General features: G+C 41.6%; 5 protein-coding genes across 14 annotated transcripts in view; 3 read left to right on the top strand and 2 right to left on the bottom strand.

Annotated features, from left to right (window-relative positions):
- LOC143299862 (prestin-like) overlaps window positions 1–35,509 on the top strand; it is a 43,899-nt gene extending 8,390 nt beyond the window's left edge. For both annotated transcript variants that reach the window (XM_076613355.1, XM_076613354.1), the window contains exons 4-19: window positions 682–884; window positions 4,523–4,687; window positions 5,579–5,740; window positions 7,035–7,117; window positions 9,476–9,623; window positions 10,559–10,672; window positions 11,735–11,812; window positions 12,382–12,477; window positions 13,842–13,948; window positions 15,531–15,600; window positions 16,802–16,993; window positions 18,275–18,520; window positions 19,711–19,765; window positions 20,905–21,026; window positions 28,610–28,735; window positions 30,181–35,509. In XM_076613355.1, coding sequence (XP_076469470.1) covers window positions 682–884; window positions 4,523–4,687; window positions 5,579–5,740; window positions 7,035–7,117; window positions 9,476–9,623; window positions 10,559–10,672; window positions 11,735–11,812; window positions 12,382–12,477; window positions 13,842–13,948; window positions 15,531–15,600; window positions 16,802–16,993; window positions 18,275–18,520; window positions 19,711–19,765; window positions 20,905–21,026; window positions 28,610–28,735; window positions 30,181–30,186 — 1,973 coding nt within the window. In that variant the 3' untranslated portion in view covers window positions 30,187–35,509. The remainder of the gene's footprint in view (window positions 1–681; window positions 885–4,522; window positions 4,688–5,578; window positions 5,741–7,034; window positions 7,118–9,475; window positions 9,624–10,558; window positions 10,673–11,734; window positions 11,813–12,381; window positions 12,478–13,841; window positions 13,949–15,530; window positions 15,601–16,801; window positions 16,994–18,274; window positions 18,521–19,710; window positions 19,766–20,904; window positions 21,027–28,609; window positions 28,736–30,180) is intronic.
- Window positions 35,510–50,660: 15,151 nt separating this feature from the next.
- On the top strand, window positions 50,661–84,323 carry LOC143299945 (host cell factor 1-like). 3 transcript variants are annotated; one of them, XM_076613485.1, is made up of 23 exons: window positions 50,661–50,828; window positions 53,546–53,767; window positions 56,761–56,848; window positions 57,637–57,845; window positions 58,456–58,647; window positions 61,217–61,362; window positions 63,636–63,669; window positions 64,381–64,638; window positions 65,361–65,429; window positions 70,872–70,993; window positions 71,861–72,041; window positions 72,296–72,483; window positions 73,537–73,683; window positions 74,467–74,719; window positions 75,464–75,553; window positions 76,184–76,414; window positions 77,887–79,170; window positions 79,777–79,865; window positions 80,281–80,409; window positions 81,267–81,455; window positions 81,956–82,250; window positions 83,309–83,375; window positions 84,123–84,323. In XM_076613485.1, the coding sequence occupies exons 1-23, from the start codon at window positions 50,669–50,671 to the stop codon at window positions 84,181–84,183; spliced, it is 4,704 nt and encodes a 1,567-aa protein (XP_076469600.1). In that variant the 5' UTR covers window positions 50,661–50,668; the 3' UTR covers window positions 84,184–84,323. The 3 variants fall into 3 exon arrangements, with proteins under 3 accessions (XP_076469600.1, XP_076469599.1, XP_076469601.1); XM_076613484.1 differs by having other exon boundaries at window positions 65,358–65,429; XM_076613486.1 differs by lacking the exon at window positions 65,361–65,429.
- Window positions 84,324–91,136: 6,813 nt separating this feature from the next.
- LOC143299544 (uncharacterized) lies at window positions 91,137–99,369 on the bottom strand. 2 transcript variants are annotated; one of them, XM_076612827.1, is made up of 5 exons: window positions 98,280–99,369; window positions 97,449–97,614; window positions 96,766–96,810; window positions 95,673–96,013; window positions 91,137–94,126 (listed from the first exon to the last, which is right to left on the bottom strand). In XM_076612827.1, exons 1-5 carry the CDS (start codon window positions 99,171–99,173, stop codon window positions 93,935–93,937), a joined length of 1,638 nt encoding a protein of 545 aa, XP_076468942.1. In that variant the 5' UTR covers window positions 99,174–99,369; the 3' UTR covers window positions 91,137–93,934. The 2 variants fall into 2 exon arrangements, with proteins under 2 accessions (XP_076468942.1, XP_076468941.1); XM_076612826.1 differs by having other exon boundaries at window positions 91,137–94,121.
- A 123-nt stretch (window positions 99,370–99,492) lies between these two features.
- On the top strand, window positions 99,493–131,734 carry LOC143299703 (ubiquitin-like modifier-activating enzyme ATG7). Its single transcript, XM_076613067.1, has 19 exons — window positions 99,493–99,743; window positions 102,654–102,708; window positions 103,732–103,849; window positions 104,341–104,418; window positions 105,686–105,802; window positions 106,886–107,029; window positions 107,940–108,028; window positions 109,119–109,240; window positions 110,359–110,449; window positions 111,560–111,704; window positions 112,414–112,572; window positions 114,134–114,185; window positions 117,007–117,143; window positions 118,043–118,219; window positions 120,236–120,351; window positions 122,231–122,315; window positions 123,336–123,416; window positions 124,878–124,997; window positions 127,486–131,734. The coding sequence occupies exons 1-19, from the start codon at window positions 99,608–99,610 to the stop codon at window positions 127,534–127,536; spliced, it is 2,073 nt and encodes a 690-aa protein (XP_076469182.1). The 5' UTR covers window positions 99,493–99,607; the 3' UTR covers window positions 127,537–131,734.
- Window positions 131,735–132,382: 648 nt separating this feature from the next.
- The window catches only part of LOC143299704 (protein kinase C delta type-like), a 183,564-nt gene continuing 171,767 nt past the window's right edge, over window positions 132,383–144,179 (bottom strand). For all 6 annotated transcript variants that reach the window (XM_076613071.1, XM_076613069.1, XM_076613070.1 and 3 more), the window contains 2 exons: window positions 143,934–144,074; window positions 132,383–142,366 (listed from right to left, as the gene is read on the bottom strand). In XM_076613071.1, coding sequence (XP_076469186.1) covers window positions 142,217–142,366; window positions 143,934–144,074 — 291 coding nt within the window. In that variant the 3' untranslated portion in view covers window positions 132,383–142,216. The remainder of the gene's footprint in view (window positions 142,367–143,933; window positions 144,075–144,179) is intronic.

Here is a 144,179-nt window from a genome sequence, read left to right as displayed (position 1 = left end):
TAATCTTATTCTTTTTTTTCTTCTTTTTTTTTTTTTTTATAGATATTTTCTTATTTGTAAATGTCATGAAAACCTTCGTCTTAGTTTCCTGTGGGTGTAAAATTATTCAAAGTTTTTATTAGATTCTGAGGTATGAAAATCTTTATAATTTTCTTCCGGTAAATGAAAACACATATTTGAGGGAGCATATGGGGCCACAGGGGTTGGGGTGGGGGAGGAGGGGGGGAGGGGAGCAAGGGGGGTAAGGGGGGGGGTTAAAGTTTTGATTAGCTATGATTTAAACCAGGGTATGAAAAGTCATTAAACTTTTTACTGGTATGCTGTGGAATTAGCTTGACACACGATGTAAGCTTTTAACTCACTCAGTATGGCCAGTCCTCTCTTCTCCTTTACACAGACCCCTTGGATGTCCAGTGGGTGTCTGAATGGCCCAACCTTTAGCTTCCGTCGTAAGAATTGTGGTATTCTTTGTCAACATTCACCTCTTCAGTACAAGAGCCTTCCACTTGCAATATTTTGATGATGGTAATCGGGGTGAAACGCTGTTAACGTCGTCTCTTTCGCCGTTCGTATGGAGAGAGTTAAACATTTATGTTAAAGTGGATTCACTGAGAGTGGTGATGTTGGAAGACCTGTACTCTTATTCAGCATTGACGTGACTGTGACTGTGACTGCTGCCAGGAACGTTTGCGGTGGTCAGTCTGATGGTGGGGTCAGTGGTGGACAAGGGGATGACGGCCAAAGGCATCGTTCTGCGCCAGTGGAACGAGACGCTGGAGGACAACGGCAACATGACCCACCAGCTGATGGACAACAGCGCCGAGGTCCTGCAGGCCAAACTGGGGCTGGCCATGGCCGTCACCTTCGCTGTGGGCTGTGTGCAGGTATTTCATTTATGTCTCCAGGGTGTGTGTGTGTGTGTGTGGGGGGGGGGGGGTGCCATGGCCGTCACCTTCGCTGTGGGCTGTGTGCAGGTACTTCATTTATGTCTCCAGGGTGTATGTGGGGAGGGGGGGCGGGGCCAGCCATGGCCGTCACCTTCACTGTGGGCTGTGTGCAGGTATTTCATTTATGTCTCCACGGTGTGTGGACTGATCCATGTATGCAATACCACATCTGCATAGTTTCAGTTTCAGTTTCAGTTGCTCAAGGAGGCGTCACTGCGCTCGGACAAACCATATACGCTACACCACATCTGCCAAGCAGATGCCTGACCAGCAGCGTAACCCAACGCGCTTAGTCAGGCCTTGAGAAAAAAAAAAAAAAAGGGGGGGGGGAATAAATAATAGATAAGCTTACATAAATAAATAAATAAATAATAATTATAATATAGAAAAAGGTAGTAGTAATAATAATAGTAATACTAATAAAATGATAATAATAAAAAATAAATAAATAAATAAATAAGACAACAATGGTGATAATTAAGCGAATGAATGTAAAATATGACGACACACATTCACACATACACCCACACATGCATAACAGAAATGCACCAAACATGCAGTTTCACAGATATGAAAGTACAGTCAAATACATATAAACGTACATGAGCTCCAACACACACACACACACACACACACATTACCTTGCACCTCCTCCAACCCCCTCCTCCACACACTCATTTCTAGCCTACGTATCGCAGCTTCCACGGCACACACACACACACACACACGCACGCAAACACACACTCACAGAGATGAACACTTACTTGTACAAGCACACACATATACGCCCATATCTCCCACCCCCAACCCCCACACATATATACAAAGATATATATATATATATATATATATATATATATATATATACACACACACACACCCGTACACAGATCTCTCCTGACACTTGTGTACACTTACACTCTCGCGCATTCACAAACGCACTCAAAAACACAGACCCACACATCCACACAAACACACACATCCACACACGCACACGCACAGAGGCTGCCAAGAGGGATGGGAAAAGATCTCTGATGCCAAGAACGTGGCGTCTAGTGTGTTGCTCAGTCTATTGTATTTGGAAAGGCCCACAGAGACTCTGTTCCGTTTTGAAGAAATTTGCGCAATGTTGGTTTGGAAATGATGCCGATATTTGTTTGATTTGCAAAGCATCGTGCTCTACCTTTCATGTTAGACTTTCGGCCGCTCCCTCTCTCTGCTTTTATTTCTTTGAGGCGATCGATGGTGTGATGGCCTTGTACCTGTTCTTTTTGGTATTCTTTGACTTTTCTGAGAATTTCCGATTTTCCTAGATGTAGGCCGCTCGTTGGTGTTGCGTTACCAGCAAGTCTGTCAGCTCGCTCATTTCCCTTAACACCTGCATGTCCCGGGCAGTATGACCATGTGAGTTTTTTAATCTGAAAGTTGCGCATTGCCTTATGCCACTCTGGGCTTCCCATTCCGTTTTCAATTTTCTGTATGAGGTTCATTGAGTCGGTTAGAATCATGGCATGTTGGTTTCCGGGCGTATGGATGGACGATAGCCACTGGAGGGCATGTGTCGCAGCTTCAACTTCCATCGTTAGGCTGGAGGTTGTGACTTTGTAGGCAGCATTCTCTTCCCAAATTGTTTTTCCATTTTGTTTCGCAGTGAATCCCCAACCAGACTGGTCTTTGGTGACTGAGCCATCTGTGTATATGATGATGTCCTCTTCTTTACTGTTTTCTTCTATGAGTAGCTTCACTTCCGCATCTGTTTTGCCCTCTGGCCATTCCCGACAATGTCTTCCTAGAGTGGGTGAAATGACTGTGTTGAATAGATGGTTGAGGTTTTTGGGGTTTTTCTCCCATTCTTTTGTTTTTATTCTCTGCATAAAAATGACAAAACAGAACAAAACAACAGATTCCTGACCACATAAACCCAACACACTGGTCAGGCCTGGAGAGCCTATCCAGGGTTTGTGTAAATGCCAGTTTTGTGAAGGACAGCAGTTGCCAGCTCTGCAGTTTTTTGATGGTCATAGTCCGATATGACTGACTATCATACATGATTCATACCACATCAAGAAATTATCAAGGTAAAGGTTGAAGGTTGCAGAATGGTTAAGATGCTTGTCGATCAGTGCAGTATCCACGAGGGTGTGGGTTCAGTTCCTCCTCTCAGCCTTTCTCCCAAGTCTGACTGGAAAATCAAACTGAGCGTCTAGTCCGTCGGGTGAGACATCTTCTTCTTCTGCGTTCACTTGTATGCACATGAGTGGGCTTTTATGTGTATGACCATTTTTACCCCGCCATGTAGGCAGCCATACTCCGTTTTTGGGGGTGTGCATGCTGGGTATGTTCTTGTTTCCATAACCCACCAAACGCTGACATGGATTACAGGATCTTTAACGTGCGTATTTGATCTTCTGCACTAGCAGGTCTGCACATATGTTGACCTGGGAGATCATAAAAATCTCCACCCTTTACCCACCAGGCGCCATCACCGTGATTCAAACCCGGGACCCTCAGATTGACAGTCCAACGCTTTAACCACTCGGCTATTGCGCCCGTCGGGTGAGACATCAAGATTTTGCGCCTTATAAATACCATAATTATTAATTATTAATAAACCGAGGTCCCATGTGAAGCATGCACTTGGTGCTCTGAAAAAGAAACCCATGGCAACCAAAGGGTTGTTCTCTTGCAAAATTATGTAGCAGAAATGCACACTGAAAGGTACACAAATATATATATGCATGCGCTCAAAGCCTGAGTAAGCAGTTGGGTTGTGCTGCTGGTCGGGCATCTGCCTAACATATGAGGTGTAGTGGATATGGATTTATCTGAAAGTAGTGATGCCTCCTTGAGAAATTAAACTGAATCTCAGCCATAGAATTTAATTGTATCAGTTTGTACCTGCAGGAGCATCAAGAAATATTCTGATGCTTAGTGCGGTTGATATTTGATGTCAGTTTGTGTGTGTGTGTGTGTGTCTGCAAGGGAGGGTGTTGTGTGTGTGTGTGTTTGTCACTGTGTGAGTGTGTGTTTTATGAAATGCATTTTATCTTAATCTAAGCTTTGTTAACTTGAGATGTGCTTTTTGATTTTTATATATGAACGCATTGGATGTTTTTCGTTGAGAAGAGAGCTGTTAAAATGTTTTTTAAGGCATGTTTGTATTCAGCTGGATAATGTGTAAGGCGCTTTGAGCAGCATTGGTGCTGGATATGACGCTGTAGAAAAATTATGCAGTATTATTATTAACTCTTTTACTGCCACGCTCCCCAGCGTCAAATATTTTAGAAGCGATGCTCTCAGTCACAGGTTTTAGTTCATGTCAAAACAACACAGTGGACTCGTTCACTTCAAACTCGACCAGGGGCCAAAGTTTAATCATGGTTCTGTTGGCGGGGAAACTGATTGCAGCTGTCGAGCTTTGTTACACTGTGAAAAATGGTCTTATCAACAAGACCCCTCAATGTCGACAAAAGTCACCTATAGCGGAGCACTGTCTATCAACAAAAGTTGCCTACAGCAGTGAAAGAGTTCAGGAGGTTGCCATGTCAGGGTGTTTGTGTGTGTGTGTGTTCCAGTTGCTGCTGGGTGTGCTGAGGTTGGGGTTTCTGACGGTATACCTGTCTGACCCCCTGATCAGCGGCTTCACCACAGGGGCCTCCTGCCACGTCTTCACCTCACAGATCAAGCACATCTTCGGCCTGCATGTCGGCCGCTACTACGGGGCCTTCAAACTGATCTATGTCAGTTTCCTTGCGCTTGCGCTCGCTTGAAGTTGTGTGTGTGTGTGTGTGTGCGTCCGTATATTCCCCTCTCTTGCTTACTTGTAAGATTGGCTTGTTTGGTCATCTGGGTATGTGGGCAGCTCAGTTATTTATCATTATTATTATTATTGTCATTATTGTTGTTGTTATTATCATGATCATCATCATCATTATTATTATTGGTATTTTCATTTTTATAAAGATATTCCTATAGCGTGTAAGTGGAGAGCACTTTGTGCTTGATATCTTACGATTTGTGCCTTTTTTAAAGTATTTTGTGAACATGTGGTGCTTCCAGTAAATTTGATTCCTCGGTGTCTCTGTACATGTATGTTGAAACATCAGTGTATGCGTTTATTTGATCAACAGATGTAGTGACATATATGTGTTTGCTATTGTGTTTTGTTGTTTTCTTTTTAACTGATGGGTGGCATGATCATGTTACTTCTGATTTTGTATTGGCAATCAGAAACTTCACCATCACTTGCAGTGATGAAAAATAATGATAATGGGTTTAGTGGGAGGTAGACTAAAAGAATCTGGGTAAAAGTCGACTTACGTGGGATAATGGGTTTAGTATCATTTTGTGTGGATGCTTATGCATTCAACTCATGCGTCGAGTATGTCATTGATTGTTGATAAGAAAGAAGAATTTGGTGCACTAAAAGGGAAGACAGAAAGGCACATGCACGGTTATGCATGACATATAAAGTATTCAGCATGCAAGATAGAAAGAAAAACACCTGCACAGTTATATGACATAAGTATTCGCCATGCATGAATGTGTTACCTTGTATGTATGCCTGCACATATCAGATATGTGTGTGTGTGTGTTTCCACTATTCCAACACGCTTTTCTGATGGTTCCAGTCCTATCGTGATTTCTTCGTCAACATCCCAACCACCAATTCTGTCACCATCATAGCGTCAGGGGTGTGTATACTGGTGCTGGTGGTGGTGAAGGAATACATCAACAACAACCCCAAGATCAAACCCAGGCTCAAAATGCCCATCCCCATTGAACTCATAGTGGTGAGTACGTCAACCACTCGTGCAGTGAATGGTGCGAAAGAAGCTGAGAGGGAAAACACAGAGAGTGGAATGCAGGGCTGTCACCGATTCGGCTTATTCAGGAAACGGCTGACTTTGATATAAACTTGTAGAGTTAGACCTCAGAAATGAATTGCGTCATCTTCTGGATGTTGTAAACTTGTGGATTAGCCCTTGAAATGAAATGGGTGGTCTTCTTGATATATGTTATCGTGTAGTTTAGCTTTCAAAATGAAATGGGTAGTCTTGTAGACAGATGTAAATTTGTGTATTAGCCCTTGAAATGACATGGGTTGTCTTCTAGACTGAAGTTAACTTCTAGAATTAAACCTTGAAATGAAATGTTTTTTTGTTGGTTTTTTTTTTCAGTTTTTTAAGATTGATGCAAACTTGCAAATTAGCCTTCAACTAAAATACTTGACTATGTACCCATTTGATCCAGAGATAATTGGCGGTCAGACTACAAGAGGTTTCTCTGTTTTTTGGGGTGTTTTATTTCTAATTGATTGTTAGTTTATATTGACTTGACAAAAAAGAGATAGTGATTGTACTGGAAGAAGTGTAACTGTGCACCCTGAGGAGAAATAGAATTTTATGTCTCATCACTGTGTCTTTGATTTTTGACTCACTTGTGTAAACAGAGTGAGTCTATGTTTTAACCCGGTGTTCGGTTGTCTGTGTGTGTGTGTGTGTTTGTGTGTGCGTCTGTGTGTCTGTGTGTCCGTGGTAAACTTTAACATTGGCATTTTCTCTGCAAATACTTTGTCAGTTGACACCAAATTTGGCATAAAAATAGGAAAAATTCAGTTCTTTCCAGTCATCTTGTTTAAAACAATATTGCACCTCTGGGATGGGCACAAAAAAATTAAAAAAATAAGCCTAATTATATGCAAACTGCATTTACTGTTATATTTATATTTTTTGTATTCTCTAAACTTGGCACTTTGACCTCTTATTCTGACACAACAAGAGGAGTCATTATTATCATTTTTTGTTCAAACAGGAACTTCTTTTGCTAAGCATGGAATTTTTATTTATTTTGCAAACGTTTTGGTGCAGATAGTAAAAAAGGGAAATTACTCTGTAATTAATGCTAGGGGACTTAATTTATCACAAGTGAGTCTTGAAGGCCTTGCCTCTCTTGTTTGTTTTTTTTAATTTAATTTTTTATATGATTATATATGATTTTATATGAAACAATATTAAAAAAAACAAAAAGATCTGTTTTTAGAGTGAAGAGATGGGAAGATGAAGTCTGTTGTTTCGTGTTGATCAGGTTGTGCTGGGAACAGTCATCTCCTACTTTGTGAACCTGCAAGAAGAGTACAACGTGGAGATTGTCGGAGACGTGCCCATTGGGTGAGTCACATGTCAGGATGTACAAGTTTCCCAGATTCGAACTCTTCGCAGTTGACCACCACTCTTTCTCAGTCTCTGGACCTTACTCTTGGAATGAGCTCCGTCTTTTGTTTTGTCAAATCTCTCCTCTCAGCTCTAACAAACCTGCAAAACACATCTGTTCAAACGGGCCTTTGGGTGTGATGGATTATAGCTAATTGTCTGCATTGTTCCTCCTCCGACCCACCCCACTTTACCCTTTACTGAAATCATCATGTAGCGTATGTGTTTGTGGGTGGGTGTATGTGTATGCGCGAGTGTGTGTGTGTGTGCGTAGGGCATTTTTTTTTTGTCTTGTGTGTGTTTGTTTGCATGTGTGTGTGTATGTGTGTGTGTGTGTGTGTGTGTGATTATTCAAATCTGCAATTTGTAGTATTGTCTTGGTGTATAGATGCCTATATATATTGTTTTTTCATGCACAGAGGTATGTTATTATGCACTAGTGTATGTATGGTTTCATGTGAAGCACTTAGAGCGCATGATGTGGAGAGTTCTCGCCATACAAGTACTATCTGTTCTTCTTATTCTTGTTTTTGTTTTTCTTCTCGTTCTTCTTGCTCTTCTTCTTTTTCTTCTTATCATTATTATCAAGCCTGGCCACAAAACCTACCTCTTTCCAAAATAATCCCCACCCACCCCTTTCCAGGTCTTCTGTTTTTCTGGCTTTTTGTGTACGTGCATTTATACGTTTTATCCTTCATTCCTCTGATTATAGGTATGCATGCATGTGAATGACTGGTGCGTAAACACTTTGATTTGTTTCTGCGCAAAATCTAGCGCTACGCAACAAATACTTATCGTTTTCATTGTGATATGGAGAGGAAGTGAAGAAGAACAGCGTGATATTACCGTGTGTTGTGTGCAGCAGTTTGGTGACGTGCTCCTTAGCGTTTTGTGAAGTCTGTTTATACAGCTACAGACATGTGTGTACCTACACATACACACATACATATACATACAATACGAAGAAGAACAGCGTGGTGTTACTGTGTGTTGTGTGCAGCAGTTTGATGACATTGTCTTAAACATTTTGTGACGTCTGTAAATACAGATATGTGTGTACCTACACATATACACATACATATACACCGTAAGTGATACGGAGAAGAGGCGAAAAAGAACAGTGTGGTATTACTGTGTGCTATGTGCAGCATCCCTCTCCCCCTGAGGTCCAGCAGTTTTTAGAACATGGTGCTTAACTTTTTGTGAAGTCTGTTGATACCGAAAAGTTCGGTATATTGAGCGCACTGGTGTATAAGCCACACCCACGAAATTTTGGAAAAAATTGAACTTTATCCATACATAAGCCGCACTGGCTTATAAGCCGCACTTATTTCCGGTACCGGAACACATACTGATACTACAGAAAAGCTGTCAATACTGTATGTTATGAAATAAACACAATCGGGAACAACACAAAGAAAAGCAAGCGAAAATACTGCCAGTGCCACAAAAAAAGTAATAAATAAACACAACGAAAATAAGATCCATAATTTAGGGATAGTCACATTTATTCAATGTCATCCTTCGCACTGATTCCACTGAAATCTTCGTCTTCGGTGTCCGAGTTGAAGAGAACTAGCACAGCTTCCTCCACCATCTTGTCACTGACTTCAGCCTCGCTTTCACTTCATGAACATGAACGCAAAGTGGAGGTTGCTACTTGTTCGGTGCTTGCGCTGTCATCTGCTATGTCGATTGCCTTCATTTGAAGGCTGCATCATAGGCATTACGTCGCATTTTCTGCATGATGAGGGTGTGCGCTTGAGCAGAGTAGAACTGAATGCTGATCTGAAGGCTTTAATGTGTGGGGATTTGATTTATAAAACGTGAACAGTTATCACACTAACCTGAAGCTCTTCCAAAAATTCATGGATAGAAATCATGATTTTGGTGAGTTGAAGGGCAGCTAAGAATAGACGAGAACGTGACACTCCCGGGATCGTTAAAATCCTCAAATAAGCCGCATCATTGTATAAGCCACAGAGGTAGAAGCTGGGGCAAAAAGTTGCGGCTTATAGACCGAACTTTACGGTACATGTGAACTCGCATGTACACGCACACTCACAAACACACATACATATGTACTTGGAGGAGAAGAGTGGAGGAAGAAGTGAGATGATACTGTGTGTTGAGTGCAGCATCTCTCCTCCCATGGCCAAACAATTTGATGACCTGGTCCTTAGCTTTTTGTTAAGTCTATACATACATACATACATACATACATACACATAGACATGTATATATACACAAACATACATACATACATGGAGAGGAGATGAAAAAGAAGCGAGTGATATCACTGTGTGTCGTGCACAGCATCCCTCCACCCAAAGCCCAGCAGTTCGGCGACCTGAAGGATGTGGTGGCCGACAGCATCGCTCTGGGCATCGTCGCCTTCGCCATCTCCGTCTCCATGGCCAAAATCCTGGCCAAGAAACACGACTATGACATCGACTCCAACCAGGTCAGTGGCATTCGGGCCTCTTGTCTGTGAAGATGGTCAGCAAAAAGTGGAGTGGTGGTCTAGTGTCTTCCTAGGAAGTGAGAGAGTCTCGAGCGCCTAGGTTTGAATCCCCTCTCTCTGGTATTTTGTTCCTTTCCACTTAGACATTTAGTTAGGGTCTGGACGCTAGTCGTCTGGGATGAGATGGATGAACTGAGGTTTCGTGTGTTGCAGCAGTAGTTGTTGTAGTATTGGCAGTGTCAACAGCTGCAATTGCGGTACTGGAAGTGTGAACGGTAGTAGTAGAAATATTAATGATAATTGCAATAGTGATTATCATCATCATCATCATCATCATTATCATCATAACAATTATGATGGTGCTAAAAATGATTATGATGTAATGAAAAAAATGATGATGGTGGTGGTGACGATGATGGTGATAATAATGATAATAATAATAATAATTATCATCAATATAATCATAAGAATCATACTCATAATAATCAGAATAATCATAATAACCATTATTATTGATACTTTTTTTGTATTATTTATTGTTCTTTTTACTGAAAATTAATTATATAATCACCATCATCATCACTACCATTATTGTTGTTGTTCGTAGTGGTGATCTGTTTATGTATGACTGTCTGATTCCCTGTATTCTTACAGGCTTATGGCAAAATGGACATCACCTTTTCCTCCTTCTCCTTCTGCGCCTCTGCCTCTTTGTCCGTCAGCATCATCATCATTCTTCTTCTTCTCCTTCTTCTTCTTATTACTATTCTGATTCCCTGTGTTCCATGCATGTTGGCCTATGGCATGGTGAACATCACCAGATCTTTACTCTATGTCCAACATCCTCCTCCTCCTCCTCATCATCAACCTCCTTTTCCTCCTCATAATAATAATAATTATTATCATTAATGTTCTGATTCCCTGTGTTCTTACAGGAGCTGCTGGCCTATGGCATAGTGAACATCACCAGCTCCTTCTTCTCCTCCTTCTGTGCCTCTGCCTCCCTGTCAAGGAGTCTGGTGCAGGACAACGTGGGGGGCAAGACTCAGGTACACACGCTTCACATCACCTGTGTTGCACACACTGCAGTGCGAAAAGATGCGCTTTAAAGGGGAAAGTCACTTGTCACTTGAACTTTATTTCAGCTGTCGAATGAAAGTCCATCCAAGTATGCTTCTTTCCATGCTGATGTATGATAGTCAGTCATGACCGACCATGACCCTTAGAACAGCAGAGGAAGCAACTGCTGTCCTGACTGCCTGGGCTAGAATTTGATTATAGTGGAGAGTGTCTTTGCCCAGTTTACATCCCCACTCTCTCGGCCAAGAGGGTTTTAGGACTGTCGGCGTTGGGATGGTTCCCAAAGGTCAACTAGCCCCCAAGGCTGCAGCACTAAGAGCCAGTGCAATCTTGCCTTCTAGTTTGAGAGTGATAGTGCTTCACAATAATAATAATAATGATAATAATAATGATATTTATATAGCGCTGAATCTTGTGCAGAGACAAATCAAAGTGTTTTCACACCAGTCATTCCCACGCATGCATAACTCTAAAACTGGAGAAACTTAAGACAAGGAAGAGGCAGGAAAGGGAGGCTATTTTGGGAAGAGGTGAGTTTTAAGGCCAGACTTGAAAGAGCTGAGTGTGGAGACTTGACAAAGCGAAAGAGGAAGTTCATTCCAATTGTAAGGTCCAGAGACAGAGAAAGAATGGCAGCCAACAGTCGAGTGTTTGAATCTGTGATCGATCGTAGTGAGTGAGATGGAGTGCAGAGGTGAAGGCAGCCACAGAGAAAGGAAGGGGCAGATTTGTGAATACATTTATAACATAGACTAAGCTGTAAGTAAATTCCCATTGCATTGATCCTAGAGATCTCACTTTGCTGTTATAATGTGTGATTTTAAAAAATCCAGAAATGATCAGTCGTGAAGACAAAGTACTTGCAGTGACTGAGTGATGTGTTCGTCATTGATTTGCTATGGTCATTAGTTTTTCATGCATACATGTACACCCTTGTGGACATCCTTTTTGTGTGGGTGTTTGTTTTCAGTTGTTTTTGTTTGATGCGGTGGACTGTACAGTGTTGATGGTTGTTGTGTTGACCTCCCCAGGTGGCAGGTTTGGTGTCCAGCGCTCTTCTCCTGGTGGTGTTGTTGGTTCTTGGCAGCTACTTCAGAACGCTGCCCAACGTGAGTCGTTACCTGTCGTAGGATGGGGTCTGAAACTGTATTCCTTTGCATATCTGTATTCTGTGGGTCGGGTCCACATGGGTTTCTTCCATTGTTTGTTTGTGAGTGTGTGTGTGTGTGTGTGTGTGTGTGTGTGTGTGAGTGATGTGTGTGTGTGTGTGTGTGTGTGTGTGTGTGTGTGTGTGTGTGAATTTGCCAAAATATAGATCTTACACCCCACCTCACTTGTGTGTGTGTGTGTGTGAGTGAATGTGTGTGTGTGAATATGCCAAAATATAGATTTTACACCCCATCCCACTTCCTGCACCTTGCCCACAAAAAAGGCATCTTGATCATCTAGTTTGACATATTGCTTTGTTTTTTGGGGGGGTTATTTTTGCTATACGTTCCTGTTTGAATTTTCGCTACTTTTGTTTTTTTTTTTATTGCTGTGGTTTCTCCTAAGTTTGACCCTCACATGTCAAAATTGATGGACAAACAAATATGATTATTGTATAAAGGCTATGTTTTTACATCTGACTTCTACAGTGTGTGTGTGAAGTAAGTGTGTGTGGTCTTGTCTGTTTCAGTGTATTCTGGCAGCTATCATCATTGTCGCTCTCAAAGGGATGTTCAAACAGTTTCTTGAGCTGAAGAGACTGTGGAACATCTCTATCATCGACTTTGTGAGTATATATCACCATTTTCTGTTGACATTTTGTGCAAAATGATTACTCTGATTTGTTAGTTTCAGTTTCAGTAGCTCAAGGAGGCGTCACTGCGTTCGGACAAATCCATATACGCTACACCACATCTGCCAAGCAGATGCCTGACCAGCAGCGTAACCCAACGCGCTTAGTCAGGCCTTGAGGAGAAAAAAAAAAAAAAAAAAAAAAGGTGAATAAATGATAGATAAGCTTACACAAATAAATAATAAATAATAACTATAATGTAAAAATTAATTAGCTTCAGCTTTAGGAGTTGTTGAAAAGTTGGATACCTTCAAGCAACTACTTCGTTTCCTTGAGACTTGACCTGTGTGAGTTTTTCAACAGACACAGCTCAGAGGGGGAAATCTAAACTCCATTTCAATTGGATTATATTGTATTTCATTATTTTTCTGTCGCAGCAGATTTTTGGCTGCTCTCCCCAGGGAGAGAGTGTCACCATTAGTGCAGTACCACTTCCCCCCCCCCCCCTTTTTTTTGTACTGTCTGGTAGTATAACAAAATAGGATTAAAACAGATTTTTTTTTTGCCATCAACAACCCTTTTCTTGCTGTCAGTTTTTTTATGTGCACTAAGTGCATGTAACTTTCTGCCAGTTGATCATCTCATCCGAGAGACTAGCACCCTGACTTCTTACTACTCAAGGTCAGGTGGCAGGGGAGTAGAAATCCCACTTCAGTGTGGGATTTGAATTCGTGATCATTCGCTTTCTAGCTGAGCACAATACCACTATTGAGAAGGTTTGCATTGTTGACTCACTTGTGTAAACAAAGTGAGTCTATGTTTTAACCCGGTGTTCGGTTGTCTGTGTGTGTGTCCGTGTGTCTGTGGTAAACTTTAACATTGACATTTTCTCTGCAAATACTCTGTAAGTTGACACCATATTTGGCATAAAAATAGGAAAAATTCAGTTCTTTCCAGTCATCTTGTTTAAAACAATATTGCACCTTTGGGATGGGCACAAAAAAATAAAAAAGAAGCCTAATTATATGCAAACTGCATTTACTGTTTTTTTTTGTTTTTTTTAATTCTCTAAACTTGGCACTTTGACCTTTTATTCTGACACCACAACAAGAGGAGTCATTATTATCATTTTTTGTTCAAACAGGAACTTCTTTTGCTAAGCATGGAATTTTTATTTATTTTGCAAACGTTTTGGTGCAGTGGGTAAAAAAAAAAAGGGAAATTACTCTGTAATTAATGCTAGGGGACTTAATTTATCACAAGTGAGTCTTGAAGGCCTTGCCTCTCTTGTTTGTTATTGTTGTTGTTGTTTTTTCGGAGCAGTAACAAGGTGTGTGTGTGTGGTGGTGGTGTTCCAGTCTGTGTGGTTTGTCTCCTTCCTTGCTACAGTGCTGTTGGACGTCGACCTGGGTCTCATGATTGGCATCATCTTTGCTCTGCTCACAGTCATTATTCGCCAGCAACGGTCAGTTGTCTGTCTGTCTGCCTGTTCTCTGTGTGTCTCTATTTCATTTTTTTTGTTTTGGTCTGAATTCTGTCTTTCTGTTTTCTGTCTGTCTGAATCCTGTCTTTCTGTTTTCTATATGTCTTTCTTCTGTCTGAATCCTGTCTTTCTGTTTTCTATATGTCTGAATCCTGTCTTTCTGTTTTCTATCTGTCTGAATCCTGTCTTTCTGTTTCTCTATGTCTCTCTTCTGTCTGAATCCTATCTTTCTGTTTTCTATATGTCTCTCTTCTGTCTGAATCCTGTCTTTCTGTTTTCTATATGTCTTTCTTCTGTCTGAATCCTGTCTTTCTGTTTTCTATATGTCTGAATCCTGTCTTTCTGTTTCTCGATGTCTCTCTTCTGTCTGATTCCTGTCTTTCTGTTTCTCTATGTCTCTCTTCTGTCTGAATCCTGTCTTTCTGTTTTCTCTATGTCTCTCTTCTGTCTGAATCCTGTCTTTCTGTTTTCTATATGTCTCTCTTCTGTCTGAATCCTGTCTTTCTGTTTTCTATATGTCTGAATCCTGTCTTTCTGTTTTCTATCTGTCTGAATCCTGTCTTTCTGTTTCTCTATGTCTCTCTTCTGTCTGAATCCTATCTTTCTGTTTTCTATATGTCTGAATCCTGTCTTTCTGTTTTCTATATGTCTGAATCCTGTCTTTCTGTTTTCTATCTGTCTGAATCCTGTCTTTCTGTTTCTCTATGTCTCTCTTCTGTCTGAATCCTGTCTTTCTGTTTTCTATATGTCTTTCTTCTGTCTGAATCCTGTCTTTCTGTTTTCTATATGTCTGAATCCTGTCTTTCTGTTTTCTATATGTCTGAATCCTGTCTTTCTGTTTCTTGATGTCTCTCTTCTGTCTGAATCCTGTCTTTCTGTTTTCTATATGTCTCTCTTCTGTCTGAATCCTGTCTTTCTGCAGGGTTAGAAATTCCCAGATAATGTATTGTTATAGGGACAAGTAGATGGAAAAAATCTATTTGTTCCCCAAAATTTGTACTTGTTCTAACAAAGAGACTGTTGCTACTTGTATGTAGATAAAAAAAATAAAAAAAAATAAAAAAAAAGAATCTACCCGTTCCCCCAAATTTCTACTTGTTCTGCCAAAGTAAACAGACTGTTGCTATTTTAATTGTACATACAGTTGTTGTTGTTGTTTAATCTGCTGTTCCCCCAGATTTCTACTTGTCCTACTAATCAAAAGAGACTGTTGCTACTTGTATGTAAAATTAAAAAAATCTACCTGATCTCCCAAATTTCTACTTATTCTGCCAAAGTAAAGAGACTGTATGTAGGGTAGGGACAAGTCAGTCGGCATAATTCATTAGAGGGAGAAATAAAGGGAGTAGATGTAATTGTGAAGCGCTAAGAGCAAAATCATTTGATTAGGCGCTATATAAATAAACTTCTTGTTGTTGTTTTTTTTATAGAACACTCCTTGTCTCAGTGAGACTGCTGAGGCTCTGTTCAGAGAAAAACTGGGGCAGGGAGTGAGGTTGGGGTTGGAGGGAGAACAGGTGGTGGAGGTGTTGATGCATGTGTGTGTGTGTGTGCATGTGTGCAGACCCCGGGCCTGTCTGCTGGGCCAGGTGCCAGGCACTGACCTGTACAAGGACATGTCCATCATCAAAGCTGTGAGTCAGAGCTCTGTGTGACACCACACTGAACACCTCTCCTCTCACTGTCTGTTAGGCTTCCTTCCCTGTGACCCACTGTTGTGTTGGTTATGATAACTTCTTCTTCTTCTTCTTCTGCGTTCACTCGTATGCACACGAGTGGGCTTTCACGTGTATGACCGTTTTTGCCCCGCCATGTAGGCAGCCATACTCCATTTTCGGGGGTGTGCATGTTGGGTATGTTCTTGTTTCCATAACCCACCGATCGCTGACATGGATTACAGGATCTTTAACGTGCGTATTTGATCTTCAGGCACTAGCAGGTCTGCACATATGTTGACCTGGGAGATCGTAAAAATCTCCACCCTTTACCCACCAGGCGCCGTCACCGTGATTCGAACCCGGGACCCTCAGATTGACAGTCCAACGCTTTAACCACTCGGCTATTGCGCCCGTCGGTTATGATAACAATACTGCTATAACTACTGCTACCACTGCTGCTGCTACTACTACTGAGAGGCCTCCTTCGGTCAAGGAGGACCATGGATGTTGGATCCTAGCTGTTGTTTTGGACTGGCTGCTTGGCTGAAGCAGCATTGCTTGTAACGGTGTAGGCCAGTGTAGATGTGGCAGTCTCTGTCGCAGTCGTCAAATCTGTGTGTGGTGTCTGGTCTGTAGGAGTTGCAGCAACTCGTTTCTATGTTTGTTTTTGTTTGTCCTCAGTTGTGTTGAGCAGCCTTTTCTTCCCCAGTTGTTGAGGTGTTGCTTCAGGGTACCTCTCCACCTCGTACAATTGCCAAATGTGTATGTGTATATGTCAATGAATAGTGATCAGAGACAAATCAAATCATTTCACACTAGTCATTCACACACATTCATAACATTTTTTTTTTAAGCATAAGCATTCAATCAGAACACTAAAGGAATAAATGAACAAAACAATATCTGAATACTGAAATAATGAAGGGTTTTAAAGATAACTTTGAACAGAGTATGGATGGAAATATTTGCAAAAATATGATAAAGAACGAATCAGTAATACACATTACTTTGGGAGCATACCGCTGAGCACGTATTTCCGATTACTAAGCTGGCATGTTAATCCTCTTCATTGATAGGCATTGGCGTCTAATTTCTCATCAGTTTTTAAAAAAATGAGTTTTCAGTCTCATCAGTTTTGAAAAATTGAGTGTGCATTTTTGATATTTTCTATCTGAAGGCTGAACCACTGGAGCATATCAAGATCTTCCGATTCGAGTCGGCGCTGTTCTTCGCCAACAGTGAGTACTTCAAGACGTCCATCTACAAGCTGACTGCTGACCCCGCTGTGCTGAAGAAGCTGAAGAAGAAGGCAGACAAGGAGCTGCTCAAGGTGCAGGTGATTCCCTTGAGGCACGTCACGGAGTCAGAGGTGGGTACTGTACCCTGTGTTTGTCAGGCTGTCTTCTTCCGCCTTTTGTTTCCATGTCTTCAGGTGTGTGCACAGTGTTGTTTCGTGCCCCCCCCCCCCCCCAAGTCTCCCCCCCCCAACACACACACAGCAACCTTTCCTCTTATTTATTTACTTGTTTATTTATTTATATGTACTTATTTGTTTATTTCAAAGTAGGCTGACTGTTCAGAAGTAACTTTCACAAAACAATTAAACATTAAAAATTCCAACAACAAAAAATGTGCAAGGTTAAGCAAACATCTAGAACAGCTTTCATCATGCTCAAGAACATCTGGGCATCTGGAGCAATCAGTATGAAAACCAAACTCCGCATCTTCAACTCCAATGTGAAGTCAATTCTGCTCTACGGATGCGAGACATGGCGGACAACACAATCTACAATATCCGATGGCAGGAGAAGATCCGAAACGAAGATCTGTGGGAGCGAGCGGGACAGGAACCAGTGGCCAAGCAGATACTGCGGAGGAAGTGGGGCTGGATCGGACACACCCTCAGGAAGCCAGCGTCCAGCATCACACGCCAAGCCCTGACCTGGAACCCGCAGGGAAAGAGGAAGAGAGGCCGGCCTCGCAACAGCTGGAGGCGAGATACCGAGGCAGAGCTGAAGCAGCAAGGGACCAACTGGACTAGAATGGCCAGAACAATCCAGAACAGAGTGCGATGGCGAGGGGTCGTCGATGGCCTATGCTCCACCAGGAGCGATGGGCAAAATGAAATGAATGAAGCAAACATCTGGGAATTCCCGATACAATTTTCTCGTGTCTGAGATGATCATTTCCATGATAATGCCATGCTTTAAACAGTGGAGTTATGGCCTTGTGGTTACATGTTTAACTAAGCTCCACCAGTGAAGATAATATGGGCAAGCATTCTGTTTAAATAACAAAGGCAAACAGACAGACAGAGAAGAGTGAAACCCACACACACACCCTTCTCAGAGGAAGCATACATGCTTACTGCACTTCCATCATGAAACAAACAAATTACTGTTATCATTTCTCTTTTTTTTTGTTTTCACTCCCCTTGAAGTTACAGATTTATGAATGTATGTTTAATTACACACTCTATACCATGACCCACTGATGCAGACTTCGTCTGGGGTCTGATTCCCTGTCCTGTGCAAACTACTACCCCGCTTACGCAGAGAAATCGAAAAGTAAGTGTGGCTTGTTTCCTCCCTTTGTATTTACCTCCCTTCTACATGCCTCTGAAAAGATGTCCTTTCTTCACGACCCTCAGCCGGCAGTGACACCCCCGGAGGAACAAACGGCGGACGGCAACAACGGTGACGACAGCCCAGCAGACCCCGTCACCATGACGACGGCAGACAGCAACGGTGACGCCTCCAACCAGACCAGTCTGCTGAATGAAAGAGGGACAGACTCCCCCATCGTGTTGCCGACGGTAACGGACGTGTACTTCGTCATCATCGACTGCACCACCATGGGCTACGTGGACTCTGTGGGGGTCAAGGTGCTGCAGCAGGTCAGGGTCAGGGTGCGATGGTGCTGCGGTGTGTGTGTGTGTGTTGCTTTTGTCGTCGTCTTCTTCTTCGTATTATTATTATGAGCATTTATGCCTCATCTTAAAAATAAGTCCAAGGCATTTACAAATATGTATGTATGTATATATATATATATATATATATATATATAAAAGGAAGGAAGAAAAAAGAGAAAAACATAAATACCAAAAAGGAATAATTGAACACAAGATGCAGAACATTATATAATTATTCACACACAACCCCCCTCTCACACACACACACACACACACCCAAACACACAAACAACACACACAAGCATGTGCACACGCACACACACACGTCATAGTACACAATCATAAATAATACACAATCAAAAATAGAACCTACAAATTCTGAAACTTTTTTTTTTTTAATATAATTTTTGTTGTTGTCTTTCTTCATTCATTTAGTTGATAAAGGGAGATATTATAACCTGTTAAGAACCAGTTAAACATAGTTCATTTTGATTCAGTTTTGCTTTGTGTTTGATATGAAAATTGGCAGTCTAGTCTGGAAAAACCAACAACAGAATTTTGCTCGGTCTCTTTTGTATGAACCCTGAGTTAATGATTGATGAGGTATATCCACTGTCCAGTTCAGTTTTCCTTGTGTCTAGTTACTGCAGTCTGTCCACAAGTTAACCGAAGTTTACAGTTTCACTTTCAAGGTGATGTCTAAATGCACGAGGCTGATCCATATTCGCTACACCACATCTGCTGTTGCAGAAAAAGGGGAGCAGATGCTGATCTTCGAATTATTCCAACACACTGATCAGGCCGTGAGAGCCTACACTGGGTTTGTGTAAAACATTAATATAGAATGGAAAAAAAGTCGAGATGGCTGCCGGAAAAAGAGGGCGCTAGCCAGGGGGCCACAGGGGAGGTTACCTACTTCCAGGAGGTTATCGGCCGTAGCTACTTTCGTTTTCTCCGCATAGGCGGATAGTAGTTTGCACAGGACAGGAATGTCCGACCCCTGCACTAGTGGGTCACGGTAAGTATGTTATTTAAACATAATTTTAGATAGAAAATTTCCTATAGAATGGAAAAAACAAACAAACAACAAAGTGATTGCAGTGAAATATAGAAGAGCGAAAGACCAGTAGAGGGTAGATGATAGAAATGTGAAGAGCACATGTCACTGTGTGCAGGTCATCACAGAGATGAGGAGTTACTCCATTCAGGTGTTCTTCGCTCAGTGTAAAGGTCAGTCTTTGAGTTTAGGGGGATGTTTTGGTTTGTTTGGTCTGTCTGGTTTTTTTTTGTTTGTTTTTAATGTTGAGTTAGTGTGTGTGTGTGTTTATGTGTGAAGGTGTGTGTGTGTGTGTGTGCATGTGTGTGTGTGTGTTCATGTGTGTGTTTTTATGTGTGAGGGTTTGCATGTGTGTGTGCGTGTGTGTTTTCATGAGTGTGTTTTTATGTGTGAAGGTGTGTGTGTGTGTTGATGTTCATGTATGTCTTTGTGTTTCTCTCTAACTGGCTCTTCCTGATGGTGGAAGCGGTGAGTGCTTCCTCAGGAGACTTTCCCAGGCCCACTGCACTCAGTGGCTGTGACGGGTCATGGGACCTTTGGGTGGGCCGCAGCGCTAAGTTTGCTTATTGTTAAGAATGTTCCCAACTCCACGTTCATTTTCATATACTAAAGTGAATATAGCGCTGCAAAGATGCAAACCGGCCCATATAGTCATTCGGATGACACGATAAACCAAGGTCCTGTGTGCAGCATGCATGGAAAAGAACCCATGGCAACAAAAGGGTTGTCCCTGGCAAATTTATGTAGAAAAATCCACTTCGATAGGGAAAGCAAATAAAACTGCATGTAGGAAAAAACACCAAAAAATGGGTGGCATTCTTAGTTTAGCGACGCGCTCTCCCTTGGGAGAGCAGCCCAAATTTCACACAGAGAAATCTGTTGTGACAAAAAAGAGAAATGCAAATACAAAACACAGATATACTTAGGAACATTCCGAACTCAAAGCAAACTTGGTGCTGCAAAGATCACCTCATGCAAACCTGGCCTATATACTTAGGAACATTTTTAACTCTAAGCAGATATAGTGCTGCAAAGATCACCTCATGCAAACCTGGCCCATATACTTAGGAACATTCTTAACTCTAAGCAGATATAGCGCTGCAAAGATCTCCTCATGCAAACCTGGCCCATGTACTTAGGAACATTCTTAACTCTAAGCAGATATAGCGCTGCAAAGATCACCTCATGCAAACCTGGCCCATGTACTTAGGAACATTCTTAACTCTAAGCAGATATAGTGCTGCAAAGATCACTTCTGCGACCCGGCCCTTTAAAACCTTATAACTTTCTTTTTGGTCGTTGTGGGTTCCAGCTGCAGTGCGTGAGATGTTTGAGAAGACAGACTTCTACAAGACGAGCGACAAGCAGTGCCTGTTCCTGACGGTGCATGACGCAGTGCTGTACGCTCAGCGTCTGCTGGCCATTGTGGAGGGGGTGAGGGTTCCATTCCTCTTTGCTTTTTCTGGGGTGGGGGTGGGGGTGTGTGGTGGTTGGGGAGAGGGTGAGGGCAGGTTGGGGTGCGAGTTTGTGTGTGCGTGTACGTACATGTGTGCATGTTTGTGTGTGTGTGCAAGTGCGTGTGAGAGAGTGTATTCAGTGAATGCTCCAGGGATTTTGGGGAGCAGGACACAATGATCTTGACAAAATGTGCTTGTGGTTACAGAAGGGTTAAAGGAGCTTAAGTCTGTGTTGGAGCAATGGAAATGGGTGATTGCATTGCATTGTGGAGTTGGATGATTATAATGTATTATTGAAGTGGGTGAGTGTATTGTATTTTATACTGACAGAAACATTTACGTTCTTTTTAGTGTTCATGCACATGCATGTGTGTGTTGTATGGTCATGCGTGTGTGTATGTGAATGTGTATATGCGTTTGCGCGTGCATGTGTGTTCTTGTGTGTGTATGTGATGTTTGTTGAAAAGCAGGGAGAAGGAAGAGGATTATCGGATGTTGCATTAATTAACAAACAGAATATTTCAGCCATCCTCAGATAACCTGTTTCTGTCACTTGTGGACAGTCCTTGGACACACTGACCTCTCTGAAAGGTCGCGTCCTCCAGAACCTGTTCACTCCCGATCTTCCCTCACCCTTAACAAGCTGAACAGATTAACTCATTGAGCCCTGCACCTGAGCATTGCTTTGGTGTCATAATTCGACTCATTAAAACAGTTTTCACGTCCCTACATTCGCACAGACAGCAAAGAAAAGGAACAAAACTTTGACAGTATTTCTGGCTGTATCCATGTGTAATGAAGAGGAGAAACAGAATATTGTCTGCCTTGTTTCCTCATCATGGCATGGAAGCTTCCATGCCAAAGCTGCAAACTTCCCAGGTCTGAATGGGTTAATGATAATCATAATAATAAGAACATGCATTTACATAGCGCTTACACTGCAGCTGAAATCACATTTAACAATACTTGTGGTCACGTTGTAGCTGACTAGCCGTTAACGTCTGGAATAAACTGGCTTTGACTTCTGTTCACACGCAGATTTCTCTGTGTGAATATCAGACTGCTGTCCGCAGTGAGAGAGTGCCTCTCCCCCAGCCCTCCCACTCCTGTCTGAATGCAAATATGCTTCATAGCCAGACTGAATATTTCTACAGAATTTTTCCAGGGACAAGTTTCTTGTTGCCATGGGTAGTTTTATGTGTTGCAAAGTACATGTTGCTTATAGGACCCCAGTTTATTATCTCTTCTGAAAGTTCAGCATCCAGGTAACAGATTTTGTGAAAGAGGGAGTAGAGATTCCAGCTTTTGCTTGAATTGAACTCAGGACTCCTAGCTCCTACTCAGCCACTGCTCCACCGACATACAGGCAGCATCTGCCTTGTTTTTCATTCAGACTTTCCTTATCATTGACAGTGAAGAAATCAGTGTCTGTGGTGGTGTGTCTTATGTGTTGATTTGGAAGAAAGTGGTGTATGTGGTGGTTGTGTTTGTTGTAGTTGTTGTTCCTGCTGATCATTATTCTGCTGGTCATTTTTTTTTTCAGGTATTTTCAATGTTGAGAAGTTTGTTTGTTATTTCATGTTTTGGGTTCATTTTCTGCACAAAATTTCTGCACTTATTTTTGGGTTATTTTATGTTTGTTCTTTCATTATTTCAGGTGTTATGATGGGTTTAGATTTCTTCAAAAAAGTTCTGTACGTTTTTTTGTTTTCGCAAGCTGGATATGGCCTTTGTGGAAACAAAAATAACTTGATGAACTCAAATCATGAACATGACTGCGGCATGCAGTGCAAACTGTATCAGCTTGGTTTTTTTCCCCCTCTGTGTAGACTCAAAGTCCAGGCGTTGAAGGTAGTAGACGTGTTGGTGGTGTTGCTGTGTGCCCTGTTACTGTTCCATCTTCACACTTGTTTGTTTTGTTGTGGCTTGAGTGTTTCTGTTATTTCACCCGTACTGACTCGTGGTAGACTTGATAGTGTCAGTTTTTAATTTTGGGTGACCCGTATTCTGAGTTTTACTTCATTCAGTATGACATGTTTTTCTGCTGTTATTTTACCTCTGCTGACTAATAATGGACATGATAGTATAAGTTTATAATTCAGTATGACCTATATTCTGAATTTTTTTTATCATAGTGTCAGTTCTTGAATGCAGTATGACATGTGTTTTTCTGTTATTTTACCCATACTGACTCACGATAGACGTGATATAACTTTTTAATTAAGTTTTTGAATATTTCTATTTCTATAATTATATTTCTGAGAGTTTCTGTCTTCTGAATTTTTGCTCACAGCATCAGTTTTTTTTTTAATTCAGTATGACGTGTGTTCGAAATTTTTGCTTGTTTTTTAGTTTCACAAGATATTAAGCGTAAAGAATTTAATGATGGATGCCCATTTCACATTCTGGTTATATGGAATAAACAATAATGTGGAAGGGAGTGGAAAAAAAAGAACAAATCCAAAGTGGCTAAGCGTTGGGTGAGCAAGAGAGTGAATGTGTGTTCATGCTTGCACACTTGTGTGTGTGTGTGTGCACCTGTGCGTGCGTGCTTGCGTATGATGGTGGTGATGTGTGTGCTTGTGCATGAGTGTGTGTCAACATGCTTGCGCGTATGTGTATATATGTTATGTTTCTTTGTGCATACACTTAACGAGTGATAGAATGAGTGGTGTCAATAATAACCTAAAATGAACTCTGAAGATAACGTTATCTTTGTATGTGTATTTTAACAGCAAAAAATATTGTTAGAATGTTCTTAGTAATGTTGTTATCTCTTTTAACACATTTTCCTGGATTTCCACATTTGTTTCCATTTACAATTTCTTCTAACACACTGACTTGACTGACGTCTTTGTTTCTTTTTTTTTAACTGACTATTAACAAACTGGTCTAAAAGTGATTTTTTTTTTTTTTTTTTTTTTTTTTTTACCTCCAGTCCACACGCCCACTTGATTTCTTCAGTTGTTTAGTAGTTAATTTTTTTTCTGACTTTTAGCAATGTACAGTAGATCAGTTCTGTCTCCAGGTAAAGGGTAAAACACAAAGTAAAGACTGTAGATGTTGAGGATGGTGTGTCACGATTGTGACTTCACTTCACTGTGGTATGCAAGCGAGGACAAAGCTGAGTTGGATGACTGCTGTGGTGATGTCTGCTGAGTGTTTGTGTGAGCACTGATTAATGTTATTTAGTTATTTCTTCATTTACAGTTTATTAAGTTTTGGGCTGTGAGGTCTGGTTTTTGTTTTTTTTTTTTTGGGGGGGGGGGGGTGAAAAAACACTTCTGAATGAGCAATCATTAAAATTGTAATTATTATAATGTATGATTGTGAGTCCTGGAATGTAGACAAATCAAACTGAATCACAACATGCATCACTGATTCTGAAAACCAGTCATCCTGCAGTGGTGTGGGGTTCTCCTCTTGCCGGTGGTTTCATGGCAACTACACAGTGATGTTTAATAATAATAATAATGGATACTTATATAGCACACTATCCGGAAATCTGCTCTGGGTGCTTTACAAAAACGCTTTTGTTAGCATAAAACATTACATCTATGTTACATACACACACCAAAATGTGGCTACACACACACACACATACACACACTCACACACATACACACACACACAATGCATAATACATTTTAACATACATGTGTATCTAACAGCTACCCTAACACATACGCACACATAGGCAGGCACAAACTTATATAAAAACACGCACACACTATACACATGTTTACCACATGTACATGCATGTGTGTGTTTGTGTGTGTGTGTGTGTGTTTGCATGCATGTATGCATGAAGGTGTATGCCTGTATGTGTGTTTTTATGAGTGTGTATGTATGTGTGTATGCATGTGGGTGTGCATGCATGTGTGTGTGTGCTGGTTTGTTTGTATGCGTATGCATTCATTCATTTTGTGGCGAGAAAAGAAAAAAGCCAAGTATACATGTATAGCAGGTGTCCTGTTGGACTATGCAGCGATTCTTCAGCAATGTCAAACAATTAAACAAAAGCATTCATGTTTATCCCATACAATAATACTCGAACCTGTCTTTGTGTGAGTACATTACTGTCTGTGTTTGAAGAATACTTTTAAAATTACGAATATAAGTTAGAACACTGTTTGAAGCTCAGCCATTTTGCCGGTATTATAATTCCCTGTCTTTGCTCCATGATGCTTGCTCCAATGAATAATGATAATAATGTACATTTATATTGCGCCCTTTCTCTCTAAGTGCTTAGGGCGCTTTACATGAAAGTAAAAGTTACAAACTACATGAATCATTCATGACCACTCTTTCCCCAAAACCCCTCCCTCCCCCACCCTCCCCCACCCCCACTCTCTCATTTGTCATGCATCCAAAGTGAGCTGACATGGATGGTACTGGAGAAGAAATGGCAGCCCTCTTGTATTGATAAAGGAACATGCGATTCTGTGGCTCCCTGTTCGTGACCAGCACCATCTCTTTGCAGCCCTGTCAGCCCCACTCATTTTAGAGAGGAACACGGCAAAATGCAATGTGTTTTCTTCTTGCGATCAAAAGATATATGATTTATTTCTATAGTATAATGATCTTGGATTTGGTTTTTGTAGTCTGATAAATTTAAAGCATACAAACCTGATTTCAGAATCTACAGACAATAAGACAAAATATTTGGGTGTTTGTGAAGTTGTATGCCAAGTCACTGCATTTCTTTGGTTTTTCTTTGGGTTTTTTTGTTTTTTGTTCTTGTTTGTTTTGTTCTGATTGTTTATGTTTTGTATGTTATGTATGTGCTGATGATGTAAGCTTTGAGATTTCAGTGGTATGAAACTGTGTATTGTGGCGTCTGAAACTGCACTTTCAGATATATGACATGCTTATTGGTAAACATGTGTTGCTGTCATAGGTATTATTGTTGTTGATATTATTATTGTTGTTGTTATTATTATAAAAGTTACATATAAACAACTGCCTGTCACTTGCACTGTCATAAATCAACAGCTTGAGACATACGTGAGATAACCGCCCTCTCCCCCTCCCCCTCATCCCTCCATTCCCCTACCCCTTAGTGAAGTAGGTTGTTTTGCTGTCTTTGTATTGGCAGAGAAAGTGTCTTGGAGGTTATCAGCATTACACACACACCCTGAACCAGTGCTTTTGAGAAATATTTACAAGTACACTTAAAAGTGGGAACAGAGATGAAAAGAAACCAAAGTTTCTTTAGATAAAAAAAAAAAAATGTAGTGAAATGTAGTACTCTCATTACCTACCCCTCATCCCACCCCGTATTTTTTCTTTTCTTCTTGATTTCTTTTTTCTTTTTTTGTGTGTGTATAAATAAAAGTAGATTTTGTGGAAGTGTAGTTTATCCCCACTTGTTTCGCCACTATCCTGTTGATCTGTTTCATGAAATGAACTATCTAACATTTTAACTTTTTTGCTCGCCATGGGTGTTTTAGTTCACTGGACAGTTCACCGCCATAGGCGACTTCAGTCAGCATCGAGATGTAATGTTCAAAGTAACTGGGTTGTTTTGTTTTTTTCTTACATTGTAACAAAGCTTGACAGCTGCAGCCAGCTGTCCGTGCAATAGAACAGTGGCTACCCTTGACCATGTTAGAAGTGAACGAGTCCATTGTGTTGTTTTGACATGAACTACTTCTTCTTCTTCTGCGTTTGTGGGCTGCAACTCCCACGTTCACTCGTATGTACGCGAGTGGGCTTTTACGTGTATGACCGTTTTTAACCTGCCATGTAGGCAGCCATACTCCGCTTTCAGGGGTGTTTTGACATGAACTGAATCCTGTGACTGAGAGCGTCGAGCCTAAAATATTTGGTACCGGGTAGTATTTTTCACACAAAAACTTGGCAGTGAAAGAGTTCAAATGAATCTAGACCTTTCAGAGCCTTGTATTCTAAGTTAAGTGTACATAGCACAGGCTTGCAATAAGTGTGTGCTGACAAAAGAGGCAATCAGCTACTTACATGAAACAGTCTTTTTTTGCTGTCTGAACGTATCTCCTTTGGAAGTGTCCCTTCAGCTGTTGACAGCATTGTGGCTGTTTCCCTCATTCCTTGTTTTCATGCAGCAACCAGCTGCTGTGTTTGTCAGGCACAAGCTCAGAGGATTCCCCCCTCTCTCCTCTTGTAGAGTCTCTTATCGCACTGATTGTTGTGCCATTGTTAACACTGTGTATGTGTTTATGTGTGTGTGTGTGTGTGTGTGTCAGTATTACACAGTGTATGTCTGTTCATGATGGTGTACATGTGGGAGGATGTGTGTGTGTGTGTGTGTGTGTGTGTGTGTGTGTGTGTGTGTGTGAACTGAGTTTAGATACAGAGAAAGATATTTTACATTTCAATTTTCTGTGATTAGATATTTTACATTTCGATTTTCTTTGATTAAAAGTCAGAATGATACCGTTCGCTTTTTCTTTAAACTTAAAAATAGTCATGTTTGATAAGAGTCAGACTAACCAGCTTCAAATGTTGTCAGCAAAGTGTTGTATGGGATAAAAACAAGTGTCAGAAATGTGCACCGGTACTATGACCACCATGACATCTTCCAAACTCACACCAGTCTGATGTTGTTCCCTTCTGGTCTGCATTTCATTGTGTTCAGTTTTTTCCCCAACTTCTTACAAGCAGACTGATATATACAATACATTACAGTTGTTTAACAACATGTTGAGCTGACCTTTGGTTGGCTGTACTTTCACTTCAAAACTGTATCCTGGAAACAGTCTCTCAGTAAGAGAGACGAGCTGTCTTTGCTGTTCTATGTTAAATGTTTAAGTAGTGGAGTTGAGTTTAACTGACGTCCTTAAGGTCATGTTGTTCAGGGATGGGTGTTAGTTCAGTGAAGGTTGTGTTGTTCAAAAGGGGGCGAGTCCTGTTAATGTTTAATCAAAGCCATAGTGTTTGACAGTCCCTGTTATATCCTTCTATTGTGAGCTTCAGTTCTGTTTACATCTGTTAAAAAAAAAAAAAATTAAATAATGCTGAGGGTATTGATACAGATAAACTTTGTGGAAATTCACATACGATCCATGAAGTAATCTTTTTTATTTTATTGTGTGATGTTTATTGATATTATATTTTAGTGTCATGGTGTTGAGAAGGTGGGGGAGAGGGGTTGGAGAAAGGACAAACACACTGAATAGATTCTTGGATATATACAAACAATCGTTAAAAAAATAACTAGTTACCTGTCAAGAGAAGAATAGGAATTGAAAAACCAGATGAACGCATACAAGTAAGACATTGTGAAATAGAACAGAGAATCTGCACTGCTAGAATCTTTCTTTTTTCTTTCTTTTTATTGATGAGTACAAGGATGACTCATTATGAATTGTTCATTATAAGAACATTATATGTAATGTGTGTGTAAATATATCCTTTAATCAAATAAAATATCCCTACCATACTCTGCTTAAGAGAATGTAAAGCATATCTGCTCTACAGATTAATATATTTATCATGTCAGCAACAGTATCAAAACTCTTAATTAAAAGTAAAAATTTGTAATGATAATAAACAAATCCTGTGTACTGGCTGTCTCCTCAGGAGGAAGATGGAGAAAGAATCTCCCTAGAGAGCATACAAGAACATAGCATCTCCGGGTCCACTGAAGCCAAGCTGAACAACGGAGGTGTTGATGCCTCTTCCGCACCCACTGACAATGGTGGCACAGTAAGTCTTCACACTTTTCTGCAGAATGTGTGTTGCACGTGTCTGCTGTTTTTGGATCTGGTTGTGGGAGATTTTATGAACCAGAATGTTTATTTGTTTTGTATTAAATACACATGTTCAAAGATCACATAAACCATGTAAGTCTGTGGTTAGTTTTGGAAACAAGTGTACCCTGATGCATAACCCCCAAAATGGGAGCGTACCTAACGGCCAGGTAAAAACAGTTGACATGTAGACATGTCAAACACAGGAGACATGTAGACACAGGAGCTGAAGCCCACGAAGACAGAAGAAGTAAAAAAAAAAAAGGGATGTCTATTTATCTTTTATATTAAGTGTAAGAAGACAGCTGAAGAAGAAATAACATCGTCGTTATATAAGAAACATTTTAGCATAGTTATCATTTGTATAGACTGTTTAGAGACAGAGCTGTTAAGGGATTTACTCTTTTTGTTTTTCATGGGTCCTCCAACCTCGTTTTTTTTTTCATTTCTTTTTTCTTTTCTTTTCTTTTTCTCTTTTTTTAACATTCCTCCATTGAATGCAAAATGCAACAAATTTGATATGACAGTAAGTGTACAAATCTTTTTCTTTTATGGTGCATCACATGCCTTCTTTAAGATGATTTGATACCATTTTCTTTTTCTTTTTATTCTCTCTCTCTCTCTCTCTCTCTCTCTCTCTCTCTCTCTCGCTTTTTCCCCCCTCCCCTTTTTTTTCCTCCACCAGTCCTTTGACCACCTATTCTTCCCCCTCGTTCTTACTTTTTTTGTTCATACACAGTTGATAGTCTGTCTGCTTTCCAAAGTAAAGGACAACTTGTTTTAAAAAAGGATTAACATTTTTTGAGGGGGTGGGGTGGGGGGGGGGGGGAGGGGCTTCCTCTTTGCACAGTGATCAGGATTTGTGAGCCTGTTTCAGCATGGTGTTGTGTCCTTGGGAAAGGCACATTACTCTGATTTCCCTCACTCCACCCAGGTGCGAATGGGTTACCTGACTTTGGTTGGGGATGGTTGGAACGGCGGAAGGAAGGATGGGACTGGACCTGGTCTTCCTATGCCCAGCCCTAGACACAGTGGATTTGAGAGTTTTTGATTTAACCCCCCAAAAATTAAAAACCAAATATTTTTACCCATAAGACCTAAATTTGAGTCGATGGTATTCATCTCTGATTCATGTTATCAAAGAAACAAGGATTTCATGTGAAAGATTACTTAATTGTCTTTCATTTTGTGTATAATGTGAGTAGTTTGCCTGTTGGTGAGTGTCTGATATTGAGTCTTGAATGACACCAGTGTGGTTATTTTAGCAAAGCTCAACATTTTATGCAAACTGGTAAGAGTTAACCTTTTTTTTCTTTTTTTTTTCTTTTTTTTTCTTTTTTTTTTTTTTTTTTTAGCCTGTGGCAAATATTAACATTTTGTTGTTGTTTTTATCTGTTTCAGGTGTAAAGGATAGAGTGGAATAGTGACAGGTGCTGTGTGGTGGTGGTGGTGGTTGTGGTGGAGGGGAGGTGCAGAAAGAGGGGAAGGAGGAGGGTGAGGATGGACGTCATGTCTGCTGCGGGGCTGTGGGAAGCGACTGGACGTCACTCCTGCAGACTATGGTGGAGCCATCCTCGCACACACACAGTGTACACACCACACACAACGCACACACCACACACAGTGTACACACCACACACAACGCACACACCACACACAGTGTACACACCACACACAACGCACACACCACACACAGTGTACACACCACACACAACGCACACACCACACACAGTGTACACACCACACACACAACGCACACACCCCACACACAACGCGGCGCTGACTGGATAGTTTAGCCCCCTTCTCTTCCTCTCTACAGGGTTGATAACAATGAGGAATGGTCTAGTGAAGGATCATTTATTGTGGATGAAGTATGGTTTAGTGTGCATGTTCAGTCTTTATGTTTTAGAATTTAGTTCAGTTTAGTTTGGTTTTGTTCAGGTTTTATTCTAAAGGTCTGACTAGTGTGCTTGATTTTTGTCAGGCATCTGCTCTTTTTTTTTTCTTTTCTTTTTTTTAAATACGGTGAACGTGGTATGGCAATTGTGGATGGGTCCACACTCTTTGACATGTCCTTGAAACTGAAACTGAAATTAATTATTATTTTGATTCTATTAATTCTGTTCCATTGCAGATGGACAAGCTTTAAGATAAGGGTGTATATATTGCTTGATTCAGTCAGCCGTTAAAAGTATTCAAGGAAGTTCAGAGATTGGCAGGGAAAGGGGAAGCTGGATTGGTTTGCATGCGAACAAGGACTGCTGTCCTGAACTGGTAATGTGACACATATTGTTTATCTTGCGTGTTTTTTTTAATTTCTAGTCTTGTATTATTCATCACCTTTGTTTTTGTTGTGTCTGAGTATTTGTGTATATTACAAAAATCAGCTTGTCATACTCACACTGGTTCTACTTTCGACACCACAAAAAATAGACACAAGAAATCAAACATACCACAGCGCTCACTGTCAAAAATTTGGTTGGCGATGCCAAGTCTGATCAAATCATGAACACTTGTGTAGCGTGGGTGGTGGTTTCAGAATCAAACTTGAACCGGTAAAAACAAACACAAGCACATCGCCGAGCGTTAGGCTGACTGAAGCTCAGCCGCCAGTCACGAAACACAGGAGCCGTGTTGGCAGTGAACTGTACGCCAGCCAGTTGAGCTGGACCTGCTGGTCGTGTGTGTTTTCTTCCTCCCAGTCAGTACCTTGACTCAGCAACAGAGCGTTGCTCGTTTTCTTCCAGTCCCACCCAGTGTGCGTTGTTGACAACCATTTCTTGTGACAGGAGGAAAACTTCTGTGTGACATATCAGAGGTTGTACTTCAACAGCAAGGTTGTTCAGTGTATGTGTCCCTGTTGCCAATGATGATGATGTTGATGATGTGTGTGCCTTTTTCACCCCAACTCCAAAGGACGTTGCAGTGTCGCCGACAGGCCTTTGTGCCTTGGACTGGAGGTTTCAGTCCTGTGGACTGGTTTCATCGTAATGCGAGTGAGACAGGAGGTGCAGAGACAGACAGATCTGCAACTGCCTGATGATTGTGTGTGTGTGTGTGTGTGTGTGTGTGTGTGTGTGGTCTTCTTTATTGTTACAACAAAATGAGCTCAGGCTAGATATGTGGATCTGTTGGTGATGACTCTTGTCTGAAGGGACATTTCATGCACGTCTGTGAAGCTGAGGATATGTTTGAGATTTGCCCTCGCTGCATTTGTTTTTATTTTTTTTTTAATACTTGTTTGATTTGCAATGTGTGTGTGTGTTTGTGTGTGTGTGTGTTTGATTTGCAATGTGTGTGTGTGTGTGTGTTTGTCAGCGTGTGTGTGTGTGTATGTGTGTGTGTGTTTTTTTGCATCAGACTGATGTGTTATTATAAAGTGCTTTGAGATGTTTGAAAGGGTTATATAGATGTTTTGTTATTATTTTGGTTTTCATTGTTATTATTATTATTATTGTTATTATTATTATTGACTGAACACAGTGTATGGGGATGCAATATGATGTCACAAGCGCAGTCATCTGATGCCTGTGGCATGCAGTGTGTTGTGTTGTGTGGTGTCGGGTAGCTAGCTTTTTGGGTTGTGCTGCACTTACTGTATTGCGCAGCGTTGTGCTGTATGGAGTTGTGCTGTGCTGTGCTGTCATGTGCTGTACTGCACTCTGCAGTGTACTGTATTTTGGTGTTCTGAACTGCTGTATACTGTACTGTGTTGTATGCTATACAGTGCTTCGTGGAACTGAACTGAACTGTGCTGTATTGTACTATAAAGTATACTGTGCTGTACTCCCCTGCACAATGTTGTATACTGTTCTGTATTGTACTGTGTTGCACTGTACTGTATTGTGCGCTATACAATAATGTATACTGTACTGTATTGTTCTGTACTGCATTGTTTACTGCATTTTATAGTATACTGTACTGTATTGTAAACTGTACTATACTGTATTTTACTGAACTGTATGTGTGAATGACAGTGATGTCCGACTTAGACCATCAGAACAGCAGAGGTGGCAAATACTGCCCCAGTTATCTGGGCTAGAATTTGATTACAGTGGAGTGTCTGTGTGAATGACTGATCAGTGCTGCGATATTCTGTTCTTTACAGTGGTGTGCTGTTTTGTGGCAGTGAATTATGGTCGTCTACCACTGAAACTGTTGTAGGCAATTCTTTTTGACAAGATGCTTCGTCCTGGAAGTTATTGACGGATGTTGCTCGGTGTTCCCCTGGAAACTGTTGTTGTGTTATCGTGTCACAGAACTGACCTCCACTGGTGTCCATTCTGTCTGTTGGTACATTCCAGCCTCGCTAGGCCTAGGACCTAGGGGTATTTGAACCCACGCAGTGTTAAAGAGAGCACTCTTTTAGTACTTTCTCTCTCTCTCTTCCATCTTCTGCAGAGATGCACACATCTGAGGTCTTAGAAATCTGTTTCAGGAATCAGAATGTTGATCACATATCATCAGTAGTGTCTTTTTATTAGAATGCTTTGAGTCCATTCTTTCCACTCCTTCAAGCTGAGTCCTGCATTCTTTCCACTCCTTCAAGCTGAGTCCTGTGCTGTTATGTCTTGTTTGTTGTGGTATGCATATATATGTCTGATATATGGTCATACTGGATGATGATGCTATTTGCCCTATGCAGCTACTCAATCTGTCTGAAAATGTTTTGTGGTGTGGAGTTTGCTTTTGTTTTTGGTTCCGTTTTTGTTTCGTGTTTTGTATTTTTAATCCTTTTACTGTCGCAGTTTGAACATGGTCTTGTTTTGTTTTTCAGTGTTTTGTTTTTGAAGTGTCTTCATTCCACAAGCTCTTGCAGACCTTGCTGCTGAACAGATAAATATGATTTGTGACGACTGTTTTAAAAATCTGGTCATTTTTTTTTATATATATATATTTTTTTTTTAGCTATCTAGTGACTTGATTGTGTTTGTGATCGTTTCTACATATCATATATCAGTGTAACAGACTGTTTGATATTGTTTCTGTACATCATATGTTAATGTAACAGAGAGTGAATAAATGATTTATAGTTGTTTTCATTCAGATTTCATATCCACATTTCGTGTGATTTGGTTTGTTTTTGTTGTTGTTTTTTTTTTAAAAAAAAAAACCCTCTATTAATGTATTATATATATATATATTTTTTTTTAGTGGTGTGTCAACATTTGTCAGTGTTAATGACGGGTGCAGTAGCCAAGTGGTTAAAGCATTGGACTGTCAATCTGAGTCCCGGGTTCGAATCACGGTGATGGCGCCTGGTGGGTAAAGGGTGGAGATTTTTACGATCTCCCAGGTCAGCATATGTGCAGACCTGCTAGTGCCTGAACCCCCTTCGTGTGTATATGCAAGCAGAAGATCAAATACGCACGTTAAAGATCCTGTAATCCATGTCAGCGTTCAGTGGGTTATGGAAACAAGAACATACCCAGCATGCACACCCCCGAAAACGGAGTATGGCTGCCTACATGGCGGGGTAAAAACGGTCATACACGTAAAAGCCCACTCGTGTGCATATGAGTGAACGCAGAAGAAGAAGAAGTCCGTGTTAATAATTGTTTCCACATGAACCATGCACCTCCATAATTGAGTGTGAATGTTTGTCAGTGTTAATGATTGTTTCCACATGAACCATCCACCTCTATAATTGACTGTGAATGTTTGTCAGTGTTAATGATTGTTTCCACATGAACCATGCACCTCTATAATTGAGTGTGAATGTTTGTCAGTGTTAATAATTGTTTCCACATGAACCATACACCTCCATAATTGAGTGTGAATGTTTGTCAGTGTTAATAATTGTTTCCACATGAACCATACACCTCCATAATTGAGTGTGAATGTTTGTCAGTGTTAATAATTGTTTCCACATGAACCATACACCTTCATAATTGAGTGTGAATGTTTGTCAGTGTTAATAATTGTTTCCACATGAACCATACACCTCCATAATTGAGTGTGAATGTTTGTCAGTGTTAAAATTGTTTCCACATGAACCATACACCTCCATAATTGAGTGTGAATGTTTGTAAGTGTTAATGATTGTTTCCACATGAACCATGCACCTCTATAATTGAGTGTGAATGTTTGTCAGTGTTAATAAACGTTTCCACATGAACCATACACCTTCATAATTGAGTGTGAATGTTTGGCAGTATTTACAATTGTTTACACATTAATCATATACCTTCATAGTGGAGTGTAATTACTTGTCATTGTGACTGTTTATATGGTACATGAACAGATTGTGTTTATGATTGTTCCTGCTTTGGTCACACACACACATATCTTCACCATGTCATGACAGAGACAAACTGACCTCATTTCACCCATTCCTCTGTGTTTTGATATGCCGCAAAAATATGTATGTACTCTGTTGATTCCACTTTGGATTTGAACCCTCATGTGGACGGTTTCTTCAGTCTGTTTTGTCCAGTGTCTTAAAGAACAATGCACTCAGACAAAGAGTGATTTGTCGTGAAAATATTAGGAATCTGTGTCTTGTTCACAGTTTACACTCTGAGATTAGCCCTTCCGGTGTTCTCTGAGATTAGCCCTTCCGGTGAAACAGGTGGGTTTTTATTTGAGAGTCTCCACAGGCCCATGTAGCTCATCTTGTAGGGCTGTGGGTGTCAGCCAGACCTCCTCCTTCACACCTCTTGGGTCCCCAGCAGTCCTGGGGAATGGGTTCCGTGTGTGGTCTGGTCTGCTTCTCCACACGGACACAGTAGGGGACAGTATGACTTGGATGCGTTTTTGCTCATGGCTGTTACATTTGTTGTGCCCTGTTTGTAGAGGAAAAGATAGGGGAAGTGTCAAGGGGGTTGTTCCAATGTACCTTTGATTTACCTGTGTGTTTGGCTGAATAGGTAGCGTAGTCAGTATTGATGTGAAGTTGTGTAGCTTGTAAATGAAGAGAGTTACTTCTCTAAGTTGTTGTTTAATCCTTTACTGTCCTAGCCTTGTACTTTCGTTTCAATATGGAAGAATGTTAGGAATGAAACTGGATGTAATTACACCCAGGGAACGTTTGATATTTTTTGGCAACTAACTCAATGATAAGTGGATACTTGTTTTGAGTTATTATTTTGTTAACATTAAAACTCTATTTTTTGATGATTGAGAAAGTCTGTTTTATCAGAAGTATGCACCAGTTTTCAATGGTTTCTCCAGTCAATGGGAAACCATTTACAGCTTAGTCTTTTGTGAAGGATTATGACTCTCATACTAGGAGGCAAAATTGCACTGGCTCTTAGTGCTGCAGCCTTGTGGGCTAGTTGGCCTTTGGGAACCATCCCAGCGCCGACTGTCCTAAAACCCTCTTGGCCGAGAGAGTGGGGATGTACTTGGGCAAGACAGTCTCCACTATAATCAAATTCTAGCCCAAATAGTCGGAACAGCAGTTGCCTCCTCTGCTGTTCTGATGGTCATAGTCGGACACGACTATCATAAAATGCACCAGTTTTGTTTCCGTTATGACAAATGTATTCCAGACGATTGTTTGTTGATCTGAAGGGTATTCCCGGGGAATGGTATGGCCATTTTGTTTGAGATTAAAAAACTTGTCAGTTTTGATCATATTTGAATTAAATACGCTTGGTATGACAATTCTGTGTCAAAGCCATTCATCTTTTTCTTTTCTTTTCCATAGGTCAAATGTGAAGACAGTTAATCCGTAAATAAATGTTATGGGGTGCTAGTGACAAAAAAGACAGGAGTAGAAACTTGTGTCAGTGCCAGAATTTTCTGTTGTTGCAATCGTTGCAGTCAACAGTCTGAACGTGGTAGGGTCAGGGGTGTTTGACGCACGTCTCATGCTGGTGATTATTCCCATTTTTTAAGACGTCAGGGCTAAAAATCATTCATGCATTAAACTTGTAAATAGCACAGTTGAACTTGGCATCCCCCCCCCCTCCCCCCCCCACCCCCACTTTTTTTTTGTTTTGTTTGTAAATTACACAAAATTTGGTGGTGATTGGGTTCCATTCATGACTGCAGAGCAGGGTGATTGTTTTTTTGTTGGTATTTTTACAACTCGTGGTTTTCTTACAATTTCTTCTTGGTGGTAGACTCCGGCTGGTGGGCAGTGTTAAGCATGATGCATCGTCTTTTATTTCTTGGTCAATAATTTGGAATGATGAGGGTGGTTGTTGTTTTTTGTTTTGTTTTTTTGCTGTTGTTGGTTTTTTTTCTTTTAACTTCCCACTGTTTTGGACCTCCACCTACCAGAATGTTTCACTGCTATCGCAGCACTGATTTCTGCCATTGTGTTATCTTATTGTGCAATGAGTATGGGCAGTGTGGTTAGGATGAGTGCAGGATTGCTTGTGTGTAAATGCTGATTGCCTGTTGCTGAGTGTGTCAATGCCATTTGGTTGAATACTTCAGACTCCCACACATACACACACATTGATTGTCTGGTATTGCAGTGCAGTTACATTGTCGATTGATGACTCTGCTAACTGGTTGTTGGAAACCGCTTACACTTGTCTACACACACACACACACACACACACACACACACACACACACACACACATACATATGAACACACATAAACACACACAAACATGGACACAGACACATACACACTGATCATCTGGTGATTATGACCATGCCCCATACTGACTACACAAACTGGTTGTTATCGCTCTTCAGCTGTTGTAACCATCCTGAGAGACTGGTGACTTGTGACTGCAGTTCCAACTCACTGATCTAAAAATAGATCAGTGAGTTCAACACACCTCTTGGATCAGTTGATGTCTCTGGCAAAAATGATTGGACAGTTGTGTTGATCACACCATCTGGTTGTTAGTGTCCCTGTGATTGGCTGCTACAACTTACATGTGTTTTTTTGTGTTTACTGATTGGCTGTTACCACTTCCCACATTGACTGGTTGTTAGCGTCCGTGTGATTGGCTGCAACCACTTCCCTGTGGTTGCTAGTGTCTATGTGATTGGCTACTGCTTACTACTTCCCACTTTGATGGTTTAACCTTTTTATTTCTTTGGTTTTAAAGGACGACTTTCAAATATGAAAATCAATGCTTAAACTGTCTGCGATCACCAATGTATGTCGCATGACATAAAACCAAATTCCTCCTCATTCACATTGGGTCTTTTTCCCTGCAGCTTACTTGACAGAATGCAGGGGTAGCTGCTTTCTGCCTCCTTTTTGTTGGGTTCTTGTCTGCTTATGCAAAGACCATGACTACCAGTCTGTTTTCCGCAGTTTTCTGTGCAGCATATTTTCCGAAATTCAGTATGTAATTTTAGAACGGATGGAGAAATGTTTCATTTCCATGTGTTTGCATCCCATTTTCTTTTAAGATGGAGGGTTTATTTTACTGAAAGGTTCTGGTCTCTTTTATTCTGGTTAACAGATGAAAACGCCATGGCGTTATGCGTGTTCAGGTCCTGTGATTTTATGTCATTGTTAGAAAATTTGTTGTTGTTGTTTTTGTGTCTGTGTGTTTTCCCTCAGTCTTGGATGGTTATACTTCCATAACATGAAAGTACATACATACAAACAAAAGCTTAAACAAACATTTAAGTGGACATCATATGATAGTTTACAACAGCTACTAACGAAATCTAAAAACAGTAGTGATGATCATGATGATGATGATGAAAGATAAAATCAAATAATGATAATAACCTCAAATATAATAGTCATAATAATCATAGTCGTAATGAAAATGATATTAGTATTAGTCAAGAGAAGAGGAAAGACTGATGTTTCTTTCACTGCACATTGACAGTATAGGAAAAACAAACAAACAAACAAAAGAAACCTTACAGCGACAACTACAACAAAAATGGGGTGATCGCACAGTTAGTAACAGCCTAGCTGTTGATTAGAAAATTTGTATGCAATGGTTCTAGCCATGAAGTGACCTTAAAAGAGATTTTCTCAGCATCGATCTGATATTGAATACCTATGATTTTGTTTTTAAAGCCATTGCATGTTTTAAGACACAATTTTGAAACAGTGTGATAAGTCAAACTCGCACTTTTTTTTCTACTTCTACTTTTGAATGAAGATATTTTTGGATGTGATAAAACTGGCTTTGGTGGCATTAGCAATGAAGATAATTATTTGTAAAAGGTAGTATTGAACTTTGTCTTGCGCTGAAAAGTGTCCAATGAAATTTCTGCTCACAAATTCTTCCATTGGACTGGTCCTGTAGTGTAGTGAGATTTTCAGTCTGATAAACTGGTGCTGATTTTTTTTTTTTTTTTTTTTTTTTCCCCCGCAAGGACTTAATAACATACAAGATATCATCGCTTTATTGAACTCCCCCTTAAATCATTATGATTATGTTTCATATTTAGCATAAGAAAAGTTACAAGAGAGGTTTTGCGCCAAACAGAAACAGGGTGTTGGCTTGCAGTCTTTCAGTGGGGGAAAAATGTATTTCTGCAAAATACTAACAGCTTGAAGGATGTGGTATGCATTTTATTCTTCAGCATTTTTTACATGATATTCTGCCTTATGTGTGCTGTGCTTATTTTCCCTTCTTTGTGAGCACAGGTGTGTGGGTTGGCATGGGGGAAAAGATGAGTAAAGTAAGGGGTGAGGTTTGTAATATACAGTTCTGGGTTGCATCATCATGCTTACTGTACACATTTGGCATAATCATAAACCTGGCGATGTCCCTGTAAAACAAAGCGCAGCTAATGATGTGATGGGACAAATTCAAGAGCTATATATTTTTATACTGAAGAACTCTGTTGTACATATTCCTGATTTTTTTTTTTTTTTTTTTTTTTTTTTTTTTGTTCCACTTTTCCTTGGGGTGGAATTTTACATGGTAAAACAAAAGAGAATGTGATACATTTTTGACCAGCTTTTTAAAAAAAAATTTTATTACATTTTCAACTGAGTTGATTTAAGTGCAGTGATCAAATGACTCAGATTCATGTATTTCCTTTGTTTTTTCTGCTGCAGTGAAAAATGGACATTCTTGAATCTCTTTCTTTCTTGAGCACTTAAACAATTCTCCCTTTTTTCTATGATAGTGAGTGAAATGTGTCATTTTTTAATCTCGTATTTTCTTGACCATTTTCACAATTCTTTTGTCTGTTCTTTTTCAGTAGTCCACTGTCCAGGGTTTTTTTTCTTTCCATTGCAATTCTCATATTTCGCTGTGCATGAAGATATTTTTTACGACCCACTTACCTGAGCACTCAGGTGACATGAAAGCAATTAGTGTGTGTAAAGATGATTTTAGTGTGGGGATGGCTTGTGGGGGATGTTTGTGTGTGTGTGTGTGTGTGTGTGTGTGTGTGTGTGTGTGTGTGTGTGTAAGCCAGTGTTTCAGTGTGGCGTTACATTTGAAACGTGCTGCTCTCTGCCCTTACATTATGGTGCAGATTTCAGGTGCACGTTCACCTGAAATTATGGGTTGGGTTGTGTGTTATCTGCCTCAGTGTGTGCAGTCTTTTTTGGTGTTCATGGGATGGGACAGTGGGTTTTCGCATCGAGGTATTTCCTTTCCTTTAAATGAAATGTGTGTGTGTGTGTGTGTGTTTAGAATGATTTAATGCATGTGGCTTTTAGAATTTCATGCGTTTTTACTGCATTTATAGCCAGCCTAACCCTGTTTTCACAGGTGGTGCATGCCTGGTGTGTGTGTGTGCATAATTTCTATGGCATTTTGAATGGAACAACATCTTTTACATACATATTTTGCTGTTATGCACATGTGTACATTCTACTTGGGGTTGTGGCACTAACATGTTTTTGCTCATTCTGACCTGTGAGAATGGGGAAAAAATGTCTAACCACAAATCCAGCAGTCCTTCATTTTTTTTCTTTTATTTCTTTTTTTTCTTTTTCTTTTTTTCGATATGAAAACAACTCTCTGATCATCTCTTACACCCATGTGTGAGGAGGTTGTGTGTATGGGTGTGACTCTTTTGATTGTGAGCAAGCAAAGTGACCGCACAGATGGTTCTTTTTAAATGAGAGGGGAATGTGTTTGCTGTGTGTGACAATTGGACATAAAGTGTGTTCACCCTCAATGATGCTTGGTGAGGCAAGGGATGTGCCTACATAATACTTTTGAAGTGGTGATCAAACAGATCGGATGGACCTGTATAATATTTGCTGCTTTGCTCTTTTATAACTACTTAATTAAGCATAACTGATACATGCAAAACGTTTGGCCTTGTGCACTGTTGTTTTGTTTTTCGTACCCCATCCCCCAAAACCCTTATCTCTCTTCTTGGGTGCTTCAAACCATACTGCTGGTTTCAGTCCCATGTCTGTTTAGGAACCTTGTTGGGTAAGACCGCTGGTTTCAGTCCTATGTCTGTTTAGGAACCTTGTTGGGTAAGACCGCTGGTTTCAGTCCTATGTCTGTTTAGGAACCTTGTTGGGTAAGACCGCTGGTTTCAGTCCTATGTCTGTTTAGGAACCTTGTTGGGTAAGAATGCTGGTTTCAGTCCTATGTCTGTACAGGAACCTTTTGGGTAAGAATGCTGGTTTCAGTCCTGTGTCTGTTTAGGGACCTTGTTGGGTAAGAATGCTGGTTTGAGTACCATGTCTTTTTAGGAACCTTGTTGGGTAAGAACTCTGGTTTGAGTCCTGTGTCTGTTTAGGAACCTTGTTGTGTAAGAATGCTGGTTTGAGTCCCATGTCTGTACAGGAACCTTTTGGGTAAGAATGCTGGTTTGAGTCCTGTGTCTGTTTAGGAACCTTGTTGGGTAAGAATGCTGGTTTCAGTCCTGTGTCTGTACAGGAACCTTGTTGGGTAAGAACGCTGGTTTGAGTACCATGTCTTTTTAGGAACCTTGTTGGGTAAGAACGCTGGTTTGAGTCCTGTGTCTGTTTAGGAACCTTGTTGGGTAAGAATGCTGGTTTGAGTCCTGTGTCTGTTTAGGAACCTTGTTGGGTAAGACGCCGGTTTCAGTCCCATGTCTGTTTAGGAACCTTGTTGGGGTAAGAATGCTGGTTTCAGTCCCATGTCTGTACAGAACCTTTGGGTAAGAACGCTGGTTTTGAGTCCTGTGTCTGTTTAGGAACCTTGTTGGGTAAGAAAGCTTGGTTTCAGTCCTGTGTCTGTTTTAGGGACCTTGTGGGTAAGAATGCTGGGTTTCAGTACCATGTCTTTTTAGGAACCTTGTTGGGTAAGAACTCTGGTTTTAGTCCTGTGTCTGTTTAGGGACCTTGTTGGGGTAGAAACGCTGTTTGAGGCCCTGTGTCTGTCTGTTTAGGGACCTTGTTGGGTAAGAACGCTGGTTTGAGTCCTGTGTCTGTTTAGGAACCTTGTTGGGTAAGAACACTGGTTTGAGTCCTGTGTCTGTTTAGGAACCTTGTTGGGTAAGAACACTGGTTTGAGTCCTGTGTCTGTTTAGGAACCTTGTTGGGTAAGAACACTGGTTTGAGTCCTGTGTCTGTTTAGGGACCTTGTTGGGTAAGAACACTGGTTTGAGTCCTGTGTCTGTTTAGGGACCTTGTTGGGTAAGAACACTGGTTTGAGTCCTGTGTCTGTTTAGGGACCTTGTTGGGTAAGAACACTGGTTTGAGTCCTGTGTCTGTTTAGGGACCTTGTTGGGTAAGAACGCTGGAGTGAGACTGCTGACATGGCAGGGGTAAAAACGGTCATACACATAAAAGCCCACTTGTGTATAAAAGTGAGTGTGGGAGTCGCAGCCCACGAAGAAGAGTGGATTTCGTCTACAGAAGTTTTCCAGAGGACAACGCTTACATTGCCATGAGTCCATTTTCAGTATGCCAAGTGCGTGCTGCACATGTGACCTTGGTTTATCGGTTCATCTGAATGAGGAGACGCTCAGTTTGATTTTCCAGTCAAGCTTGGAGAAAGGTTGAGGCCAGGATTCAGACCCAGACTCTAAACAGACACTGTGTTGGAAGATAAGCATCTTAACCATTCCGTCACCTCCTTCCATTCACAGTATTCCATGATGACTGTCACTCCTACTTCTGTCAGTTTGTTGACAAAAAAAGACCAGATGTGTGTTATGTAAATATTTGAAAATTTGTTCTTTGTATGGGCAAAACCCTTTCTTTTTTTCTTCTTTTTTTCATGTACTCTTTTTTTCTAAGGAAGCTGTTTCTGTACATTAAATATGTCGCAATGCCTTTCTGTGATTAAAGGACATGTTTTTGTTCCACTTTGTTATACTTTAGTGGAGAAAATTTTTTTACTTCTTTTAGACAAGTTGGAAAGAAAGAAAAAAAAAAAGAATCTCACTGCATGATCATTTGTACATTGTTTCACATTTTCATAACTTTGGCATTGATTGTTTATACCTGAGATTCTGTAGCTTAACAAATGTGTTCAGAGTAAACAATGAACCCGTCAAATTATATCAACATTGCTGAAGGTAATGTTCTTATGAATTTGATGTGGGTGATTTAAAAAATAATAATAATTTGAAGGTGTAAACGAGTGTGTATTGAATTAGGACTCTAAATGAAGTTGGATTTTTTTTTCTTCTTCTTCTCTTTTTCTCTTTTTAGTCTTGCTGACATGGAATGTGGTTATAAACGAGAGTGTGTTGAATTAAGACTCTAAATGAGTTGTTTGATTTTTGTTTTGTTTTTTATGTCTTGCTGACACAGTTTGTGTTTATCAGCGAGTCATACTCTTAACCACTTTAATAAATTCATCAGGATAGTGTTTTTTATTGATGAGCTTGTGAATGCATTGTTAATTTTGAAGTTTTGGTTTCAGTCATATGTCATTTAAGAAGAGGGTGAAAAATGTACAGCACCTTGAACCTTTGTCATGAGAGAATATTAAAAGTAATGGAATGATCAAAGTGCGCAACTTGTTTCCTTCTTTGTTCTAAGGCATGTTCTTGCTTATCTTTGTGTGAGATAGACTTTACAGGGGTTAGGTGATTTGCCTTGATTGGAAGTTTTGGGGTTTTTAATTGTACTAACAGGTCATCATTAAAGTGTCACAGACTTTTCCCCCAGTCTTCTCAGCACACATGTTGATTATTCTGTACCTTGCCAGTCTCATTCTGCAACAGTGGTCTGCAGAGAGTTAGCAATGCTAAGATGTGTGGAAACCTAGTGGAGGAGACCCTGCATTGAATGAATGTTCCATCTGTTTTGAAACTATCATCTTATTCCTTCAGCAACAGTCCATTTGCACAGTCTGATGACACCATAGAACTGAAGGAAAAGAAAGAAAGAAAGAAAAGGTGGCGCTGCATTGAGTGATGCACTCTCCCTGGGAAGAGCAGCCTAATTTTCACACAGAATTCTGTTGTGACAAAAAGTAATACAATACAATACAATACAATACAAAAAGGTCACCAGAGTAGGGCATGAAGGCACATATGTCATTATCTTTCCTTTTATGATGGTCAATGTGAGATGGTGTGCTATGGTCCAATAGAGATCCATGTGCATCTGAGGCACTGTAAGAAGACTGAACGTATTGCTTCAGAATGGCATTCTTTGCTTCTGTCACAACACACCCGCATGTCAGTTAGGTTTGAGAGATACATACACTGTGTTGATCGGGAAACATGAGCAGTATTTGCAAATAAGATGCCTCAGTGAAGTGGATGACACCCAGATCGAGCCCAAAGCACATGGAACTCTGGGCAGGAGTCCGCAGCCTTTCCCATGATGTTATGTCTCTGATGGGGCTCAAACCAATGATCTCCTAGTCATTCACAGTGACATTGACATATACGCGTACACACACACACACACACACACAGACACACACACACACACACGCACATACAAGGCATATATCTCATCATATCAGTTGTCCAAAGAGCCAGTAGAATGTATCATGTCGACTAAAACTGAAATATATATACTGTAAGACTTCTGATATGGCCCCTGCGGCCACAATAGACAATGAGTTATTTGATATTTTTATCATTATACAGCTAAGTGATTCTGGCTATCATATCAATTTGATCCCAGCTGTCACATATAATACCGGTCCTGGCAATACCAGAAAAAGGATTGTTGTTTTTTCCCAAAATTACGTTTATCTAACATACCGTGACCCACTAGTGCAGACTGCGGCAAGGAGTCCGATTCCTGTCCTGTGCAAACTACTACCCGCCTGTGCGGAGAAAACGAAAGTAGCTACGGCCGATAGCCTCCCGGAAGTAGGTTACCTCCCCTCTATCCTTGAGGGCACAGAAAGATAACTACACAAAACGGATGAAAAATGTTCTTTTTTAATTAAAACCAAAGACAAAAGAACTTGACATATGTGGGACAGAATCAGCACAACAGTTACACTCTCCTCTTGCAGACCTTCACACAGTCATCTCTGAATTGTGTATCAATCCAAAATTCAAAGCCTGCTTGACAAACTAAGCTCACCGGCACACACACACACATGCTCCGTCATGCGTGTGCACACACGCACACGTGTGCGTGCGCACGCAGTTGTATACACATGAACATGCATTAATGGGAGCCAGGGCATTTATCCACATCTCTGAATTGTGTATCAATCCAAAATTCAAAGCCTGCTTGACAAATTTACACACACACATGCTCCGGACAGAAAGAGAACTCCAGTTTTCCACATCTCCAGTTCAGTAGGCCAGTCCGCGGGCTACCGTAGCGGTCCCTTTGTCAGTCAGTGAGACAAGCCCCAACCGGCACAGCCCTAAACCTTTGAAGACCCTGCTTGTAGGAAAAAGAACAGTGACTAAAAATGCTGGCTTGTCACCGTGGACTCAGTGGCCGGCCCCTGCCTGAAGCCGGGATGCCAAGAAAAGGAGCCTCGGCAACTGTAGCTGGTCGGAGTTCCATAGGTTCCTAGATTTTTGTTGCCACGCGGAATGCTCGGTATTTTGAGTCACGTTGGAGATAGAGAGATCGAGCTAGCACACCCACTGAACAAAGCAACCTTCACTGGACCAGCCCAAGCCCTGAACAACTTGACCTTGGGCTTTTTGCCAAAACTAAAAGCCGTTCCAGTGACTCAAGCCGCTGGATCGAGCTACCTTCAGTAGATGTAATTTACTCAAATAGAAAGTCTGACAGATCTCTAACGATCAAAGATAATTAATTATGATCACTAGATGGACTGAGAACACAAGTAGATACTGCGGAGGAAGTGGGGCTGGATTGGACACACCCTCAGGAAGCCAGCGTCCAGCATCACACGCCAAGCCCTGACCTCAGTGGAACCCGCAGGGAAAGAGGAAGAGAGGCCGGCCTCGGAACAGTCTGATGACACCATAGAACTGAAGGAAAAGAAAGAAAGAAAAGGTGGTGCTGCATTGAGCGATGCACTCTCCCTGGGAAGAGCAGCCCAATTTTCACACATAATTCTGTTGTGACAAAAAGTAATACAATACAATACAATACAATACAATACAATACAATACAAAAAGGTCACCAGAGTAGGGCATGAAGGCACATATGTCATTATCTTTCCTTTTATGATGGTCAATGTGAGATGGTGTGCCATGGTCCAATGGAGATCCATGTGCATCTGAGGCACTGTTACAAGACTGAACGTATTGCTTCAGAATGGCATTCTTTGCTTCTGTCACAACACACCCGCATGTCAGTTAGGTTTGAGAGATACATACACTGTGTTGATCGGGAAACATGAGCAGTATTTGCAAATAAGATGCCTCAGTGAAGTGGATGACACTCAGATCGAGCCCAAAGCACATGGAACTCTGGGCAGGAGTCCGCAGCCTTTCCCATGATGTTATGTCTCTGATGGGGCTCAAACCAATGATCTCCTAGTCATTCACAGTGACATTGACATATACGCGTACACACACACACACACACATCTCACACAGACACACACGCACGCACGCACATACAAGGCATATATCTCATCATATCAGTTGTCCAAAGAGCCAGTAGAATGTACCATGAAATTGTATCATGTCGACTAAAACTGAAATATATATACTGTAAGACTTCTGATAGGGCCCCTGTGGCCACAATAGACAATGAGTTATTTGATATTTTTATCATTATACAGCTAAGTGATTCTGGCTATCATATCAATTTGATCCCATCTGTCACATATAATACCGGTCCTGGCAATACCAGAAAAAGGATTGTTGTTTTTTCCCAAAATTACGTTTATCTAACATACCGTGACCCACTAGTGCAGACTGCGGCAGGGAGTCCGATTCCTGTCCTGTGCAAACTACTACCCGCCTGTGCGGAGAAAACGAAAGTAGCTTCGGCCAATAGCCTCCCGGAAGTAGGTTACCTCCCCTCTATCCCTGAGGGCACAGAAAGATAACTACACAAAACGGATGAAAAATGTTCTTTGTTAATTAAAACCAAAGACAAAAGAACTTGACATTTGTGGGACAGAATCAGCACAACAGTTACACTCTCCTCTTGCAGACCTTTACACAGTCATCTCTGAATTTTGTGTCAATCCAAAGTTCAAAGCATGCTTGACAAACTAACCTCACCGGCACACACACGCACACACACACATGCTTATGCGCACACGCAGTTGTATACAAATGAACATGCATTAACGGAAGCCAGGGCATTTATGCACATCTCTGAATTGTGTATCAATCCAAAATTCAAAGCCTGCTTGACAAATTTACACACACACGTGCTCCGGACAGAAAGAGAACTCCAGTTTTCCACATCTCCAGTTCAGTAGGCCAGTCCGCGGGCTACCGTAGCGGTCCCTTTGTCAGTCAGTGAGACAAGCCCCAACCGGCACAGCCCTAAACCTTTGAAGACCCTGCATGTAGGAAAAGAACAGTGAATAAAAATGCTGGCTTGTCACTGTGGACTCAGTGGCCGGCCCCTGCCTGAAGCCGGGATGCCAAGAAAAGGAGCCTCGGCAACTGTAGCTGGTCGGAGTTCCATAGGTTCCTAGATTTTTGTTGCCACGTGGAATGCTCGGTATTTTGAGTCACGTTGAAGATAGAGAGATCGAGCTAGCACACCCACTGAACAAAGCAACCTTCACTGGACCAGCCCAAGCCCTGAACAACTTGACCTTGGGCTTTTTGCCAAAACTAAAAGCCGTTCCAGTGACTCAAGCCGCTGGATCGAGCTACCTTCAGTAGATGTAATTTACTCCAATAGAAAGTCTGACAGATCTCTAACGATCAAAGATAATTAATTATGATCACTAGATGGACTGAGAACACAAGTAGATACTGCGGAGGAAGTGGGGCTGGATTGGACACACCCTCAGGAAGCCAGCGTCCAGCATCACACGCCAAGCCCTGACCTCAGTGGAACCCGCAGGGAAAGAGGAAGAGAGGCCGGCCTCGGAACAGCTGGAAGCGAGACACTGAGGCAGAACTGAAGCAGCAAGGGACCAATTGGACTAGAATGGCCAGAACAGAGTGCGATGGCGAGGGGTCGTCGATGGCCTACACTCCACCGGGAGCGATGGGCATAATGAATGAAATGAGATGGAGAACTTGACAGGAAAAGGAATGTCAGAGTGTTGAAGTGAAGTTTGATTTGTGTCACACTGAACAAATCCTTCGTCAGTAGAATTACAACTGATAAACTGTGAGCATTAACAGAACTCGACACTAATTTTATTAGTTTTTACTAATTTGGTCAGTGTTATAATTATACCGATATAATGCAAAATCTTGCTACCCGACTTGTCCTCAGAAAGAAAATATCTGAGCACGTCAGCCGACAGTCATGGTCACTCTTCTCGGTCTTGCAACATCTCTGTATTTGCCTCCCTATGATCTCGCATAAAATAAAGTACAAGAACAGCACTCTGTGTTACTGATAAATCTATAAACAAAATCTGCCACGTCCTGATCAGTCTCTGTAGCTGCCCTCACTTATACACCACATCTCGCTCTCAACTGACGAACAACTCATGCAATGATCTATTTTTAGCCGATCAGTGCGAACCGGCAACTTCAGACCCGCTCTGTTTCCGTATACTACACACACACACACACACAACACACACACACACACACACACACACACACACACACACATATATATATATATATATATATAATATACCCAGACATAGGTCGTTAAACTCCAACAACACACAGACACTAGAACACTGAGAAATGAGTGTCTATGACCCAGATTTCAAACACACCACTGACAGTCGGCCGCAAGCTCTTTCTCTAGCTGCCTCATTGGAGCTTGCACTTTAAACTGAACTAGCTTCCTCTTTCGCTTTAGACGTCACTGAGGTCTCTGCACTCAGTCAGCTCTTTCAACCTGAAGTCTGGCCTTAAAACCAACCACTTCCCAAAATGACCCCCCTCCCACACCACACACACCTGCCCCTCCCTCCACTGCCTCTTCCTTGCCTTCGTCAGTTTCCCCACTGACCGAGCATTGTAGGCCTCTTTACATAGTCAGTGTCTTATTGTTACCATGTTTATGCCTTTAAGTAGTATTGTGTACGCATGTTATGACTGTATGTAGTATTGTGTACTCCGGCAGTACATGCTATGACACTATGAAAAATGTAGCATTGTGCAGTGTAGACCCTGCGGTTCCAGGGCGCGGACTGGTTGAGAAAAAAAAAAAGCGCGCCAGTGCTTATCTATTATCCTCGAAAATAAAGAATTTTCCCTTGTCTTGTCTTGTCTTGTTTACCCCCTTTGTCTTTGTGAATTAGAGCGATGCTATTACGGGTTGACTGGTATGTTAGCACTTCAGTTGATTTGCCACCGGGCCTGTCTCTGCACAACTGAAGATTGATTGATTGATGATTATTTCATAATAATAATTATTATCATTACTATTATTTGTAAAGAAGGAAATAATTATTACATGATACACAGAAGGAGAGAAAAGAAAGGCAGTCTAACGTCAGTTTCATCTGCTAGGTTGACTGCTTACAGCCTTTTTTCATGTCATTCATCCTAGCGGCTGAGTTTTTCTCCTTGTCATCAGCCGCTGTTGTTGTTATGATCACATCAATGCAGTATCAGGCAGTGTTTAATGATAAATCAGTTAGTCTGTCCCCTTATCACTTGTCTTGGTTCAATGCAGAGACAACGACGGCCGTGAAAAGCCGCCGCAGATCATTCAGTCTTCTGAACAGAAGTATCAACTTAAAACTTCATTCAGTCTGTTGCTCACCCCCATTTTTTGGGGTGTGGTTGTCGTTGTTTTCATAGCCGTGTTCACTATTTCACTTTGTTAAAAAACTATCTTTAGGTCTAATCGGTATCTAAGATATATCTATTGTCAGTTATTGTCTTGTAATAATAAGTTATTTTGACAATTCTTATCATTATTATGACTTTCATTTTCGATTTCAGATCTCGTAGAATTTGATCTGCGTCTTTACTGCATTCCGGACTGATGATAAACTATGCTCCCCCTTTGTTTGTTTGGAATACTGCCGCTCTACCTTTGAAATGGTCTTTGCATATTAATTTTGTTTCTTTTGGAATTATCAGAAAATGGCGGACAGGCTGCAGCTGTGCTGGTCGGGGTTTCTCTCCGGGAAGCGCTTCGCTCGCCGGGGTGGTCCAGCCTAGACACTGCGAAATAAAGGTCCTTTTTAATATTGAATATTTTTTTTAGCTAGTGCCTTTTCCTGCAGATCCATCATAGTGTGACAGAAAAATCAAAATGTGATTGTGGTCACAACACGGAAGGAAGGAAGGAATTGTTTGTCGTTGCTAAACAGTTATCGTTCTTGGACCATCATTCTTCAATCAGTGTCGTAACTTTCCGGCGTTGTCCGGAGAAAAATCGAAAGTGCATCAATATGTATAAGAATTTGTTTTAAAGCAGTTAGTAGTATGTATAACTTACCTAAGCAATACCACCGGAAACGTTGTTGATTTAAAAAATGAAATATGTTTTGATTTTTACAAACACGCCTACACAAGTCACGTGACCTGCGAAAAATTATTCCGACATCCGGGCGTTTCGGCGTTATCTTAGCAGCTACACAAAATGGCGGCTCCCATACTAAAGTGGAAGCGTGTTACAAACTCAACAGGGCCATGTCCAAGGCCTCGTCACGGTCATCGAGCTGTTGCAATAAAAGAATTGATGATTGTGTTTGGTGGTGGTAACGAAGGAATCGTTGACGAACTTCATGTGTTCAATACTAGTAAGTGCAAATATTCCTCTTGTATATTTCTGTTTGTTTTGATCCAAGATGGCGCCCTTTATGGTGTCAACGAGAAAAGCCGTTGTGCGTTTCATATCGATGTGCATGTACTTCCACTGAGAGAAAAACGAAACAGTCACAGTATGTTTTAAGATTGATACCAGTTTTGAATTTTTGTGTATGTTTGTAATCTGAAATTTAAACGCAATGTGCATGGACACAAACTGTTTTCAAAGATGGCGGCGCCCAGATTTGTTTTGATGATGAAAATTATTTTATGCATACCTAAAATCAAAGCATTAACCACAATGGAAAAATTCAGCATAGCATGGGCTTTAGTCAGTAAGTAACATTTAGTTTGTGTGATCAAATTTGCTTGCATACTTTAGCATGTACATGGTGTTGTCGGCTTGAATCGGCGTGTGACCGAATTGGCGGCCATTACCTCTGTGGTCTCTATTTACATATCGCAACTGCGAGATTAGTTGTTCCCAATGTCTACGACATTATAATTTCATGACTTTTTACAGTATGTGCAATATATAACGACCGATGAAAAGTATTGGCATAAAAAAATAAAAACCATCTCTTTTCATGTTTAAGTTAAGCACTTGTATATTTTATGTTAATTTTCATGGCTTAGCGCCATCTGTTACGAAAGTAACAAGGGAATGAACCACGTCTACTCTTTTCGTTGGGAGCGCCAACAAGTTTCAGTTTCAATCGGAAGTATGTTTGTGACGTAGTCTCCACTTGTTATTCTTATTTTATTTTTGAAAAATACTTGGAGTGTTAAAAAAACATTTTTATTTCCAAATATTAGAATTTAAACTCGCTTTTGATTAACCCTTTCAGCCCTAATCTTTAAGTTGAACACGCCACATTTTTTCCAGCACTGTTTCCTTTGCAGCCAGATTATTTTCTGTGACTGACTTTGAGTATGAAACTACCTGCATACATACACCTGTAACTTGCATTTAAACAGTTAGCATTGATGTGAAATTTTGTTTGTGGTTTGGGTAAACATTGAAGATCCTGCAGAAATAGTTTACATGCTTTATGAATTATAGGTTAGTCTTTGAGTGGTAAAATTTAAATCTGTAGATCAATTAAAATTATTTAGAAACAACAAAGTGCATTAGTCATTCAGTGTTACTTGTAAGTTTGAGCAGGGAAGTGCATGTACATTTTCCCTACCTTATTCTTGAAGCATGGTCTTGGTTCTCAGATATGACACTTCAGAACCATGGCATTTCAATCAATGAATTATAAAATGATCATTTTGTAAGGTTATCTTAAAAAAAAAAAAGAAGCTTAATTTGAGCCAGGTTGATATCACGCCAAATGTGAACGCAATATGCATTAGAGTATTAAGACATTTTTTTTTCTCCTGGCCTGCATATTTTATTATCAAGTTGTTTCTATTACAAGTAGGTCAACCACATTGGCGGTAAAAAGAGAAAAAAAAAATCTGCATCCAATTAACTTTCATGGATTATCGCTGCACCTGCCATTTCCAAAAACTCGACCAGCCAGTCATGAAAATCCACTCAGCACGCGGTTTTTGTCATTATCGAACTGTCCAAGATCCCCACATTCACATTCACAATCACATCACCACAATCATCCATTTGTCAAAGATATTCTGGCAGAAAAACCTTCATATTCATCGCTAGATTCATCGTTGAGGAAGTATTAAAAAATCTCTTAAAACTGCGAATGTGCCATTTTAACTCGCATCAGAAATTCACACACATGAAAAAAAAAATCGTAAAACGTGAGAGAACTCCAGCAAAATCAACCACATGAAAAGCAAATGTTTGAAGCCTCGTTCTGAAACTGGATGCATGCCTAATAGAGGGTCAAGGTGGTGAGAAATTGTATAATATATATCATTATGTGATATAATATCAGTGCGAAATTTGAACACCCTAAGCTGGTCGTCAGCTGTTGCCCTTGGCTGCTAGGTATGTTGCATACATGCTTTAATCAAAACCTATATGTTTTCATACATTTATTTATTATGTATAAAAAGCATAACATTAAATACATGACATTGTTGATTACATCATTATTCCAGTGATTTGATATCATTGCCATTTTGGTTTATCATTGTTTTCAGTTGAAGTGATTTGATGTTTTTGTTTTTACCAATTTTAGTCAGCTCAATGACAAACGGTATTCCACAAATGTTAAACATTGATTCTCATTTGTCCCTCTTTCTCTCTATTCCTATATACGCACTAGAGTCTAAAGTCTGCCCTGCCCAGGAAGACGGCCTGTTGTGCAAATGACTCTGTGTTTTAAAGCGTTCAGAATAGGGTAGGTGCTATAGTATATTATATATAAATATCCTTATCAATATCATATCATATAATATATTTGTATGCATCTGTCTTCTGTGTCAGTGTGTGTCTCTCAAAACGACAGATTTGTAAGTTTACCAGTGTGCTGATATCTCCATCACAGGAAAATAAAGATTCATTCATACATTTTCTCTCTGTCTCGCTCTCTCTCTCTCTCTCTCTCTCTCTCTCTCTCTCTCTCTCTCTCTCTATCTGTCTCTGACTCTCTCTATGTCTCATACACACACATTCTCTATCTATCTCTATCTGTCTCTGACTCTCTCTGTGTCTCTCTCACACACACACACACACACATTGACCATGAATAAAAGAGAAAGAAAGATCAGACAAATCACTTTTCTGTGTTTCCAGTCACTAACCAGTGGTTTGTGCCGGCTGTGAGGGGTGACATCCCTCCTGGGTGTGCTGCCTATGGGTTCATTTGTGATGGCACTCGCATTCTGGTGTTTGGCGGCATGGTGGAGTACGGGAAATACTCCAATGAGCTGTACGAGCTGCAGGCTAGTCGCTGGGAGTGGAAACGACTCAAACCCAAACCACCCAAGAACAGTGCTCCTCCTTGTCCTCGCCTGGGTGGGTAGTGTGTGCCCGTGTGTGTGTGTGTGTGTGTGTTTGCGTGTGTTTGTGGGCGTTAGGGGTTAGGGTGCACGGGAGGGGTAGTACCTCTAGAGGGGGGGTTTGTCACGCTCTTCCGGGAGTGGTTCGTCCTCTATTGGTCCCCACCGGCACCCAGCTCTCACCTATGGGTCCTAGAAGCTGCTAGCATACGGCAGCGCCCAACCCCCGGGCAACGGCTTTGATAGGCTGGCTAAACTAGGTGAGGGTAGCCGATGGGTCTCAAACCCTCGGTGAGTTAGGGCTGGATCTGGCGGACTCTGCGGAAGAAGCCTTCATGGTCCAACAGAGAGGAAGGCAGCTGCAGCAGAGCACTGCGGAGTGCTGAGGGCAGGATGAGGCACATAGGACATCCTGGTCATCCACTGCATCTGTTTCCATCTCCAGTCGTCTTGACCTCATCTTGCCACTTGATACAGATGGTCTCGGACAAGAGAGTGAAGTCGACGGTGTGCAACTCCTCCTCACTATAAACAAAGTCATCGCGCAAGTCATCAGTCATCCTTCATCCCATACCATCATTTTCCCCAAGCCCTGTGGCGACAGGCGAGCGACGAAGCGACAGGTGTGGGTACACTGGCAGTCGTAGCTGTGGATCTGCACACAGGCAGCTCAGGCCACAGGGTCGTTTTTCACCGACTGGAGCAGCGGTGGAGATCGGCAGCCCCCTGAGCGACTGAGCAGCCCTCTTCAGGACAGCACTGCTCACCTCCATGACATGAGGAAGGGGCTAGAAAAGGTGCCCTAAACATTGCCTGCTCCACACCACCCTAGTCAGCATACCGCGGCTGATGGGGACCCTACTCAAGCGGTCGACACACAAAGGAAAGAAAGAAGAAAACAAGGAGCACCCCATTGACCATTGCCGCATGGAACATGCGTACGCTTCTGGACAGAGGCGACTCAGACAGACCACAGAGACACACAGCACTCATTGCTAGTGAACTAGCCAGGTACAACATCGACATCGCTGCCTTAAGTGAGACCAGACTGGCAGAAGAAGGCGAACTCTGTGAGCGAGGCGCAGGCTACACCTTCTTTTGGAGTGGTCACGGACCTGAAGAGAGACGTGAGGCTGGAGTTGGCTTTGCAGTGAAGACAACCCTTCGGCAGACTCCAGAAGAACGTTTGGAACAGGAGAGGCATCACCCTGGAGACGAAGCTCAAAGTATACAAGGCCATAGTTCTCACCACACTGCTCTATGGATGTGAATCATGGACGGTCTACAAACGCCACTTCCACACCACCAGCCTCAGAAAACTTCTCGGCATAAAGTGGCAAGAGAAGATCCCTGACACAGGTGCTCACTCTTGCAAACTTGCCCAGCATCTACACCATCTTGATGCAGGCCCAGCTGCGCTGGGCAGGCCATGTAGTTCACATGCCAGACCACCGGCTCCCCAAGAAACTGCTATACGGCAAACTCCAGCATGGCAAGCGCTCCCATGGAGGCCAAAAGAAGCGCTTCAAAGACACTCTGAAAGCTTCTCTGAAGGCCTTCAACATCAGCCACGACACATGGGAGCTGAATGTAATGGACAGACCAAAGTGGCGTTCAGCTGTCCACAAAGGCGCCAAATCCTGTGAGGCCAACAGAATCGCTGCAGCAGAGCAACGCAGACAGGCCAGGAAAATCAGTGCCAGAAAGTCCCCGACAGCCGCCGCCATCCCCTGTCCACACTGAGTCAGAGCCTTCCAGGCGCGAATTGGCCTGACCAGTCATCTGCGCACCCACAGAGCCCAACCCATCCACCCCCAGGATGACTAGATGGTCCTCGTTGATCCCGACGGACGAACCACGGGTGTTTGTGAATGTAGTTTGTGTTGCATTTGTATTTGTTTCTTTTTGTCACATCTTATTTCTGTGTGTTTTGTAACTTGTAAAAGTTGCATTTGAATATGTTTGATACATGGAAATATGTATGACAAATAACACAAATTTATGTTCATTACTTTTTGTCACACGTATTTCTGTGTATAAAACTTGAATTGCTCTTTCTGAGGAGGGGGCCTCACCACAGTAGAGCACTATGTGTGTGTGTGTGAAGTGAAAGAAATAAAAGGATACTAACTTTTTCCAGTGTGTTGGAGGAGTTTGAATTAGTAGTTTTTCTTATTCATTCATTGTTTAGTATGCTTGATAGGGGCAAATAATGGTTTAATGGAGTAATTGATAGGGGCAAATAATGGTTTAATGGAGTAATTGATAGGGGCAAATAATGGTTTAATGGAGTAAGTCGAAAAAGTTGGTGTCGATGTACCTGACCAGTACCCCTCCATTAAGCAAATGAGTCGTAGTTGGGAATTTTAATTGTTGTTATGTCATTGTTATATTTTGATAGGTATATTTTGACGGGCGCAATAGCCGAATGGTGCAAGCGTTGGACTTTAAATCTGAGAGTCCCAGGTTCGAATCTTGGTGATGGCACCTGGTGGGTAAAGGGTGGAGATTTTTCTGATCTCCCAGGTCAATATATGTGCAGACGTGCTAGTGTCTGAACCCCCTTTGTGTGTATATGCACGCAGAAGATCAAATACGCAAGTTAACCTGTAATCCATGTCAACGTTTAGTGGGTTATGGAAACAAGAACATACCCAGCATGCACACCCCTAAAATTGGAGTATGGTTGCCTACATGGCAGGGTATTAAAAAAAGAAAAAGGTCATACACATAAAACGTTACATGTGTGTTTGAGTGTGTGTACATGTGTGTCTGAGTCGGCTCTACCCAGGTAGGCAGGCTGTTGTGCAAATGACCGCATGTTTGTAAAGCGCTTAGAGCTTGGTCTCCGACCGAAGATAGGCGCTATATATATATATCCATATCAGTCAAACAATATGTAATATGTTAAATGGCATATGTTATTAAGAAGTAATATGTAATTTGATTTATTTACAATTTTGTGTCAAGCACATGCAGTTGGAAAAAAAATGACTTTTTTGGTTTCAGGTCACAGCTTTACACTCTTGGGGAACAAAGCTTACTTGTTTGGAGGACTTGCCAATGACAGTGAAGATCCCAAAAATAACATCCCCAGGTGAGAATTATTAAATCCGTGTGTGTGTGTGTGTGTGTTAAGTTGAAAACTTCTACTTTTTCTGGAAATCAACCCAGGCAAGATGTTAGTTGTTGACAAAACCCATCTAGCCATCATGTTTGAGGGGCAAGATATTGACAAAACCAATGAGGCTATCACCTTTTAGGGGCAAGATGTTAGTTGTTGACAAAACCTTTCTAGCCATCACCTTTGAGGTGCTGTTACACCTGGGTGAAAATGATAACTCTTTCTTATATTTTAGAATAAATATGGCTTTTTTCTCTATTAGTATTAGGCATGTCATGTAGTTGTCTTCTCTTAGAGTAGACCAGTGTTGTTGTAACTGAAATGAATTCAATCAAGTTGAAATCAGACTGGCCTAAAATTAGTAGTACCCAGACTGAATCAGCTCAAGTGACTAAACAGCAAAAATGAATCAGTATGCAAAGATCAGAGAGAGAGAGAGGCTGCTTACATATATACCTCTGCACACTGTTAAGATGTGATTGCGTGCATTTATGTGTGTGTGTGTGTGTGAAAACTGATGAAAATGAAAAAAGAAAAAAAAGTATCAGTTGAAAACAAGAACAACAATGACAGTAAAAAAAAAAATGGAATAAGAAAATATGACCAAGTAGACAAATGGTAAAGTAGGAACTTAATGAAACGAAGATATTTAGCAATATATAATGTGATTGTGTGTGTATGTGTGTGTGACGCCTGCCCTTTTCCATATATACAAAAATAACCAGTTGGTTCAGCCATGTTGAAATTCATTACTGGGTCAGGTACCTGAACGATCTGTACACCCTTGATCTGAAGCCAGCGTCCAACCAAATAGCTTGGGACCTGCCAGTGGTGAATGGAACACCACCACCACCTCGTGAATCTCACACGTGTGTGGCTTATGGAGACAAAGAGGGTCGGAACCCGCGCCTTATTATATATGGTGGCATGAGTGGCTGTCGACTTGGGGACCTGTGGCAATACGATGTTGGTGAGTACAGAATGAAAGAGAGGGCAGCAAAAAAACCCATCTTCCAAGGACGAAAAGAGCAGGTGATATGAACAAAGAGTGAGCTATCTAGGGAAGGCTTTATTGGATCTGGTTAAAGGTTGTGTACAAAAAGAAAGAAATAGGCTAGTCTATGGATTCCTTTTCCAGTTCTTGTTGATGCTTAGGTCTAAGTGACCTTGAATGTCATGAAATATTACATGAAGACATAAAAAAAATGATATAACATGCGTGCTTGTTGCTTCCTTATGCACATGTATATCCATACACACACTCGATTCAGGTACAGACATGGAAAAGAGCCGAACAGGGTGCCTGCACCCCATCATAGGCTGCCAGTTTGATGGTCAGGTGAAATGAAATTTCTCAGCTATAGAGTGATGCCTATCCCCTTGTGTAGATAGTGTTCCACCCAACTGTAAATGTCCCCATGCGTCAGTATTATTCCACCTTATTGCAATGTTGTGCTTGTTCTTATCAGAAGTAGTACCGAGGCCAAAACGAGTAGCCAAGAGTTGAAACTGATCTGTCTTCTGCCAGTGACGTGTGTGTTTTCCCCAGAAACCACGACGTGTGTGTGTGTTTTCCCCAGAAACCACGACATGGACCAAGCCCAACATCTCAGGAATCCCCCCTCTGCCTCGCAGTCTGCACTCCGCCACTGTCATCGGAAACCGCATGTTTGTGTTTGGGGGCTGGGTGCCCCTGGTGATGGATGACGTTAAGGTGGCCACACACGAAAAAGAGTGGAAATGCACCAACACTCTGGCCTCACTCAATCTTGGTAAGATGCTCTGTTGGGAGGGGGGGGGGAGAGAAGTATTGTCAGGTTGAATGTCCCCTTGTAGCAAATTGAATGGCAAGGTTTGTAAGAAGAAGTGTGTGTTTGTTCTGGCAAAAGTGGGTTTTTTTTAATTTATTATCATATGATGATAATAATAATGGACATTTATATAGCGCATTTCCCCACTCCCCTACCCCCACCCACTCACACACATGGAAGCATGTATCAACACAGTACAATGAAAATGAAAAACATTGGTTTAATTTTGAATTTTCTTACCATTGCTAATTACATAGCTAATGAATTATTGGATAATTTTCAGCCTCATTGGAGTGATTGAATAAAATTGATAACTAAATGATGATATTAGTGAAAGGTTTTAACACAATGATATAGCTGTGGTCTGAGAATGCCTTTTTGTTAAACTTTAAAGAAACTTGAATCTCTGTTACATCAGAATTGTTTTCAAGTCATACGCAAATGTGGAGGGAGGAGGGGAAATAAAGGTAGTGGGTGGCTGTGAATGCTCATTTATGCAAAGCTTAACTTTGGTATTTCCTTAGGATTGGAATATGTCTCTGTAACTGACCTTAGTGTAAGATTCAGTACATTCTTAGTTGATGTTAGTTACAGTTTTATTGGTATTTAAAAAAATAATCTTCAGTTTTTGGTTGTTGCTTTATATTCATATGGAAATAAAATAATGTTTTGAACAAAATATGTTAATATAAAACTGCTGAAAAGCAAGACAAAATTGAAAGACTGATGCAGATTTGATGAGATTAGCAGAAGTATTAAGTAAGATAGGAGAGACTTTTATGAGTATGCCTTATTCAGTTTTATGGAGTATTTTAAGGGAAAGGAAGGACATCTTTGTCTCTGTTTGAATATCAAAACTATTTAGAAATAAACGGATAACAGAAATGTATGTGAAGAGTAATAAGATGTTCTTCATGAAGATGTATGATTGTTGTTTTGACCTCTTTTATAAGTTCCAGTGAACAACGTATGGTTGTCAGTCATGTCTGACAAGAGAAGGCAACTGCTGTCATGACTGTCTGGGTTAGCATTTGATAACAGTGGAGAGTGTCTTGCCCAAATTACATTTCCACTCTCTCAGCCAAGAGAGTTATAGGACAACTGGTGTTGGGATGGTTCCCAAAGGCCAACCAGCCCCCAAGGCTGCAGCACTAATATCCAGTGTAAAAGACTGAGCTAAATGAATTCCCGTGGTGGTGGTGTGGTGGTGTGTCCATCAAGATCGATGATGACCATCGTTGTCATCCAGCTGGGGGATGGGGGGAGGGTGGTGGTGGGGTGGGGGGGAGGATGCTCATGAATCTATCTGTGAATGCGCAGATGACTGAATAGTTCAATCTGCGCACGAAATGTTCGCTGACAGTTGGGGCAGACAAAGACAGGCATATCATTGTCAGGGAGCTTGTTTGCCCGTGACTTTCTGGCCTGACTCTTCTGAACAGCTGCTGCAGTCCTGTTGGCCTCGCACAACTTGGCGCCTTTGTGCACAGCAGCGCGCCATTTGTCACGGTCCACTGCAGATTCCTCCCAGGAGTCAGGGTTGATATCAAACGCTTTAAGAGAGACTTTCAGAGTATCTCTGAAGCGCTTCTTCTGACCTCCGTGTGATGTCTTCCCTTGTTGCAGCTCGCCATAGAAGAGCCTTTTGGGCAGCCGATGGTCTGGCATGCGCACCACGTGTCCAGCCCAGCGAAGCTGGGACTGCATCAGGATGGTGAAGATGCTGGGAAGGGTGGCTTTTGCGAGCACCTCTGTGTCTGGGGTCCTGTCTTGCCACTTGATGTTCAGTAGCTTCCTGAGGCATGTTGTGTGGAAGTGGTTCAGCTTCTTGGCATGTCGTTGGTACACTGTCCAAGTTTCGCAGGCGTACAGTAGTGTCGGGAGAACTACTGCTCTGTAGACCTTTAGCTTGGTCTCAAGACTAATGCCTCTTCTGTTCCAGACATTTGCACTGAGTCGGCCAAAAGTTGCGCTTGCTCTTGCAATCCTGACGTTCACTTCATCGTCGATGGTCACGTTTCGTGACAGTGTGCTGCCAAGGTATGTGAACTGCTCCACCGCACTGAGTCTCTGACCGTTGACTGTGATGTTGGGCTCAACGTAGGGTTTCCCTGGGGCTGGCTGATGGAGAACTTCAGTTTTCCTCGTGCTGATGGTAAGGCCGAAGTTCCTGCTGGCAGTGGCAAACTTGTCGACGCTGAGTTGCATGTCAGCTTCAGATCCAGCGTTGAGGGCACAATCATCAGCAAGCAAAATGCAATGGAGAAACCTGTGAACAACACACAGAGCTCTGCAATTATTTTTGACACAATGGACAGTTATAGTAAAATCTTTTTCTTTGTGCAAAGCTGTTTTATTCCACTGTCATACTCACAAATGTAAGTGAAAATGCACTCTTGAAACTGATCCTCAGTTTGCTTGTAGTTTGTGGTATCCCGTTTTCATGATTGTTCTCAGAGGTTTAAATGTAATGAAACAGAGCAGAATCCCTTGAGGTCTTGAGGTCTGACTAAAGGTGTGTGTGTTGCAGAACAAATGGCGTGGGAGGCTCTGGCGATGGAGGTGTATGATGATGCCCTCCCTCGTGCCCGTGCTGGACACTGCTCCGTGGCCATCAACACCAGGCTGTACATCTGGAGCGGGCGGGATGGATACCGCAAGGCATGGAACAACCAGGTGACGACATTTTCATCTATCTACCTGAAGCTGTCTTTCTGTCACTGATGATGATTTCTGAAATGGGTGTGATCATTAGCCAGTCTGTGTACCATAAAATTTGGACTATTGAGCGCATTGTTATATAAGCCACATCCACTGAATTAAAACACAGCAACTGGAATTTATACACATGTAAGTCACACTGGTTTATAAGCCGCAAATGTTGTACATAAAACCAAGTGCAAAAACGTCTGAAAATTAATCACAAAAATTGAGAATTTTGACAGTTATAGAAACTTGTCAGACGCGCAAACCACAAGTTCAGTTTCAAATTCAGTGACAAAGCAACACAAAAATAAAAATACAGCTACATCAAAGACACACACTAACACACACACTAACAATTACTGGTTGTCACATTTATTCATTCATCGTCGTCATCATTTCCATTGAAGGCACTGAAAGCTTCGTCTTAAGTGTCAGAATTGAACAACAGAAGCACAGCTTTTTGACTCACTTGTGTAAACAAAGTGAGTCTATGTTTTAACCCGGTGTTCGGTTGTCTGTGTGTGTGTGTGTGTGTCTGTCTGTCTGTGTGTCCGTGGTAAACTTTAACATTGACATTTTCTCTGCAACTACTTTGTCAGTTGACACCAAATTTGGCATAAAAATAGGAAAAATTCAGTTCTTTCCAGTCATCTTGTTTAAAACAATATTGCGCTTCTGGGATGGGCACAAAAAAATAAAGAATGAAGCCTAATTATATGCAAACTGCATTTACTGTTATATTTATATTTTTTGTATTCTCTAAACTTGGCACTTTGATCTGATATTCTGACCCAACAGCTAGAGCAGTCATTATCATTTTTGGCTCAAACAGGAACTTCTTTTGCTAAGCATGGAAGCTTTATTTATTTTGCAAACGTTTTGGTGCAGATAGAAAAAAAGGGAAATTACTATGTAATGCTAGTGGAGTTAATTTGCTTTAAACTGATCTTTGTCATCTTAAACATTACATTTTGAAACAAGAGAGGCAAGGCCTTCAAGACTCACTTGTGATGCACTTTTAAAAAAAAAATGCAAGCTTTTTATGTATTGAGTATAATTTCAAAATGTAATGTTTAAGATGAGAAAGATCAGTTTAAAGCAAACTAAGTTCCCCAGCAGAGTAATTTCCCTTGTTTTACTGCCTACACCAAAACGTTTGCAATAAATAAAACTTCCACGCTTAGCAAAAAATGATAATAATGATAGATCTTTGGTTGGGTCGAATATCAGATCAAAGTGCCAAGTTTAGATAATACAAAAAATATAAATATAACAGTAAATGCATTATACTCAATACATAAAAAGCTTGGATTTTTTCAAAAGTGTATCACAAGTGAGTCTTGAAGGCCTTGCTTTTCTTGTTCTGCCATATCACTGACCCCTGCCTCGTTTTCACTGTCGGATGAATCCGAGTCTTGCTGGCTAGAGCTGGTGGTCGTCAGCTTCTTTCAAGAGTCCAGCTTTGCGACTTTTTGCAGCGAGAAAGTTCACCCCTTTGCTTTCTCCAACGTCTGATCATGGATTAATTCACTCCAAGTTCATAGGCAGCACTTCAGTTTTCCTTTTCAGTAGTCAGATTGATCTCCTTCAGTTTGAAAGCTGCATCGTAAGCATTGCGTCATGTTTTCGGCATTGTGGAAGTGGTCTGAACATGGGCGATCAGCTGAATGTTTTGTGTGTGAAATGGCTGTGTATAAATTTAGAGAGAAAAAAAGGTAAACAGTTATCAATAGCACACTTTTACAGTGAGTTTTGAATTCATGAAGAGTCAGAACCAGTTTTGAAACATAATGTGAATCCAAACATAGATTGGAGACTGATGGAGACAACTTAATTTGACCTAAACGCAGATAGAACAACTTGCAACATTGGGAAAAATCCATAAACAAGCTGCACTGTTATTTTAGCTGTAGGAGTTGGAGTTTGGGGGAAAGTTGTGGCTAATAGTCGGAACATTGTAGGACAGATGCGAATATTTGGCTAACTGACCTCTGGAAGAATGAAAGATTATCCTGCAAAAATGTCAGCACCTGCCTTTGATGCGAAGCCTGTCACATCAGTGTACATGATAATCAGTCATGGCCAATGAACACATACAATATCATAGCTGTCACATCAGTGTGTATGGCAATGAATCATGGCCAATAAACACATATAATATCATAGCTCTGTCAGTGAAATGTGTGGGGACAGTTGTGTTGATTTAATTCTGACTTCCTTTTTGTGTGTGTGTGCTGAAACAGGTGTGCTTCAAGGACCTTTGGTTCCTGGAAACAGGTAAGTTGTTACTTGTCTACATACATATCATGCAGTTGGTTTTGTGAAAGGTCTTGGGTGTGAATGATTTGAAAATTGGAAATGAAATATTTCTCAGAGTAAACGTGAACTTTGCATTGTTTATATCACATGATATGAGCCAGTTTGCTGTCATTAGTTTTCATTTTTGATTCAAAGGGACAGGAACCTTCTTGTAAGAAATGCCTGTTGGTCCAACATAATGCAAAAATGTTTTGTTGTGTGCATTATACAAAGAGAAAGGAGCTGTGGAGATAGGGAGAATAGAAAAAACTGCACACTGTTTAATTGGTTTTACAATGTTTGTGATAAGGTAATTATGTTGAAGATCTGTCATGTCATTGGGAACTAACTTTTTCTCATTGCACATATTTTCTCATTCAGCATTCTTGGAATGGTGAAGATCCTGTGAAAGATGAATAGCAGTATTCAAACACCAGCCTCATTTTGAGCGTGCGTATATGTGCATCAGAATCCTTTGAAAGATGAATACAGCATTCAAACGCCAGCCTCATTTTGACTCTGTGTGTGTGTGTGCATGCGTCCTTTGAAAGATGAACAGCACTATTGAAACTCCAGTCTCAATTTGAGTGCGTGTGTCAGTGTGCGTGCATGTGTGTCAGAATCCTTTGAAAGATGAATAGCCACTATTCAAACCAGCAGCTTCACTAGTGAGTCTTGTTTGTGCGACAGAAAAACCGCCAGCGCCGTCCCGCGTGCAGCTGGTGAGGGCGAGCACCAACACTCTGGAGGTGTGCTGGGGTGCGGTCAACACTGCTGATGCCTACCTGCTGCAGCTACAAAAGTACGATCTGCCCCCCGCCCAGACTCCTGCCACCACCGCCTCCGGGGCGGTGGCCCCTGTCGGCACCCCCACCGGGACTCCCGTCATGAGGCAGCTGACTCCCGCCCAGCCAGGCACCACCACCGTGCTCCGCCCTGCTGGGGCAGGTAAGGAATGGGATGGGTTTTTTTATTTTTATTTTTTTTATCAGTTTATGGTGTCCTCTTCCAGTATAGTTCATCAGATGAAATTCTAAGGATCACGTATGGAGTTTGACAAAAACTCAGTCTTCAGAAAAGGTAAGTAAAGATGGGTTGCATTAGCTAGGTATGTGGGTTTGTTTGTTTTTTGTGGGTTTTTTTCCTGTTCGAGAGTGAATCCGGAGACTTTTGTATAAATGAAATGATAAAAGAAATGCAAAAAGTGTTATACCCATTGTCACTGTGTGGTCGGTTTTATCACCTCAACCTTCTTCAACATGAAAGGTAGAAACTGGTGTTCAGATTCTTGACTGTTCCTCTTGTCAGGTGGTATCAGTGATATAAATTTTGTAGAAATTTACAATGAAATCATATTGCATATTCTTTTCTGTGGTTTAGCACTTTCAGTTCAGTTGATAGACCGATGGCCTGAAAGTAGATTTATTATATATGAGCTGGTCATGCTTCATTTTTAGTCATAAACAGGATTACAAGTCAGTGATATTAGTGTGGCCAACAGGAAGTAAAAAATGAAGAAAAAAAAGGGAAAAAAAAATCATTAGGGATGATACGCTCTGAGATTAGAGAGAAAAATGACCACAGATGAGGAACTTGACAGAACATGCAATCATGTGTGAAGAGTTATCTGTCATGGGTATTTTGACTGGAGAGTTTGTTAACCTCAGCAGGCTCTGTGCGACCTGTCTTGGGAGCTACTCTCGCCAACCTGGGAATGGCCCAGCCCCAGACCGTTAGAGGTACCGGCCAGTTTTTTCCTTTTTATTTTTTTTTTGCTTGTTGACGTTCAGTGGTGCATGACAACTGGCAGGGATCAGATCAGCTTTAGTTGTGGCCGTGTTGTGGGCTTCCCTTAAATGTGGATGTGGTGATGTTGATGGAATGACGCTGTACTGGAGTCATCATCGTCCGTGGTGACTGCAGATTTATGTTGTGTTGTATTTGTTGGCTTCAGTGTTGCGGGTGTGTGTCCAGCAGACACCCAGGACATTGATTTTAATGTTGGCCAACTTTGATAACCAAAATATAGCTAAGCATGCCTCGGTAGATGGGTTGCTACAGAAGTATCTAACATTGTCATAGGTTGTGTGTTGGATTTAAAAATATATTGCATGGCATGTTCAATTAAGTGTACAAGTAATATATCTAATATTGAAACATACAAAAATGTCATTGAAATAATCAGCTCTTCACAAGTGAAAAAATATCTGTCTATATTAGATTGGTCATATATAATGGGTTGAGTAGGTAGAATGATATGATACACCACGAGAGAGGACAGGCACGGTGGCCAAATGGTTAGAGTGCCGGATTCTTGCCAGAGTTTCCCCAAATTCTGTCCCTGGTTTCAGCACACCTGGTGGGATAAGGGTGGATCTCCCAGGTCCAACATTTGTGCAGACCTGTTCGTGCTTGAACCCCATTCATGAGTATACGCATGCAGATTATAAATATACATGTTCAAGATCCTGTAATCAATGTCAGTGTTTGGGTTATGGCAGCAAGAACATACCGAGCATGCACCCCCCCTGAAAACGGAGTATGGCTGTTTACATGGCAGGGTAAAATAGGAGTGAATGTGGGAGTTGCAGCCCATAAACGAAGCAGAAGAAGAACAAGAGAGGGACAGTTATTTTACTTGCCCTACTTTCCAATATCAGAGTGAATAATCTTACACCTGAACCTTTTTCTTCAAGATTGCTCCTACTATTATTGTATTTTTGTGTTACCAAGCAGCTGAGATGGAACTCTGATGTGGATGCTGCATGTCTTTTCTCTCACTTCGTGAATTGATGGAACAACTCTAGTGCTCAGAAGCTGGAAGTTCACTGGACTTTATTAACATTTATTTATGCTGGAAAGTTGTGTCAGATTTTAGCATCATCACTGAAATGTGTCAGATTTTAATCTCTTACGTAAACTGTCTCTACACTCTGTTGGGGATAGAGGTATAGGTGCAACATAGTAGTTTTGGGAATCAGCTGAATTTAAAAAAAAAAAAAAAAAAAGAGAGAGAGGTTGTGTCTGCAGTTTAACCATGTGCATGGATTAAGTGCATGGACATGCGCGCACACACACACACACACACACACTCATACACTCTCACTCACTCACACACACACACACACACACACACACGTAATACACTTTTTTCTTCCTTTCCCTTGTAACCCCTACTTTCTTGCCCAGACCCTGTCACCTTTACCCATCCATTCACCTTCTACCACGGTAACCACCATCCCAAATGTTAGGATGGATAAATGTGATAATGGTTATAAAGTTTTGTGTCACCAGGCAGGAATGTTTTTTTGTTTTGGTTTTGGTTTTTTTGCTACTTCTGATTGTTGTTTGATTGTTTCTGGTGATTTCGTCAGGTTCCTGTTAAAATAAAAAAAATTCCCCTTTTCTTGTTACATCTTTTATTTGGTTTGATTCTCTTTGTGATGGTGACAGTTTATTTCTGTTCTTGTTTTTTAATGTTGCTGGCATCTTTTGTTATTGCTGTTTTGTGGTCATTATGACTGATCATTGGCTTCTGCAATTTGTACGTTTTTGTACTGCTGTTGTACCTTTTGGTTTTTTAATCAGTTTCTTAATTATCATATGTATTTGTTGTTTTGTCAGTTTATTTATTTTTGTTGTTGTTGCTTTCTTGCCTGTTAGTTGGTGCTTTTTCTTTAGAGAGAAGATTAAAATAAATATATATATATATATATATGTATCATGCATGCTGTATTATTCTGTTTTTATATTCCTTTCTGGTATGGAACTACAGTTATTTTTATCATTCTCTCCTAATTGGGTAATAATCCTGTTTGTCTTCCAGTCTTTAGTCAACAGCTAATTTTGGAATGGAATACATCATGGTGAAATGCAAATGTATGCATTGTGTATTGTATTATTGTATTACTCTTTTTGTCATAAAAGATTTCTCTGTGTGAAATTCGGGCTGCTTTCCCTTAGGAGAGTACTTCACTACAGTGGGAGTGCCACCCTTTTTTTGAATATTTTTTTCTGCCTGCAATTTTATTTGTTTTCCTATCTAAGTGGATTTTCCCAGGGAGAACCCTTTTGTTGCCATGGGTTCTTTTTCGTGCGCTAAGTGCATCCTGCACATGGGACCTTGGTTTATCGTCTCATCTGAATGACTAGCGTCCAGACCACCTCTGTGTAATGGAGGGGGAGAAAATACTGGTGACTGTGGGGATTTGAACCAATGTGCTCGGATTCTCTCGCTTCCTAGGTGGATGCGTTACTTCTAGGGCAACTTTCATATAGTATCATGTATTGATGATGTTATGACAGTTAACCAGAAAGAATGAGCTGGCACTGACATGTTTATTGTGTATTTTTCTCTTCTTTCCAATGTGAGTTTTCAAAACACATTCACACAAGTTGTCTGGACTAATTGGTCAGCTTCACTTTGTATTGCAATGGCTGTCTGTTGGCATCTGGTAGATAATGCTTGTAAAAAGTGTTGGCATGAAGAACTGATAGTTTGTGATGTAATGGAGTTGAACTTAATGCTTGAAGAATGTGGAGGTGACATGGGTGTCACTTTGAATATGGTGCTTTCAGCTGGCTCAGTAATGGTTTTACTGTTTACTGTCCTTATCAAGTCTAAAATCCAAACATAATAAATAACAGGGTGTAGTGCAAGAAACAAGGGCAGATTAGAATATAGAACAGAAGAACAGAGCTTTTCTCAGGCTCGGAAACAACTGACACTGAAAATTGGCAAGAAAAAGTCTTGGAATGATAAAGAAGGCATTGGTAACAGAATATTTATTTTGCCCTGCCAGATGCCTGATGCATTTTGCCCTGCCAGGTGCGTAATTGAAAATAATGTAATCAAGGAAATACTGAACATCCATTTGTTTTTCGTGTGTTTATCAAATTTCTTAATACTGTTTTAAAATGTTTGACTTGCATTGCATGCAGTAGTATCATGAGTGTATCTTGTCTGAACGTTACCTGAATGCATGCAGAACTGTTTGCTTTTGGTAGTTCTACAGTAAATACAGGTTTGGTTTTGTGATAGCTTTTAAACAGTTGATCAGAGGTGAGAACAGTTATGGTGTTGAATATTCTTTTGTCTGCATTCTCTTCTGCGGCTTGGAGTTAAAAATGTAAAACAAGTGAAGTTTTCAAGGATCAGTTTGATAAATGCCTAGGTCTTATTCTAGTTGGAAGAAAAACCTGTAATATTATTGTGTACTTCTCCCAAAAATGTGCTGGTGTGGCCCATAATCCTCATAGTTATGCACTGTTGTTGTTTTTTGGTGTTGATTTTTTGGATTATTTATTATTTGTTATTGTGACTTTTGTGGTGGTAGTCCTTAGTTGTTCATGTATTTTGATTCTGTCATGCTTTCTCCATCTTCTCTCCCCTACTTCTGTAGACTGCATTTTTTTTCTTCTCCCAGTAATTGCTGAATTGTGATAAAGGAATATGTAACTGTTCAACACTGTATCATTTGTCGAGTTCAGCATATTTAAGAACGTTGATCTGGACAATAGAATATCAACCAAGTTGGGTGAGGGTTGGGAGGGGGCTGGGACACTTAAATGATGACTCATCGACTGTCATCAATTGCCAGTGTCTACAGTACCAATGTTCAGTGGCAAAATCAGAATTTCTGCACCTGTGGGTCATGGACTGTATGATATACTTATAATAAACATGATTTGGGGGAAAAAAAATTACTTTCTGTTGACTTCACCTAACAGAACATTAGTGTTTGAAGTGAAAGTTTTCTTCTAACAGCTGATCACATTCCTACTAAATTATCTGGGGTTACTATCTTCAGCAAACTGGATTGTAACAGTGGATTTTTTTTCAAATTCCTTGTCATGGGGACTGCTGACTACATGCATAATATTTTTTGGAAGATACTGTTTCAGATACCTTTCTTTTGGAATCAGTTTAGATCCTGAGGTTTTTCAAAGAGCAATGACCCCTATCCTAGCTAGATTCCATGAGTCATATGTGACACTGACAATGTTATGATCAGTAGAAAAGACAGCGAGGAACATGACAGCTGACTTCAAATGGCCCATCAAAGATTTAAAGATGTGTGAGTGGTTTTGAACAAGAAATGTGTTTTTTCAGTGAATACCATCAAATTTCTCCGTCACGTTGTTTGAAATGATAGAATTCAAGTGGACCGAAAAAAGAAAAAAAAATCTACAGAGAACACAGAATGTTGCAAAAGTACACAGATTGTTGGGTATGGTCTGTGGAGAAGCATCTGTATGAACTGTGATGCACCAGTTCTCATTCACTACAGTTCCATCAACAGAATGAAACTTTCAGCTGATGCTTCATCGTATGGTTTGGGAGGAGTGGTGCTTCAAAAAGAAGACGTCTTCTATTCATTCAGGTCAATCAGCCTACACACAAGTTGAAGAGGAGGCATTGGCAGACACTTGGAGTTCTGAAAAATTTCTTGATTTGACTTCCAAGTTTCATAATTCAATTTAGACTGACCAAAAGACTTTGCTTGCATGACTAAAAGTCAAACACTTGGATGAGCTGACTCCGTATCTAACGATTCCACATGAGAACAGTGTGTATCTGTTACAAGATGTCACTGATAAAATCCTGAAAAAACCCACTTTTGATAGTAAAACAAATGAATGTAGACAGGAAAATAGGAAAAAAAAAAGCTGGTAGTGCTGCACTGTGGTGATGTGCTCTCCGCAGGGACAGCAGCCCTAATTTCCCACAGTGGTGACAAAGAGCAGTACAATACAATGTAGTCAGAATTCAGGGAAGTGCACTTTGTGTGCTGTATCACCATATAAGTCAGGAAACTACTGTGTTTACTGAAAGCTGTGTTGTTTGTTATGAAGACTTGGGACATTTAAACTGGAAGTGTGTCATACGTACAGGGTGTATTCCAGTGTGTCATATGTACAGGGTGTATTCCAGTGTGTCATACGTACTGGGTGTATTCCAGTGTGTCATACGTACAGGGTGTATTCCAGTGTGTCATATGTACAGGGTGTATTCCAGTGTGTCATACGTACAGGGTGTATTCCAGTGTGTCATATGTACAGGGTGTATTCCAGTGTGTCATACGTACAGGGTGTATTCCACTGTGTCATATGTACAGGGTGTATTCCAGTGTGTCATACGTACAGGGTGTATTCCAACTGACTTTCCGTTTCTGTTTCAGTGACAGCGACACCACGCATCAGAGCCCCAGTGACCTTGACCCCAGGGACCAGCACCATTCGGGTGGCAGGATCCCAGGTCCTCACTCAGGCTACAAAAACAGTCACTACAGTCGCCAGCACTGTAAGTCGGTCTTCTGGGCTGTTATTTTGATACAGGCCTCTCATAGCTGATAGTAGCTTGGGGGCACAAATCTTGTTTTCTACCATTGACTGCTTGTATGTATAGGAGAATACTTCTTTACTGTTTTTCCTTGAAAATTCTGATTTTTTTTTTCTTTTATAAAATGGAAAGCAGGAGAGTTGTGATTGAGGGGAGGTGAGGGGGCATCAAAAGAAAAATAATACAGCTTTTATATTTGCAATCAAACTTTTGGTTCATTTTGTGTGTGTGTGTGTGTGTAATGTCCATGGTAGGTAGTGTCCATGGTGATTTACATGCAGCAAATAAATGACACCTACATTTTACCCGGTAAAAACTTATTCTTCTTTATTTTTAAAGACTTTTCACATGTTTGGAATTAAAGGGGAGGGTGTGGGAGGGGCAGGGGACTGTTGCTGATGCATACTTTAATGTTAATGGCAGATTATTGTAATAATGCACCTTCAGGTCCTGTTGTCCTGTTATTTTAAGTTCACCCCTTCTTTGTAAGCATTAGGAGATTTGGCCATGCCTGGTGTACAGCTGTTCGCTACGTTTAACCTCGTGGCTTTTGTCTGTACCTTCAGTAAATATGAGCTGTCCTGTCATGACGATACTCATATAAGCTCAGAAGGAAAGAGGCAATGACATAAAAACATTCCCAAACTGTACACTGTCCCAGACCTTCCTCTGCAGTCGCTGTGGCTGAACATGTCCATGTCATACAGGCCTCACCAGTCTTGAATGAGACTGCACCAGGCAAGGAAAGCCTTCATAAATCTTTGTTAGCAAAACTACGCCACTATCATGATCACTGAAGTGACACCGGTGTGTGTGTGTGTGTTGCAGGCCAGTGGACAGATGAGCGGCATTGCAGCGCTGGCCGCAGCAGCCGCTGCCACGCAGAAGATTCCTGGCACCGCTGGTGTCACCACCACCCCTGTGTCTGGCATCAAGGTCGTCACCCCCACCATTGTGGCCCCTGGAGGGGTCAAGGTCACACCAGTGTCTGCGGCTCGCCAGGGTCAGGGTAAGTGAACTCTGAGGCTGTGAGGACAAGTCGTTCACATGGATGATTTCCTGTACTTTTTGTGTTGTGGTTTACTCCACTGTCTTCTTTGAAAGAAGTAACAGTCAGCTGTGTACTGAGCAAGTAACTTGAAGCTTGAGATGTGTGGTCATTAAACAGATTTCTTTGATTTAGATACCATTACAAACAAAAGCAAAACCAAACAAGGGAAGAAATTGGTCTTGCATAACGCTGTTTTTTTGTTGTTGCTTCAGCCGTGACAGTGCCAGCCCCTGGCACCCAAACAGTACGAGTGGCACCTCCTGGAGCAACCATTGTGAAGCCTGGCGCAGGCGGCATTGCGGGCAAGCAGATCATCACGGTACACAAGGGTGGAACGGTGACCAACCAGCCACAGATCGTCACTCTGGTGAAAACCACGCAGGGCATGGCTGTGGCCAATGTGAGTCAAGTTTTTAAAGGAATTTATATATATTTTTACCTAACAGAAAATACATGGAAAAAGTGAAAAAAGAATTATTATCATGACATGTCAGTCTTCTTCCCAGACAATGAAAATCTGTTCAACAAAATATTGCAAATTTGTCCAAATATCTTCTGAGATCTCCCTGTGTCCAAGGTGCATGACAGGTGACTACAGTCTTTTTCAGGATCACTCTAATGTTGCATGTCTTTGCAAATCTTCATCGGTACACACACACACTATAAATATGAATAAAGAACTGTTATTATACATTAGTCTCATTTTCCAGCCAAAGAAATTCTGTTAGATAAAACATTGAAAACCTGTCAAAATATCTTCTGTTCTCCCTGTGTCTGAGGTGCATGACAGGTGACTGCAGTCTTTTTTAGGGATGGGAAGAAGATGAACTGCTGTGTCACTGTTCAACTTGATTATGTCTGCTGATTTTTCTGACAGACAGAGGTTGCAATGAGACACATGGTTTCTGATAAGTTTAAAAAAAAAAAAAAAAAAAAAAAAGTCTTGGGGATCCCATGGATTCTTCCCATAATTCTACAGGGACCCTGACTATCTTTAGAGGATCACTCTAATGTTGCAGATTCTGATCAAATCTACATTGGTACACACACACTCAAAGGGCAAGCATATCTTATTTGCTAGTCATAATTAATAAATAAAGAATTGTTTAACTACACATACTTTACCGTGACCCACTAGTGCAGACTCCGGCAGGGAGTCTTATTCCTGTCCTGTGCAAACTACTACCCGCCTATGCGGAGAAAACAAAAGTAGCTTAAGCATCTTTGTGAAGTCATTTTATGGCAGACAAGAATGTTACCTGGAACTATTTTCCTCCACTATCATGTTGTTCTATTCTAGGCTGTATATTTAGTGGGCAGATATTTGTAACCTGCAATCATTTTCCTCCACTGTCGTGCCGTACTGTTGAAGACTAGATATTTATCAGGCAAATAATGTTTTGGGTGTTACCCTGTCACTGTGAGTACAGTGAAGCTTATTCCCTCCCCACAGACCAAGACCGGCCTGCCGCAAGGGGCAACCATCGTGAAGCTGGTGACCACACAGGCAGGGGCCAACAAACCGGCCACCATCATCTCCTCCAACCAGCACGGCCAGACCCCGTCCAACATTCTGGGCATCAGCAGTGTCCAGCCCAACGTGAGTCTGTCCTGTCCTCTCCCTTGTCTTCTAGTTCTTGTTGGAATGGCAGTACATGGCAGCAGTGTGCTCTTCGTGGGGAGAGCAGCTCGAATTTCACACAGAGAAATCTGATGGGACAAAGATAAATACAACAATTCAATACAAAGTGACCGATTTATTTGCAGGACACAGTGCGAGTGATTTTCTTGGCACTCAGCCAACACGGTCTGATGAGTACTAGATACAGTGACCTTGTGAGAGGGGTGAAGAGGAGGGGGATGGAGACTGAGAGGACGTGGCCTCACATCCATATCACTTGGAGAAGTCATTATGCATTGTGTGTCAATCTCTCTTTTAAAAAAAAAAAATTATTATGGTTGTTCTAGTATGATTTTGTGTGTGCAAATAATTACGTGACTAATGTTTGTAATGAACAGGTTAAAAATTTGACAAAAAACAAAACACTGATTTCAAAACAACAGCATGTCACTACAAATATATAAAATGGGGAAACATGTGTTTTGTATTCTTTATTCATTTACCTTTCAGAAAATATATACTTTTATAACAAAGAGCAAAGATTTTTTTGAAAATTTATACTTGTTTTTTGTGAAAAAATCCTGGCAAATAGATTTCACTTAAATCTTATTTTCCTGGCAGCGAAAGGGTTAATGTTTGTTGTAAAGCGCTTGGAGCTCCTTGTAAGGGAGGAAAGTGCTCAACAAGTATCCAGTATTATTAGTAGTAGTATTGTCATTAAACAAGAAACTGAAACTTGTTTGCTGTGTGGTGCTCCTGCAGATGGCTACATCACGCACGGTAATCAAGACGATCCCCTCCTCCATGCTGTCTGTGGCCAAGCCGGGCAGCTCGGCCACCACCACCCAGGTGGGCACCAAGACCATCGTCATCGCCGCCCCCAAGGGCTCTGCTGGAAACCTGTCCACCCCCACCAAGATCATCACCTCCGTGCCCAAGCTGGCCGGACAGGGGGGCAACACACAGTTTATCGTCGTGAGCCCGCAGAGCGCCGCTGGGTCCGCGGGTGGCACAGGTAGGTGTGTGGGAGTGGGGGCTGGGGTGGGGTGAAACTGTGTGTGTGTGAAACAGTGTGTGTGTGTATGTGTGTGAAACCGTGTGTGTTGTGTGTGTGCGTGCATATGTGTGTGTGTGTGCGTGAGTGTGTGTGTGTTGCTGACTATGTGTGTGGGTGTGGTTGAAACATGGTTTAGGAAACACAAAATCATTCGCATCATGCTGAATGGGGGTAATATACAAAGAGAGGTCACTTGCTGCATATATTTTTGATTTCTTTGCATGACCAAGGTCGTAGTTTGTACAGGACAGGAACAGAACACATGTTTCTGTCTTGTTCCTTTTTTATGTGAAAATGACTGGGCTTTTTTTTTTTCCTTCCTCTTTCTCAACATGTGCAGGACTACCTGCTTAACTCTCCTCACTCCCCACCCTTCCTCCCTCCCTCCCTCCCTCTCTCACACCCACACACACACACACACTCACTCACTCACTCACACGTACACATGCTTACACATGTAGTGTTTATGGGATGTTTATTGCATGGTTTTAATTAATCCTTTTTTTATATTTTGTATACTCCCCTTTTACTAATGCATACACTCGTGCACACACTCACACGCCAAACACACACACACACGCGCGTACACACACACACACACACATGCAAACACACACACGCATGCTACATGAAAATTACTGAACACAGCCCACAGGAATTGACAGCAGCAATATGCTGTGTGTGTGTGTGTGTGTGTTTCAGTGAACAAAGCTGTTACAGTGACAACACTGCCAGGTGGGCCACAGGTTGTGGGTGCCCAGAACAAGCCTGTCATCAGTGTCCTTTCTGCAGGTATGCTTTGCTTGTTTTTTTGTTTTTTTTCCCCATTGCCTTCTTTTGCTTTTAGCATTCTTGATTATGATCCATTTCTTTGAATTTACAGACTGCCTGATTATAAGGCAGTGAAACTCTGTGTGTGTGTGTGTGTGAGTAGTTTTCAGCTTTATTTATTTCCACTCTTCCATCCATGGAGTGGCCACAATCAGTTTGTGGTTATTCTGTCACTCTGAGTGATAGGAAAAAAAAGGGTGGTGGTGGATGGTTGTGAATGACAGTGTGTGTTTTGAATTCTTTGCGTTTTATGGTTATGTGAAAGAGACTTTTTAAGCTGCTGAAAAGTTGCTTTTTTCTTTTTACAACTGGGGGAAAATAGCATCTTTCCCAATAATTTTATTTGATTTGGCACTTTGTAAATATCAAAACTGTGTGTTGGTCTGTAGATTGACTTTTATTTATTGATTTTTATTATTAGGCACTATCTAGACATCAAACTGTGTTGTTATGTAGATTGATTTTTATTGATTAATTTATTCACTTTTTGATGTCTTTTTGATAGGAAATGTTTTGACAATTTCTCTTTTGTAGTTGATTAAGTACCCTTGTGTCATATTATCATTATTATTATTATTGGTGTGCTTACAGGCAGTGGTCAGACAGCGACCATGGCAGCCCCCCAGTCGGTGCCCACCCCGCAGATCATGCAGCAGGGGCTGGGGTCCTCCACCCTCACGGCCCCCATCATGAAGACGGTGACCGCTGGGGCCGGGGGCACCTCTACCATCTCCCTCATCGCCCAGCCCTCTGCCGGGGAGGTGCCCACCACCCTGGCCACCCGCCAGATTGTCACCCTGCCTAACCAGATGGCACTGGCTGGTGAGGGGCCCGCCCAACCCACCCCTGGGGTGTTCACCACAGACGGATAGAAACTGTGACAGACAGACGGAAACAGAGACAGAGCTAGAGAAAGAGAGGGGGAGTGAGAGAATCACAAGATTCACCATTTGCATTGATTGATTTATTCAAGGTGTGTTTATGGGTGGAGGTTTTTATAGGTGGGGCTACTGAGTATGATAGATGTGTCTTGCTGTGACCATCAGAACAGTGGAGGGGGGATCAGCTGTCCTGACCGTCTGGGCGAGAAGTTGGTTATGGTGGAGAGTGTCTGTAGTGGAGAGTGCTTTGGCCACGTTGTAATGTGCCCAACCAAAGGAAGCGAGTGTCTGCGGATTGGAATCCTGTATAAGGACTGGGAATTTTACCCTCCCCTCCACTAGACCTTGGTTTGAGTGCTTATCATTTGAATGAGATGATAAACGGAGGATCTGTGTGCAACATGCACTTGGTGCTTGTAAAAGAACCCATTACAAAAGGGTTGTCCCTGGGAAAAAAAAAAAAAAGAAATCCACTCTGATAGCAAAAGATACACACAGAAACAAAAATCATGTATATGGGTGGTTCTGCATTGTCGAACATGCTCTCCCTGAGGAGAGCATCCTGAATTTCACACAGAGAAATCTGTCTTGACAGCCAAATGATAGCATGTAACAGCTCTGTCAGATAGGTGTGTTTCCTGTGTGTACATGTGTCGAGTTTCCATCACAGTTTTAAAGCATCATTTAACAAGTGGAACATGCAGAAACTGAAAACATTGATTGCAGTCTGTATTCCTGTGACCTATATTGGTGGACATAGTTGAAGTGATTGTCCTCACTGTGTCCAAGGTGCATGACAGGTGACTGCAGTCTTTTCCGGGATGGGAGGAACATCAGCTCATTTGTCACTGTGTAATTTAGGATGGCTGCTATGTTTTGTAACAGCCAGAGTGTAACAGTAATGTACCCGTGTAATGCTGAGAGCAGAAGGCATACAGAGATAAAGAAAATGACCTTGTTGTACAGACTATTCCTTCACATAGTAACTGATTAAAGTTGAATCCTTCCAGTGTCTGAGGTGCATGACAGGTGATTGCAGTCTTTTTTGGGATGGGAGGAAGATGAACTGTTGTGTCACTGTACACCTTGAACATACCTGTTTTGAGTGTTACAGTGATGAACATATAGATGCGCTTAGAGTGGAATTCAAGTACAGGTAAAGAAAATGACCTTCATATTTTGATCATGCTTTCGATGAACACTTTTTGGATACAGGGTTGATTTGCCACAAGAGTGAGGGTTCTGGGCAGTAGACGTAGGGAAATATAAATATTTTTTGGATACGATGTTGATTTGCCATGATAGCGGGGAGTTCTGAGCAGTAGACATAGGGAAGCATTGCAGCAGGAGTGAGGATTCTTTGCAGTGGATGCAAAAGTAACGCCAGACGTGCAGATGATGACGATGTTGCAGGTGCGGGAGGCAAGGGTCCGGTGCAGATCACCATCACCCCGGTGTCCCAGGGAGCAGGGGCTGTCGCCTCAGCCCCCAACGTCATGTCCACCATGCTGTCCGCTCAGCCCACCCCCGTCACAGCCACACCCGCCGCAGCCACCACCACGGCCCAACAGCAGCCCGGCACCTCCTCAGAAGGCACCCAGGAGTGCGATGGCATTCATGGTTGCCCCGGCGATGGCGGGGACTCTAGTCAGGCGGCCCAGTCGTCTGAGCAGGAGTGCGACGGAATTCACGGCTGTCCAGGTGACGGGCAGCCGGCTGCCCCTGCGCAGGGAGAATGTGACGGTGTTCATGGCTGTCCTGGGAATGACGACCCCCCGCCTTCTGGGGAGTGTGACGGGATCCACGGTTGTCCTGGCAACGACGAACCTCCCAAAACGGACGAGTGCGACGGCATTCATGGATGTCCCGGCCCCAACGAATCAGCCAAGGATGACGAGTGTGACGGAATCCACGGCTGTCCTGGGAAGGATGAGCCTTCTAAAAGTGACGAGTGCGACGGCATCCATGGATGTCCAGGGCCTAACGAACCCTCCAAGGATGACAAGTGTGATGGAATCCATGGTTGCCCAGGTCCTAATGACCCACCTGCAACAGATGAGTGTGATGGGGTGCACGGTTGTCCTGGCAAGGATGAACCTCCAAAGAACGACGAATGTGATGGCATTCATGGTTGCCCTGGTGACGACCAACAACAGCAGCAGCAGGAAGGGGAGTGTGATGGGGTGCACGGTTGTCCTGGTGACGGCCAGGGCCAGGAGGCTGGTCAGGGAGAGTGTGACGGTGTGCACGGTTGTCCCGGCGACGATCCACCCCCTCCGTCCCAACCCTCCGGCAGTGGGGAATGTGATGGCGTCCATGGCTGCCCCACAACGGACAACCCTGAATCAGCGGACTCTCAAGCACCAGCGTCCACCTCAGGGGAAGCCACTTCTATGGACACAGCTGGTGCCACCAATCCACCGGCAGCTGTGTCGAGTGTGTCTGACTTGGACAGTGCTGACCTGACGGCGTTGCCGGCAGAGCTGTTACAGTCGGAACAGCCCTCGGAGTCGCAGGCAGCAGCAGCAACAGCTCAGGAGCCCATGGATGAGACCCTCTCGGAGTCTGCCACTCCTGCCACCTCCGCTCCGGAGGAGGCAGAGCCAGAGGTGAAGATGGAGGAGGAGGATTCACCCCCCACCACCTCGTCTTCTGCCATGGACACTTCAGCTTTGCCTGCAGCATCAGATGCCTCAGGTGAGGACAGTGTAGTTGTGTAATTTGATGAGGATTTGGTTCTTTGGCTTCAGACTGCAGGGGTGATGTCCGGTTGGGAAATGAGGGGTTGTGGGAGGGTCTGTGGTGTGTGTGTGTGTGTGTGTGTGAAAGTTACATTTGAGTTTTGTGATTCATGTTTATATGTTACTTAGAATTGTAAGATGGTGATAGTAATTTTACTGTTGCGTGTCGAAGTGACTGGGACGTTTCATTTATTCTGATTTCTGATGAGCTAATGTGGGATGTGTTCAGTTGGCTTTGACACTTTTCAGATGTCATCCTTGCTTTCATGTTCTTGATGTACAGTGCATCTGTTGTGCAATTTTGACAGTGACAAAGGATGAATTTTGCTTTATATGTCTTCTATTCTGTGTTCAGAAATTGACACTAGCTTTCCTAGTGGTCCGAATTTCATGCAGAAAATTCCATTGTGACAAAAGATGACACTATACAGAACAATACACGGCAGTGCAATGCAGTGCAGCATAAGATACATTACAGAACAGATCAATACGATACGGTACGATACAATACTGTATGACAGGATACGATATGGTACAATAAATACTGTGCCTGTTTCACCAGATCCCTTGACAACCTTGGCCTCAGCTGCTATCAACTCAGCAACTGTCGGCACGGGTACGGAGGTCAAACAAGAACCAGATACAAAACCAGTGAGTGGCTCTTGCTTATCAGTTTGTCAATCAGTATGGCACAGTTGTCAGCTGTTCATAATTGATTTTTTTTTTTTTTTTTAATGGTGTACTGATCATTCATGTGTGTGACATGTTTGCTGGCTTTTTATTTTATTTTATATTTTTTTATGGGAAATCATTGTTCTGCTAGAAAGAAGAATATTAGCTTTGAGAATTGCTTCAAACATTGAGATGGCAAAATTAACCTGAAATATGCTGTGCAGAAAGTTGGGCAGAAAATGACAGTGATTTTGATCTTTGTTCATGGATTGATTGACCTGTCCAGTCTTGAAACTTGAAAAATATTTTCTCTAAATTTCTGTAGCATTGAACAGAAACGTTGTTTTTGGTTACATTTTGTATGGGAGTGTGTATCTGTTGTTGTTTTTTTAAGGTGAAGCAAGAGAAAGTGCCAGTGAAGAGGGACGCCAGCCAGTGGTTTGATGTAGGAATCATTAAGACCACCACAACCGTTGTGTCACACTATCATCTTCCCTCAGAAAACAGACAGGGCAACAGTGAGGTGAGTGATGGGTTTTTTTTGTGTGTGTGTTGTGTAGACTTTGGTGCTGTCTTCCAGTTGTTGTGGAGGATGGAGGTGGGATGGTGTCAGTGTGCTGGATGTGATAAGCTCTTTTCCTTTCATGTCATTGTTTCCGTTTTGAGCGTTCTGCAGGGTTGTTGAGTTATTGCTGTAAACAGTGGAATATTTTCCTGAACCAATACACAAATGCTGCCATACCCTTTTTGCAATAGTGTATTCTCTTTGTGTTAGATGAGAACTGATTAAAGTGCTAACAAAGCTGACCTACAGTTCGTCTGACAAATGAAAGGGTTGACTTGTAAACAGGATATTGACAAATTGATGTGCAAACTGGACATTGACGTGTTGATATGTTGATGTGTCAACTGACAGCAGGACATTCACTTGTTGATGTGTCAGCAGGTCATTGTTGTGTTGATGTGTCAGCACCCCCGAAAGCGGAGTATGGCTGCCTACATGGCGGAGTAAAAACGGTCATATATGTAAAAGCCCACTCGTGTACATATGAGTGAATGTGGGAGTTGCAGCCCACAAACGCAGAAGAAGAAGATGTGTCAGCAGAACATTGCTGTGTTGTTGTGTCAATAGGACATTGCTGTGTGTGTCAACAGGTCATTAATATGTTAACTGGACATATATGTGTTAGTGTGTCAACAGGGTATTGACATGTAAGCAGGACATTGACGTGTGTGTGTCAACATGACATTGACCTGTTGGTGTGTCAACAGGACATGTTGATATATGAACAGGACGGTGACATGTTCATATATTAACATAAACAGGACATTGCTGTGTTGATGTCTGAACAGAAGATTGACTTGTTGATGTGTAAGCAGGACATTGATGTAGTGAACGTGCCAGACCACAGCGACCTGAAGAAGCAGGAGCTGCAGCCAGGCACGGCCTACAAGTTCCGGGTGGCGGGCATCAATGCCTGTGGTCGTGGTCCCTTCAGTGAGGTGTCCGCCTTCAAGACCTGCTTGCCAGGCTTCCCTGGTGCTCCCTCAGCCATCAAAATCAGCAAGGTACGACTCTTTGTAGCGAGTGTGTTTATCTCAGAAATTTGCAGTAGAAAAGCCTCAACATTTTGCATCCCATCAGTGCAGCTATACTGCAGTTTCTGTGGACCAGCTGAGTGCATTGTTGAAGTCATGCTTCACCCTCAAAATGCATACATTGTCTTAGATATTAAAATGTTAATAGATCCGTTGACCATTACCATCCAATGAAGAACTTAATGAAAAAAACCAAACCAACCAACAAACAAAAAAACAACAAAAAACAAATGATATGAAATAACAAAAGTGGTTAAAAATGAATGCCCATGCCTAGATATATGCGAATCTCTTTTGTCATCAGTGTAGCAAATCGTTGTATATATATTTTTTTTTTTCATTCAATTTAGCTTCGTGTTTGGTATGGAAAATTTACTTGGGGGGGAAAAAATGCTGTGAATAAAGCTAGCTCACATGAGGAACGAAGCTTCTTTTTCCAGGTAAGAAGAAGCGAAAAATATCGTTTTCAGAGTGCGGAAGGCGCCCACCTGTCGTGGGAGCCCCCCCAGAACACGGCGGGCAAGATAACAGAATACTCAGTGTACCTGGCCGTGCGCAACGCCAACTCCGAGCCCAAGCCGGGCACCCCATCCCAGCTGGCCTTCGTTCGGGTCTTCTGCGGGCCCAGCCCCTCCTGCGTGGTCACCAACGCCAGCCTGCAGTCGGCACACATCGACTACACCACCAAGCCTGCCATCATCTTCCGCATCGCCGCCCGCAACGAGAAGGGCTATGGCCCCGCCACCCAAGTCAGGTGGCTGCAAGGTAAAACAAGTCCTGGATTTGATGATTGTGTTGACTGGCGCAGTAGCAGAGTGGTTAAAGCATTGGACTTTCAATCTGAGGGTCCCAGGAACGAATCTCAGTAACGGCGCTAGGTGGGTAAAGGATGGAGGTTTTTCCGATCTCCCAGGTCAACATATGTGCAGACCTGCTTGTGCCTGAACCCCCTTGGTGTTTATACGCAAGCAGAAGATCAAATACGCACGTTAAAGATCTTATAATCCATGTCAGTGTTCGGTGGGTTATGGAAACAAGAACATACCCAGCATGCACACCCCTGAAAATGGAGTATGGCTGCCTACATGGAGGGGTAAAAACAGTCATATTAGTAAAAGCCCACTCGTAACTCGTGAGTTTCAGCCCATAGACAAAGAAGATGATTGTGTTCACTTTTAGTTCCTGATCAAGACAGTTGTCTGTTTGAAGAAAATCTGAAAGGCAAGTTAGAAGTAAAAATTGTGCACTCAAGTATAATAGTGTTTTTGGTTTTGAAATGGGGAAGGGATTTCGTCGTACCCCAAAACATTTAAATTTTTTGAAAGTGCATGTGCCTGCCTTCAAGCATAAAAACATATGAGTGCTTGTGACTGTGTGTGTGGCACCAGCATGTAGATTCACAGCGAGAAGCGTACATCAAGAGATCAGCACATGTGTGTGTGCGTGTGCGCACGTGTGTGTGTGTGAGCATTCACAGCCAGATGCGTACATCCAGAGATAAGTACACATGTGTGTGTGTGAGTGCATGCATGAATTCATGCGCCAGCATGTAGATTCACAGCCAGATGTATACATCTGGAGATAAGCACACATGTGTTTGTGTACATGTGTGAGTGTGAGCGTTCTTGCACGAGTGTGAGTGTGTGTGCGAACGCCAGCATGTTGATTCACAGCCAGATCCATACATCGAAAAGTTAGCAGACAGACACAGCCATCTCTGTCCACATGCATCCAAACAAGTGGTAAAGTCGTTTTTTTGTTGTTGTTGTGAGATGCACACACACTGTGACTCCTGTGTTAACAAACGGAGGTGGTGTGTACAGATGCTGCCCAGAGCCCCCAGGCAGGTGCCGGCAAGGTGGCAGTCAAGAGAGGGCCTTCAGCAGATGCGTAAGTTACCCCCAGAAGTTGGGACATGTTGCAAGATATCACTCAGTTTGTCTTCAGTGGGTGATTTCCTTACTAAAGGAGAAAATCCTTGTATGTCCTTACAGGGTCCTTACATAGCATAACCTGAAGTCCCAATGAACCCTGTATAACAGGAATTGATGATAGCTTCCATCTGTAGAAAGTATGACTTTCTCTCCAAATGATTGCAGAACTCTGCCTGTTGTTGTTCCATACAGAAAACAATATGCAGGATGAGTGCTCTTGGAAATACCAACAGTCTCGTGGCTTATTTTTTGCAAGAGTGTCATGATATGGATGGAAATTTACTTGTATAGATGCCATAAAAAAACAACTGACAGATGTTCTCTGGCCATGAACAACTTTATTTGCTTCCTTGCACTCAGAAAATTTCTCAGGTACTGAACTTGTCCTGATAAGATTGTTGCATGCGCACTGCACACGGATTAGTTGAATCTTTGTTTTTAGCTACCGTCATTTTCCTGACTTTTCCTGAGAGGCAATAGTATTACATGGTAAAAGCCCACAGGTGAAAATAAACTAAAGTAGTGTATGCTGACAACAAATACACAGGAGAAGAGGATTACCTTTTTTCTTCTTTTTTGTCACTGATGAAAATGGTGTTTTCTTGTCACTGATCAAAATGGTGTTTCATGAAGAGGGGGAGAGAGAAAGAGGATGTTGTCAGACTGAATTTTTATCTGTCTTTTTTGTGTGTGTTTGTTTCAGAAAACCGGCGGTGCCAGCAGGCACAGTCATCAAGAAAATCAAAACGGAGGATGACCTCTGAGCTGAAGCTGAAACTGAAGGGGCAGAGAAACAGTGTTGGCTGGGGGAGAGGGCTGACTTCCTTGTTCTTCTTCTTTTTGTTCCTGTTTGACTTGAAGACAACCAGTGAACACTGCCTGCTCCACCTGTGTACATAGTGTTGTGATGCTGTAAAGTGTGGAGAGAACAAAGAGAGAGGAAGAGGGAGGACTTCCCTTGCCTACTATATTCTTTATATAGTTTATATATATATAATATATATATCTATACACACTTTATATGAATGGCAGCAGGTCATCTGGACTTAAAGGGGAGGGGACAGAGGGACATTGTACAATTCATGTAACATCAGTAGATCGGTTTGCTGCTGCAGCTGTTGTTGACAAGTAGCGGTGTTGTAACCAGTGCTTGATTCACCCGAGTTCAGTCAGTGATTTTAATGCATGGGGAACATTATGTTCATATGTGTGCTTGCTAGCCGTTTTTTTGTTTGTTTGTGGTTGTTTTTTTCCTCCAGTGGAATGGTGGGATATGTATGTTTGTGGGTATTTTTGTATGTAAAAATGTGCTACCAAATTTTTACTGCTTGTGGGAGAACTTATCGCTGAAAAAGTTGCTGAGCACGAAGTTCCGGTTTCAGTGTCGGTTTGAAGGAGACATCAGATAGTATGGACTGATAAAAGGTCCAGGGTTGCTGAATTGAGAGATGGCAGTTACGTTGCGTTTGGGTCAGACCAGACATGCTGAAACAAATGGTACAGCAGAGAACAGAAACCATTTGTGGTTGGTTGGATTGGTGACTATGGCTGCACATTACAAGTGATTCATGTTGTGGGTTTTTTTGGCTCATGTGTGTAAACAGAGTGAGTCTATGTAACAACTATGTTTAGGTTTGTCTGTGTGTGCATGTATGTATGAACATGTGTCTTTGGCAAACTGGTAAACTCATTTTCTCTGGAAATACTTTGTCTGTTTTATGAAATTTGGCTCAGAAAAAGAAAAAAAAATTAGTTCTTTACGCACATTCCAATTTCAATGTCCAGGCAAGGGGACAATAAATGCAAAGTGGTAATCATTTCCAGAGTAGTTTCATTGTTATTTTTCAGAAAACTTTAGCACATTTATCTTTCATACTGACCCATGGATTAACAGCAGTTATTTTGTCAGAACTGATATTTTTCTTGTGGATTAAGACACTTGTTGACGAAAACAGTTTGCAGAGCAGTAGCAGCTTCTGAATACAAGTTTTCTGCCACTTTCAACTCTGACTGATGGATAAACTTCATGATTTCTGTAAATCATGTTCAGTTCTCTTCATATCAGTCTGAACGTGTTAGTTGACAGTCGCCACCCAGCACTCTGTTTTTTTGTTTGTTTGTTTTTCCCTTTCCTGAGAGGAAGTGGTGCAGGTGTGTGTCTTCCCAAAATTGTTAGGAATCACACGTGAGCCATGAAGGCTTTGCCTTTTTTTTTTTCTCTTTTGTTGTTGATTTTCATGCAATGGGGCTTGTAGAGAATGGATATTTTCTGGTGCAGTTATTATCTATGGAATAATTTTTGTCTTACACATGTGTAAATAAACATGTCAGTAATACGTGAGAGACATGTATTCTCCTGTTCAGTTTTTGACATATTGCTTCCAGTCTCAGTGCACCTGCAGCAATGGTCCCCCCAGTGTCAGTGGGTTTGTTTTGTGGCACTGTGGCGCATTTTCTGTGGTGCATGCATGCTTCTACACCACTACCCTTCTTGTGCTGCACAGTCCCTTGGAAATGAACTGTTTTCACTCTTCTTGGATATTTTTTTTCTTATTTTCTTTCTTTGTCTTTCTCTATCTCTCTTTTTTTTTCAGTTATTCTTATTGAAGCATGGTGCTGGAACACATGGATTTTCAATTTCGTTATCCACTTGATTTCGTGGGTTCCCCTTCCAGTGGCTGTTTTTTGTCCTCTTTTTTTGTTGTTGTTGCTTTTGATATGATGATGATTGATTCCTTGACAAATTTTGATAAATGATCGGTTGCATGAGAGATTTTGATGCATGATAATGATCCATTTTTTGTTTGTTTCTGATACCGTAGTGCCAGGTAGCATGTTATAAAACCTGTTGATGTGAAGACTTGCATAGTGTGGTGGATCTTAACAGGACTGAAAACAATTTACATACATATGTATCCATATTGTATGCATGTGTCAGTGTTTTCTGCACGCATGTGTCAGTGTATTCACTGTTGTCCCTTTGACTTGCCGAGACGTGCTAAGACCAAAGCGGTGGGGTGGCAGGTATCACAGTGTTGAACGTGTTGTGGGAGTGATGAGAGGAGCTGTGTTTACCTGCAGCTGCAGTACCTTAGCTTTACCAGGATGTGGCATCTGATGGTAGGACCCAAGACTAATATGTTCTGTGATGGCTGATCCACTCTGATGATGCTCACTCCATGACTAAGCGATTAATGTCGTCAGTAGGGCGCTGAAAAATAGGTGGGGTCCTAAGTGTGATAAATCAAAACAGGCACTCCTGAATACCACCGAAGTGACTTGGTAGCAGTGTGGGGTTTCCTCTGGTGTGTGGCCTCCTGGCGACCTAACATTGATGGTTCCATGTGGACTGCCAGCACTGGGACTTTGACAGACAAACCTAGGCGTGGTTGAAAATGGGGGACTTGGAATGAGTGGCATAGGAGTTATGCCACTGAAATGGTGCATGATGGGGCAGCAAAAAAAGAAGAATAGAAGACCAATGTGATCCTGGCCGGCAGCTTTTCCATTACCGTACTCGCTCTTATAGTCCACACTGCCTGCATCCCTGCACTTATCATGTCCACTGTATGTTCTCTTCTCCTTGTTGTGTGGCTCACTTTGATTTGAGGGGGGGGGGGGGGGGGGACTTGGATGAATTCAGATTGTGGGGTTTCTATCAGGTGAGTTTAGGTTTTGAAACAACAGTAGTGGTGTTAAACAAGAATGTTCATTGTATTTATTTTGACTTGTTGGACTTTGGGCTCCTTGAGGAGTGTAAGGCCACTTTGAGGGTAGGTGCCTGGCAGTGGAGGAGTACTGATTTTATATGTGTGTTTTGGAATTGTATGTACTCTAAACACATGTTCTGCTTTTGGATATAGTTTCCAATGACCCCTTGCTGTGTATCTTTAAAAAAGGAATTTTTTTTTAAAGCTCAGCATGAGTGTTTCAGGAGATCCATTTTTCATGGTGGTGATATGGTCTGTATCGTTCTGGTTATCATTTTGGTTTGTTTCTTTTTCTTTGTTTTCTCTCTTCTGTTTCTTTAGTCTTCATAATGAAAATCATTGTGCCATAGGTGTGTAGGGAGAGTAAAATGTTGACACTGTATCACTATCAGTGTGTCATTAGCATGTTTGTGTTATATTGTTGATATTTGTTTTCAATTACGTGTTTTTATTTTTTGTGTTATTAAACTATCTGTATTTGTTTCCATATGTAACCATGGTCTGCATTCAAAATAGAAGTTATTTGTTGTCCTGGAAAAGCGACGGGCGCAATAGCTGAGTGGTTAAGCGTTGGACTGTCAATCTGAGGGTCCCAGGTTCGAATCACGGTGACGGCGCCTGGTGGGTAAAGGGTGGAGATTTTTACGATCTCCCAGGTCAACATATGTGCAGACCTGCTAGTGCCTGAACCCCCTTCGTGTGTATATGCGAGCAGAAGATCAAATACGCACATTAAAGATCCTGTAATCCATGTCAACGTTCGGTGGGTTATGGAAACAAGAACATACCCAGCATGCCCACCCCCGAAAACAGAGTATGGTTGCCTACATGGCGGGGTAAAAACGGTCGTACACGTAAAAGCCCACTCGTGTGCATACGAGTGAACGCAGAAGAAGAAGTAGTCCTGGAAAAGTGGCAGCTCTAAGTCTAAACAAGAGAAATAGTACTTACAATAATAATTATGATAGACATGCGCAAACTTCGAAAAGACAGGTGTGTTCATGGAAGTTGCTGAACTGCAGTTTTGGACATGTTTGCTTGGCTCACAGTTTTGATGAGCACACTTTTTTTTCTGAACAAGAAAACACAAAACACTAGTAACAAACAGTTTGGTGTCATATACTGTCCACTCCTATCTCTTACAAATTAATGGGATGGGGAAAAAAGTGACAGAATATCAAATGTTTATTTTTCACTCTGTGAATTCCATAGCATAGGCATTACATGGGGCCCTGGTCAGGGTAGGAAGTCTTTTTTGATTCAAGAAAAATAAATCAGGAAGTCTTATCACTTTTCTTTCAGCTTCGTCGATTGGTCTTCCCAGTGATGTAGCATTTGAAAAAGGTACCTTCACCTGTGGTTTCTGTTGAATGATGGAAATATCTTCTGTCATCTATATGAACGTATTTTCTGTACTCTTGCTCCTGGGGATGGCAGAATTGTGTCCAGTCCATGCACAAAGTTTGTCCTTAGAGTTGGATGCCCGCTAGATCCCAGCAGATACTTGAAATGATTTGTTTCAGGACAAGGCAGACATGAATCATTAGTTTTGTCCTTTGAGACTTATTTCAAACAAGATTCTAAACTGTACCAGCTCTTTGGAACAGAGTGCCATAGCTTTAGAGGGGGGGTGTGTGTGGGTGGGGGGGGGGGGGGGGGAGTCTTTGCTGCATTTCCTTTTGCACAAGTGTTGGCTGAAAGGGGTAGGTGGTGTATTGAGGTCAGGCAGTAATGAAGTGACAGATGTAGATTTTTCTGTCACAGACCCAAGGACAGTTTGAACTGAGCTGTGTTGTGTTCATGGCTCAGGGGCAGGGTGTTGAAGTGTTAGTTTTGGGGTCAGAAAAAAAGATGATGTATGACAGTGTCTTCAGAAGGGACAGATTCAGAATGCCACATTGATACCTGGTGGTGCCATTTGAAACACCAGTTCACACCTGCCTTGGCCGCTGCTTTCAGTTTGTTTTATGGTCCCAGGGTTTGAACTTGGCTTTTTTCGTTTGTTTTATTTTGTTTTGTTGTTTGTTTTTTGCCCTTTATAGATTTGTTTAATATTGGGCCAGATCTGGAACGGAATCCCCGTTAGCTTGTACACAGTTACACCAGTCAGGGTTGGTAGACCAGACATAATTTTAGGGTAGGAATCATTTAGAACATGTTCGTACTGTGAGGAGCGCAGAAAGGAACAGGCATTGAACCTGACAGTTAACTTGGATGCTTTTTGGTCAGGTTTGCTTCAGGTGCACCAGTTGATGGACCATGAAAAGGTCAGTTTTGTCTTACCATTCAGACTTGTTCAAAGCAGTAAACTTTTTTATTTGAATTTGCACAGAACATTCAAGCATATATTCAGGGGATGCAGTGAATCTCATTTAAATATGATTCTTTAAATTTTGCCTACATCAGTGAACACACCTTTAAATTGCTGCAAGGGAAAGGGGGTGAAGAGAAGCAGCCTGGTATAGGAGGTTAGTGCAGCACTTTCCATGCACAAACAATGGCAGGGTACAACTGAGGATGACAGGGGAAGCTGTTTTGGAGGACAAACACATTTGTGGCTTTGGAATTCCTTTTGGTGTTGTGGAGGCAATGAAACGTACATTGTACCTGATGGTAACCTGGATGTAAATGGACTAAGTGGTTGCACATATGAAGGGTGTGTGCTGGGTTGTGTTAATCAATGCAGTGTGTTTATTTTGGATTTTAGCTGTGGGTTAGTGTGTAGTGTAGTACGTTTGGATAAAAATGAGCACTGTAGAGCACAATAAGGAAATGGGTTTTATGTGGAGTGACGTATTACTCTGAAGATGGTGAACCAAAAAATCTGTTTTTTTTAAAAAGACATGATGTTAGCAGGTCATTTACAAGGGATGTCTGAATAACCTGGTATAACCTTTTGCTTGTCATGAGACAAATAGTTTGTGTTAGTGGACTCAGTTCTTTCACCATGGCTTTCTAGGTCTTTGCTTTTCTAGTCCTTCAGTCTTGCATTTCTGTGCTATGTTGAGTTGCGTCATAAGATGTGGCATAGCATACATGAGTGTTCTTGTTGTTTGATCCATTTCCTGACGTCGTCTTGGGAAGATATATACTGAGTATAAGCTCAGATTCATTGGTCATTGTGGCATGATTTATTTAGTGTGACATGATAAATTTTGAGCATGTTTCCCATTGTAGTCATGCACAAACACATTTGTATATAGCCATCCACATTGTACATATGTTCCATTTCCATGTTTTAGTATTTTAAAACTCTCAATAATATCAGTTCACTTGTATCCCTTGGACTGGTGTGTGGTGGCTTGAACGCAATCTCATTGTCTTTTGCTCACTTTCAATTTCGGTCAAATTGTGACATGCCACTAAGATTAGTTCAACATAATTGGCTATCTGCATTGTCATAAAAAAAAACAATGTTGGACATAAACACTTCTCAATTCAGTCATCAGACCTTATTTGTCATGAATTGTGGTGTCACAATTCAAATCTTTCGCAGCACAATTAATTACTGCTGAGTACTCCTTTCCTATCAGATCCATAGCTTTCAACGATTGTTGAGACAAATTAAAATGATGAAAAATGTAAATGACAAAAAACCCGTCAGCATTTGATGGTTGAAGATGAAATGGTCTGTGGAACACCCTGGTCTGGGGGGAAATGAATTAACTTTGTTCAATCAGTATCCCAGAAAATGTTGGATTTCTATACAAATTATTAACTTTGTTCAATCAGTATCCCAGAAAATGTTGGATTTCTATACAAATTCACTCTTCAAATGTCATTTCCACCCCCAATGAAAATTCTTACAAGTGGGTTTCATGCTCAACATTTTTCTAACAAGCTAGATTTATGGCCTTCTCTGACTGAATTTTGTATTTTTAAGTGAATCATGACATGGTTAAAAATAAAAATAATAAAAAAATAAAAAAAGAAGAAGGAAAAAAAGAAGCCCAAAAAACTAACAAACAAAACAACAACAACAAAAAAACGATTGAGAGAAAACTAGAGTTAAGCAAAACCTGCTATAAATTATCTCTCCCTTGACCGACATGGTTTTTATGTAGTTGACCCTCCCCACCCCCATCATTTTACTTTAAACTACCGGTAGTTCATGTGATGGGACTTCTTGTTGTCGTCCCATATTCATACCCAAAACTTTTACCTCAGTCCTATGGGATGTCACATCAAGTGAAAGCCTGTCTCTTTTACCTCTGCTTCAAGATTTTGTGTGACTCCTGATCTGTGAGGCTGTGTTAGATGTGTAAATTGGGCATCATCGTTTACACATGATACAGTGCACTTACACAACTATAAAAGAAGACGGTGCAATGAACAGTTTAAATTAATACTTTTTTTATTTTACACAAAAACATTGAATGCAGTTGAGATGGGGGATGCAGAATTATGCAAAACTGTACAATCACCTTTTCAGTCCACCCTCACCTGAATAATGTGTGTCACAGTTATTATTTATTTATATTCATTTGTCTGTTTATTTTATCATTGATCTTTTTCCACCAAGAAGACCGCTCAGAAAAGTTAAAAGAATAATGGCACAAACAAAATATTGATTATTCTCTCTTGATTATTCTCACAATGAATGCAATGTACAAAAGTATATCCCATGGCTGATTCAGATCATAATTAGTGTTAATACTCATTAAGCATGCATATCTTGTGTATTTAATATTTAATGATTATCACATGTGATTATCTCATAGTGATCATACACCTTTAAAACTCCCAAAATTAAACCAATGAAAAGAAAATACACATTGTGTTCTTTACGCATATAAAAGGCTTGAAATAAAATTTGCAGCATACTACTGCATGTAGTAGTAAATCAAGTCACATGATACAATAATATGTATGAAAAGCTCAACATAAAAATTTGCAGGACTCGAGTACAGTTCACTAGCAAATTACACACATCAAAGATGAAATTCATGACCACCGGAAAATGAAATGAACAAAATTTTGAAAGAATGCTCCCATGTCAGTAAGCACTATGTAAAACACAATCTGTTCAAAACAAAAGAAAAAAAGGTCAGCCTATTATTAATTACAGCCTAGACATCCACATGGGCCATTATCAGAACTTATTCTTGTTATTCTTCTTGATGCTTGTAGTCCAGCCGAACGCACAGGGCCATATCAGAATGTCAAACCATACAAATGCTCAACCGCGTCGACACAAAACTGTCACATCTACAAAAAATCACTAAGACAAACCCACAAAACATGTTCACGACACAGTATCCCAACCAATCATTTAGATCCTTATGGCAAATAAGACTAGGCCATGCTGAGGACGCCAGCCATTCCGCTGAATTTATCATCCCCAGATTACAAAAAATCGTAAAAAGGGAAAAAAAACAACAACAATACTTCAAAGCCAAAAAATCAACAACAAAAAAACAGAAAAAAGGCCATATGATATAGGCAAATAACATTGCAGAATGGGCAGCTAGTGCCCATCCCATTGTTTACATCTCTACACCTATCGCCAGAGCAAAACAGCACAGACAGTACATCACAGACTGCAGAAAAGAGAAAAAAGTGTCAAGGCTTGCTTGAAAAAAGAAAGGGGAATGGGCTGGGAAGGCAGAAAAAGGAGACGACAGTGAAGATTAAAAAAAAAAATTTTAAAAAAAGAAAAAAAAAGAGGCAGAAACAAAGAGTGACAGAAAAGAGGAAATTTCTAGCACAGTATTTCCAGAAGGCTGGGATACTGTTTATACTGAAAGACCCCCGGCATCCCCACAAGGGGGGTTATCAGAACTGAAAATGTATATATCACAAACAAACAACACTTAAAAATAATTATTATTTCTACTTATATGGTGCAAATCCCCCATATAATCCGAAACAGACTTAAGCGCATCACATCAAGCAAGATTAGACAATAGTGCATAACATACCTCAACACATATATCTACATACACCAAAACAATACTACAAATTGCAGATAAGAACTATCACACTTACGTGCACACAAACACACACACAAAGGCACAAAATATGCCCACTCACACACACACACACAGATACACGCATTATTGTGCATACACACACAGTAAACACCCACCCACAAGCACCTGATTTCAATGAGGGTCAAGAGGAAAAACAAAAAATGGTTGGAGAGTGGGAGGAAGCAGACAAACATCAAACCGACAATAATCTTCTTTCGAGGTTGCTTGATAACAGCTCTTAGATGGGTGCAATAGCCGAGTGGTTAAAGCGTTGGGCTGTCAATCTGAGGGTCCCAGGTTCGAATCACAGTGATGGCACCTGGTGGGATAAGGGTGGAGATTTTTACGATCTCCCAGGTCAACATATGTGCAGACCTGCTAGTGCCTGAACCCCCTTCGTGTGTATATGCAAGCAGAAGATCAAATACGCACGTTAAAGATCCTGTAATCCATGTCAGTGTTCGGTGGGTTATGGAAACAAGAACATACCCAGCATGCACACCCCCGAAAACAGAGTATGGCTGCCTACATGGCAGGGTAAAAACGGTCATACACGTAAAAGCCCACTCGTGTGCATATGAGTGAACGTGGGAGTTGCAGCCCACAAACGCAGAAGAAGAAGAAGAAGAAAACAGCTCAAAATAAGTGAACACCAAGTTTCTTTGCAGAATGATTTTGCATCAAGGTTGGAGCCAGGCTGGAGATTCACTCAAATCATCAGATAACCAGCATCATGCTGACAAACTGCATCAAAATGTCTAAACGTGTTCTTAACTGCCGTTACATCGGTGGATGGACACTTAGGCTGTACAGCAGCAGTTTGGCGTGTGGTCTTATCTGTTTGCTGCCTTGCCAGAGACCGCAGCGCGTACCATGCGACTGTTTTTCTCTGCAATCCTCTCCAGCTGCCTGACAGTCCTGCCAAAACTGCGAGGCGACTCCACCTGGATGGCCGGAGTTGGACTGCCTGAAACTCTGCCTCTGCGGGGCCGTAGGCTGTAGGGTGATCCCAAGGGTTTCCTGTTCTGTGAGGGAGAGAAGATTAAAATATCGAGGCAAGGAATGGCAAGAAGTTTGTTTCAAGTGCCTCTTGGAGGCACTGAAATAATGCGTATATTATGCACCCTTTTAGAGAAGATTAATCAACTAGCAAGGCAAGGTAATTGCAAGAAATTTATTTCATGTGACCCCTGGAGGCATTGAAACAACACGTACAAATGCAATTTCTTTTTACACACATCTTACAAACAAAAATAGTCATGTCAAAAAGTAAATCATGCTGCATGCTTTCATAAAATGTATTTGGTGGCGATGTTTTGTTTTGTGAAGTAGGAAATATTAGCTTTACAATTTAACCACCTTTCTTTTCCTTTTATTTTCATGAATAATGGAGAGATGAGTTCTCAAGGAGACTTAATGTGGGAGGTTATCTCAATTTGATTTTGAAAAAAAAAAATCTGGTGAATTCATCATCCTGTGTGACATGAGGTACATAAGGGAGAGATGAATCCAAAGTACCAACACTGGAAGAGAACACTAAAAACATCACACTGTTTAAAGCACACCGGTACTTACAAAAAACACAACAAATGAAGCCAATCCACCTTTTGTAATAAAAACAAATGAAGGAACATCAAAATCAAAATGTACAAAACAAAGAACTGTACTAATGGATGGAGTCTCCCGTCAGTACGACAGATGAGTAGGCAGGCAGGCTTATCTGTCGGTGTGTGTCCTCATATGGGAAAAGAGGCCGATTCTGGATGCACAGCACTTCCCACAGGTGCTGCAAGGGAAAACATCTCTGGAAGTTGAGCCCTGCTTCCTTCGCTCACGCTTCTCCTTAATGGCCAGTGTTCTCTTGTTTTCAAACATCTTTACGCCACTAGAGCACAGCATCCTCCAGCGAGAGCGGTCAAGGGCATCAGTTTCCCAGGAAGCGATGTCTATGTCACAAGCTTTGAGGTTTGTCTTCAAGGTGTCCTTGAAGCGCTTGCAGGGTCTTCCAAGTTCGCGATGGCCTTCCTTCAGCTGGCCATACAAGAGCATCTTCGAGATCCTGCTGTCTGTTACGCGGACAACGTGTCCCGTCCAGCGTAGCTGGCACTGGATCAGCAGGCTTTTGATGCTGGGCAGGCCGCTCCTCTCTGTACTAATGCATTTAGACTAAAGCACAAACCAGAAACTTTTCAGATTTACCACAATCTAACACTTGTGCACAATGACAAAATGTATGGTATGATACAATTAGCCACGCCTCTACATGTTAATGTTTTCATGTCTATTAAGTCTAAGTCTTGTTCGCACAAAGTCAACTACAACAACAATAAGAGCACTACCATTATTATAGTTCTTGTACAACTTTAATTCATTGGAAGACAAATGTAGTAACCATACACACAAACAAAGAATAAATGCAGTCAACTACCTCAACAGTACTAGCACTACCATTGCTTTAGCTTTATTACTTTAGCTTCGTGAGATCATAGACGACCATTACTTTAATAAACTTCTCAAACAACTTGAATTTGTTAGAAGACAATCGTTTTCCACCAAATTTAAGTTACTCACCATATCAGACGAACTGCTCATAGCAGGGACAGCCCCGTTTGATGATAGCTGGGAGTACCCCCCTGTCGTTATCCACCGCTCCATCTGTCCCCTCATTTCCTTCAGTGGCGTCGTGCTTCGAAGGTCCCGAAGTTCTTCCATCAATGACGCTTTCGTCAAGGCGCTAGCGCTGCTGCCGTGTATGGTGTCAGCGGTGAAGTAGCTGTCTGTGTCGGCCAGGCTGGATCCTGTTTCTTGTAGGATGTATGTTCTGTCGGAGCTGGAGTCCTCTGCGTCAGAGTCGGAGGTTTCAGTATCAGAGTGACTGGTGCTGCACTCTAAAGCCATGCTTCTGTCACCTCCTGTGTGAACAATGTATTTTCGACGTGTTAATATCTCGTTTCTGTCTTCTTTTTCAAATTTTTGTTTCTTTGTTTCCTGAATGATGTATTTTCTGTGTGTTAATATCTTGTTTCTGTTTTTAAAGTTTTTGTTTGTTTATTTCCTGTCTCACTGCTACATCTTCTATACACTCTTAATAACTTTCCTTTTTATTTATTTATCTTTTTACATTCATTTTCAATTCTATAAAATTGAACAGTACACATGTCGTTCATAATCAGCTCATACACCTAATTCTACATCCATCCATACGCATGTACCTAAGTATGTATGCAAGACATGACATGGGATTACATTATTTTATGTTACAATGACCAAAAAATGCATGCACTAAACCATTACACGGCAAAAATGCAGTCTTGGAAAACACTTAGGGTAGTTACATGCTGAGATTTCAACTATATGGGACCAAGCCATGTGTGGAGAAACTTTTTCTAAATTTGCATTATGAAATAAACTGGGCTTTTGCAATGAATTATAAATTCAACAAACTATATCCAGATCAGTTGATTTGTGTGCCAAGTGAGTGGCCACGCAAAAGAAATAAAAGTTTTAGGACTGGATTTTCTAAATAAATTCTTCCACATCATCATTACGTATTCAGAAATAACATTCATTAACAATAATGCACAGACATATTTCATATTTACAAAAACTGTGTTTGCATACACACACAAAATTAAAACTGACAGAAAAGCTTCACACTGCTTACCTGCAAACCCATTTGGTTGTGCTTCCACAGACATCAGCTGAGAACCTATGGTAACAAACAAAAATGAATTTTCACTTCAAATAAAATATGATTCAAGTCAAGGAAGCAGAGTAACATTTGTTCTTATACATGTTTCCTATCTGTTACAAAATGGGAACCTAATTTGAAGACTTCATGACATAATACATGGGGTTACATCAATATCATCTGAACACACTCTTCTTTTACCTAAAATAATTACATTAGTCATTTATGTCCATGATAAAAATCAAGACACAGCACTGATTTGCAATATTCATATTTGGTTAAGAAAATAAGTCTGTAATGTTAATCATCACACTGATCTACTACATGTATATTGTCTCAGTGTCCGACATGCTTAAGCGTTGGTGTGCATCACAGTATGTGTGTATGGTGGTTTTTTTGGGTTTTTTTTTTTATGTGTGGGTGTTGTCCTGTGTGCATGCATGTGTGTGTTGTGTGTATGTGTGTGTGGTGCATGTGTGCGTATGTGCATCTGACTATATATAGTTCCTTGTTCTGACTTTTATCTAAATAGCAGATTACTGCTCTATAATCTGGATAATCAACAAAAGCAACGTTTAATCTGGCAAGGAAACCCTTTTCAACATCTTTTATAAATCTTCTTTTGCTGTTGTGACTGAATGGCCAGTCAGCCTCACCATGCAGCAGACGTTTGAGGTCTGAATTCTGTTTCCTGATCTCCACCAGCAACTGGTTATTGGCGGCGTTGATGTCGTGGTAGGTGTAGGCAAACACCGCCAGCACAATGAGACCTGTCACAGCAAACAGCTTCCGACAACTGTTCCGGATCCAGTACATCCAGTCCTGCCCAACAGAAACATGGGAATGCATTAGTAAAGTGATTCATTTCAGAAGCAGTAGCAACAGCAACAGCAACACAGAAGCAGTAAACCCATGTTAAAAACAGGCCAGCCAACTTCAAAAGAGTATTCCATGGCTGAGCAGAAGTAATAATACCCAGTGGTACTCTATAGTGGTAATGATAAAGAGCAAGAATCAAACTAGGAGTAGGATATAAATATTTGTGCAAATGTGACAAAATGTGACTTGCATCAAACCTGAGTACTGGAAAGTATGTCTGCTCTAGTTGGGATTGTTGACTATAATTACCCAAAGCAAGAGGACAGGTTCCACATTCTGTTAATGTGCCTGCTCCAACACTTTAACCACTTGGCTATTGCACCCATAGAGTAGATGTGTCACTCACTCACTCTGTAAATTTCACTGTATTCAGTGTCTTGTATACTTTTCACTCTTACAGTTACACATGGTACACTCACTCAAGCATATATCCAAGCACACTTGAGTATACATGCTTACCCTCACAGATACATCATACATGTTATAGTTTTATAGTATACATTATACAAGTACACTTTTACATAAACAGCAATTTCAGATTCAGAAGATAAATACTTAACTACTATTTAACTTTTAAGTGCTAGATCTCTAATTTGGTTATTACTTACATCATGATCCTGAAGCTGCAATGAGGTCCATTCAAGGAAGTAAGGGGACCATGAGGTGATGAAATATTCACAGAAAATGCTGACTGTCACAATACTGAAGAGCCAGAATCTTGCCCCACCAGTACGTGTTGTGGAAGTCAGTAAGTAAGAAACAAGAACTGAGAAAAAATAGTACAGAATGGAATAGAAACCAGAAAATTCTCCCAGGACAGTTTGTTTCAAACTTGCCAGCTGGTCAAAGACATCTGTGATCAACAGACGTTGCTCTTGTGTAGTTTCTTTGAAAGACTGAAACAGGCGATTTATTTCAGTGGATGAGCTGGACAATGTGTTTGTGAGATTTGCAGCATTTTCAATAAGGATTTTTTGATTTTGCAGGCTGTCATTCTGTTGCTCCATTATTTTAGTCTGAAGATGGGAAGACTTCTGCAGTTGTGCTGCCACATGGGATGAACTTTCAGCGAGCACAGAAATAGTCTTCTCAGTCATTTCATTCCATACCTGAGCTCGCAGGAAATAGCAAATGTTTTGGGTGTGGGTAAAGAAAGTTGTGAATGAGGCTCGATCAGCGTCTTCCAAGGTTTTGGTGCACGTCTCTAAGGTGTCATCTTGGTCGCATTCATATTTTCGCCTGCCTTGCAGATCAAGGAAACAGTTGAGGTAAGCGAGAGCCAGGCGGCCTTGAACGTTGTCGGTTAATCTTTTACATCCACTCTGCATTAGTATCACGGCATCTTTCCAGCACTGTCCGTAGTGTGGCAGTTCTGACTGGTGTTGTATCAGTTCGAACTGTTTCCTACCATCTTCATAAGTATTTTGATCCACTTGCGTAGCCTGTGTAGCTGTGAAAAACCAGATCAACATTGCACAAAATGTAAACAATCCCTCGCACATTTTGATTTTAAAAAGAGACTCAAATTTATGAAATTCTATAACTACTCAGAGCACATGCTGCCATCGTACTGAAATGCGGCAATCGATACTATCCAAATCAACTGAGAGATGTTTTCCTTCCTGCAGTACTTTCAGTCTCATTTATTACATCCCTTGTTTATGTTGCTTCTTGTGACGTTCATCCAACGCGCTGAGAAGTCAGCCATTGCACTTCCGATTCCTTTTCCCAATCAAAACAGTGGTCAGTTCAACCCAAATCAAATGACCAATCAGTTGCTGTGATACAAAAGGCAGTGCAATTCCACGTGATCAATCACAACAGACGCCCCGAATATCTCGTGCCTTTTGGACGTGAGAGAAAAAAAAATTGTGAGAAGAGGCCTGAGGTTGCTTTGTTATAAAACAATATATGACAGCAGATATTAATTTTTGTGATGGCTTCAGTATTGCAGTATGTTCCATTCTCAAGCATGATTGAGCCTGGCTTCTGGCACAAACTGTCAGAAAATAAGCTGAACGTTTATGGGTTGGACGAGGAACCGAAACCAGTGAAAGGGTTTTACTCGAATGGTGAGTAGCAGAGTACTGTAACCGGTGTCGTCATTTTTGAAAGTTTCGGTGACTGAATAGACGCAGCATCTCAGGAATACTTGAATCTGTTTGGTGAATTATTGGTGACCTTTAACGGAAGACACGTAGCATGCAGTTGCTCCAGACAAAAGACAAAAAACTTCATTTCAATATACTTACTGGTTACTGGTTTGTGTCCGTGTTGAAGCTCTTTGGAGCAGGTCTTCTCACTAATACAACTGAAAATGCATACGTGGTGCAAGATGTCGACAGCGACTAATAATAGCAATCTGGGTCAAATTTTGCAGGTAGCTCCTTCCAGTGTGCGTCGAGCCTGTTATTGAAAGCACTGACAGATGGAGCTGTGACCACACTGTCTGGCAGGCTGTTCCAGGTGGCGGTTACGCGCTGAACAAAGAAACTGCTTCTGATGTTGAGTCTGCAGTGTGATTTGTCCAACTTCAGGCTGTGCCCTCATGTATCTCTGCTTGATAGTAACTGTACAGGTCATGCGTGTATTTGTACATGTCGATCATATCCCCCCTGAGGCGGCGGTGCTCAAGACTGGGCAGGTTCAGTGCAGCAAGGCGCTCTGGATACGGCTTGTCCTTCAGTGATGCAATGAGCTTGGTGGAACGCCTCTGTACGTCCTCTAGTTTGCAGCACAGTGTCTTGTGTCGAGGTTGCCATGCTGTGTGTCCATACTGAAGAATCGGGCGAACTAGAGACTTGTATAGCTGGATGAAGACTGCGGGGGTGAGAAAGTCGAAAGATCTTCGGATGACTCCAAGAAATCTGTTTGCTTTTGCAGTCGTTTGGTTGATGTGGTTCTTGAAGGTCAGCCTTTTGTCAATCAGGATGCCAAGGTCCTTCTCTACCTCACTTTCTGCAAGTTCCACAACTATCAGTTCCCCTTGTCCATTATGGCCTTTCATGTGGTATTTTCTGTCTGTCTTTGGGTTCCCTATTTTCATGACTGAGCATTTCTCAGGATGAAACCGCATTTGCCATTCTGTTGACCACTCATGAAGTCGATCCAGATCATCTTGCAGTGTTGCCGTGGCGGTATCATCGTCGTTTCTTGCAAAAACCTTCATGTCATCGGCGAATAACTTGATATGGCTCTGGACATGTCGGGGCAGATCATTTATGTACAGCAAGAACAGAACTGGACCGATGACGCTGCCTTGTGGGATGCCGCTTGTCACCTCTCCCCTCTCTGACATTGCGCCGTCAGTTTCAGTTAAAAAATTTGATTACGGCTCATTCATATTTCGTTAACAGATAAGAAAGTGAAATGAAAATGAATGAATGAATAACTAGAAAACCATGCCTTGATTACTATGTAGTCAGCATTATAAAAGGTAAGAAAAAAATTTTTTTTTCTATTTAAGACCACCATCTTCTTCTTTCCGTTACATGACCAACATCGACTTGCCGATGGTCGTGGTTCATGCATGTTGGGTATTTTCGGGTCTCAATAACCCACCGAACGCTGACATGGGTTACAGGATCTTTAACGTGCATATTTGATCTGCGTGCGTATACACACAAAGGCGATTCAGGCACTAGCAGGTCTGCACATATGTTGACCTGGGAAACCATAGGCGTCATTCAATTATACAGTAGCTGTTGGCAGTGTCACCTTTCCCCCAAGCATTGAATTAACTGCCTCATTTCCTTTATGAATACAGGACAGGACCACACATGACTGTCTGGGACCTTTTCACTAGCAGCAAGGAACCTGATTTTAAGCTGCTTTAGGGCCTTGATAATTCCTTCGTAAAGTGAAAAAATTGGTTTCTCTGACTGAAATTTCCTTTCCATTGAATTCCTGATAAAAGAATTCAGCATTATCATTTACTTAATCATACCTTAAATATTTGCATCCACCCATTCTTTCATAAAAAACCCCACTTGTTTGTCAATTGTTATATTGATATAAAGTGTACAGGTTCAGCAAGGAAGTGATACTCTGTCCACAACATATCTCATCTGTTCCAAAGCTTTTTTGATATTTCTATAATGCTTGGCCACATCATGCAAAAAAAAAAGAAAAAAAAAAGATGAACTCAGCTTTATGTTACTAGCATATTCTTTACTTGACTCACCTTAAAGAGGTTGGAGAGAGGTTCAAAATTACCTGAGTTGTGCTGCAGTCTGTCTAGTCTTCTAAGCCAGCTGATCTTAATCACTAACAAAAAAAAGTAAAAACATCACACATTTCAAGTCCGCCAACTTCCAAGGAGTAACAGACTGTAGATTTTTTTCAATCTGATTAATCTTAAAATTCAGTAAAACACGGAACTAAATTGTGACATATCATACTATATGATTTCCTAACCTACCTCTTTTTTTTTTTTTTTTTTTTTTTTGAGATTCAATAGACAAAATGGGTGTATTAACTATACTTTTCTACTTGCACCTTCATGTAATCTTTGTGGTCAGCTTCTGGAATGCCGAAGAATTGTAGATTGTCAAGGCTTGAAGTTCAGATGGATCAGTTTCTTTGTTCATGTTGTTTGGCTGATCTGGCATATCTTTCACTGTCTCAGACACCTGTTTTGTCTGACACTTTGTTGCTGTCACTGCACTCTGTCCATCTGCAAGCCTTAACACGGTTGTTGACAGATGTTAAAAAAAAGCAAAAAAAACTGTAACATTGACCACCAATCTCTTCACACTGATTGTTCATCCTCATTCAAGTTATTTCCCCCTTGATGACATCCATAACTTCTCTCACCTTCACAGTCTCCTCACTTATTCCTGTTCTGCTTTTCAGTGGACTTCACTTTCTTGTTCTACAGTTCAAGAGAGAGAGAACTGTGTGCGAGTGTGTGTGTGTGTGTGTGTGTGAACAGAAACCAAGGGAAACAAACTTCTGATTTTCTTTTCCTGTTGACTGTACAGGTGATCTTCCTGGACTGGCACCTCATTTGACGCTGGACTATGCTGCTTTTGATGTGTGAGTTGGGTTTTTTTGGTCGTGTGTGTGCATAATTATGGCCAGCCACTCAGTGTCTTTCTTCCAGTCTTTCTCTCTTCTGTCTCTGTCTCTCTCTCTCTGTCTTTCTGACACACACACACACACACACACACACACACACACACACACACACACACACACACACACACACACACACAACTTTTTAGAGCTTATTCATTACTTGTTCAATTGCTTGAGCAATCTTGTCTCATAATCTTCAGTCAAAGATACTAGATAGACAAGATAGAAAAAAATGTAATGCTGCTTGTGAAGTGAAGAACCTTGTACTCTGAGGAGGAAACAAATTCAGGATCATCATTCTTTGATATTTGTGGTTGCAGTTTCCTTGTTACTTCATGTGTAGGAGTGTACTATAACATGTATGGTGTTTTTTTTTACTTGGCTGTATTGGGAGGCACACTCTGTTTTCTGGGATGTGCATGCTTGGTATGTTTTTTTTCCACACCCCACCAAATGCTGACTTTGATTATGGGATCTTTGACATGCGCACTTGATCTTCAGCATGTGTATATATACACTGGAAGAGGGGTCAGGCACAAGCAGGCCTGCACATCTATTGACGTGAGAGACAGAAAATCCTCCACCCTTAACTCACCAGCAACACAGGACTGAGATTGAAAGTCCAGAGTTTTTGTCATTTTGTGTACCTGGTTGATGATATTATTGATAATTAAATGTCACTTCTCTTCAGAGTCTCTTTATTCAGATTTGAATTTTACGGGTCTGAGACATTTGTTGATGTGATCTCTTTGCTGTTTCAATATTTTTTTTATGTTTAGGTTTTCGTTTTACTTGGATTGAGTGAGATGTGAGTGAATTGGTTTGTATAACATTGTTTAAATCAACCTTTGAACATTATTTTGTGTTCCCTTTGACTGGCATAAAGCAGTGACTTGTGATCAGCCCTGAAACGGTCTCTTTGTCACTGGCTGTGCTATAACAGTGCAACTATAAGCATGATGATTTGATGATGTGTGGCAGGAAGGCCAAGGTTCCTCCTCGCAGCCTGCTGTCTGTGGGAACGCTGCGCAACGTCAACACTGTGGAGGCCTTCAAAGACTGTGACAAGAAACAGCTCATCACCTCTGTGGGAGCACAGGTGGTTATCTCCCCTTTTTTATTTTTTGAATTTTTTTACCCCTTCATTTCTGCCTGGTTTTGTCTCATGCAGGTTGATGCTCATGTACATATATGTTTACATGAACACACAAATTCTGGCTATTCAGGCAAGAGAATGAGAGCTCAATCTGTGATGCTTGTACATGATGCGTGTGTGTGTGTCTGTGTGTGCGTGGGTGCATGTGTGCGCGTGCGTGCGTGCATGCGTGTGTGTGTGTGCGTGCGTGTGCGTGTGTTTGTGTGTGTGTGTGCATGCGTGCGTGCGTGCGTGCGTGTGCGTGTGTGTGTGTGTGTGTGAGAGAGAGAGGCATAACTTGTTTACATTGCTTTATCATATATTTGCTGTAGTCAGTTTGTACTGTGTAAAGGTTAGGTCATTCTGATTACATGTGTTTACTTATATGTCTTAATTTTGTAGGAATGCTGTGCATTGTGTGCAAACTGATTATCTCAGTTTTTCCTGTGTAACAGATCTGGAATGACATTAAAAGTGGTGCTGCTTTGAAAAACCCAAACTTGCTGTCCAGATTTCTGCTGCTGACATACGCAGTGAGTGAACTTTTGGACAGTCTCTTAGTTTTAGCATTGAAATGCTTATTAGTTCTGGACATAGTGCAACAGTTTGACACAATTATATTCAGGAATTAAATATTAATGAATAATTTGAAGATATATCTATATGTGATTTTTGTATGTATATGTACGCAATAGTCCTGTCTTGTGCTTTTTTCTTTTACGTTTGTGTCTTGGCCAAGAAGCACAGGTGGACATAGGACTTTGGAGGAAAACGGATGACAGTCATGAAAAGACAAGTTGATTAAGGATGGATCTAGAAAGAGACCAGGATGTGGTGTTGGGAAAAGATGGTTCTTGTTAAAATCCCCATAGCCCCTCCCTGACCATGGGGACAGTGAAATCACATCCAGTGTGTAAGGCTCAGCATGGGGAGGTGAGTCCTGATCGTCACTTTCTGCTCTTTTAACCTTCCCACTATTTTAACCTTCCCCAGCTGAAGCCGGGTACCTGTTGACACCTTTCCCAAGGAGACAACACATTGCAGGCCCTAACCAGCTCTGCCATGGCACTTGCATGGAAAAAATTGAGGATGAATGAAATTCCATGGGAGAGGAGGAGGGGGATGTGTACGGACAGACACCCCCTTCAGGTGTGTCCAGTGTAGAGATGGTCACCCACACGTCATCCTGCATGGCCACAGCACACCACCTGGCTAATGTTAACAGCCACAGGACACCACCTGGCTAATGTTAACAGCCACAGGACACCACCTGGCTAATGTTAACAACCACAGGACACCACCTGGCTAATGTTACCACCTGGCTAATGTTGACAACCACAGGACACCATGGCTGATGTTAACAACCACAGGACACAATCTGGCTAATGTTGATAATGATATATAAAAAGACAGTTTTGTGAAATGATTCAGCGCTTATAGCTTTTAGAGGCGTTTGATTGGCTAAGAGCGGACCGGGCAAGAAGGGGCGTCTTTTCACTGTTAGCCGCACAAAATTTGGCCAAGCAGAGCAAACCGATAGGCCTAGTTTGCATCAGTTTGACATGGTAAGTATATGTATCACCAAACATGGAGTATAATACAAACTCCTCCTTTTTGTCAAACTTGAAAGGAAAGTGATTGACCTTGATGGTATGCAGAAACAGGAAAAGTTACTCTTGTGATCACTGGATGAACTGAGAATACTTAACAGCTGCATACTGAACTGAACACTGAACTTTGTGCAGAACATCTGGTGATGAAAACTGTACTGAACTGAAGGCTTGTCTACCTGCCTTTCAGAACCTGAAGAATTACCAGTTTTTCTACTGGTTTGCCAGTCCCTGCCTGGTGGCTCCAGAAACAGTCCACTTGAACTCCCCGCCTGTGACACTGGATCAGAGGTTCAATTCTCAGCAGGTAAGTCATGAGATACAGACTGATATGTTTGGTAAATGGTAGTGCGTGGTTTGGGGCTTAACAGCTTATAGATCTACACATACTGCACTGTCACTACTCTCCTGCCATTTGTAAACAAGTGCACACACGCACACTCACAGACACGCATGTGCACACGAAAGTGACTATAGTGAAAGAGAACAGAAATTAGAATTCTTATTACGGATCTGGTTAAAGTACAGTTAACAACAAAACATTTTTGAAGGAAAAGATGTTCTGCAGCAGTTCCGTTTTGTTCTGCTCATTCCAGTAGTATTTTGTATTCCTTTAACTTGATAAGTCAGTCATAAAGACTTGCCTTGAGCAGATGTGATATCATTCTTACCAGTTTTCATTCTGCTTTAAGGGCTTTATCTTATGAAAATGTCATGCGTCAATGTGATAACATTTGTGCACTGCATTTTCAGTTCTGTGATGAAAACAAGATGCTGAAGGTTGACTCAGCAAATACCTATTGCTGTGGTCAGTAGGCAGCAGGATTGTTGTGGTTAACACATTTTACAGGTTGTGGTGTAACACATTTAAGACCAGCAGCAGCAGCAGTGGACTTTGTTTCAAAGAGGTGTCAAAGCATGCAGGCATGTTGACTGATATGTACTCCTCAACACACACACACACACACATGCACTTGCACACATGTGCACACACACATGTACACACATACACACACACACACACACACACACACACACACACACCCACAAAACAACAACACACTACAATACAACACACCACACCAAGACATTTTAGACTTTTTACTGGTGTCCAATATAAGAATTTGGTATGTGCAAGGGTGGCCTTTAAATGACATTCAATCATCAGCCACTCCGCATCCAGAAATCACATCCCCCCCAAAAAAAAAAAAAAAATAATGGCGGCTCACTTGTGCTCACTCACCACACCATATCAACCACACCACACACACCACACCCCATCATACCACACCACACCACATGAGAGAGAGATTATACCCACATCTTCACCTGTACCTGAGAGCCTGTGTGGTAATAATTCACCTGAGAGAGAGCAGCGTGTGTGGCACAGGTGGGCAGTCTGTTGGAGTCATACGACCAGTTCCAGCGACAGGGGGAGGGGTTTGAGAACTACTTCATTCTGGTGGAGGAGGGAGACAGCGTCACTGTGCAGCCTGTCAGCGCCATCACACAGGCCCTGGCTGACAAGAAAAAGGTACAGGTTCTCTTTGAGCGAACGGGGATTGTGATGGTTGGGTTGGGGTTTGATTCAGTTTGGGTTGGGTTGTTTCCAGTCAATTCATCCACGAGTAGTGATGTTCTCATTCGGTTTTGATAGAATATTTGTATTGTAGGGTTGTTGATGCTCGGTACTGACAGGGGTTTTTAATTATTTAAATACGATAGAGGTAGATCAGTTATGTTGTTGGTCAGTTTGGGGTAGTCCGTGTTCATGTGCTTTCTGTTGTGTTTTTTTTGTTTTTTTTTTTTAAGCAATTTTGCTGAAAGCTGATTTTAGAGTATTACACAAATTAGAGATGAAAGATGTTACTTCAGTGACAATTTCAGCTTAAAAAGACAGGTCACAATTCATCTGAAGGTCATTGTCTGCACAAATGCCCTTGACATATTTGTTAGACATAGAGACATCTAAACAAGCACAAGTTTTGACTTGATCTTCTGATATCCAGGAGGCCTTTGGTCTATTGTTATTGGTCTAAATCATATGATTTGATTCAATCTTTATTATTTATAAAATTGTAACTGATTTACGCACATCAAACACACATGCACAGACACATGCACACAGACACACACAGACACACACAGACACACACACACAGACACACACACACACACACACACACACACACACACACACACACACACACACACACATAGACACACACAGACACACACACAGACACACACACACAGACACACACACACACACACACACACACACACACACACACACACACATACACACACACACACACACACACACACAGCCCATTCAATCCTCGATCTGCCCTCACATACACTGACATACACATGTTGGTCATGGACACACGTGGACACAGAGCATAGTCTCAGATGACATTAGATCAGTGTGACCTGTGCAGGTGCTTGCTGGGTTCTGTGACCCATCCACTCTTGACAGTAATCCTGGGTGGCCCCTGAGGAATTTTATCAGCCTACTGGCTTTCCACTGGTGAGTGTGTGGGTGAGTGCGCTTGTGCATGAGTGTGTTTCCACGTGCTGTGCATATGAGAATTCTATGTAAACTTGTGTGCGAGAGAGGGAGTTTGTGTGCGCATGTATGTTCTCGTGCATGAGTGTGTTTGCTTGTGCTGTCTTTTTGTGTGGGAACTGTATGTAAACCTGTGTGAGAGAGAGAGTGAGTGTGTGTGTGTGCGTGCGCACTCGTGCATGAGTGCATTTGCCTGTGCTGTCTTCTTGTATTGGAATTGTATGTAAACTTGTCTGTGAGATAGGGCGTGTGTGTGAATGAATGAATGAACTGTGTATGTTTATGAAATGTGATGAGAGAGGAGAGAATTATGCATGTGTGTGCTTGCTGTCTGATGTTTTGATCAGAAAACTAATGTGGAATGTTGGCCTAGAGGTAATGCGTCTGCCTAGGAAGCGAGAGAATCTGAGCGCACTGGTTCGAATCACACCTGCAGTTGCCAGTATTTTCTCCCCCTCCATTAGACCTTGAGTAGTGGGTCTGGATCTTGTCATTCGGATGACAATAAACAGAGGTCCAGTGTGCAGTATGCATTTAGAGCACGTAAGAGAACCCACTGCAACAAAAGGGTTGTCCCTAGCAAAATTCTGTAGAAAAACCCACTTTGATAGGAAAAGAAAAAAAATTTCAGGCAGAAAAAATCCACCAAAAAGGGGAGGCGCGCTGTCAGTGTAGCGACACGCTGTCCCTCAGGAGAGCAGCCTGAATTTCTTACTCAGAAATCTGTTGTGACAAAAAGGAGTAAAACAATAATGCAAACACAAATCAGTTAGGTGTATTTTTTTCATGTCATGTAATTTCGAGAAGGTACGTGAAGAACGGAGAGGGTTGGGTGGAAAGTGAACATTATATGCACATTTAATTAACATGATACATGCATGTCACTGCTTTATGAAAGCTAAACAAACTATTTTCACATTAATGCATGTAATACAAAAGAGAAGAATCATACATTGTGATCGCTGTCTTTTATGCTACATTTATTCCAGTAGGTCTTGCACATTGTGTGAAGTGTAGTTGTCAACCAGTGTGTTTACCCCTGACTGTCCAGTGGCTCCCAACTGGCAGACCTGGAAGTGATGTGTCTACGTGATCGCAGTCGCCAAGGTCAAAGGGAGGTGACCCACAGCTTGGTTCTCTCTGTGAAGCTTTCCTCGCTGGCTGATGTTGAGGGTGAGTGTTTGGACGTTGTGTGGTGTTGATGATTTGTTATTGCGTTTTTAATGGGCATTTTCTGTGTGGAAAATTCTTTTTTTTTCTTTTTCTTTCCCAGCGAGGAGTGGGAATGATCGGTGTGCTTTCGGCGGGCGCAGTAGCCGAGTGGTTAAAGCGTTGGACTTTCAATCTGAGGGTCCCGGGTTCGAATCACGGTGACGGCGCTTGATGGGTAAAGGGTGGAGATTTTTACGATCTCCCAGGTCAACACATGTGCAGACCTGCTAGTGCCTGAACCCCCTTCGTGTGTATATGCAAGCAGAAGATCAAATACGCACGTTAAAGATCCTGTAATCCATGTAAGCGTTCGGTGGGTTATGGAAACAAGAACATACCCAGCACACACACCCCCGAAAGCGGAGTATGGCTGCCTACATGGCGGGGTAAAAACGGTCATACACGTAAAAGCCCATTCGTGTGCATACGAGTGAACGTGGGGGTTGCAGCCCACGAACGAAGAAGAGGAGGAGGAGGTTTGCTTTCTTTCAATTTGTTTGAGATCTTTTCGTCTAGAGAATAAGTTAACTAAATTGTGGCAGCAGGTGAGGTTTGTGGCTTTACGTGCAAGAAAGCTCCTAAAAATGTTTGTGCCAGGTTTGGAGGTTTTGTTTCGAAGCAGAGTATTACTCAGAGATTAGTGTCGTGTTACTGTGATTTCTGTTAGTTCACAGTTGGTGGTCGTTTGGCAAGAATGCTTTAATGGGTTGTAGGTTTGTGAATCTCACTCAGAATATTGGTGATAAGTCTGACAGGTGAAAATAGTCCGATGCGGTATTTGTTGCATAGCTGGAGTGTGTAGTGTGTGCTCGTGAGCACCAGAGATGTTTTATCGTTTCTGTTCATTTGCATCGTTTTGGATTGTGTGTGTGTGTTAAAAACAAATGATCAGTTCTGTGATACAGTTCTTTCATTCCACTACCATTACCACTCTTTGTGTGTGTGTGTCTGTGTGTCTGTCATGTTTGTGTGTGTGTGTGTCTGTGTGTGTGTGTGTGCGTGCGTGTATGTGTATATGTGTGTGTGTGTGTGTGCGCATATGCGTGCGTGCGTGCGTGCGTGCGTGCGTGCGTGTGCAGAAACCCCGAAGGTGTTGGGCTGGGAACGAAATGAAAGACAGAAGATGGGAGCACGCATGGTGGATCTCAGTGCCTCCATGGATCCTACAAGGTATTTGTTCATTTTGTGACACTCGTGTGTGTCACACAGTAAGAGTATATGAACCCTGTTGTCGCTGTCTATCTGTGTGGGTGGGGGTATCCATTGTAAATTTTTAACACTGACGTTTTCTCAGCAACAGCAAGAAATAGAGAAATCGAATCAGAGTTGTTCATACAAAATCCTAACCCTTAGCTTTATAAAGACTTTAACAGGTGCAATAGCCGAGTGGTTAAAGCTTTGGACTTTCAACAGAGGGTCCCGGGTTTGAGTCTTGGTAATGGTGCCTGGTGGGTGAAGGGTGGAGATTTTCTGTTCTCCCAGGTCAACATATGTGCAGACTTGCTAGTGCCTGAACCCCCTTCATGTGTGTACACACAAGCAGAAGATCAGATACGCTCGTTAAAGATCCTTTAATCCATGTCAGTGTTTGGTGGGTTATGGAAACAAGAACATACCCAGCATGCACACCTCTGAAAATGGAGTATGGCTGCATACATGGTGGGGTAAAAAACAGTCATACATGTAAAGCCTACTCGTGTACATAAGAGTGAATGTGAGAGTTGTAGTCCATGAACGAAGATGATGATGATGATAAAGACAGTGCTTGTGGACAGCACCTGCAAATCTCAATAAGTGTGCGTGCAATGATTTTGATATTTGAAAATAAATATTTGTTCTGAACTTGTGGACTGTGTCTGTGCATACTCAGCTGTTATTTTTTTCTTTGACTGTCCTGTCAAGATGAGATCATGCCAGCCTTGTCTGTATGTGTCCAGTCTCATTTGGTCCCCCAGATGTGGTGTAGCGTATATGGATTTGTCCAAATGCAGTGATGCCTCCTTGAATAAGTGAACTGAGCTGAAACCCCCCCTTCCGTCCCATCGCTCTCTTTATCTCTCTTCTGTCATTTCCATTTCTCTTTCACTGTTTTTGTTTGGTTTTTTTTTTTTTTTTTGCTACACTTTTTTCCCTTCCACTCTTTGATGATTCTGTTTCACCGATCTGTGATGAACCTCATGGTGGTGTGTGTGTGTGTGTGTGTATGTGTATGTGCGTGTGTGTGTGTGTGCGTGTGTGTGTGTACATGTGTGTGTGTGTGTGTGTGTATGTGTTCCCCAGGCTGGCAGAGTCGGCGGTGGATTTGAACCTGAAGCTGATGCGATGGCGCCTGTTGCCGGACCTGTGCCTGGACAGGATCGCGGCCACCAGGTGTCTGCTGCTGGGCGCCGGTACCCTGGGCTGCAACGTGGCTCGCAACCTGCTGGTCTGTAGGGGGGAGGGGTGGGGGAGGGGAGCGGTAGGGGCTCACACACACTCACTCACACTCACAGGTGTATGCACACACACAAATACACGCACCCGTTTATATGCATACCCTCTCCACACTCACACATATATGCACACACTCATACACTCACAAATACACACACACACCCACAAATACACACTCACATTCACACCCACTCACACTCACACATTTACGCAAACTTGGCTGTCCTGATCGAATCGGATGTGTCCCAAACACACACACGCACACACACTGTCACATACACTCAGTCTCTCTCTCTCACACACACACACACACACACACACACACACTGTGCCCCATCTGATGCGCACACACACTCAGACTCGCACACACACACACACACACACACACACACACACACACACACACACATGTGCCCCATCTCATGCACACACACACACACAGATGAACACATACACACAATCACATACACAGACACACACAAACACAGATACACACACGAACACACACAAACACACACACACACACACACACTCACACATACACGAACACACACACACAAAGTTACACATACATACACACACACATGTACATATGCACACATGCTCCTCCACCCTCCACACCCCCCCCCACACACACATAAACTCGAGCTTTCCAAAGAATTATCCCCAGGGTGATTGTTTTCATTGTGTGTGACCTTCAGAGTTGGGGTGTGCGCCACATCACGTTCTTGGACAACTCGACTGTGTCGTACTCCAACCCCGTGCGGCAGTCTCTCTTCACCTTTGACGACTGTCTGGACGGAGGGAAGCCCAAGGCACAGGCAGCTGCTGAGGCTCTGAAGAAAATCTTCCCTGGCGTGGTGAGCACTTTTCGTTGTTGTGGCAAAGGGGAGGTTACCTACTTCCGGGAGGTTATCGGCCGTAGCTACTTTCGTTTTCTACGCATAGGCGGGTAGTAGTTCGCACAGGACAGGAATGTCAGACCCCTGCCGGAGTCTGCACTAGTTGGGTCACGGTAAGTATGTTTCTTAAACATAATTTTAGATAGAAAACGATAACCAGGGGGACAAAGGGGACGTTACCTACTTCCGGGAGGTTATCGGCCGTAGTTCTCTCATTTTCTCCGCATAGGCGGATAGTAGTTTGCACAGGACAGGAATGTCAGACCCCTGCCGGAGTCTGCACTAGTTGGGTGACGGTAAGTATGTTATTTAAACGTAATTTTAGATAGAAAATTTCCTTTTTACTACAGTCAGGATTTTGTTAGGGTTTTGTTTTTAATGTCTGCAAAGAAAATATTTCCTGGTGTGGTGAGGATTTTGTTTTTAATGCTCTGAAGAAAATCTTTACTGATGTGGTGAGGATTTTGTTTTTAATGCTGTGAAGAAAATCTTTACTGATGTGGTGAGGATTTTGTTTTTAATGCTCTGAAGAAAATCTTTACTGATGTGGCGAGGATTTTGTTTTTAATGCTCTGAAGAAAATCTTTACTGATGTGGCGAGGATTTTGTTTTTAATGCTGTGAAGAAAATCTTTACTGATGTGGCGAGGATTTTGTTTTTAATGCTGTGAAGAAAATCTTGACTGATGTGGCGAGGATTTTGTTTTTAATGCTGTGAAGAAAATCTTTACTGATGTGGCGAGGATTTTGTTTTTAATGCTGTGAAGAAAATCTTTACTGATGTGGCGAGGATTTTGTTTTTAATGCTGTGAAGAAAATCTTTACTGATGTGGTGAGGATTTTGTTTTTAATGCTGTGAAGAAAATCTTTACTGATGTGGTGAGGATTTTGTTTTTAATGCTGTGAAGAAAATCTTTACTGATGTGGCGAGGATTTTGTTTTTAATGCTGTAAGAAAATCTCCTGGATGTTGGGGATTTAGTTAGCCTGTTGTTGGTTTTTTTATACTCTGAAGAAAATGTTTCCTGGCGTGGTGAGGATTTTTAAGATATTAAAAACAAAAACTTTTTTGTTATGCGTTGAAGAAAATCTTTCTGGTGTGGTGAGGATTTAGTTAGGGTTTTTTTTTAATTCTCTGTAGAAAATGTTTCTGGTGAGGATTTAGTAATGCTCTGGAGAACATATTTTCTGGCGTTGTGAGGATTTAACGTTCTGAAGAACTTACCTGGTGCGGTGAGGATTTAGTTTTTAAAAAAATTTTTTAAAATTATGCTTTGAATAAAATTGTTGAATCCAGTGTGGTGATTTAGTTAGTGCTGATTGATTTCTCACTTTGCATAGATGTCTGCAGTTGTTGTGTATTTTCATTATGAGTTGAAACTATTTTTATATCAAGTCCCCCGTGTGTGCTGATTAGTTCATTGTTATAATGCTTTAATTTCCTTATATTTTGGCTTGGATTGCTGTACTCTAAATGGTTGTGTGTGTGTGTGTGTATGTGTGTTGTGTGTGTGTGTTTAGGTGTCGGAAGGAATTGTCCTGTCAATACCAATGCCTGGACATTCTGTATCAGGTAGGAAAGGAATGATTACATGATTTAGAATTGTCTTGGTCATGAGAATTGTTAGCGATGTTGATGACAGTAATAACAACAACAACAAAATGACAGTGGACTGCTGTAGATATTTCCTGTTTGTCTTGGTTGCCCAACTCAGAGCAGTGTGAACTGAAGCCGATCGTTTCTCTCTGCAATACACTCACATGCAGATAGTGTGTGAACTCTTTGTGTACTATGTTCAGTTACCAAGCACTGGCAGCATTTGTGACAGTGTCATCAGCAGACAATGTATTTGGGTAGGTATGGGTTATTGCGAACAGCGTGTAATTACAAACGATTTGTTTTCCGCCCCACTTCAGAGAGTTTGTAACAGTTGCACTTCACAATTTAACGTCTGCTTTGACCTTTTTTTGATACCATGATGAATATCCATATCCACGAACCAGCCAAACATCAGATATTTTTGGCTGTTTCTGCTCTCTTTTTTTCTCTTCGTGCACCACTGCCGACCAAAGTTACAAATAGGCTCTCAAAATCCTAGAATTAAGGGAAGCAAGTTGTAGGACTTTGACACAGTTTAGAATAGTTGATCTGATTGGATATGTTGAATGCCCATTACCAGTGTTGGGAGAATTTAAGAAAGCATATCGGTGACAGATCAGAACATTAGTTTTGACAGGAATTTCCAAAAGTGTCGTTTGCAATTAGACCATAGGATATTTTGATGTGAGTCTATTTGTGAACGGTGCTGCACAGTTTCTGAGCACTCTCAAAGGGATGTGTTTGTGTGCGGTGTGGGGCGTGTGTATTTAAATGTCTGTCTATTTGTGTGCGGTGTGGGGCGTGTGTATTTAAATGTCTATTTGTGTGCAGTGTGGGACGTGTGTATTTAAATGTCTGTCTGTGTGTATGTGTGATCACAGCCAACAAAACAACAGTCTGGTGCAATGTTCCAGTAATATGTCTGAGTTAAAGACCTGTTTCTGTTTTAATTGTCTACATGTACCCAAAGCCATCGTTCGCAATAAGACTTGCCTGTTCGCATTTACCCTCAGGCACCCCTGCTATTTCAAACGTCGACAAAATGTTGAAAAGAATGAGTAGATGAACTTGTGCTGGTGCAAACAGTCCGAGAAAGCCTTCAGAATCAAAAGAACTACGTTTGACTTTTTTGATCTTTACAGTATACACATTCAGCTGGTCGCTTCGGCTGTATCATTCGCAGTTAGGCATACCTACCCAAAACAGTGTTTGTTGTGAGTGAGTGTGATGTATGTGATCTGTGTCTCTGACTGATAACGCATGTCATGAGCGAGTACGTGAGTGCAGTTTGTGTTCACTAACGGTGTGTTTTACTGCCCTGCTTTTTTTTTTGTCTAGTGTTGTTGAGAGGCCTTTTAACAGTGCTTGGGTTAATGCTTTGCAGCGTTAAAAGTAATGAACTGTTTTACAGACACTATAAAAAGTATTTCTGAAGAAAGATGTAAATTTTTGACAGTATCAGTTTCAGTAGCTCAAGGAGGCGTCACTGCGTTCGGACAAATCCATATACGCTTCACCACATCTGCCAAGCAGATGGCTGACCAGCATCGTAACCCAATGTGCTTAGTCAGGCCTTGAGAAAAAAAAAAAGAAGGAAAAAAAGAAGAAAAAATAAATTAAAGAAATAAAGAAGTAAATGAATATCTAAATGTGAAAAAAAAAAAATCTACAACTACTACTAATAATAAATAAATTAAAGTAAAATAAAATGACAATAATGATAATAAATAAGCAAATAAATGTAAAACATACAGACAACACACACACACACACACACACACACACACACACACACGCATAGCAGATATGCAACAAACATGCAGTTTCACAGATATTAAAGCACAAACAAATACACAAACGTACATGAGATTCCCCCCCCCCCCCCAACACACACACACACACACACACACACACACACACACACACACACACACACACCCGCCTCCCAAACACACACACATACAAATATATATATGCACGCCTGCACAATCCAATATTCTGTTGCTCTCACAGTACAGACATGCTTACACACACACTTCATCCTCTACACACACACACACACACACACAAACACACACACACACACACACAGAGCTCTACTGCCATATGCACACTTACACACTCGCGCATACACATACACACACACAGACGTGCTCTACCTTTCATGCCAGACTTAGGCCACTCCCTCTCTCTACCTTTATTTCTTTGAGGCGATCGATGGTGTGATGGCCTTGTACCTGTTTTTGGTATTCTTTGACTTTTCTGAGGATATCCGATTTTCCTAGATGTAGGCCGCTCGTTGTTGCATTACCAGCAAGTCTGTCAGCTCGCTCATTTCCCATAACACCTGCATGTACGGCCATGTAAGTTTTTCAATCTGAAAGTTGCACATTACCTCATACCACTCTGGGTTTCCCATTCTACATTCCATTTTTTCTGACAGACAATACACAAATCAGAAATAACAATTTAATTTACAAATAACAATCATAGTTTACATACTGCCATACATTTTTTGTTTATCATGTGTTCCTTGTATCATACTTGCTCTGTGTGTGTGTGTGTGTGTGTGCGTGCGTGCATGTGTGTGTGTGCGTGCGTGCTTGTGTGTGTGTGTGTGACTGGTAGGTGTGTTACGTTTTTCCAGCAGGCATAGAGAAGCAGGTGTATCCTTGAGTGTTTTATGTATCACACCTACAAAATGTGTGTGACGTTTTTCTGGACAGTATAGAGAAATAGGTGTGTTAATTGTTTCTTACATCACACCCACAAAATGTGTGTGATGTTTTTGCAGCGGGTATAGAAAAACAGGTGGAGGGTGATGTACGAAGGCTGGAAGAGCTGATAGAACAGCACGACGCCATCTTTCTCCTGATGGACACACGGGAAAGTCGCTGGCTGCCGACTGTCATCGCCGCTGCCAAGAGGAAGGTGTGTTGGGTGTGTGTGTGTGTGTATGAGTGTGTGTGTGTGTGTGTGATATAGAGGGGTATCGGGAGTGGTAGTTGTGTGTTTGATATTGCGCAGCAGCTGTGCCGGATTGTGCATGCTTGTGGATTGGTTATGTGTGTGTCTCTGGTGTGTTTGTGTTAGTTTTTGTATTTGTGTTTGCTTCAGTCAGTTCCCTTTGACTGCAGTGTAGATGATGGGTGTAGTGACTGTGGCTTGTGGGACTTCCTTCCCAGTGGTCTGGTGTAGTTTAAATCCTGATACATGCAAGGTGAATACTTTTTTCAACAAACTCACAGGTCAGCGTGTGTACAGACCTGAGCATGCGTGAGTAATTTTCCTGCCTGTGAGTACTTAGAAAATACATAATATGCAGAGAACATGAAAAGAATTTAACAAATGATAATGATGATAATAATGAGCATTTATACGGCACTTACATGCGGCTCAAAGCATATTTATCAGTATGTATGGTATGAATGATATACAGGATTGTGTGTTCATACAAACTCGCTATATTTACTATTTTAAAAACAATATCACTCAGAACATACCTCTCCCACCCAACCCCTTACTTTCTAACTTGTACGCTGATGCACACATAAGCAGAAAGACTGTCATGGGGTGGGGGGGGGGGGGGGGGGGGGGGGGGGAAGGGAGAGGTGGGGAGAAAGATATGTTGTTGAAAATATTGTTTGAACAAATACGCTTCATCAAGATTAGATTTGAAATATTTTATAGTGGAACAGGGTCTGATATTTTGTGATAGTTAACAAATTTGTTCTAACATTTGAATTGAAAGATTTGGTAGTGGATCAGTGTCTTCATATTTTATCATGGTTATAAAGCAAAAGAGTAGTGTTTTTCTTCTCTGGCACCAGATCGTCATCAATGCAGCCCTCGGTTTTGACACCTTCCTGGTCCTGCGACACGGGGTCAAGTCGGACCAGTCCACTAAGGGAGCGGGGGGAGACAAGAAGTCCTTCCCTGTGTCTGAAGGCATTCCTGGCAGCCAGCTGGGGTGCTACTTCTGCAATGACGTCGTCGCTCCCGGAAATGTGAGTTGTGTCTGGGGGGTGGTTGGAAGGGGGTGGGGGTATACTTTGGTGTATTTGATGTTTGAAGGTGTGTGGTAAAAAAAAAAAAAAAAAATTGGCTGTCATTTTTCAGGACTTAAAATTTTAGAATCTGTGAATGCTGCAGAGGTGTGTGTAATGGAGTCTGCGGGGATTTGGAAGCATTGTTGATAAACTGACGTCACGTGTGCAATATGTATGTAAAAGATTCCATGACACGAAACGGGTTGTCCCTGGCCAAAATCTGTTGAAAAATCCACTTTGATAGTTAAACAAATACATTTGCAGATGAAAGAAAAAAAAGATGGGGCTGCACTGTGATGATGCGTTCGCCCTGTGGAGAGAGATTATGAATTTCACACAGAGAAATTTGTCATGGCAAACAGTAATGCAATACAGTACCATGCTGTGAGTGTTCAGCTTGTGTTCTTTGAGGGAATCGGCCGGTGATCTGTCAGAAAGGGGACATTTTTGTTGTCATAGTGCCGGTGACTGTGGTTTAAACACTGGACATGTTTAGTGGCACGTGAGTCTGAGAGTTGACACAGTAGCTTTGAGTTGTTTTCCACAGCCTGTGTCTGGATGAGTTTCTGAGTTCACAGTCAGTTGAAACAAAAGCAGTTAAAAGAGAGAGAGCATTCTGAAGCTGGACACGTCATCCAGTGTGCTTTGTTGTTTTCTGATCCCTGTCCATACATTTACTGTACCCCTGTTTCTGTCGTTAAAAGATGACAATGACATGTATCATTACTGTACCCCTGTTTCTGTCGTTAAAAGATGACAATGACAACATGTATCATTACTGTACCCCTGTTTCTGTCGTTAAAAGGTGAGAATGACATCATGTATCATTTACTGTACCCCTGTTTCTGTCGTTAAAAGGTGAGAATGACATCATGTATCATTTACTGTACCCCTGTTTCTGTCGTTAAAAGATGACAATGACATCATGTATCATTACTGTACCCCTGTTTCTGTCGTTAAAAGATGACAATGACATCATGTATCATTTACTGTACCCCTGTTTCTGTCGTTAAAAGATGACAGTGACATCATGTATCATTACTGTACCCCTGTTTCTGTCGTTAAAAGATGACAATGACATGTATCATTACTGTACCCCTGTTTCTGTCGTTAAAAGATGACAGTGACATCATGTATCATTACTGTACCCCTGTTTCTGTCGTTAAAAGATGACAATAACATGTATCATTACTGTACCCCTGTTTCTGTCGTTAAAAGGTGAGAATGACATCATGTATCATTTACTGTACCCCTCTTTCTGTCATTAAAAGATGACAGTGACATCCTGTATCATTACTGTACCCCTGTTTCTGTCGTTAAAAGATGAGAATGACATCATGTATCATTTACTGTACCCCTCTTTCTGTCGTTAAAAGATGACAGTGACATCCTGTATCATTACTGTACCCCTGTTTCTGTCGTTAAAAGATGACAATGACATCATGTATCATTACTGTACCCCTGTTTCTGTCGTTAAAAGATGACAATGACATCATGTATCATTTACTGTACCCCTGTTTCTGTCGTTATGACAACATGTATCATTTACTGTACCCCTGTTTCTGTCATTAAAAGATGAGAATGACAACACGTATCATTTAAAATGTGCCATTAAAAAAAAAAAAAAGGAAATTAAAAAAGGTCTGACTCTTAGATAACTTTCAAGAAGCCTGTTTCACACTCACCCATTTACTTTACGTGCAGATAAACTTGAGCACAATATATACATGATCACATACAGAGAAATGTTGGAAGTACACACATGCACGCATGCGCTTGTGCGCACACACACACACACACACATGAACATGTGCACACACCAAGTCACAAACTGTAGCCAGTGTAGGGGAAAGGATTATGGTTTGAATATTGAGTTGTGCACACAACAGATATAGAAGCATTCCATATTTAGCAACGTTTCAAAAACATGACTGTTCAAACTCACTGACCAATTCTCCTGTGTGTGTGTGTCAGTCAATGAAGGATCGAACCCTGGACCAGCAGTGTACAGTGACGCGTCCTGGTGTGTCCCTGATGGCCGGGGCCCTGGCTGTGGAGCTGTTGGTGTCTGTGCTTCAGCACCCTCTGGGGTGGGTCGTCGTCCTCACCGCCTGGCTGGGCCACAGGCATTTGATGTTCATTATAAGTTTATCAACTCTCTCACCACCAAGTTTCTGTGTGAAAAATGCTCCCCAACACCAGATATTTTAGAAACATCACAGGCTTCGGTTTTCATGTCAAAACAACACAATTGACTTGTTCTCTTCAAACTGGTTCAGGGAGCTGCTTCTTCTTCTTCTTCTTCTGTGTTCGTGGGCTTCAACTCCCACATTCACTCGTATATACGCGAGTGGGCTTTTACGTGTATGACCGTTTTTACCCCGCCATATAGGCAGCCATACTCCGCTTTCGGGGGTGTGCATGCTGGGTATGTTCTTGTTTCCATAACCCACCGAACGCTGACATGGATTACAGGATCTTTAACATGCGTATTTGATCTTATGCTTGCGTATACACACGAAGGGGGTTCAGGCACTGGCAGGTCTGCACATATGTTGACCTGGGAGATCGTAAAAATCTCCACCCTTCACCCACCAGGCGCCGTTACCGTGATTCGAACCCGGGACCCTCAGATCGAAAGTCCAACGCTTTAACCATTCGGCTATGGCGCCCGTCAGTTCAGGGAGCAAAGATTAGTTATTGTTCTGTTGGTGGGGGAAACTGGCTGCAGCTGTCAAGCTTTGTTACAGTGTGAAAAATGGTCTTATCAATATGACCCCTCGATGTCGACAAAAGTCGCCAGTGGTGGTGAAAGAGTTAAGAGGCTTAACAAATATATTGTGCTCTGAATGCTTTACAGTGCAGTAGTTTCAGTTAGGATACATGACAGTACTTAACACCATCTTTCAGTTTTCATTTTCAAGGTGGTGTCAAAGCGTGTGGACAGATCCATATGTGCTACACCATATCTGCCTGATCTTCACATAAACCTGACTCGCTGATTGGGGTATTGATTGAAACTTGCTGGTCCAGCTAAGTGAGAAGCATTACAAATTAGGACAGAACAGTGCTTCAAAAGTACTATAGTTTATATACATTCCAACCAGACATGAATGTATAGGAACATTGCAAACTATGAAAAGAATGTATCTTAAGTACATACCAAGTACAGTTTACTTTGCAAACTATTTATCTGTCTGTCTGTCTGTCTGCCTATTTATACATACTTACAAACATACAAGTGTGTACTTATGTATGTATACACACATACATAACTAGCAGTTAAACTTAAAGGCAGTTTTCAGTCATGAGTCTTGAGGCTGGTTTTGAAGCTGGAAATGGACTGGGAGTGTCTGAATTTAGATGGCAAAGAGTTCCACTGGGTGGGGATTGTGAATATGAAACTTTGGTCTAAGGACTTTGTTCTGACATTTTAGAGGTCCTTGTTTTATTCCTTTTTTTGTGTGAATGGGCTGCAGCGCCCTTGTTCACTCGTTGATACATGTTGGCTTCTATGTGCATGGCTGTTTTTGCCCTGCCATCTAGGCAGCCACACTCCGTTTTTGGGGGGATGTACATGCTGGGTATGCTCTTGTTTCCATAATCATGGCATGCTTACATGGATTACTGGATGTTTAGCTTGGTCAGAATATGAGACTCAGGCGTGTAACAGTGTGGTGTGATGTCACAGTGTGGTGTGATGATGTCACAGTGTGATGTCACAGCATGGTGTGACGATGTAACAGTGTGATGTGATGATGTATCAGTGTGATGTCACAGCATACTGTGATGATGTAACAGTGTGATGTCACATTGTGGTGTGATGATGTCACAGTGTGATGTCACATTGTGGTGTGATGATGTCACAGTGTGGTGTGATAATGTAACTGTGATGTCACAGTGTGGTATGATGTCACAGTGTGGTGTGATGATGTAACTGTGATGTAACCGTGCGGTGCGATGTGACAGGCCTGACGCCCCATCAGAGACCAGCTCCAAGGAAGACAACCTGACGAAGGAGGCAGAGTGCTCCCTGGGTCTGGTTCCTCATCAGGTGAGTCAGGTCTGCTTTGGGAATTGTGGAAAAAAAAACAGCATGGTTATCAATAAAGTGCAGCCAGCTTTAAATCTACACTTGTTATGCTTGCATCGGCATTTAGAGAGAAATGCTTGAGTACAGTCATATAAATTTGAACTTTAGCTGTAATAGAGGTACATACTTTTCCCTTTTCATCTTTTTTTTTGTATGATTTTTTTTTTTTTTAATATATACTATAATCTGTCCTTGTTTTGCCAGAACTTTTGCTGTGTGCTTTGAATTCCTCAAGACAACAGCAGACATTCTGTCCTGATATTACTCCTCTCTCCCTGATCTTCAGGCTGAGGGATTTTGAGTATTAAAAGAGAAAAAAAAAGAGGAGAATTTTTTTATTCAACAAGTATCAATAAATCACCCCAAGAGAACAGCAGATAACGTGACTGGCTTGAGAGCTGAGTGCAGCGGTTTGACAAGACGAAAAGGAGCTTATTCCAATTGTAAGGTCCAGAGACTGAGAATGAACAGAGACTGGCTGTAGAGTTATACTTATGAATATGATATATATATATATACCCCTGAAAATGGAAAAACGCGGGGTAAAAATGGTCATACACGTAAAAGCCCACTTGTGTACATATGAGTGAACGTGGGAGTTGCAGCCCACGAACACAGAAGAAGAAGAAGATTATATATATATATATATATATATATATATATATATATATATATATATATATATATATATATATAAACCACTCTCATGATGAAGCCATATGGGCGAAAATTTGAGAGTTAAATTTTGGGGTTTATTTACCCCTGTAAATCTGCCCCTGTGGAATGATTTTCATGGAGTGGTGCCACCAAGTCTCAGGATTTGTTAAATATAATTGAAAAAAAAAAAAATATATATATAGAGGGAGAGAGAGAGAGGTATATGTAGACATACAGATGGATAGGTAGGTATCCAGATATATAGATATTTTTGTTAATGTAGCAGTGGTTGTGTTGAGTGCAGTGAGCGTTGTGTGTTGACAGATCCGAGGCTTTCTGGCCAGGTTTCACCAGATACTGCCGGCAGGTCAGGCCTTCGACAAGTGCACTGCCTGCAGTCCCACCGTGAGTACTGCTGTGCTGCTGTGTGCTGGGGGCTTGTGGGCAGGAGTGGGGGCTGGGGAAGGGATGGAGAATATGGGAATGCATGTGTGCATGCTTGCACACTCGCTCGCTCATTCTCTCTCTCTCTCTCTCTCTCACACACACACACACACACACACGCATGCTCACACACATGCACACACAGGCACTTTGCTGACTAGACCCTCTTTCATAAGCGGCAGATTTTGAACAGTTTTTGAGAGTATATGGTTCCTCGCCCCTCCCCCAATCTCCCCCCCACCCCACCCCCGCCTCTGAAAGCACCATGCATTATTGATTCTGAGGCATAGTGTTTCAAACACATTGAAGAGGAAATGTTGACTGATGCAGTACACAGATGACGATGATTCTGTGCAGGTGATAGAGAAGCACACAGGGGGGAGGAAGGAGAGGGGTGGGGGGGGGGGAATCCAGTTCAGTGTTGATAGTTGTGTCCTGTATCGAACGGAAATGCTGCCGAATATTACTGAAGCCATTTTGTGAAAGTCCGCTCAATTTCCGTCACTGGCGAAGTAACTTCAGCAAGACCAGAGCACATGTGGACAAGCACCGACGTTTTGAACATTTTTTTCCATGTTTACAAGCATTGCTTCTGGCTGTTAGACAACTGTTGTATGTTTGCCGAGATGTTCCTGAAAATGATACCCTGCCCCTGATTCTAATGGTGGTGTTCCTGAAAAGCACATTTGGGGGTTGGCATGCCTGTAGATATTGTACACAGGTGATGACTGATTGCAGGTGACAGAGAGGTACACAGGTGATGACTGTGTGCAGGTGACAGAGAGGTACACAGGTGATGACTGTGTGCAGGTGACAGAGAGGTACACAGGTGATGACTGTGTGCAGGTGACAGAGAGGTACACAGGTGATGACTGATTGCAGGTGACAGAGAGGTACACAGGTGATGACTGTGTGCAGGTGACAGAGAGGTACACAGGTGATGACTGTGTGCAGGTGACAGAGAGGTACACAGGTGATGACTGATTGCAGGTGACAGAGAGGTACACATGTGATGACTGATTGCAGGTGACAGAGAGGTACACAGGTGATGACTGATTGCAGGTGACAGAGAGGTACACAGGTGATGACTGTGTGCAGGTGACAGAGAGGTACACAGGTGATGACTGTGTGCAGGTGACAGAGAGGTACACAGGTGATGACTGATTGCAGGTGACAGAGAGGTACACAGGTGATGACTGTGTGCAGGTGACAGAGAGGTACACAGGTGATGGCTGTGTGTAGGTGACAGAGAGGTACACAGGTGATGACTGATTGCAGGTGACAGAGAGGTACACAGGTGATGACTGTGTGCAGGTGACAGAGAGGTACACAGGTGATGGCTGATTGCAGGTGACAGAGAGGTACACAGGTGATGACTGTGTGCAGGTGACAGAGAGGTACACAGGTGATGACTGATTGCAGGTGACAGAGAGGTACACAGAGGGGGGGTTCCAGTTCCTGCTGCAGGCGTTCAATGACCCCATGTTCCTGGAGGAGCTGACCGGCCTCAAGCAGCTGCATCAGGACACCATGGAGGCAGAGGTGACTCCCACCACTCGTCGCTCCCTCTCTTATCCACTCACTTACTGACTCGGGCTCCCCGAATGACTGACTAACCAGACTCACTGACTCGCTGATTGAATGCCTGACACATTGACTTTCTGACTGACTGACTGACTCCCTGACTGACCCACTGACTCCCTGACTGACCCACTGACTGACTCCCTGACTGACTGACTCCCTGACTGACCGACTCCCTGACTGACTGACTCCCTGACCGACCCACTGACTGACTCCCTGACTGACTGACCGACCGACTGACTGACTGACCCACTGACTGACTCCCTGACTGACCGACTGACTCCCTGACTGACCCATTGACTGACCCACTGACTGACTGACTGACCCCCTGACTGACTGACTGACCGACTCACTGACTGACTCACTGACCCACTGACTGACTCCCTGACTGACTGACTCCCTGACTGACCCACTGACTGACTGACTCCCTGAATGATTCTCCAGATGTTCCACTACTGATTGACTCACATTTTGACTCAGGCTCCATGAATGACTCCTGGAATGACTACCTGAATGATTCCCTGAATGACTACTTAGTGATGACTTTGACTCTGAATGACTCCCTGATTGACTCACTGAATGACTCCCTGACTGACTCACTGACTGACTGACTCACTGACTGACTCACCAGTTGACTCCATGAATTACTCCCTGACTACCTCATTGACTCCCTGATCGAATAATTGACTCCAAGAATGACTCACTGAATAATATTGGTGACTCACAGCGTGCCCTGTGTGGTTGTTTTGGGTTTTATCCTCTGACTCCGAAGGTCCTCTTCTTCCACATACAAAACATATGGTGTCATGTCCTGTACCATGTCAAACTGATGTAAACTAAGAACTGACAGGCCCAGTTTGCATCAGTTTGACATGCTGGATATATTTAACCGAATAGCTGGTATGATAAAAATTTCCCCCCCACCCCCCTCTTTTTGAAAAAGTTGTCCAGATAATACAGTGATCCCAGTCAACAGATAGACACATCTTGGCAGGCTGTGCAGATGATACACACATCTTGGCAGGCTGTGCAGATGATACACACATCTTTGCAGGCTGTGCAGATGATACACACATCTTGGCAGGCTGTGCAGATGATTATGTAGGGTAATGACGATGATACATCTACCTTGTCTCATGATTGGATTGAAGTTGAAGGTGATAACGACAGTGACGAAACTGGCAGCAATGTTCGATGCTTTGTCCAGTCAATCTATCCGGTCAGACATCGATTTTGAGCAGGCGAGAATGACTAACAGTAAGGGTGCAGTACTTCTGCGTAGTTAGAAAAGAGGGGGAGGTGAGAGAGTGAGGTGGTATAAGGCAGTAGGTCAAGGACCAGACAGAAGGCGTGGTAAAGTGGGTGAAGCGTAACTCCAGTGAACTGTCTTTGACAGTGTTCATCTCGCAGGAATTGAACAACAGCCAACTATCCATGATTTTCGTGAAAACCGATGTTGACAGACAGTGGACGGGTATCTCGTGATTTTATTTTTTCATGCTTTTTGTCACTGATTTTTTTTTTTTTTTTTTTTTCGTCTTTTGTAGAGCAGACAAACCGGATGCACAGCAGACTTTTTATTGGTTCAATTGCAGCCAAGAGGGACATAGTTTCACCAAAGAGCTTCCCCCTCTCTTGGGAGAATGCTGCTTGGTGTAAAAAAAAAAAAAAAAAAAAAAAAAAAAAAAATTTAAAAAAAAGCTTGACTGTTCAGTTTCTGAGAACATTGATTTTGTATCTTGACAGAACCCTTGTTTGTCATTGTTGGGACAGTTATTCTCTTACATGTTAACAAGCGTTGTGATTGTTATCATAAATATTTGATCTGTTTTATTTTCTTGTACAGGTATAATCTGACTATAAACATGCTATTTTTTTTATTGTGTATATGAAAGTTTATCCCCCAGAGTAGAATGTGATGTGTTTACTGTGTTTAGATTTAAATGCATTTAATTTAAATTTGTAAACAGAGATAATTAGCCTGAATGTTGATACACAGGCAGTTGGACAGTGTGTGTTATTTGCCTTGTTTGTGAGTCAGCTTACAGACAGGTGATATTGTGTGTGTTATTTGATCACCTTGTTTGTGAGTCAGTTTACATACAGGTGATATTGTGTGCGTTATTTGATCACCTTGTTTGTGAGTCAGTTTACATACAGGTGATATTGTGTGTGTTATTTGATCACCTTGTTTGTGAGTCAGTTTACATACAGGTGATATTGTGTGTGTTATTTGATCACCTTGTTTGCGAGTCAGTTTACATACAGGTGATATTGTGTGTGTTATTTGATCACCTTGTTTGTGAGTCAGCTTACAGACAGGTGATATTGTGTGTGTTATTTGATCACCTTGTTTGTGAGTCAGTTTACATACAGGTGATATTGTGTGTGTTATTTGATCACCTTGTTTGTGAGTCAGTTTACATACAGGTGATATTGTGTGTCACAGGTGTGGGACCTGAGTGATGATGAAGACTTGTCCAGCATGGAAACAGCGTGACAGCTCATCAGTGACAGCTCATCATCATCATCATGACACAGCTCAGTGCTGACAGCTCATTGACTCCAGGTGTTGTCTCCGTCTTAACTGATCATCAGACCGTCAGGTGTGTCAGACAGGTGTGGGGAAAAGGAAGTTGTGTCAGAACAGGCATGACTTGATGACAGGGGGGTGGGGGGAATGACAAGTTACAAACCTCATCCTGCGTTTGTTGGTCTGACCATCTGCAGAACTGACCATCTGCAGAACTGACCGCCAAGACAAGAACCAACATTTTACAGTTTGTTGATGTTAAGGTTTTCTGCTGATTTTTTTTTTCCCCCTCTCAAATGGAGCAATGACAGGTTGAAGATGCAGGAATTCGCAGTGTATGACTGTGCAATAGCGTGTTGTGTATACGTGAACAATTCAGCATTGCATGGGATTGAAGACACTGTGCTCTCATAGCTGTCTGTGTTGTGTCGACTCTAGAAGGGTCTGTCCGATGAACAGAGCTTGAAGAGAGGTGTTCTGATGTTATGTACTTAGTCATGTTGGAGGTGTTATTTTACTGAGGAACGTAACCTGTATATAGCTTGTCTGGACATGACATGAAGTGTTTCTGTGATGCTTTCGTAGGGAAACAGGCTTCTGACATCCATTGATGTGTTTTTTTTGTTTGTTTTTTTGTGGGTTTGTTTTTTTTTTTTTATAGTGAAACTCCCCAACCAAAGTAACTCCCTTGAGTTATTCTGGACTGTGACCAGATATGTCTGTGTGTGTGTTTCCACAACAGCCTTCACACAAACACGCACACACACACACAGACACACACACACACACACACACACACACACACACACACACACACTCCATTGTATGGCAAACCCATCGTCTAGTACTAGAGCTGGATCCATGCTGGCTTCCTCAGGAATGACAGAAGAGGAGGAGAAAAAAAACACTTTAACTGGCAACGGTGACAGCATGCATGTGTTTGAGCAGGGATTATATGCAGTTAACACCGTTAACACATGCTTACTGATGACACTCTCCACTCCCACGTACTCAGGATGCTATGTTTGGCACAAGTTTGTGGGGAGTGGTTTTGATCATGAGTCACTCCGGCGAGATCCAGACCAGGAGAATCTGGCCAGCCAGTCATCAGATTTCAGACAGTCAGCAATCGATCTTGGAAGTTGTTTTGGTTGGAGAGTTACAGAGGGATCTTCAGTTTTTATTTTGTTTTATTTTTCTCCAGCAGCAGTGCACGCTGGAACTTGTGAAAAATGACTGTCCATGAAGGATTGTGGGAACCCTGAGGCGTATGTTTTGAGCTGACCTCTTCATCTGTGACACAGCTGGTGACTAGAATTGAACGTTGAAGATCGGAAAGTGAATGATGACAGTCCTCTGCAATGTGCTCAATCTCCGTGTTGCCCTCTTTATTGTCGTCTTCAGTTTTAGTTTTAGTTTCTGCTGCTTTGTCGGACTGGTTAGAAATAGCAAAATAAGTCTGCATGCAGTTCAGTCATGGATGGAGGAGTTTCTGCTAACTAAATCAAATTTGTATAGTTCTTGGTAACCAAATTGAATTGATTTCAGTGACAGGTCATATTAAAAAAAAAAGAAAGAAAATGATGGCCAGTCATGACGATTGAAACAGCGATGCACACTGGTTGGTTTGTACGTCTAGTGAGCTGTGGGCAGGAGAGGGATGCAAAGGGGAAACAACTGTTGAAAAACACAGCATTCTTTTTTCTTTCTAGGGTTTGTGCACAGTCATGGAAATCTGGAAAAGTCTTGGAAAAATGTGAAAACCATTTCCAATGCTGGGAAAGTCTTTATAACCTGTCTTTTGCCCTTCAGTGTCTGGAAAGGTCTTTGAATTTTGATAGATTCTTGACCAGTATCATTCAACAAAGAGCATTGCATTGCAGAGCATTGCTCTGGCCTCAAAATTTGTCTCACTAAAACGGTTTTCATGTTCCTACATATGCATAAATCACATATAAAGGGAACTAACTCTACAGTATTAACTTAGTGTCCACTTGTAAACTGGAAGAAAAACGGTATATTTGTTGGGAGTTTTGGTCCACGTCAGTGTGGCCTGAAAGCCTGTTGAGGCTGAGAACTCCCCAGGGTGAAATGGGTTAATCCAGTTATAAAACAAGGAAACAAAAAGTGATGGAAATTGAACATTGCTATCCGGATATCCATTGAGCTCTTTCATCAGCAGCTTCTGAACGCTGACATGGATTACAGGATCTTTAACGTGCGTATTTGATGTTCTGCTTGCGTATACACTCGAAGGGGGTTCAGGCACTGGCAGGTCTGCACATATGTTGTCCACCCTATACCCACCAGGCACCGTTACCATGATTCGAACCCCGGACCCTCAGATTGAAAGTCCAACGCTTTAACCACTCGGCTATTGCGCCCGTCTTTCATCAGCAGCGAAACACTTTTTCTTCCATTTGGTTTAATATCTGGAATGGAAAATTATCAGTCTGCTCTGTAAAGGGTCAGGAAAAGGTATTACATTTTGTTCACATCTGTGGAAATCCTCTTTGGCAGAGGTGTGTGGAGATTTTTTTTTTTATGTGATCTGTAAAGACAGGCCAGAATTCATCAACGTCACAACACTGGAGACAACACTGACCAAACTGTGTGCACACATCCGTCAAGTGTGCATCCAGTCCACACAGTGTGCCTCGTATCAGCTGGCATTGGCTGCCAGGATGATGATGTTGTTAACATGTAAAACATTGTAACTTGATGATTTTCTGGTGTTTGCATTCATGACAGTAAGCATTTATTTGCTTGTTTATGAAACCCGACTATGGTGTGTACCTTTTGTATCAGTGGGGGAAAAAACAGTAGTGGTGGTATTCATATTTTGTTTGTGCATGTCTGTAATGTAATTATGGAGGGAGAGGATTGTGTATGTTTTATTTACATTGAAGAAGTGTTACAGACTGCCAGGACCAGTGGTGAGATTTGTTGCAGTGGGTGGATGAATGCCTTGCATTGGTTTTTGATGGAATTTCTCACTTGTTGAGTTGAAGTTTTTGAGTGGAGTTGGCTTCTGTAGGCTGACTGTTGTTGATGATTTGTGTATTGTCTATGTGTGGGATTGACAGTTTCACATCAACCTGAGGCCACTTCAGTCTAATGAACAGTCTGATTAAGTGTGACAATTGTATCAGATGTAGATGGGAATATTTTTGATGTCTTGTAGTCCATGCGTGTTGATCTCATGGGTTCAAATATTTGTCATTTGACTGAGAGGTGACGTGTTTACAGGTGTAATTTGCACAGTAAATGGGGCTCAAATGCTGACTTGAATTTTCATGATCGAAATCAGCATTTTGCATCTTCTCTATCATCAAGAAGTTTTTTGAAAGAAATTGATTTAGGGCAAGTTTAATACAATTAGGGTTTGCATTCCAGTTATGAGAAACTCTAAACAACAGTGAAGATATGTCTCCTTCAGTGTTTCTAGTATTTATACAGTCAGTGTGAATAGTTAATGGATATCAATGCCATTCAAGTCATGTCTCATCCCCTCAGTCTTTCAGTCTGTCTTCATGTGACATATCAGAACACTTCAGGATTGTTTCTCCTTCATACTTTCTCAGCTTGCCTTTTTAGATGCAGACTCCAAATTCACAAATTTCACATCAGGTCTGACAAAGAGTTCTCAAGCAAAATTTAGTTTTTATCGAAGAAATCAAACATGCTTTTATTGATCCACTGATGTGGTTTGCCTGTTGATTGGTGTGTGTTGGATGGGAGTCAAACATAACACCACAGACCTTTCGTTCTTATTTTTCTGTCGGTCTCCAAGCTTCAACTTGTGCTCATGAAACGGTCCCCTTTATTGTCAGCATGGCTGTGAGCATTGATTCCAGGTTTCTGACAGTGCTGTGAACAGTTCAACATCTTTGTAATTCACTGTTATTTTCACCATTTTCTTCTGCTAAGATTTTGGGCATACTTTTTATTGTGTTCGTTGATAGGACGCAGCGTATTGTCAGGTATTCCACTAGCTTGTTCTATCTGGGAATGCCCAGTGCTGACCATAACATAGTGTAACTGATTCTGACCTGTTTTAATTTTTCATCCATCTCAGTACTTTATCTTTAATTCCATGTGCTGCCAGTTTTATCTTTGATGGGGCATTGCATGGAAAGCTTTTTTTTTTTTTTTTTTATAAAAATATACACTTCAGGTAGCAGTCTTACATGACCCTTAATGTTTAAAACCATGCTTGCAATGAGTATAACTTTTAAAGAAAGACTACATATATATCATGGATCAGTGTTGCCAACACTTGGCACGTGGTTGAAGTTAGGAGTACAGGATGGTAGTTGCCAGGGTTAATAATTATTATTGGTGCCCTTCAGGCGTTTTCTGATTGTTGTTGAACACTCTGAACTTCTGTTCTATTGATGGGCATTTTAACTTAAAAAAAAAAAAAAATCAGGGACTGGTAGTGGTCTTCACCTTGTCACAGGTATTGACAGGTGTGTGTATATGTATGGATATATATTTATCGCTCTCTCTCTCTATATATATATATGTATGTATTTGAATGTGTATGTACATGACTGTAATATGTTAACACATGAATGGGAATATGAATTTACTTGGTTATATTTTTTAAAGTCTCAGTAATTTGATAAATAATTTTTTTCAGTTCTTACAATAATTGTTCAAAGACTGGTTAAGATGTTTGAGTCAAGTCAATGTAACCAGCTAAGTACTGGTGAGTGTTTGAACACTGGTTTTTGAACAGCATGCAGTGCATTCATGAGCAGAATAAGTTGTACAGGACCCACCACCAATTGCACAGAACACAGCCACCTGGAGTTGGAAGTAGATTTATTCAAAAAGATGTATTTACAAATGCAAAACAGAAAAGCATATTGACAAGGAAGAAGTGCAGCGTACGATGCCTTCAAAGGACAATGTAAGTTATGTCACGATTAACATTCCCTAAAGTCCATACTGTCAATGTCCATTGTGCCCTCTAGTATTCAGGTGATTGTCATAGATGGGGCACACTTCTAACGATGCATAGGGGGAAGAGGGCAGGGATATATAGTAGGGATAAAGGTGGATTTTTATAAATAAAGGTGGGTACTGGGCAGAGTACAGGTGTTACTGGTTAGTGGAAAGGTTGAGACACTGACCAAGGTGACTTAAGTGAATTATTTACTGAATGATGTTCATGGCTCTGTTCCAGAAGACAGGAATTCCCTGTGGAACAGATGTGTTTGAGAAGGCAACCCTTTTTGTGGCAGGCTAGTCAAGCATGTTTGAAGGGAATTGTTGCACACACACTGAAGTTTGATTCTGGTTATGGACTAAAGTCAGTCATTCCACAAGCCTGTAAAGCCACCTTGCTGGCTGTTTGCTCAGCTGTTAGTGTTGGTAACCTGCAAAAAGAGGTTTATTGGCTTTCAGTCTACCTGCTTGGTAACCTGCAAAAAGAGGTTTATTGGCTTTCAGTCTACCTGCTTGGTAACCTGCAAAAAGCGGTTTATTGGCTTTCAGTCTACCTGCTTGGTAACCTGCAAAAAGAGGTTTATTGGCTTTGTCTACCTGCTTGGTAACCAGCAAAAAGAGGTTTATTGGCTTTCAGTCAACCTGCTTGGGGCTTCTTGCCCTTCCCACTGTGGTCTAGGATCCTGTTATATACAGTACTTGTCAGTTGCTCTGGTGCACAACCACACAGGATACACATGTTCTGTGTGAGACGTTCATGCAACTATTTATTCCCACAGGTTATGAAAACTACTAGACTTTACAGAGATAATATATATATTTTTTAAATTTATTTATTTTTTAAACAATGTTCTATTTGCTCAAACCCAAGTTGTGAGACATTTAAGTTTTGTATCTTGCAGCTCATTTTTGAGCAAGTGCAAGAGCACAACAAAAATCATTAAAAGAAAGAAAAAAAAGTCTGGCTCAAAAGCAGGGAGTTAAAGCTCGCATAGGGCTTTCAAAGATTCAAGCCAGGCTGCAGTTATGTCCCTTAGCCACTACCATTCCCCCTGCCCAGCTGTCCCCACGATTCATCCAGAAAGTCACTATTTATACTTAGCTGCCAGATCGGGCGTAGTAGACAGGTTTGTGAACAAATGCACTCAGATACTAAGTAATTTTGTTTTGGTCATGTATTGCATACTGAAGAAAGTCGGAGATTAAGCTGTGGTGCAAAACTGAAAAGATTTCTGCATGTCAATACGTATGTGTGAGGTTTGGTAAAAAAAACAAAAACAAACCCAAAACATTGGGGAGGTGGAATCAGTAAAAAGTATGTTCTGTTGAAGCATGTGTTTATAAATGTTAATTTCGTTTTTTGATGTAGGATTTTTCTCCAAATTTTCACACCACACTGATCCCACATACCACCCGCGGTACAGTTGGAAATGTACTTTTTTCTTGGTTATTTCCATTTGTTGAAGTTGGTGTATTTTCGTCAACAGTAAACTGATAACACATTTTCATTGGTTGATGTCAGTTGCTTTTTCATTGGATGGTGATGTGGGTGAGTACTGTTAAGTGTGTTCACATTTTTCAAGTATATAAGAAAGGACACCAGGAGGGGTGGAGGTCGGGGTTTGTGGATGGCGCACTTCTGACATAAAACAGCAAACTTCTGACATAACATTTCTTGTTGACATTGTTTTTCGATACAACTTTACATTTCAACATCTTTTCTTCCACAAAAATATTTATAGTCGACCACAAAACAAAAAAAATTAGGAGGGTTTGTGGATGGCGAACAAAATCCACCCCCATTAAAAGAGTTCGGCAACTGTTCCACTGCCGATCTATTTTAAGTTTGGGAAATATGTCTTGCAGTTCTTTAAAGCAAGGCCAATAACTTATGTTCCATAAGTTTTAAGAAAGAAAAAAAACCTGAAAAATGCTTCTGGTGCATGGCCAAATAGCAAGCCTGGCACTGGCAAACATGTTCTGGAACATGATGTATCTTCGTTCAACCATCTGACCACCACCAATCAATTCCCCACTCCTGATTTTAGGACCATTGAGTCCAGCAGGAAAAATGTCAAGGTCTGCCTTCATGGAAACAATTTTCTCATGACCTAAGTTAGGTGCTTTATTCACTCACCCACCACTCCATTAGACAAGTACATTATCAACATCATCCTAAAACCAAAAGGTACATGCATACCCAGACTTTAGAAAAAACACAACAACGAAAACAACCCACCTGTGGAAACCAGTTGCAGTTTATCGCTTTATGTATAGCAGGCAGCCAAAACAATTCACTGCCCTCGCACAAAAAGAAACAACAGACATCGCTGATTTTACATTCTGCCTCTGTTCCCCATCTGCAAAATGACCTGCACACTGCCAAAAAGTTTATCCTGTCCTCCACGCCCACACCCCCAAATGCCCACAGGGACATTATCAGGGGTGCAAGTGGAAAAAAGTGGCAAGACTGAAGTCTGGTCTAGGGGGTCTGGGGGAGTGCCGTAAGCTCCCCCAGCGGGGTCCGGGGCGGAGCCCCGGCCGCCAATGCATTTCGTGCATTTTCCTGCTCTCTCAGGGCCTCTCAGAGTGCCTTTCAAGAAGAAAATATTTATATTTTTGGCAAGGAAAATTTATGGATTTTAGGTAATGCTTTTAATGGACTAAGCACGTGCAATGCCGTGTGTCAGGTAATATGCTGCTGTTAGTCGGGACATGCGAAGGCTTTCTACAGCCTTTGTGTCTTTAGCTGAAGTCTTTATTAAGTCCACTAGGTCTTCAGAGAGACTGAATGGAAGGCAGTGTTCAGAGAGAAACAAACAAATTCTGATCTTAAGGTCCATGACTTTATCCGTCAAACTAGGGCCAGCAAACAGAGGTTTTGCACAAGGCATTGTGGAGGTGTGCGAGTAGGAAGCGAGCTGTTGAAGATGGTCTGGATCCTCACTGTGTTTCACCAACGATCTCTTTCCGTTTTTTCCATTGTTCAGTTTTGTGTTGTTACAGCATTTGCAAATAGCCAAACCACTTGCGTCAATTTTCGCGCACCACATCGAGAATTTCCGTTTCAGTTTGTCTTCATGGTTGAGCCATTCATTTTTCCACTTGTTCTTACAATCTTTGTTGATTTCTCGAGCTTTTCTCTCGTCAGAAACTTCCAAAAACGGCATTCTGGCATGTGAAAAACTTGCAGTTTTGCTTCCCGCTACCCGAAGATTAAAGCAAAGATGCTTCCCCTTCGCAAAGACAGAGCTTAGGCTAGCGCGGGAAGTGAAGCCAAACTGCTGGCCCTTGCATTTCAGAAAATAGAAAAACAGCAAATCAGATTCGAGAAGCTGACGATCACGCGGTAAGCACGCTGAAAGCACATGCTTAGAGTCACGTAGGCCAGCCACCTATACTGACGTTTCATTAAAAAAGTGATGCCTCCTTTGGTTGTGGGATATACCACTCTGTGTTTACTTTACTCGAACGAAATAGGGGGTGAAACAGTAATGTCTCTCCTCCCCCTTTCATTTTTTGTCCGTCCCGGGGACGGACTGCTTCTATGATTTTCCGTCCTAGGCGATTTTTTTCTCTCGGTAAAATACAGAGTTTCAGGGCTAAGTAACAGTGTGTGTGTGTGTGTGTGTGTGTGTGTGTGTGTGCCTCTCTCTCTCACACACACACAGACACAGATTCTCTCTGTTCTCGCTTTCCAACGAACAGTCCCATCCGGATTCCAGCGGCAAAAATGGGAGTCGTACACAGCGCGCGCGGCCAGACACAGCTGGCGCTGGCTTCAGTTTAGCTAAGCACTAGTCAACCAGTCAAGAGAGTTCCATCTTCCGGTGAATAGTTCAGTATTCAAGTTCCGACCAAAACTTTCCCGGACCAAAAGCATAGGGACCAAAAAAAAAAAAAAAAAAAAAAAAAATCGAAATTTCATCAAGACGGAAATCCGTATGAGACGGAACCACTTGCACCCCTGCATTATTTCAGAAATAAAAATTGAGTTATTATTGTCATTGCTTATTGTCCATCCCACTGCACAGGACTGTCCAGCTTTACACAAATGTCCGTTAAACAAAAAAACTCGATTAAAAAAAAAAAAAAGAACCCACTGAATTTAGAATAAACCAACAAAACAGTTCATGACATCTAAACAATTTAACTCCCAAGGGCAAATAAGATTATGCTGTGCTGAAGATGTCAGCCCTTCCACTATAGTTATCCCCAAATTATAAAAAGAAAAAAAAGAATGAAAAAACAAATCTTCAAAGCAAAAAAAAAAAAAATCCATAAAAAGGCCATACTGGTAAATAACACTGCAGAAAGGACAGCTATCGCCCATCCCGATGTTAAAAATCTCACTATCTAATCGCCAGGCAAAACATCACAGACAATACATCAATGATCATACTGTGGAAAAGAGAACAAGTGTTAGAGGCTTGCTTGAAAAAGAAAAAAAAGAGGGGACTGGACTGGGAAAGCAGAAAATGGAGACAATGGAAGGAGAAAAAAGAAGCAGAAAGGCCCCTGGCATACACCCCTCCCACCCAATTTCCACAGAGAAATGATTCCAGAAATAGGAACAAAAACTGAACATGTCCAGATTTGTAGGATCAAGTTACTTACACCCCCTGACCTTTTCCCTAATTCCCACCAGAGAAATCATTTCAGGAATAAGAACAAGTGCCAAACGTGTTGTCTGCATCTGTGACCCCCTCCCTCTCTCTGTGCACCCGGTAATGCCTTACTTTACAGGTAACCTGATTCCCTTGTACTCTATACTGGGTCATCAGGATGGGGCCACGTGACTCAGACTGACACAACTTGAATACAGTGATAGAAACACTGGAAGAGAGACAGACATACTAAAAAGGTTCACATGATACATAGTCATTCATTCACCCTGAAAGTCATTTCAATGCTACCTCATTTGCCAACAGCCTGCTTCCTTTAAAAAAAAAAGTTCATCTGATAAAAACCTCATCTGATAAAAACCATTCAATTTTTTGATAAAGACAAAAAGCTTGATTCTTCAGAAAAAACAACAAAAACCAAGTAAGCAATGGAAAATCAGCAATCAAAATGTTCCAATGAAAAAAAAAAAAAAAAAGTTCCATCTAAAAAAAAGTGTTCCAACCAATGAAAAGCAAGCAATAAAAAAAAAAAGGCTTGGACTAAAAAACAAAATGGCCTGCTTTCCACACATCCAAAACACACACCATTTCTACTCATAATATTCTTTGATAGCCATCATCCAGCACATTTCCGAGTTAAAAAAAAAAAAAAAAAAAATCTTTACATTGTCAATCCCAGTGTTCAAAATGAAAAATGTAAGCTGAAGCGCTTTTCTCTCTCTCTCCCAGAAACATGACCAACACAGGAAACACAGAACAAGAGTAGTGCTCTCTGCCACAGAGCTAAACTGACTGCACTGTCAGAGGCCTCTTCCCATGACCACACTGTCTCTTGGACCAACAATACAGCCAGAGACTGAGACACACCCACCACCTGTTCCTGGATTTTAAATGATGGAATGGCAACAGATGGTGTGGCGTGGTTTGTTTCGCATACCCGAGTTCGTGCCCTGCATACCCAGTGCACATAATTTCTTTAGTTCTTGTAGCAATTAAGATTTGATACCACATCATCAAAGGCATGAAATGTGACCACACCATAATTATGAAATACAGGGAAGTTCACAAGGGCTTCAACATGCACCTTTTTTTTCTTTTCTTTTCTTTTTTTTAAATTTTTTTTTTAACACCAAGACATCATGTTTGTGCATAGGTTCGGTTCATAATAGGAGTGCAAATCAAATCTGTGTAGGAAAGATCAAAACAAGTTAGTGTGTATATATATATATATATGTGTGTGTATATCAGATGTACAAACCTTGATCTCTTTACAGACATACATACAAACTTTTCCATGTAAGTTTAAAAAAGATCGCGATAAGCAGGAAATGTGCACACACACACCCATATCAATTCACCGTTGTTGTTCTGATAACATCACAGCAATGAAGTGGTTGGAAATGCTAGTTATGTGTCCTCACCAAAACCATGGTGAGAAAAACCAAGTGAAATCATACATCCATGGTAACTGAGATGGTAATACTCTGATCTGATTTACATTTACACAACAGTTTACACAGAAATCTACATCAAACACACATCGACAAAAACATGTAGTGATTTTGTAGGCAATGTTGAGAAGACCAGAGGAAACTGGTTAGTTCATACATGTTCAAACAGGTGTATAGGAGTAGCAATATTCAGGCAAGGTGCACTTCCACAAGACAGAAAATCCTGACAGTTACGTATCTCCCTACAGCTGAAACTGGTTCATTCCTTTAATTACCGCTGAGAAAACCTCTAAACTGTAAGCAGGAAATTTCAAGTTGTGATTCTCTTCCAGCATTTTTGTCTCCATTGCCTGATTTCCAGACTGACAAATGCTGACAACACTTCTGACTGGAATGTTCCTGATCGCTCCCCACTGCCTTCCGTAACTTGTAAATCTGAAGTGTGTTGACTTTCTGTTGCCATGGTGATCAAGCTTTTGCACATAGCCTTCATGAAGTGTAAAGTGTATTCAATCAGACATAGGCTGTAGTGAAGTCAGTGAAGGTGATCACCTGAAAATAATGCCTGTTTTGTTTTGGATAAAACATTACCATTTGAATAAAAGTTCCGTAAACTTCCATTTCCAGCATTTATATGTAAATCTGAAGGCATATCAGATGGCTTTGAACAACTGGTTTTCTGGTAACTGGCAACTGGACTACAATGTTGACTACATGCTGCTCACACTGAACTGAAATCAAAATGTATCACTCTACGTAAGGGGCTACTGCCAATTAAAAAATCTGTATCACTGTAAATACCTTTACAATTCTTACTGTTTCAACAACAACAAAACAATGAGAGAAGAGACTTCTCTTACGTACTTGCCCTGTTTGCTTAATAATTATGTAAAACTGGACTGCAATATTGTGAAACAGGATAACGGAGTTGAAATATATTTACTAACATGTCATTTAAAAAAAATCAAATCTTTCAACGCCACCTTTTATTTTAAAACACACACACACACACACTAAAATATCAACATAAACCAACTGCCAAGTACAATGTACAAGCAGAGAACAGGCACTTCCTCAACACAAGTGAAGAAGTGAACCTGTATACCCCCACAGGGCTGCGTTTCAAGCTTCAAAATCAGCTCCCTATGCCTGCTTCTCTTTCTTTTTTTCCCCACAGCGTTGAAACCAAAACATCAAGCAGTGGTAAACCTGTGCAGGGTGATATGTACACCAGACAAACACCAAACAGCAGGGGGCAGTGTATGTACAGGCCTGTTGTGGATCTGTCAGTCAAGGAATAACATGTCGTACACCCCAAGTGCAGGAAGACATGGGGAGTGGGGGTGGTGGCGTGGCAGAGTCTGAAGAATCGGACATCATTGTACACAACACAAGAATATTGAGCAATGGAGCACTGAGAATGACAAGGAAGATATGTAATGGATGCAATGACACACTCAAAAACTGCTGAACACACACAAAAAAAAAAAAAAAAAAAAAGGTTGGTGAATGGAGGGCTCAAACTGAGCATCTGGTGCTAGATCTCGCCATCATTTTTCTCTCAGCTTATCCTCCATTCTACTTTCCATTTATCTGTAACACATTTTCTTGCTCTATCCAGAACAAAATGAAGTCATCACATTCCTTTTCTGAAAGAATAACTTTCTCCCTTCTCCATTCTAGAATTTCATCTCTTCTCATGCGGGTATTTCATTCTTTCCTAAATACTTCACATTCAGAAATAGTAAACCACCATGGTTTATTTCTTTTAGTGACAGACAAATCACACTGTCTTGCAGTGACATTAGTACAATGTTTTACAATGGGTTAATGTACACAAATTCTTACAGTGACATAATGAGCAAAATGTGTGCTAGTATATGCCAATGTAAAATTGCGTCCAAATGTGTGTTGATAAATGTGCCAATGTTTAAATCAGTCCTGGCCATCATGTTATCTGACCTGAATACTGGTTTACGTGTCAGCTGTTTTCGAGTGTTCATTCCGGACTCGGTCAAGGCGCCATGGATCATGTCAGTCAACAAAACATGAACAAAGATTACCATCTTCATTTCATTAAAAAACAAAACAAAAAAAAAACCAAAAAACAAAACAAAAAAACCATTACTCAACCACACATCAGGTAAGCATGATTAAAAATATGACAAGAAAATATGCAAGTGAAAAATCTCCAAATACAACTAGGGATCTTAAAAAAAAATCAATCAACCAACAACAAAATATTATGGATTGAGGATGATCGTTTCAAGCCTGTAACATGACAATGCCTCATCAATGAACAAGGAATCATGAAAGAGAGTGACATATTTACTGCAGTGTAGGAGACACGGAGAATCCCATTTGTTTCTGTGAGAAGCACTGCCACGTACTGTGGAGACACACAATCTCATTTTTTTCCCCCCAACAACTTTTTCCTCAGACCGAACTTGTGAAAGGTTCTTGTTCTTTTTACTCCTGTCATCTTGTTTCGGTTGTTTATTTCAAGTTGAACAATTCATTGTGCCATCATCGTCAATCTAAATGGCTGACCTTCCAATGCCACAGAAGGTGGTTCAGAAGTTCTATCAAGACTGATGGCAGTTTCATTCTCTGTCTCGTTACGAAAGGGTCAGCCCTCTCCAGACTCAGTAAGAAATGGTCCTGTGTCTATTCTTGAAAGAGTTATCTCCTGCTGCTTATTGCATCACCCTTACAGAGCTCTGGAGCAAGTATAGTATCCATGATTCAATCTGAACTCTAGTTCCACAGGCGTTAAACCTGTGTACCTGCACTCATCACACTGGTACAAATTAAGCAGGTACCTTGGTATAAATTATGCCAAAAACTATAAACTATTTATCCAACACATTCAACATAAAGCACATGTCATAATCTCAATATCTTTCTGGATCATGGAAAAATCAAGATGAAAAACTGCCATCAACAGATGCTCAAGGATATTCCTGATTGATAGATCTTTTAAAGTGTCCAGTGCAAGTGATTGTGGAAGATGCAGATTGGAATTACATTTTAAAAATTCAAAGGATCATCATGATTTTAGCAAACATTCAGCACTCACAATATCTACATGAATGGATGTTTACCCTTGTATTTGTCTTTATAAATGATATCATTTAAAAATCAGACCATCAAGCCAACAATGAAATTATTTCCTTTCAAATGCTGTCCTTAAAACTGGTATCACCAACAAGTACACCGCTGATCAATGTTCTGATCAAATAAAACCATGTAGAAAAAATAAATCACTTATTCAAAATGAAAACCTACAAAAATAACAGCTTTTCTTCACTTACTAAATGATATAAAACAGCTTGCCAACAAAGAGATCCGCATCACTTCGTACCTTGAATCTCAGTTCCTTGATGCTCCTTTTTTCTTTTTCAAATCATTAATGATGGCAATCAAAACAAGACTGTGACTTAAACACACACACACACACTCACTCATGACATAAACATCAAAGCACACTGCCATCCATCACACTACATCAGAGTTGAAAATGCTTGCGTTACCTTGCGCTGTCCTACTTCATTCCAGGTACCCTGTGTGACTGGTGTCACCATTCCCTCTGGGTACCCTGGGTAGGTGTTTCAATCATGACATGGCAGCGGCGGCCGAGGTGAAGGAGAACTTCTTGAAGACATGCTGGTTCATCGTCTTCAGCAGCTCCTTGTCTGGTGGCGTCAGCCGGGCACGCTCCGATGTGAAGTCAGAGTCAAAGTTGGAGCTGTCTGCCTCGTGTTTCTGGGAAAACAAATAATAATTATATGCTTAATAATATGTATATCAGTCAGTCGTGTCCAACTATGACTATCAGAACAGCAGTGGAGGCAACTGCTGTTCCGAATATCTGGGCTAGAATCTGATTATAGTGGAGAGTGTCTTGCCCAAGTTACACCCCCACTCTCTCAGCCAAGAGGGTTTTAGGACAGTCGGCGTTGGGATGGTTCCCAAAGGCCAACTAGCCCAGGCTGCAGCACTAGTAATAATAATTAGGTACATTTATACACATGACTGAGGAAGGAGGTATTAACAAAAGTCTTCATCAGCAAAGCACCAATCCTGGTGTCATGAACAGGAAAGGAATCCTGCCACAGTGACCACTTTTCTGATGGTGTCTTATCCACTGTCCCACCACCACTTCTCTTTTCTGTAGTATCCAGACACTATCTCTTGCTTTAGAACTCAAGCTTCACCCCATATAAGTCTCTATCTCTTTCACATACACACAGACACAAACACAAGCAACTTTGTCTTAAAAAGTGTCAACAGATTTCTCTCTGTGAAATATGGGCTGATCAACCTAGGGAAACTATATCACCATAGAGCAGAATCATCTTTTTGGGTCTCTTTTTGTGTCTGCAAGATTGTGTTTTTACTATCAAAATGGGTTTTTCTGAAGTGTGCAAGTGGCAACCCTTTTGCTGCCTTGGGTTCTTTTTTGAGGGCGGAGTACATGCTGCAATCCATAATAATAATAATGGATACATATATAGCACACTATCCAGAAATCTGCTCTAGGTGCTTTACAAAAACGCTTTTGTTAACATAAAACATTACATCTATGTTACATACACACACCAAAATGTGACTACACACACACACACACACAAACACACACTGCATACATACATTTTAACATACATGTGTATCTAACAGCTACCCTAACACATACGCACACATAGGCAGGCACAAACTTACACAAACAATCCATAACAAACTAAAGAAACTAACAAGCTGTGATGTGTCAGCAACCTACGTACTACTGATTACCCCTCTGCCATGTGGGGCAGCAACAACCAACCACCAGTCTTCTGGACCAGTCTCTGAACGCTACCCCAGGTGTGCTACAGCGTCTGAGCTCTTCGTAGACTTCTGCGTTACTTCTTCTTCTTCTTCTGCGTTCACTCGTATGCACACGAGTGGGCTCTTACGTGTATGACCGTTTTTACCCTGCCATGTAGGCAGCCATACTCCATTTTCGGGGGTGTGCATGCTGGGTATGTTCTTGTTTCCATAACCCACCGAACGCTGACATGGATTACAGGATCTTTAACGTGCGTATTTGATCTTCTGCTTGCATATACACACAAAGGGGGTTTAGGCACTAGCAGGTCTGCATATATGTTGACCTGGGAGATCGTATAAATCTCCACCCTTTACCCACCAGGCGCCGTCACCATGATTCGAACCCGGGACCCTCAGATTGACAGTCCAACGCTTTAACCACTCGGCTATTGTGCCCGTCGACTTCTGCGTTACATAACCAACACCATTTCACAAAAGCCAGAACCATCAAGCCAGCACTCACCACTTTGGGGCGGAAGGGAGGAGGAATCTGTCTGGCTTCCAGCTTGTCCCAGTCGATGTTGCGGAAGAAGGCCTGTGCTCTGATTGGTCCATGGTGACAGCCCGGCATTCCCAGGCGCTCGCCAGGCGTTCGCTCAAACAACTGCAACACATTCACAACAATAATAACAACATTGGTACATTTATAATAATACATAATGAGGCCAGGAGAACCAAATGATTAACAAATAGTAAAGATTGGTAACTC

Source organism: Babylonia areolata, chromosome 25 (assembly GCF_041734735.1).
Source record: "Babylonia areolata isolate BAREFJ2019XMU chromosome 25, ASM4173473v1, whole genome shotgun sequence".
In the NCBI taxonomy this organism is placed as follows: Eukaryota; Metazoa; Mollusca; class Gastropoda; order Neogastropoda; family Buccinidae; genus Babylonia; species Babylonia areolata.
The sequence above is the reverse complement of the archived record's forward strand: the minus strand, read 5'-3'. Positions and strand labels throughout refer to the sequence as shown.

Coding starts and splice junctions, on each gene's coding strand:
- LOC143299945 (XM_076613484.1), top strand. CDS start 50,669: ATGGCGGCTCCCATACTAAAGTGGAAGCGTGTTACAAACTCAACAGGG. Junction 65,430..70,871: donor CCAGCCCCAGACCGTTAGAG/GTACCGGCCAGT, acceptor TTTCTGTTTCAG/TGACAGCGACACCACGCATC. Junction 80,410..81,266: donor ACAGACAGGGCAACAGTGAG/GTGAGTGATGGG, acceptor ATGTGTAAGCAG/GACATTGATGTAGTGAACGT.
- LOC143299703 (XM_076613067.1), top strand. CDS start 99,608: ATGGCTTCAGTATTGCAGTATGTTCCATTCTCAAGCATGATTGAGCCT. Junction 102,709..103,731: donor GACTATGCTGCTTTTGATGT/GTGAGTTGGGTT, acceptor GATGTGTGGCAG/GAAGGCCAAGGTTCCTCCTC. Junction 109,241..110,358: donor CTCGCTGGCTGATGTTGAGG/GTGAGTGTTTGG, acceptor GTGCGTGTGCAG/AAACCCCGAAGGTGTTGGGC.
- LOC143299544 (XM_076612826.1), bottom strand. CDS start 99,173: ATGTGCGAGGGATTGTTTACATTTTGTGCAATGTTGATCTGGTTTTTC. Junction 97,615..98,279: donor TGCAGCTTCAGGATCATGAT/GTAAGTAATAAC, acceptor TCTGTTGGGCAG/GACTGGATGTACTGGATCCG. Junction 94,122..95,672: donor TGAGCAGTTCGTCTGATATG/GTGAGTAACTTA, acceptor CTCACAGAACAG/GAAACCCTTGGGATCACCCT.